This window comes from Rousettus aegyptiacus, unplaced genomic scaffold (genome assembly GCF_014176215.1).
Source record: "Rousettus aegyptiacus isolate mRouAeg1 unplaced genomic scaffold, mRouAeg1.p scaffold_m13_p_4, whole genome shotgun sequence".
Classification (NCBI taxonomy): Eukaryota; Metazoa; Chordata; class Mammalia; order Chiroptera; family Pteropodidae; genus Rousettus; species Rousettus aegyptiacus.
This window is the reverse complement of record NW_023416307.1, coordinates 11,572,501-11,687,205: the sequence shown is the minus strand read 5'-3', so window position 1 is coordinate 11,687,205 and position 114,705 is coordinate 11,572,501. Positions and strand designations below refer to the sequence as shown.

At 36.8% G+C, this 114,705-nt stretch overlaps 3 protein-coding genes and 2 pseudogenes across 7 annotated transcripts; 2 read left to right on the top strand and 3 right to left on the bottom strand.

Annotated features, from left to right (window-relative positions):
• Nucleotides 1-2,020: 2,020 nt before the first annotated feature.
• LOC118602271 lies at nt 2,021-2,139 on the bottom strand (annotated as a pseudogene).
• A 4,698-nt stretch (nt 2,140-6,837) lies between these two features.
• Nucleotides 6,838-59,891, top strand: JAM2 (junctional adhesion molecule 2). Its single transcript, XM_016140422.2, has 10 exons — nt 6,838-7,437; nt 36,273-36,338; nt 41,712-41,819; nt 43,155-43,307; nt 45,564-45,766; nt 48,295-48,394; nt 52,206-52,313; nt 54,076-54,091; nt 56,069-56,111; nt 57,748-59,891. Exons 1-10 carry the CDS (start codon nt 7,371-7,373, stop codon nt 57,778-57,780), a joined length of 897 nt encoding a protein of 298 aa, XP_015995908.1. The 5' UTR covers nt 6,838-7,370; the 3' UTR covers nt 57,781-59,891.
• Nucleotides 35,922-36,040, bottom strand: LOC118602704 (annotated as a pseudogene).
• Nucleotides 59,892-65,867: 5,976 nt separating the features above from the next.
• On the bottom strand, nt 65,868-73,791 carry ATP5PF (ATP synthase peripheral stalk subunit F6). Of its 4 annotated transcripts, XM_016140419.2 has the most exons (5): nt 73,323-73,409; nt 73,054-73,095; nt 69,360-69,527; nt 66,589-66,713; nt 65,868-66,047 (listed from the first exon to the last, which is right to left on the bottom strand). In XM_016140419.2, the coding sequence occupies exons 3-5, from the start codon at nt 69,518-69,520 to the stop codon at nt 66,010-66,012; spliced, it is 324 nt and encodes a 107-aa protein (XP_015995905.1). In that variant the 5' UTR covers nt 69,521-69,527; nt 73,054-73,095; nt 73,323-73,409; the 3' UTR covers nt 65,868-66,009. The 4 variants fall into 4 exon arrangements, with proteins under 4 accessions (XP_015995905.1, XP_036074364.1, XP_015995904.1 ...); XM_036218471.1 differs by lacking the exons at nt 73,054-73,095; nt 73,323-73,409 and adding an exon at nt 73,545-73,710; XM_016140418.2 differs by lacking the exons at nt 73,054-73,095; nt 73,323-73,409 and adding an exon at nt 72,921-73,034.
• On the top strand, nt 73,014-108,475 carry GABPA (GA binding protein transcription factor subunit alpha). Of its 2 annotated transcripts, none has more exons than XM_016140417.2 (10): nt 73,014-73,135; nt 77,897-77,999; nt 81,175-81,319; nt 84,339-84,423; nt 86,395-86,640; nt 94,537-94,731; nt 98,438-98,491; nt 99,449-99,589; nt 99,822-100,014; nt 104,945-108,475. In XM_016140417.2, exons 1-10 carry the CDS (start codon nt 73,015-73,017, stop codon nt 105,171-105,173), a joined length of 1,512 nt encoding a protein of 503 aa, XP_015995903.2. In that variant the 5' UTR covers nt 73,014; the 3' UTR covers nt 105,174-108,475. The 2 variants fall into 2 exon arrangements, with proteins under 2 accessions (XP_015995903.2, XP_015995902.1); XM_016140416.2 differs by lacking the exon at nt 73,014-73,135 and adding an exon at nt 73,291-73,636 and having other exon boundaries at nt 104,945-108,474.
• The last annotated feature ends 6,230 nt before the right edge of the window (nt 108,476-114,705 follow it).

Sequence of the window (114,705 nt, the reverse complement as noted above, 5' to 3'; positions counted from 1 at the left end):
ACGAGACAAGCCCTTTATGAAAGCTTCCCCAGTGTGCACGTTTGCTTAGCCCAATTGATGACTATCTTCTCCTGTATTTCCATGAGATGAGACATTGTCTGTTATTGCACAAAATTGTGTCCTCAACCATTAGCACAGTGGCTGGCCTAGAGTAGGCGCTTAATTCATATTGGAAAATAATGGACAGAAAGAATAACAGAGAAGGGTGGGGGGGGTGGAAAGTGGAGAAAAATGAGGTGGGGTGGAGAGGTGACGAGCCCTCCGCTCATTTGGGGACGACACAAGAAACATAACTGGTGTTCATTCCAGGCCTGACTCTTTTTTTAACTTGTTGTGCAGTCTTGAGGAAGTCTTTTCACCCTTTTGGGCCTCATCATCCTTAACTCTGAAATGAGAGAGGGGCATATGCAGGGAGAGGATTGACTTAGAAATTACCTCAAAGTTATCCCCATATTTCAATTATTATGCTTCCATGCTTATAGATCAATTGCTGCCTGTCTGTCCTCTGTTTGCCCTAGTGTTTGTTAAATGCTTGCTCCTCCCCCAAGTAAATGCCATGTTCAAAATCATTTTCATATTAACTAATTCCCTCTGAAATTTCAAATTATCATTCGATGAAAAGATCAACTATTAAGTTGATAGTAAATGTGCTTTAAAAAAGAAAACAAGCATTAATTTACTGACAGCTGGTGAACTTCACCTAACTGGCAGGTAGAATTCTCCTTAGTGCTGTTATGTAATTTAGGACCAGAGAACATGAAAGAAGTAATGTTCTTGTTTGCAGTAAATTAGAACCAGGTAAGGGTAAATTTTTTTTCTTCTCGGAAGAAAGTTTTGAGCACTATATCGTTATAAGGTACCTGAAGAAAGATGTCACTTTGGGAGAGTAACAAAGACTATGTGCTGGAAACACTGTGGGCTTCTCTGAATAGGTTTATTTGTCTGGAAAGGACTGTGGTTTGAGTATAAGCACAGTGTGGTGGGGGGCACGTCAGAACAGAATGTTGAAATCAAGAGTGTTCCAAAAAATGATCTGAGAAAATAATGAGGGATAAGTACCTAATGAAGACCCCATCAAATACCTTAAATTCTATTCATAGGAGTTTAGAATTTATATGAGACACTAGGGAATTATGTGGTTTTGAAAATAGAAGACCTTTCTCCCCCTCTTTTCTCTAAATTGCTGTGTGGGCACACTTTCCAGCACCTTCTCCACACCCATGAAGAAAAATAACCCATCCAACACAGAAATACCAAATCTGAGATGTCGTGAGAAGTCACTCAATTTAAACTCAGCTTTTCTCTGTGTTGCTTGTTTTACCCCCTCATTACTCTGAATCCAGAATTAGAGTAAGTGGAAAAAATAAAAAAAATGGTAAGATGTTCTAAAACCAAGCCTCCATTTATGTTCACCTGACAAAGCTGCGTATAGTGTCAGAATGAAAGTGATTATAACGCGTGGCAGGTGGGGAAGGGACAGTATGATCATGGAGACTAGAACAGAGTTTAGAGGCACTGCCATGGTATTTTCTCTCTAGACCTTACCCTGTGCTCCCGGATCAGGACTCTTACAAGCAAAACAATAGTGAAACCAACACCCAGCCCGCCGCTCATTCATGAAGCAGTACTAACTACTATTATTCCTTTCGCCATCTGCCGCTGATGTTTCTAATCATTTCGCGATTTATTTTTACGCTTTGCACTCATTTTATACTTTATTGAGTACAGAGCACAAGTCTGTAAATTTTTTTTACAAGTTGATGGGAGACTTGCTTTCTCTAGCATCCAAATGGCCAATGCCTTCATGATTACTAAGTGCAGAAGGCAATTCTCAGTCCTCTATTTAGCATTCAACACTGTAAACACCTCCACCTTTTGTTTCTGAATCTCTCCTGATACCTCTCATACTTTCTTGGCTGCTCTTCCTTTTTCTTTTCTTTTTTCTTTTTCTTTTTTCTTTTCTTTTTTTACAGATTGCAAATACCTTGTCAGTTTACAATACCTTATTTTTTATTTTTTACGTCTACAGCACCTGGTCTTCCTAGGTGGTCTCTCATCCAAGTACTAACCAGGCCCGACCCTGCTTAGCTTCCAAGATCAGACGAGATCAGGCTTGTTCAGGGCGGTGTGGCCACAGACTGGCTGCTCTTTCTTGTGTTCTTTCACTAGGTATTCTATTTGTTTCAGTTTTGTATCAGACTATTTTTTAGAGCAGTTTACATTCACAGATTAAACACGAGGCACAGGGATTTCCCGCACACCCCCTGCCTCCACATTTGCACAACCTCCCCATCACTGGCATCCCTCACAGAGTGGCACATTTGTTAGAACTGGTGAACCTACCTTGACACATCATCACTGAGTCCATAGCTTACCTTAGAGTTCACTCTCAGTGTTGTACATTCTATGCGTTTGGACAAATGTATAATCACATGTATCTGTCATTGTGGTACCATACGGAACAGTTTCACTACCCTGAAAATTCTTTCTTTCACCTGTTCATCCCTCTTTCTCCTGTAATCCCTGGCAACCACTAATCTTTTTACAGTCTCCACCATTTGAGTTCTAGAATGTCATATAGTTGGAATCATACCAGGTATAGCCTTTTCAGATTGACTTCTTCTTTTATTTAATAATATGCATTTGAGTTTCCTCCATGTCTTTTCATGTTTTCATGGCTTGATAGCCTTTTTTTTTTTTTTTTTTTTTTTAGTTCTGAATCTCATTTCATTGCCCAGATGTACTGCAGTTTATCCACTAATCTACTGAAGGGTATCTTAGTTGGGTCCAAGTTTTGACAATCACAAGTAAAGCTGCTATAGGCATTGGTGTGCCAGTTTTTGTGTGGACATAAGTTTTCAACTCCTCTGAGTAAAAACCAAGAAACATGATTGCTGGATCACATGGTACTACTGTTGCACAATCACCTCCCAAAATTCAGGTCCGTGTGATGCACAGACAGGTAAACCCCAAACACCGAGACATCAGTGCTTGGAGTTAGACGAAGGTTTATTCAATTTGGGCAAAGTAAGAGCAAGATCTCTCAAATCCATCTCTCCCCAAAAGCAAAAGTAGGGAGTTTTTATGCAGCTCAGGAGTAGGTAGGGGGAGGGGTGCATTCCAAAGAACTAAGAGAGAAGTCCATGTTTCTTTGGTCATAAATATCACTTTTTCACATCAGGCTCCTGGGCGCCAGCAGCTGGTTGCAGCTACCTTGGAGACATTCTTTCCTCCTGCAAAACAAACTCATAAATTCTTTTTGAGACCCTGAAGTTACATCCTCCTGCTTGACAAAGAAACAGAACATCGGCAACACGAAAATTATATTATGAGAACAAAAGGAGTTGAGCAAGAGGAACAGTTAATATGTGAACAAAGGCCTAATTAAGAATTAAGTTATTTAATTCTAGCTGCCCAAAATACTAGGGGCATTAAAATCACAAGGGGCTTGGCTACAATTTGTCCAATTAATTAAACAAGGAGGCCATTAGATTGAGGTGGCACTAATGCTGTGGTAGCTTAGGTAAGCACACCCAAACCTAATCCGGCAAATGCCTCAAGATTATGAAATCAAAACCCACTAAGGACAACCAACCACAAACAGCTAATGAGACTTTAAGCTATAGTCAAATGATCTTTCTTTGCTTCTGCAACTCCTTTCTAGAAGTCTTTTCTCTAGCATCTGCCAGCAAAGTGCCCCTAACTATGTCCAGTTGGGTGCTGCCCTATTTGAATCGATTTTTGCTCAAATAAACTTTAAAAAATTTTTAATATGCCTCTGTTTATCTTTTAACAGATGCAATATTGTGATACAATAAGAAACATATATTTGGTCTTGTCCCTGGTTCCTTTTGCAGAGCTCCTAAAATACTCCTAGTTTACAGAGTAAGGAGTGTCTCTTCTATGCTAATGAGATGACTGGTGGCTGGGGGCTAAATAACTTCAGGATGGGGGCTAGTCACCCAAAGACCGAGGCACAATTAGAGGATCAGACTGTCAGTCCCACCCCCAACCTCCTGGAGGAAAAAGGGGCTAGAGTTTGAGTTGATTACCAATGGCTAATGACCTCATCAATCATGCCCAGGTAAGGAAACCTTCACAAAGACCCCTGAACCACAAAGACCTTCCAGGTTGGTAAACACGTCCACATGCTGGGAGGGTGGCACATCCCAACACAATGGGGACAGAAGCTTCTGCACTCAGGACACTTATGGACCCTGCTCTGTGTACCTCTTCATCTGTCTGTTCATTTGTATTCTTTACAATGTTCTTTATAATAAACAAGTAATAATAAGTAAAATGTTTCCTTGAGTTTAGTGAGCCATTCTGGCAAATTATCAAACCTTTTAAGAAGGGAGTTGTGGGCACTCACAACTTTGTAGCAAGTTGGAATAAAAAGTACAACTGCCAGTTATATATATATAGCATAGGGAATACAGTAAATAATATTGTAATAATGATGTATGGGGCCAGGTGGATACTAGACTTACCATGGTGATCACTCCATAAGATATATAAGTATCTAATCACTATGTTGTACACATAAAACTGATATAATATTGTATGTCAACTATAATTAAAGTATAAATTAAAAAAATTTTTTTTAAGTCATTGCCAAACCCAAGGTCATCTAGATAATATCTTCCATGTTATAGTTTTGTATTTTTCATGTAGCTTTGTGATACATTTTGTGTCAATTTTTGTGTAAATATAAGAACTGTGTCTAAATCAGCAGTTCCCAGCATTTTGGCACCAGGCACCAGTGCTCCTATGACAATCTAATGCCTGATGATCTGGGGTGGAGCTGAGGCTGTGATGCTAGTGCTGGGGAGTGGCTACAAATACAGGTGAGGCTTCGCTCACTTGCTTGCAGCTCACCTCCTACTGTGCAGCCGGTTATGAAAGGGCCACTGACCAGTACTGGTCCATGGCCTGGGAGTTGGAGATCCTTGGTTTAGATGATGATGATGATGATGATGATGATGATGATTATTTTGGCATGAGTATTCTTCCTACTTCTTACAGCATTTATTTCTTTAGATTTATTTCTAAATAAATATTCATCTTTTTTTTTTTCTGATTGATCTCGTTCATTCTTTGTCATGGCTTCTCCTGTCTTCTTGAAAGGTACTCAAGTGCCAGTCCATGGACAATTTGCAACAGAATCAACAGAATCCAATAAGGGGGCTTATTAGAAATACAGCTTCCTCGATGTCCTTAGGATTAAAACTTCTGGGGTGTAGAATTTTAACATAATTTTTAGCAGAGAATCATATTTAAGGATGCTAGGGGAATCTGAGGAGCAATCTTGGTGATCCCTGTTCTAGGAGATGCCGAACATATTTACATTTCTTTAATCAGTCCTGAGGGTTTCCTGAGCTCTGCGTGCACCTCCAACAGAGGAACATGCCCTTAGCCTTGACCTTGAACAAGCCATTTAGCATCTCTCAGCCTATTTTCTCATCTGTAAAGTGAGAATGATAACATTTTCTCCCTTCCAGAGTTGTTGGGGGAATTAGATATTGCACTATTCTGACTCCACCACTGAGAAAGCACTCAATAAAAAACAGCTGTTATTTTCCGTCCTCCCGTAACACTTATCATGTGGTATAAGAGGGGACTCTCTCTGTCCTCGAGACTGTGAGTTTGTCAGCAGCAAAGACACGATCTTGTTCATCATTGTCTGCCAGCATCGACACATTATAGCCATTTGACAAATGCCTTGACTGGGTGACGAAAAAAATAACTGAGTGAATCAATTCTTCACATACGATGTCACAGAATTAAATATATATATATATTCCTTTTGTTTGTGTGTGTCTTCGGGAGGAACAAGAGACATAGTTGTGGCAAGAATGAAAAAAGAGAATTCCAATCACTTTTCTCGTACATCTTTCTTGTTACTGCCCAGAAAAAGTTGCATGAGTCTGTTGTTAAATCTGGGCCCCTTTTCCTTGCTTGACTGGCATATGAGCTCTAATATTTTTGCCATTTTGACTTTCCTTTCAGGACCTGCTGGGTCCTCTGCCCCTCCCTGCCATGGGTCCATGGGTACTAAGTTTCTGCCACTGTCACCAGGGAAACAGCAGAGATTCCTCATTCCACAGCTCTCTCATCTAAACTCTGGTTGCCTTTGTCCACTGAGCTAGCGAAATTCTTTGTGTGCCCACTAAATCAACTGCCTGCTATACAGAACTTTACCCATTATTCTACCTTGGGAGGGGCGGGGGAGGGGGGGTGGGGGCGATGTCTAACAATTTCTTTTCTTGGGAATGGCCTTTGTCCAGGCCTGTCAATACTCTTGAATGCATCAGACATTTTTGGTCCCTATGGGCAAATATAAAAATTGCCTATTTAGCCTTTGCGGTGTAGGCGATGTAAGTGTGGGTAAATTTTAAAGCATGCAACAGAGCATGCATAATGGGTTTCCCTTTTAAAAGCACAGTAAACCAAAAATAAACCTGACAAAGGGCAGCTGTAGAGTTTTAACATGTGGAAAACTCTACAGGCGGCAGTTATGTAACTAGAAAAAAAAAAACCATGATAAATATTTCACACTGTTAGATGAACTTCCAACTCTGACATGTGAAAAGCAAAGGACACAAAACACACCTTAGCTCTCCAAGAAGCAAAATGTTTATACTGAGAGGGGCCCAAGGCAATTGCTAAAATCTGAGTCCTGCCTTCCAGCAGGAGTCTTGATAGCTTTTTTTTTCAGTCCTCGAGTCCAAGGCGGAGCCGGCGAACCCCATCTCTCCGGAGCGCCCCCCGCCCCGCCCCGCCCCTCCGGCAGCTTCGCTCCACAGCCAGACTTTTTAATACAAATCTCCACCTCTAGACTTAAAACCCCCAAAGAAGTTTTGCGCCAAGAAGGGGAAAAGAGGAGTTGGAACAAGGCAGGCGAAGTTCCCCCGCCGCTGCGCCCCCCGCCCCCGGCTCCGCGCTCTGGGGACAGCTGGCAGCCCCGCGCCGGACCAGACAAAGCGGATCAATCCCGGCGGCGCGGGGGTGGGAGGACGCCCCGCCAGGGCATCCCTTCCGCTCTTCGCGGGCTCCTGCCCCCTCATTAGGACCCAGCCGACACCTCGTCCGGCGTCCGCGGTCCGCCCTCGCCCTCCCTCCCCCCAAAAAGAGAGGCCCGGACCCCATCCCTGGGCTAGCGAAGACCTGCCTCCGGCAGCCAGCTGAGAAAGCGCCCCAGGCCGGGGGAATCTGACGTCGCATCGGGGTCCGCCCCGCCCCTCCCTCGTCTCCACCGGTCTCTCCTCCTCTCTCGTCCCAGAAGTTCAGGGGCCCCCGCCCGGCCTCCCGCACTCCGGCCGCCGGGACCCTCAGCCTCGGAGGAGCGGCCAGCTCGGGCCCCCGGGAAGATGGCGAGGAGGAGCCGCCACCGCCTCCTCCTCCTGCTGCTGCGCTACCTGGTGGTCGCCCTGGGCTGTAAGTTGCTCGGGTACCTCCGCCCTCCCGCCCGCTCCCGCTGGGAGCCGCTTCCCCGGACCTCCCAGCCCCAGACGCGGCGCTCGCGCAGGGCCGGCTCCGGGCTCCGGGCTCCGGGCTCCGGGCTCCGGGCGGCGGGTCCGCCGCGGGGCATCGCACCCGGCCCCCGGCGCGCCCGGCACCCGCGGTGCGGGCAGTTGCGGGGGTCGGGGGGCCCGAGATCTTTGGTTTATTGTCAGTAGCATCTGATTTTGTCAGTCCTAGTAAGATAAAATTAAGGGTCCATACCAGCAGGTTCTCGTTTTCTTGCAAAGTTGGGTTAAGTTTTCAAAGACAGAGGGACGTGATTAGAATGCAAAACTCACGAACTACTTGCGAGATGCTAAGATCCCAAGATGGCATCACTCGGAGGCTGCCGCGGGCCACACAAAGTACCGGAGGAAGGGGCGGCGTTGGCGTTTTGGGGGCTTTTCCCAGGGTCCCCATTGTGCCTGGAATTTGCAGTGCGCTCGTACGGCAGCGGGTGGAGGGAATTCGTGGCTGCTGAGCCAGAATTACTTTTATCCTCTCCACCTGCACATCTACATTCAGTTAAAGTCTGTCGGGAGGACTCTAGCCAGCTGCTGTGTCCTCAGGGGACGCCCAACGGGACAATTGTTAGAAAGATGCTGAAGCTGAATGATTCAGTGGCGGGCGAAGGGAGGGACGTGTTCCAAAGCCAATTTCACGGGATGGTTCTAAAAAGGATTTTCAAGGATTCTGGGCTCATGAGATTTAAAATTCTAGGAACGTTTCCTATTATTTTGTTTTCTCCGCGTTAACTTTTTAGAGAAATGGAGGAAATTACACTAGATCTTAAGCACTTAAGCAGTGAAGGCGTTTCTCTTTCATTTTTGCTTTTTGTCGTTTTTCTTTCTCTTTTCTTCTTTTTTTTTTAATTAATAGAATGAGTTATTGTTGCTATTTCACGTTCTGGTAATATAATACTTAAAATAACCTGCCCGATGAGCGTCTAATACCATAGTGCAATGACTTTTCCTCACGCTCTCATTGCCTGAGTATTGTGATGTGGTGTGAACACTGTCCCTTACTGCAGGAGTAAGGTGCAAGCTGTCTCTGTGAAAGAAATGAGCTGACTGACCTATATTATAGAACATCAAACCAGAAAGGCAAGGCTTCACAATAAAGCCATGATACAATTTTGAAATATCAAAATTGGCATCATGTTGAACACACGGGGGAAAAATGTGCTAATAATGCTGAAAGGTAACAAAGAAGCAGGCTAGAGGAATCATAACAGACAGAACTGCTGGATAAGTCATGCATTCAGTTGACAATCCTAAATTTCAAATAAAAAAGACTGTGACTTTAGTGTAAAATTGCCACTAAAAACAGAGAAAATGGTTTTACTCTGCTATTACTGTTCCGATTAGAATAGAAATGATACACTCTAAGTTTGAAATTGTAGCAGAGAAACAGCCAAGAGGCAAACATGGGCTTAGATGGATGGGCAGAATAACCTCTTCCTCAAGCTTTGGTTAAGTCTCACTCATTAGTTCTTCTAACCCCATCGGAGACTAATTTGGAGGTGTGTAGTAATCTTTTAATATTGTTCCCGGGGTTCCAAAAATCTGGCATTGCGAGAATGTTTTCTTTTTCTTTTTTTAGATAAACTTTTAAAATTTTATAACAGTTTCGATTTAAAGAAAAATAGTGAAGATAGTATAGAGAATTTCCATATACACCACATCCACTTTCCCCTATTTTGAATATCTTAATTAATATGATACATTTGTCATGATTAATGAAGCAATAGTAATATGTTATTAACTAAAGCCCACACCTTCTTCAGATTTCCTAATGTCCTTTTTTCTTCCAGGATCTCATCTAGGACACCACATTACATTTTAGTAGTCTTTTCTTCAGTTCCTCTTAGCTGTGACAGTTTCTCAGACTTCCCTTATTTTGTATTACCTTGACAGGTTTGAGGCGTATGGCCTTCTGGTAAAATATTTTGTACAATGCCTTTCAGCTGGTATTTCTCTGATGTTTTTCTCATGACTAGACTGGATTCATGGGTTTTGGGGGAGGAAGATCACAGAGGTTAAGAGTTGTTTTCATCACATCATATTAAGGATCCATACTATGAACATGACTTGTAACTGTTGATGTTACCCTTCATCATCTGGCTGGTAATGTATGTCAGGTTTCTCCATAGGCTACCTGCCTTTTTCCCCTTCCCATAGTGTATTTTGGGGAAGAAAGTCACTATGTACAACCCACGCTGAAGAGAGAAGAGTTATGCTCCATCTCCCTGAGGGTGGAGTATTGCCATAAATTATTTGGAATTCTTCTGCTTGGGAAATATATCTTTCCTCCCCTATGCATTCATTCATTCATTTATTCATTTTTATATTAGTATGGATTCATGAACATTAATTTTATACTTTAGATTACAGTCTAATGCTATTTTATTTATTTTAGGGGTCAGATTATTATAGCTATGACTGACTATTGGTTAGTCCTATGTACCTATCATGTGTGTAGTGTGTGTGTGTGTGTGTGTGTATGTGTGTTTAGCACGTCCGTACTTTCTGGCACCATAGTATGCTCCAGGCTTATCTCGTATTTATGTTTTCTACTCCAGTCCTAGAATCAGCCATTTCTCCAATGGTTCCTTTTACCGGAGAATGGTATTAGAAACCCAGATCTGGGCATTAGGTCTGCTCATTGCTATTAGGGTGTTATTGAAAAAAAAAAAAGTTTTTTGGGCTAAGATTCACTGTACAGTCTTATTTGTGATCTATCTACTCAGGTTTCATGTCCAGATTCAAAAACAGTGTATTTAAGGCTTAACATATATATATCAGACACTGTTCTTTAAATATTCTTTCATTTTAGGATCTCAACAAACTCGAGAGACAGAACATATCTTCAACTTATAGATAGTGACCCTAGGACAGCTGTTACTTGTCTAAATTCACTTATCTAGGCTGAAAAGAAGTGGAATTTAAAAATCTGAGAATTTGTTCCATAGATAACTGGACTTCACTCCTCTATTTTTCTATCTGACTGCTTACCCTTTTTGCTTGTCTTCATTCAAGGAAAGAATTAAGTGGATTTAGTGGAATTTATAGGTTTCTTATTGTCTAATTACATAGTCATCTTAATATTCATTCCAAATATAGCCGTACCACCTGTTTGTCCTAGTCCTATCATGTACACATAACACTTATTCCATTCTTTCTTTTCATTTCTGTTTGTCTTTTTGTCTTCCTGTGTAGTCTAGAGGATTCTTTTTGTTGTTGCTGCCGTCACTTAAACTATACTTTCAGTGTGCCTGTTGACATATGGACATTTATTTGTGTTACTTGAATTCTCTTTTTATTTCCTATTAAAATGGACGCTCCATAAAGGAAAGAATTTTGTGATGTTTGCTCACCACTATATGGCCAGTGATGAGTAAGTACCTGGTTAATAGTAGGTATAAATATATACCTGTTGATTATATGGGAAGGGAATAAGGTAGAATGGATGGAGGAAATGGATGAATGGAATTAATGATCTCCATATAAACTCTGAATCCCTAAGTAGGTGTGGTGTCAGATTTCTCTGAGTTGACATTTAAGCCAATACCTCCCAAAACAATGGAAGCGAATGTTCATTATCTGAGGCAGGGGAGGAAACTGTCATGCCTTCTGGGATTTTCAGAGCCAAGGAGTTGAATAGGAATGAGAAGAGTGTGCTGTTCTTGACACTGTGGCTGGGGGCAGCTGGTTCTCAGATCTGGACTGGAACCCTGGCGCTGACCTAGTCTGGTGAGAGAATTTCAAGAGCTACGCTCTTAGCTCCCCATTGTCTTGGCTCAAAAAGTCCTGAGCAGGAATCCTTGTGAGCCTGACAGGAGTTTTAGTTCTTAACCAAAGAGTCTTGCCATTTTCTCTTTCTCCTTCTTATGCCATTGGCATGGAGTTTTTATTTGTTTTGTTGGATTTTCTCTTTTGTTTTGGTTTTCAAATTTTCTCACAGGGAGGGTTTGGGACAGATTTGTCTTTCTATTTGTAAGGAGTGGAAAAGCCTAGCTGGGTCTTTCCCCTTTGTATGAGGCATTTTCAGTCTGCTTGGTCTCATTTTGTCACAACAGTCACCTGCTGTTTTTAATTTTAGCTTTGCTCACACTGTAAAAACTTGGTAAATACTTTATTATGGTCATAGCCAAAGACAAAAATAGATTATTTTTAAATGCCTTTACTTATATGTTTAAAAATAATATATGTATATGGTAAATTCAAACTGCACAGAAAGGTTATAAAATGAAAAATCTCTCTCTTTTCCAGCCCTCCTGACTTCTGTGCCATTCCTCACAAGTGACCCACTTTTAACTTCCTTGTATATAGTTTCAGAAAAAATAAGAGGAAAATATAATGGCAGCATATATGATATAGTTTCTTTGGAAATAAAGATTTGCTATGCTTGTTGCCAAACTAAAGGAGTTTGTTTGCCTGTGCGCATCAAAGCCAGATGGGACATGAATGGGAGTTTGCAGCCAAGAAAGTAAAAGTTTATTTAGGGAATTAGCACCAGAGACACAGGTGAACTAGTGCTCAAAGACCTGGCTCCCCTGTAGCACGTAGGTTATAGATTATATAAGGAAAAATCACAAGACACCATAGGTTAGTGGTTCCGGGTCGCTTTTGGAGCTGATTGGTCAGAGGGAGGTAAGGGTAATGAATCATTTCTTTAGGTCTTGAGGACAGTTCTGAAGTCTTTCCGGAGTTCTCCTGTCCGGTCTTATGGGAAAGTAGTGAGGCAGTTTTCCTACCTTAGGGCTCAGGAGCTGGAACATAACTTAGGCCAAGATGTTATTGTTAGCCTCTCAGAGGTCTGGACTGTGTGACTATTAGTCAGGGCTGGGCTGCTGTCTGCTGCTGCCTCCAGGGTTGCTGATGACCCGGGAGATTTCTAGAGCTAGGATTTAAAACTAAATTGAATCCGAGTCATAAGGACCCTCAGTTTCATGCTTACTGTTCTGCACCTTCCAACGAATCAGATCATGTTATTTATAATATTCTGCTCCTCTTTACAAACATTTATTTTTACTAGTAATTAAGCCACAACCCAAAGCTCGGTCTCACAAACAGGCTCGTGATTACATCTTTCAGAGGCCTTGAAAACCCTAGACCAGCATGCAGAGGGGCCACCTTCTAGTTAAAACCACCAAAAGTAAGTAGTGAAACAAGGTGAGATAACAAAACAGAAATACACTCCCAGACCAGTGTCCAAATCTAGAAAAATTTCAACCCAGACACAATGAACAAAGCCAAAAAGGGTAAGTGCCAACACCCAGAGAGGACAGAGACGCCAGCAGCAGCTAAGACTCACACACAAGTGCAACCTGGTGCTATTTTTAAAGGAGACCAAAGAAGAAGTAATGACCACAGATAAAAAAGGGAACATGTTGAACTACTGGAATGTGCTAAATTTGAAAAGGGAAAATTGTGCTAAGGTTTTTAAAAAACTGCTCTAGAGACACTTTAAAATAGGGATGGATTCTAATCAGAGGTAGAGCTGACACGATGGAATAAACAATAACTCGAGTGTAAATAAGCACTAATCTAATTGCTCCAGTTATCAAATAATTTATTTATATTAATTAATCTGTTATTTAATCCAGTAATTTAAATACACGGCCAGTCATGTCTTAAAACATATGACAAAGATTGTATACAAGCTAACTGGAGCATACTTTGGTGCCATATAATGCTTTTGGTTCCAGAACAAGTCAGGTTCTTTTGTGCCTTGTGTGTGTGTGTGTGTGTGTGTGTGTGTGTGTAAAGGAGTGAACATCTATGCCATTTTACCTAGATACAATGTTTCTCCTTTCAGCCTCCATCTTCTCTGTGTTATTGTTGTCACTGTTAAAATGTTCTCCCTGTGGCCAGATGGAATTTTTCTCTCAAGGTCTAAATTCAAAATCCCTTCCATCTTCTCTCAAGCCTTCCCAAGGCATCCTTTCTTCAATGCCACAGCCTCCCATGTATTGTACTCCTGGTGCTCTTGGTATGTTCCTTGTTCTCTTATGGAACCTTCTGGGCTGTCCTGTTCTTTTTACATATGGATCTGTCTGCATTATGAGTTTGTTGAGGACAGAGACAATGCACCTTTGTGTCCCTAGAAACTAGTGTAGTACCTGACACATAGGGGTTCTGTAATACCAAATTAAATAGAAGTAAGTGACCAGGAGTTTAATGTTTATTTGTTTCTTAGCTTCATAAAATCCCATAACTTTAATAATAAAAGTCCCAGAACAGGTAAATTTAATAGTCCTTAGTGAATGCATAATTTTACCTCCCTCCTCCTTATAAACCATGGCCTCTCTAGAGTTACGAGGAAATGTAGAGATTGGTCTGCCTTTTAGAGTTTTGTGACGTTTTGCTGATTGCCTGATGCTTCCGTGTAGCCTAGAAACACAGAAGCTCCTCCTGAGTTAGTAAACACTGATTAAAAACCCAGACGAATTAAACAGTACCTCCTCACAAGTTACCTGAGATATAGCACAACATAGGATGTTAGGAAATTATAAAATTACTCTCTGGAGCAGGGAACTGCAGACATTCCCCTCATAGTCCAATCTCCTTTGCCACCCAGTTGATATCATAGCATCTATGTCTCATAATAGGCAAGTTTATTAAGAGAAATGAGAGGGCCTGATTCTCCGAGGCATTCTTGTCTAGTTGTCATGACAGCTTTGTGTGGGATCTTGACGCCTCTTCGTTAGCACTGAAAAAGTTTTCCTGGATCCTTGTGACTTATCAGCTCATTCCAAGGGTATCATCTCAGAGTTCAGCTTTAGGCAGATGCCAAGATTAGATACATCCCAAGAATCTCAGCTCTGTTGTGCTACTCCCCCAGAAAAGCTGTCTGGAGATGCTGGAATGTTCAAACACCACTCCTGGGGACAGTGGTCTTCTAACTTCTAACATGTCCTACTTCTTTTAGAAAGAGCACATGTCTTACTAAGTTTCCAGTTATAAATTATATATGTGTATTCCTGTATCAATATATTACATTAATTATAAAACATACATAGAATAAATATCAAATGAAATTAGTTGTTCTAATTGTGTCATGAATATGTCTTTAATTTGTAGTGATACCTACTAAACTAATAAAGAAAATCGTTTGATATATAGGATTTGCTTTAAAATTCCTCAACAACAAAAAGAATAGATAAGGCAAATTAGGCAAAATCTTAGTAACTATTGAATTCAAGTAATGAATACAGTATATGGGGGCTTATTGTTCTATCTTTGTGGATATTTAAAACTTTTCATAGTAACTATTTAAACCCATGAAAACAGAATAAAAAGAGATAAGCGTGATAAACATAGTATAACTGCTTCGCGCCTCAGAGTTTTCTTATCCACTCCACCTTAGAGTTTACTGGTTTAAGGAGAAAATAAATGGACCAAAGTGAGTCTACTTGAAATATCTGAAATGTCTATTCACTAACCTCTACGCTTTAAGCAGGGCGGTCAGTATGCGAAACCCAAATTCCACTTGGACAGCCCCCTCTTAAATCTATTCAGTCTGTTTCACACTAATAGAAAAATAAAATGCCTTACAACAAACAGGCACACATGCTATCATTAACAGGAACTCCAAGTTGCTGGGCTGTACAGTGAAGTCCATTAATAAATCTACTGCATAACAGCCAGATTATTATTCATGATGCAGCATAGGCCTTTCAGTTCATTTCTTTTGAAAGGGACTTTAATATTTTATTTCCTAAAACGTAAAAGTACCCATTAGAAGAGTGCCCGTCATAGTCATAGACCAGTGGCAAGAAAAGGTAAATGTAAACATGAGAGAGAGAGTTGATTAAATTTCTCAAAATTAATATTTTTCTCTTGTATTTATTTTTGGAGACTGATTCAGTCAAACCTTTTTGGTCAATCCTCTGGCTCTAGTAAACAACAAGAGAATACCTGTGGGTTTTTTGTGTAGGATGAGGACATATCCAGCGTTGGGCATATCAACCCACATTTCAGAATTGCTCGTACTTCCTAAAACATGCATTGAATGTTCAAATCCATGTCATTAATAACTCAATATCAAGTTTCAAATGAGTTCTTTGTGTGATTTAATTACCTAGACTTTCTTTAATCCTGAAGATCCTGAAGCCCTGAGGAGTCTCTAGAAAAGATTGGCTGCTGGGGAGAAAAATGGAAAACATAGAGGCATTTAGCAGCCTGGAGCCTCTGTCAGCAGCTCACGCACACTGTCAATGTAGTCATTTATGTCAGAAGTTATTTCCATGCTGGATAACACTTTCCCCAAATACACTATGAATTTATGAGCAAGAGAGCGTTGATGTTAATAGAGGAAAGAGTTTTACTTCACCTCCCATTCCATTACCTTTCAGTTTTAGAGTGAAAGGCTGCATCACAACCCTCTCATAGAATTTATATTTAGAGTCATAATTATTTGAACAATCAAGTTGGATCTCTCTTGCTTGTACCATTTTATACTTTCAACTCTTTATCTTTAGCACTGAGATACCATAGTAATGATGAGACCTGTCAAGACCAGCCTTTTACATTACGTGGCCTAGAATGTCTGAAGAAACTTATTTCTAATTATGAGAAGATAAAAGGACTAATAATTTTGGAAGTAGGATACAGAAATACTTCCTGTATAGAGCAAAGTTATGTCACCAGTGAGCACTAAATATAAATGTTTCTTTTCAGAGGACAATAGATTCTCATCTTTTACCAGAAAGAATATGAGGTGCATCTTCCCCAACAGAGTGTGATTCAGGGACATGTTCACACCGACTGCGATGGTGGGTGGAACCACCTTCATTTTTTAAATAGATTAATTTTAAAAGTTATATTTCTAAGTATGTTTGACAGTGGTACATAATCGAATTCATGAGTTAGATGTTCAGGTGAAATGCCTCTACTGGAGGCTCAAAAGACCTCCTATCCCTCAAACCATAAATGTCAAATTTCTTCACAGAGCAACAAAAAGTACGATATAAATAAAGTGGAGCTTGGGATCCAAAGAACAAAGATTGAGCTCGCTCTGCTCTTAGTAACATGGCTTTAGAAAATGATTTTATTTTGTTAGATTCTTGTTTTCCTTGTTTGTAAAATGAGGGGATTTGATTCGATGATGATTAGAGTTCTTTAATATTTAACATTTTATGTTTTTAAATGGGGGGAAAATATACCATACCTACCATACTTAGATAGTAAAATTAATTTATATGGAATTGAGAACATGTTTTAATGCTAAACTGCCACTTTCAGAGGTTTTATTGATTAGAACACAGAGTTTATTTTTAAAAGGAACAAGGTATGGCTCCCAAAATGGCTTGGTGTTTGTGGAGTTGATTGTATATTATATATAAAGTCTCTATTTGATGCAGTAGGCATCGGGAAGTTGCTGGAAGTTTTGAAGAGTGAAACAATATGCAAAAAAATGGCACTTGGGATAAACAATAATTCTAATCTTTACATATAGACAGATTTAGAAGAAAAGAGGTGACTAGAGCCCAGGTAGGTGTTACATAATAGGCTGCATGTTTAAGATAGCAACTGTCAAAATTGTTTAGGAAGAGTTAAATTCTGTAGACACAGAAAATAGAAAATGGTAAGATTTAGTGGTTATGTGCTTTATGTGGTTAATGAGATGGGAGGTGATTAAATATAGGGGACATCAAATAAATCAAAATAGTAATTCCAAGGTTATAAACTTGAAGAACCAGAGAAATCATAGTATTTGAATTGAGAAGAAATGATTATTTTCTACAATCCAGGAGGCAATAAAATATCCAGCTAAAAATTATCCATAGACAATTGGAAAGAAGATAAGTGTAAATAATCTGTATCTATCACCTGTATTTACGTGGTAAATAAAAATAGAAAGGTAGAGTCACTCTGGGAGAAAGTACAAAAGTGGATTAGTAGACAGCAAAGGACTGAACTCCGGAGACTGCTCAGTTAAAGACTCTGAAAGATCAGAGACAATGATGAAAAGGTGCCCAGGGAAAAAACAGGAAAACAACGAAACCAGTGTCCTGGAAGCAGGGAGGAATTCTGCCAAGTCAGTGGTTATCCGGAGGCTTCAAAGAAAAGAGAAAAGATCAGAGTGAAGAAATGAGCAACCTAAGGGATTAAAAAGTAAAGAAAAATGAAATTAACATTTCAATAGAACTTTAGGAGTGACTTTCACAGGAATTATACTACTTAACCTGATGTTAGTTAGCATCCCTGTGTGGTACCTAGTACCATTTCCATGAGTTTCATAAATGAAACACAGAGGCTTGGAATATTTTTAGGGCAAGAGTTAAAGAAGTTAGAACTGCTGATTCAGAATCCTATTTTTTCCTCAGTGGACCCGAGGATACTTAAAAGTGTAATGAAAGGTAAAAGGCTGAGGAGATTTTAGGGCAAATGAAGGTGCTTTTTTCCCTGGCGTTCACTTCAGCAATATGAAGGAATGAGAGAGAAGGAACCTCTGTTTTGTTATGTATAGATTTAGAATCTGCATATGGTAGGTATCCTGCAGAGATGCTGCAAGGATGACTAATATTTTCTGCCATAAGAAGAAAACAATTTGTTCTGTTTAAAATGTGGTTAATGATTAAAACATATCTTAACGTGTTATTAAAATTCTTCCTGACATTTAGTATATTTATAGTGCTGTTGACTCAACATATATAAATGCTTTCCACATTCACGTCTCGAATTGAATTCAGAGCAATATTAACCTGAAGGTAAGCTTTTACACCTCTAATAAATATTGTATGATCTGAAAATATCGTTTAGCTAAATGGGAAAAATATCTGAAAATTAGTATATCCAATACTGTGGGGATTTATTATCAAATTTAGTTACTTAACAGTATCACAAATCATTGACTAGGGAACTAGAAAAAGTTCCCCATAATTTTCTGACCTTTTTTCTAAAAAATATCAAAAGCAAAACATGAATTTGCCTTAAGCAAAAATAAAGACTGTTACATATTGTGCATTTCCTAGAGTTTGTATATGTATTGTTTTTTAAGTTGCTATGTGCTATCTGATAGCAGGACACAAGGATGTTTTTTCTTTGAGCTAATTTTTTTGGTACCATTTTATAATTTCTTTTGCCTTTTACTACTTACCAACTTTAGTTTCCATGGGAACAGGATCAGTCAAAAAGTATTTGGGATTCTTTCAGAATGTTGAGTTCAGGACTCCTAATTAGGCTTCGGGCACTTATAGTCTAGTTAATATGAGTCTCTGTGTCATATTTTTTGTTGACTTAAACAGCTAAACCTGTAGAGAATTTTTATGAGTTTATTTGAGCCAAACTGATGACAATTGCCAGAAAGCATAATCTCAACAGATTGAGGAAATGCTCCAGAGAATGGCAGTTTTGGAGCTTGTTTTATACACTAGAAGTAGAGGAGACCTGAGAGAGGTTACATGGAATTCATTGGCGGTAAATTAAGGAGGCAAGAGAAAAAAAAGCAAGGAAATCTCTGGGATTGGATAAAAAGCAAAATGGAGAGACATACTTCTTTTACATTCATGAGTACAGGGTAGTGAATAATTAACATTTATCACACAGAGAGATAGATGGTGAGTGAGGGGTTCTGTGCCCTCGTGAAGTGGGTGTGTCCAGAGGGGTCTGGAAAAGGAGAGTACTCTGACATTTCAAAGGTATGTTATCTTAGATACAAAGAGACAATAGACAGGCTCACTTTTAAGGTAAAGGTGAACCTTTATCAAGGAAGCTACAGGTCTAGGACGTGACTCCACGCCATGACCCTCTTTAAGGAATTTTTATGTCCTGACCATCCTATGTGGTTACTTTTGGTCTTTGAGTTTGTAGAGCCCGCCATGCAGGCCACCCCTGAGCTAGTCAGGTTTACTATGTGACCCTTTTTTTATCCACACTTTGAAGATGAAGAAAACTGGGGTATGATTTCACAATAGGTTTTCATTTTCAAATAAAGATTTTTATTAAAGATTTGGGTCAGAGGGCTTTAACATCATTTAAATGTGTGGTAAAGCATGTCTGAAAAACATGAAATATCTTTTGGCATATCATTCTTGACAGATAAGGAGACTTCAGAGATACCAATTATCCTAGTTAAATTCAACATTGGTTAAGTTTTTCTTAGCTGAAAACATTATGTTTTGAGATACGACAGATTGTGAGTAGGAAGAATTGGACTTCAATTTAGAGCAGTGAGTGAGTAAGTAAGTCAAGAGAGGTAGGAGAAAATAACAGAATTGAAAAGCCTCCAAACTGTACCAAAAAGGTCTTAAATGAATCCCGTGTCTTCTCCAATACTTCTTTTTTAGGTCTGTTGTAAGAACAAGTATACCCGTGGAAAATAATGTAGACCATAGATTTTACTCTTAAAAAATTAACTTTATGGTTATGTTACATCAGCTGTTTATGTGGAGAACACTCAGTTTATAAACAAAGCTTTTCTGTTAGGTGAAGAGTGAGTTCAAGAAATTCAATGGAGAATTCACGTGGGCACTCCCAACAGGCGTTACTGTTCCGAGGGGGTGTTGTGGAGTTTTGCTGGACCTGTTTGGTTGTCACAGTGCTGGGTGAGTGCTATACATTTGCTGCTCAGTGTCCAGGGTTGATAAATATCTGTGTGCCAGACAATGTTGTAAAATAAAGAATTTCCCTGTGTCCCTCACCCTTCAACCTTCCTGGCTTCCTCAAGGCCCACTACATGTTCATGTAAGTGAAAACTTTATAAATGTCTCAGCCTATAATTTATACTACTTCACCGATAAACACAGATTTTTTCTTCACACAGCCTTAATATATAACCAAATATACAAGTTCCTGTTCTAATGTCCACAGTCATCTTGTTCTTTATTTTTCTGTACTGTTCAGAATGGCTTCTAGTTGTCTTCTCTTGAATCCAATTTAACATTTTAAGTATGGACTAATATCTGATTTTTTTTATTGTGTCGTCTAGTGTACTCATGTATAAGCATTTATAAACTGAAATATATATTATTTTACTATAAATTGATTTCATTTTATTAATATTAGAGGAACAATAGTTTTTTAAGTTTTATATACATATATACATACAAACACATAAAATGTTATATTATCTATAAATTTTATTTTAGAATAGTGAAGGAGGAATCAAAATTTTATTGTAAAAAGAGGTTCTGAGAGTGTTGATGGCCAACCAAGTAAAAAATTAATGCAAATTGCATTTATTTCATCACTGCACTAAATTCTTCAGTTTGTGTCAGTTGAAGACAGGAAATTTACAATGTATTTTATTTTTAGGGAATCTGCTTTTCCCTTTCCAAGATTCATTTTTAGTTGATCTGAAATAAAAAACTAAATAAGAGAAAAATGCTAAAATACTGACTACAAAATCTGAAGAATAACTATGTGTGCATGTGCAGACACATTTCACCAAAATATGTCATGTTTCCTTTTATATGTAACGTCAGTTAAGGTGTCAGTTGAGTTATGCAGTATCAACATTAGTTTTAGATTTTTGTGCTGAGGCCATAAACCTTTAATATTATCAAAGAAATTTTAAAATATAACCAAAATTTAATACTTGACTTTAATCCAGCTAGTATTATTTGTGGGTCTAGATTGAAAAAGTACATAGTTTATACTACATTAAAAACATTTTGTACATAAACATAGTTTATACTATATATAAAATACGGTAAATGAAGTTTATATGTCTGATTAGAAGATGAAACAGATTCGGTTTCAGTTCCAGTAGACAAATAATTAATTATTCCTACTATGTGTTAAGCGTGGTATAGGTATAAACATGTCAAACAATTCCTAACACCATTATGTTCCTAACTATCCAGTGGAAGAATCAGCTATGCGAAAAATAGTTTGTCATAAAAAAAGACTTATTGAAAAGTGCTTTGTCAAATAGAAGACAGGCCGACTATGTGTAAAGGGATAGAGGGACCGGGGAAGGCTTTACCTTTCCTGACATTTGAGTCAGCCATTAAATTATACATTTCAGAAGTTCATATTTGTCAGGAGATTGTGGGAGGGAGGGGAATCTAGGCAGAGAGAGTGGAAAATGCAAAGGCCTATGGAGTGCATAGAGCAGTGGCAGCCCCACGGGGGGCGACTTGAGCATAGGGTTTTGTGGGTGCAGTGACTGAGGGGCGAGGCTGGAAAGACAGAGCCCAGTTCTGAAAGGCCATTTGAAGGCATTTGGAATTCATCCCAAAGGCATGGGGAAGCCTCTGAAGAAAGCTAAATATAATCAGATTGTATTTTAAGAAGCTAACTCATGGAAGAGTGAGGCAGATGAATTGTACACTTGTCCACATCTATATTCATCCTTAGTTATTTCCCTCCCGAATCAAAGCAAGAGTATTCTATCCTGACGAAAGCTCGTTTCTTACCTGTGCTCATGATGCTATTCTTCCAGTTTCCTTGGGTCCTTTGCTTTAGTAGTTTATTCCTTCTCTCATAGATCTTCAACTTATCAACATTACTAGCTTTCTTATCATAAACTATAGACATGCCCAACTCTCTACAGTTTTGAGAGGTGGGGAAAACCTACCCTGGTTATTTAGCCTAACATCTTGAATCAGTGGTCTGTACTTATTTTCTCCATTTTTTAACTGACCGTTCAGCCCACTTTAAACTGCCCCCTCCCATGCCATTGAGATTGCTATTATTGTATCAGCAATAATTTACTAGTTCTGAAATTCACAGCTTACTTTCAGTCAAAATGTTACTTGACTTCTCTGGAATATCAAACAGTGTTACTACTTCCTCCTTGAAAGTCAGCCCATTCTTGACATGGTCCTGTCCTAATTTCTCTTATTTCTCTGATTTTCTCTTCTCAGTCTTCTACCTGATGCCCTCTTGGACTTTTTCTTTCTTTTTCTACTGCAGTGTTTCATGCTCTAAATTATTTTTTTCCCCCTTGGCCTGTTAAAGGCTCTAAAAAGTCCTACAATAGAGAACTCTGTTTAACTTATAACCCAGTGTTTATCAAACATTTATGACTATGGAACCTTCATCCTTCTTAAAAATTGCTGAAAGTCATGCCAATTTGAGGGAGGGAAGACAGAAAAGAAGCTTCAGAAAAGAAAAATAGGAAGGAGTCATGTCACAAAAGCCACCAAATGTGATGAATCATAAATGCTATTTAATTTTATTAAAATGGATTGGAAAGGAAAGTTCCACAGCGAGTCAAGATTTTTCTTAGAGCTGTGACAGGAGAACTTACTAGAGGTAGTGAGACTTAGGAGGGGCCTTGAAGATTGGACAGAATTTTAATGGAAGAGAGACAGAGCTCCCACTCCTGCCCACACCTCCCATCTAAGTGAAGATTGTGCACAAAGGATAAGGAAGACTAAATAAACATGTCTTTGTTCTTGAAGATATGGGCATGCCTCCAAGAAGGGTATTTGTTAAGGTTTAAAGAGAAACGATTGACTGTTCTAGATCAGCTTTCTTAGAACATAATTGACAGTGGAACATTTTTCTATATTACAGCGTAATTTAGAAAAAGGAACTCCTAAGATATAAAGCACACTTGTATTAAACTAAATACCCCCAAATTAATTTATTACTATAATTCATTATGGTGCTGTATTAATCAGGGTTCTCCAGAGAAACAGAACCAATAGGAACAGAACCAATACTATACAGTATATATATATATACATATATATATACATATATATGTATATATATATATAAATTATTTTAAGGAATTGGCTAATGTGATTAAGGGGGCAGGCAAGTCCAAAATCTACAGTCTTCCAGCTGGATGGAGACCCAGAAAGATCCAGAGCTACAGTCCAAGTCCAAAAGCTGTCTGCTGGCAAAATCTCCTCTTGCTCTGAGGAGGTCACTCTTATTCTACTCAGACCTTCTACTGATTGGATGAAGTTCACCCACATTATGGAGCGTAATCCGCTTTATTCAAAGTCCACCGATTTAAATGTTAATCTCATTCAGAAACTGCTCTCACAGAAACATCTGGTACTGGCATAAAAACAGACACACAAATCAATGGAGCAGGATAGGAAGCCCAGAAATAAACCACGCCTACATGGTCGATTAATTTATGACTAAGTAGGCAAGAATAACAATGGAGTAAAGACAATCTATTCAATAAATGATGTTGGGAAAATTGGACAGATACATGCAAAAAAGAAAAAAGAAAAAGAAAACTTACACCATATACAAAAATAAATTCAAAATGAATTAAAGACCTATATGTAAGACCCAAACCATAAAAGAAGAAGTAAACCCTCTGGCATTGCTCTTAGTAATGTTGTTTCTAATACATCACCTTAGGCAAAGGACACAATAGAAAAAATAAACAAATGGGACTACATCAAAATAAAAAGTTTTACATAGCAAAGGAAACCATCAACAAAACAGAAAGCCTACAGAATGGGAGAAAATATTCATCAATGAGACATCCAATAAAGGGTTCATGTCCAAAATTCATAAAGGACTCACACAACGTAATACCAAAAAAATCAACAGTCCAATTAAAAGATGAGCAGAAAACCCAAATGGACATTTCTCCACAGAGGACTTACAGATAGCCAACAGACAAATGAAGAGACACTCAGCATCCCGAATCATCTGGAATAAAGTTTGACCACCTATCTGGGCACTGCATCCCATCCAGGTGGCCACAAAATCAATCATCACAATGCTATTTTAAATTTTATGTGAAAACTTTTTTAAAGCAAATTATTTTATTAAAAGAATTAAACTTCTCATCTTGTGTTATTAAAATTAGCATTTTTTTGTCAATATTTTTCTTTTAAATGACATTTTAAAAACATGAACACTGATTTATGGCATTTAAAATCACATTAGAGGTAACTACTCAGCACAGTATTTAAGGAGTTGACTCTTATTATTTTTAACATCAAGTATATTCATATGTTTAATTTTTGTGAAAGCATAATATGAAAATTGAATCTTCACAACAGTGATGTGATAAACTAAATATTTAGTGTCAAACTGGCTGCTTCAAAATCTTTCATTGTTTAATCTTGTGCAGCTTATCTCTCAATTTTAAAAATTAAGCATAGCTTTTTATATTCTATTTTTGTTTTCTCCATAATTGTTTCATTCATTTCACAAGTATTTATTGAGTATCTATTACACATCTAACATTATTCTCGGCTGTTGGGATATTGATAAAGAAAATCAAGGCCCGTGCACTCGATGTGTAAGTACATGTTATAATATATTAGAAGGTAATAGGTACCATGAAAAATAAGAAAAATCAAGGCGGGATTAAGAGAATCAGGAGTTTAGAAGGGAAAAGGTCAGGTGAAGGTGGGGTTGCAATATTAAATAGATCAATTGGAGTAGACTTCATTTAGGAGGTGTCTTTTGAGCAAAAAATGTGCAGAAATGAGGGAATTAAAAGACATCTGAAAGAATGGGCTTGCTGGCAGGGGGAGTGTGGCATGGCCTGTTTTGAAGATAAACAAGGAGGCCTTGTCCCTGGAGCAGAGGGAGGGAAGAGCTGAGGAAAGGACCTTTGAAAGTCAGTGAAACCAGATTACATAGGGACTTCTAGGTCAGTGTAAGGACTTTTCCCTTTCCTCTGGAGAACTGATCCAAGGTTTTGAGCAAAAGAGTGCCACGATCTGATTTAGAATTTTAAAGAATCACTCTAGGGGATGTGTGGGGATTAGATTTAAGAGGGGCTGGATAGAGTAGAAGGCCAGTCAGGAGTCTATTCCAGTGATCCGAGCAAGAGATGATGGTGTTCAGACCAGGAGGTTAACAGTGGAAGTGCTTCAGATTCTGGAGGCATTTGAAGATAGATCTGGTAGGATTTACTGATGATTGGATATGGCTATGCTAAGTGGAATTGTTAAGGATTACTGCAAGGTTTTTGGCCAGAGCCACTGGATAATCATCAGAGGTGGAGGAAGGTGGAGCAGGTTTAGAAAGAAAGGTAAGTTTTGGACATAATGTTTGAAATGTCCATTAAACTCTCAAGTGGCGAGATTGAGTAAGCATTTGGATGTGAATCCAGCATTCAGCAGAAACATCTAGGTTGGAGATACATGTTTGGGAGTTGTTAGCATCAGAGCGTGTTTAATGCCACATCACCAAGGAAGGAAGTATAGGTAGCGATGAATTAACAACCAAGGATAAGATCATCCGGAGAGAGTGTGTCATCCTGGCACTAAGTGTAGAAAGTGTATCAAGGAGAATGGTGTGATAAATTGTGTCAAATTGAGGTAGTTAGGGAAGGCTTCATCATAAGTCATGTTTTACAGATGGTGAAATACAGCCCAAAGAGGCTGTAACCATCCCAAACACGTCATAGCAAAGACGAAAGAAGTAGTGTAATTTAAACCCAGGGCTTTCCACTCTAAGCAGCCACTGTAATGAAGAAGTCAAACTATTATTAAAAAAAAAAAAAGATGTAACCCTAACTAATCATTCTCTACTTTTATAGCCCATCCTAATACATGATTATTGTAATCATTTATGAAGCTAAATTTGCATCACCATAGTGAATAAAGAGCAATGTGGAGTGAGAGAAGGGGGATGAGAAACAAATATAGAGAATCTGCTGTGTGCTAAGAACTAGGCTAAGCAGGTATGTGCTTTATTTGATCTTTACAACCAGTGGGGGAGGCATTATTAGCTTCGTGTTACTTAAATGAAAACTAAGCTTTAGAAGGTTAAGGCTATAGCTTGCCCATTGCTGTGTGACTAGTAATTCATAGCACTGGGTTTTAAACCTAGCTCATTTTTTCTCTTTATCAGTTATGACTTCCCGAAGACAAGGCATGATTCTGTTTTCATCTGTAATAGACTTAGGTCACATTTATAATGGACTACTCTTTCCTCACCCATCTGTACTTTAATGTTGCTTTGGGTTTGATTTCAGATAATATTTAGTCAAAAGGCCACGCTATTGAAAATGGTGTTGGTCATGGTGCAGTACTGTTTAGTTCTTTATCACAATGATGAGAAGTCAGATTTGATACCACATCATCAAAAACTGAATTGCTAAGACTGACTACATAATTTCAAATTATCTGGTTGATTCTGTCACAAATCCAGTCATGGTCATTCTGTATAAAATAGCAAACAGCCATTCTGTCTGAATTATGTTATGACTATTAGACTTTTGCATGCTATATTTGGACACAAATACCTTTGTCCCTCTTTTTAATACTTGATCTGAATAAGGTTCAAAAAATTGAATATCTAATATTCATACTCATTTTCTGACCATTCCAGGATGCAGGTTTATAGGTCCCACTAATTTGAATGCAAGCAGATTGTCTTAGGCAGTCCGAGCTGCTATTACAAAAAATACCATAGACTGGGTGGCTCAAACAACAAACATTTATTTCTTATAGTTCTGGAGCCTGGAAGTCTGAGATAAAGGCGCTGGTGGATTTGGTGTCTATAGACTCTTGTTTCCTAGTTTCGGAATGGCAACGTCTCATTGCGTTCTCACATGGCTTGCAGAGCTTAGCTAGCCCTCTGTAGTCTTTTATAAGGGCACTAATCCCATTCATGAGGGTTCCATCCTCATGACCTAATCACCTCCCAAAGGCCCTGCCTCCTAATACCATCACATTGGAGAGTTAGGATTTCAACATATGAATAGGCAGTGGTGGGGATGGGGAGCAGGGGGCACAAACATTCAACTCCATAACACAAATGTTTATTAAACCATTTCTTTTACTGGTCTAATGGACTGACTCTGAAAGCTGCATTTTGGTGTTAGGTCACAGTTGGATATACTAGGACCAGTTTTGAAGTAAAAAAGGGAGTCAGAGAATTGTTTTAACCAAAAGGGGAAATTGTAGTACTTGGATTTAGAGCATCTGAGAAATCAGGGTAACTAATTCTGAGCAACCTTGCCTGACAGTTGTAAAATACAACAGTTAAGCAATGCCAAACCATTGTTTCCATGTTCTGCACTTCAAAATAAATGGTTCTTGTTCCTTTGGCTTCCTGAAGACTAATCAGAGGAAACATGAAACAACAATAAACTGGGAGGGTTTCCCTTGGTTTTAAAATCTCCTCTGGAAGCATTTATGGTAATACGATTTAACTAATAACATATGTGTGAAATGTAAAGGCTAAAGTTTTTATGAATCACGTAAGAATCGTTATACATGATAATGTATGAAATGTAAGGGCTCACGTTTTATGAATCATCATCCACTGGGAGAGTTGAAAAATAAAATTCTTAATATTTTAAGAATTGAAGTTTGAGAGAGAGTGAGTACATGAGCAGGTGAACTCTAAGTTCTTGGTTATATAAAATCTTTAATATTTTAAAGGTCAAAATATCAGAAAATGGACTCTGGAGACTGTTCTCTTTATTGTGGGTGGTCGAATCTAGAAAGCTAAATAAACGCATTAATAAGGAGAAGTCCATAATTGTGTGCATGGATGGGTTATTGGATCCCTCATGAAAAATAAAATCAAGCAAAAATATTTTATTCTTTCACATTTTACAAAATGTGCTTACATTGCTAGGCCCTCACCACCTCACCCCAGGGCTTTGTGTGATGCCCATGCAGGTGACAGCCCTAAACTTTAAGCCTTGTTATTTCCAGGTCAGTCTGTCTCCCTTTATGTGTCTATTTATTGTATTTTATAAAACTATAATTCAGGAAAAGATTGAAAACATTAGCAGTGCACTGTCTTCATTTGAAAACTACAGAGATAACTTCATTTGCAGTAATAAGTTTAACAAATTGGTGATCTTAGAGAATCTTCTGACACTTTTTATACCAATCTCTCTAAAAAACTATTTGTATTTATAACTGCATGTCCGTGCTTTCAAAAAATAAAAACTTTTAATGAATTACATGGTTGTGATTCTCAGAATCACTTAGTAAGGCCAAGAAGTAAAACTCTGAAGGTATGAAGAAGATTTAAAACAAACATCTGTGTCATGTGGGAGGTGGAGAGAGCTTAGTAGATAGTAAAGTGCTATTTTCTCACATGTGTTGCTTACGTGAATTTATAAACATCAAACGACTGCAGAATAACCATTTCACTCTTCCCTGACCCAAACAGCCACTGAGCGATCTGTTAGAGGACATTTTGTGCAGGAATTTCCCAATTCCCACACCGTAGTGATTCAGAGCCAGAGCTGAGAACCCAGGTTCAGACCCTCCGTTTTAGCTATCTGCCCAGAGCTGATCAAAACTGGAGAAACGATTTGCAATACCTGCTCTTGAAAATGATTTAATTGACAATTATATTAGTACATTCATTTCTGCTGAGAAATACAACTATGAAAAACTGGTGGTGGTTGTAGACTTTTAGTCTCGTAAACCCATATTGAGGTTTGGGAGCAGCTAAAATTTCAGATTGAAGAGCAATAAGTCATCTTAAATTAAAATATCACCAAGCTTTCAAAGCCTGATGCACCAACTCTGCTGTAAGGCTGTGCCTAAGACACAACCCAAACCACATGTGAAAGAGAGTTCGTGAGGAGAGACTCTCAGGTTTGTTATTCTCCATCTCTCCCATTTTAGTGCTCTTCATTATTGCGTCATGTGTCTATTTCAATATCTGACATTTTTAGTAATGATTTCTTATTTCACCCTAATAAAAATTTAGGGCCATTGTTTTTTGGTCCCTTAATCTTAGAGGAAACCAATTAGAACATCGAATGGTCAGAAATGATGCCTTTCATTGAGTATGTGATTCTTATCGGCATAAAGTTTGGAAAATGACATTGCTTCATCTTGTCTTGAGAGTTTACTGGATTTGAGTTGACTGTTGTCACCTTTAAAATCTATAGTTAATGCCACTGGCAAATGAATTGCATTTGGCTGAGAGCGTCACTTGGGGAGTATCAAATAAAGAGCTCAGAATCCTAAAATGGGTTCTTTAATTTCCTGCTGGGGAGTATCTGGTGAGAAATTCAGCCATTGATGACTTTCCGATGTTATTGGCCACTATTAAACATTTGAAGATGTGCTGAAGGACATTTGTTTGAAAATTTTGAGAAGTTAATTTATTTCCTTCATCTCTAAAAATCACCTGAAAATTTTGATACTTCAATTATTTGGGTAACAGAATGCCCTGAAAAGTTTCCCTAAAATTTCTAATGTACATAACTTGTATGAAAACAACTTAATACTCAGTTCTGAAACACCAGTTGTCCTTCTTGTACGCTAATGATAAAAAAAAAAAAAAAAAAAAAAAGTCAGAAGAGTGGGGGGAGGGGCATAAAATTTTGTGTAGGATACAGTAAATATACAAGGTTTATTCAAATTAGTTTATTCACCATGAACAGTTGTCCAGTAACACGTTCTCTGTTAAAAAGTGACAGCTGGTTATATGCTCTCTGAATAATATCTTTCCAACCCTAAAGCTTGGAAATGGCTGTGAGGCCATCTGCAGGGTGTCTGACAGGACTGCGTTTGGTACCACCTTCTCACAGAGCTGTGTGCTGATTGGAGAATGGCTCTGAGGAGGAAGAAGGGGTCTGCGGAGCCACACTCGCTAGATGTAGATGCCCATCTTGGCACCCCCCCCCACCCCCCGCCTGCTTTCTGGTGTTGTGACCTTGAGCAAGCTACTTAACCTCTCTCAATCCTTACATCTGTCAAATGAGGATATTAATATAGTGGAGTCACATTTTACTTAGATGCTAGGTTGTTAAGGGGAAAATTTATTCATAGTCAAATCACCTTTAAACTCTTTAGGTCATTATTAACTCACCAGGACATCAGCCATGGTAGCTATGAAGTGAAACACATCTTTTATTTCTGACTTGCAGTTGTGTGTGGCTTCCTTTTCTCTGAAAATGTGGCATCAAAGTCACATTAAGAAGAAGGGCTGGAATGTCCAGTTTAAGAGATGAGAAGTGCACGTCTGTCCGTGTGTCTGTCTCCTCTTCCCTCCTTCCCCCTCCTCCTCCCCCTCCCCTCCCCACTTCCTACTCTCTACATTTATTATGGTTGAATGATATAATAAGAGTGATGAGTACATTATTTAACTCCTAATTCCTACCTCATTGAGTTGCTTTCTACCCATATAAATATTTGTCCATAATAAATACAGTGTGGTATTAGTTTATTTGATACTGCCAGCCCTGTGTATCCTTTTTTATAGTTGTTATATAATCATTGTATCAATGATGATCAAAACCACATGATTATTAATTTTCATTTTTGAGAATTCATGAAATGATTTATATCTACAGTTTTTATAACTTGCTTTTGTGCATGATAGTCTCTGTAATGTATTTTAAAATCAAACAAAAACTCTATAATGTGTCAATTTTTCCTAATCTTGTTTTTAACTGAAAGTATTCATTTAAACAACACTTTTATAGTAAAGTTTAAAATTGTGGTAGTTGAAGTAAGTATTTCTTTTTAGTTAAACCAGATTATTTTTTAGATGAGTGACCGACAATATAAGAACTTGTATTCTTATATTTGGGCGGGGCAGGGAAGAAACACAAAGGTTCAATTCACTTGACTGCGAGTTGTTAGCAGTTATGGAAATAATCATCTCTTAACCTCATTTTATGAACTTCTGCCAGCGATTTTGGCACACAGCCATGCTGTTTAAGATGTTTTGTAGCTCACTTTAAAACAATTGTTGACCTCAACCAGCAGACCTACATGACAATTTTGTTTGTTTTCCTATTCAACTTATTATGGAAAAGTGAAGAAAAAATAAAAATCAGATCAAGAAAGCAGCCAAAAGAGACTGTTCTTAACATCTGTTAGTGAAATGTTGATACAGAAGCCAACATTTTGCTTTCATAAGAAGAGTTATTGGGTGTAAGTTTTTAAAAAAATAAAACTGAATTCCAAGACTAGGAAGGCTGAAACAAGGTAGAAATCTTATAATAAATAAATGTTTTTTAAAAAAGATGTAAAATTTTCTGTTTAAATAAGTTTAACATACTTAACCACACATTTTAATTAAAAGAGAACTTTGGAGTAGGTAGAATTAGAAGAAGCAAGGTAGCTAAGAGAAGTCACTTAAAATCACAGAAATAAATATTCATCTACCAAGAAATACTACCTATTTTTTAATTCATTAAAACTAATTCTCATTATAAATTTTTTTTTGCCTATATAGTTTTGCCAATTCAAGCAATCCTCACTTTTTTAGTGTCTGGGACACTTTTTTTTTTTTCTATTCAAATATATACCTGTAAAACATATAAGGGACTTATAAAATCTGAAGTTAACAGCTGTCCTTTTCCATACAACTTTTAAAGTGATTTTTGAAAATTTAAGACATTTTTCTCAAAGGAAGTTTAAACAAGTAGAAAAATTGAAAAGGAGGGAAATGATTTAACCCAGTCCTAAATCTTCCAATCTCAAATTGACCTAACGTTTGCCTCCAATAAAAGAAGACTCAAGAAAATAAACGTACTGAAGAAAATGAACACTCTGAGGAGTCAGTGCAGTGTTTAAAGTGTTCAAATATATGATGATATGGAGGGAACAAAGGTTATTTTTTTCCCGTTTTGCTCCGATTTTTTTCCCCTACCTGGTTTCTAGGGAATATGTATGAGTCTTCACTGTTTTGTCTAAAAAGTACTAAAATAGTTCAAAAATCACAAGAAACACCAGTCCTAATTGGAAATTCTCTGAGGGCACTACTTTACACATTGCTGAAGGAGAAAAGAGACTTTTTCAAAGTGTGCTCTGAAAGTTTTTACAGAGTAACGGTTTGGAATCAGAATCACTGGCAAGAGCAGTCATATCTTTGAAAGGTAGGGGCACTGCAAACAAGAACACATCAGGCTCTTGCTTTTCATCAGCTCGCTTACGAGAAAAGTTAGTCTCTTCCAGCTTAGTCTCTTCCCTTCCTCTCCTCTCTGAAGATTGGGACCCTGCCTTTGAACTCTACAAAACTAACTTGGGGGTGGAGTGGAGAAGCGGAAATGGAAGGAAAAGGATATTTAAAAAGATTGTTTGTTGTTGTTGTTGTTGTTGTTGTTTTAAATACACAAGAAAAAGAGTTACTTTGAAATTAACCTTTGGTGTTCCTGACACCTAAGACTGAACCACATGGGTCACTGCTTTATGCAAATATATTTACAGCTGTCCATAAAAAAGATCAGTTTGGTCCTACATTCTTCATATAGACTCCAGGTTAGCCAATGTCCCTAATGCAGGTGTTTACAAATTAAACATAGAGAACCCGGATAGTTGAGTAATGTTCGACAGGGGAGCTAGATATTTGAGGCCTAGAGATTTTTGAGCTTTTTTCCTCACAATTATATTTACCATCCAGGCTTCTACAGGAGAGAAAATGAAAACAAAAATTATTCGGAATGCGTGTATTCCTTTGGAATGATAAAGCCTACTACAGTGGAAGACTAATTTACATGTTATATACATGTAGATAGGTAAAAAAAAAAAAAAAAAAGATGCCATGTTGTATGAAAGATTTTTCTTTCCTCAGAAGCATAATAGATAATTTCATAGTTAAAAAATTCTGATAGGAATTTCTCTTAGGAGTTTTCTAAATCCTTGAATCTTTGCTGTCCTTTAGTCTATTTGTTTATTTCTATTCCTGGTTCTTTGAACTAGCCTAGTCGTACGTCTGGAGCAGTGGTTTTCAGCCAAGTATGCATTCCCTACCTCTATCCTTAGGGGACATTTGGCAATATCTAGATAAATTTTTGGTTCTTATGACTTGGGATGGCGTGGCAGGGTGGATATTACTGGAATCTAGTGGGGAGAAGCCAGGGATGCTGCAAAACATCCCACAGTACACAGGGCAGCCCCCACGGCAAAGAGTGAGCCAGATGCCAATAGTCTCAGGACTGAGAAACCCTTGCCCAGAGACTCCGCTCTGCGATTAACTTGTTGTCATACTTCTGCTGCCCGTCACAGCCTCTTAGCTTCCGCCTTCCTGTTTTGCTCAGGACCAGTCCTTTGCAGTCATTATAACTACCAGTTTCTCAACCCGTTTCATCTTCATTAGACCAATAGACCTTTCTCTCCGGCATCTTTCTTAAAGTGCAGTCTTTGCTCATAATTTAGCTTGGGGGAAACATGATGTGCTGATGTGTGGTCCAGTATAGCACTGTAATAAACCATATGAGTTTCGGGTATAGACTGGCTAAATTCAAATCCCAACTCCGCCACTTTACTACTTGTATAACCTTGGCCAAGTTTCTTACCCTCTCTGCACCTCAGTTTCTCCACCTGAAAAAAATAATGTATAAAAAAATAGGGTGCACCAGGAATGTTTGTTGCCTAAGATCTAAGTGCTTAATAAATTTTAGCTACTGTTATTCTTTCTCAAGAACGTGTGTCTTTCCCACTAAGAAACTGTTCTCCAACTCACTTGCTCTTCTCTACGCTAAGGCTGGGGAGAAGGTATATTTTACTGAGGATGATTTTTCTTTAGTGTTTGCATATGCTATGAGTCTTTTGCATTTCTCTCATGGCCAGGGTTTCTAAATGAGGACAGGCAGGAAGTACCCTCCTTTTCTCTCTCTGGTTTTGGCTACCTGTGTTTCCTCTTCAAAGAGCACTTGTCTGCATGAAGGTGTGGGAGGGCAAATATTCCGAAACATTGTCCTAGTTGACACACAGTTCTCAGCCTATAGATGGAAACCGATGAGTAAGTGAATGGAAGATGGATACATTGTGGGCAACATCTGAGTTTCTGGCATGAGTGACCATGTGGGTTTTGGTGCCTTTCATTGTGATGGGATTTGTAGAAAGAGAACAGAGTTTGGAGGTAAACATGAGTTTATTTTTGCCCATGCATTTGTAATGCTTGTAGAAAATGGAGATAACCTGTAGAAAGAGGGGTTTACGGATTTAATCTCAGGAGAGAAATTAGAGCTAGAGGTACAAATGTAAGGCTTTTGAGCAAGTAAATAGCATTTGAGTCAATGGGATTATAAAAGATTATATAGAAAGGAGTTAGTTGAATCAGAAAAACAGTTGATGGATGGATGGATGGATGGATGGATGGATGGATGGAAGGAAAAAAGAGGAAGAATCCACAAGGGACACGGAATGAAGACTAGGAAAGAGTCATGTCACATGATCTAAGGAAGTCAACAGAATCAGATGTCATAGAGAGATCAAGTAAGATAAAGACTGAAAAGTATCCATCGAACATGTCAACAAAGAGGTTGTTTTTGCCTTGGTGAAAACAGGGTCTGTAGATTATGTAAAGATAGAAGCCAGTTGGTAGCATGAGCTGATAAACAGTATTTCTAGTAAATTGTAGAAATATATCTTTAAGAAATAACCTTTGAAGTTCTATAATCATATCAATTTGGTCCTAGGTTATTTCTTGTGTGATTTTTGGGGTGAATAATGAAGATGGCAATTAGATAATTATGCGTAAATTGTTCATTCAAGGTAACCAGCTTGATTGCTTTGCATTATTCTGATTCTGAAATAATTAATACCAGTTCAATAATGTATATGTACCAATACCTTCCCCAAAGAGTTGCTTTTCTTCAGGAACCCTTCATAGCATCATTTCAATCTGACCCCGTTTACTGGATTCTTCTCAGCAATATACAATAAGGAGTGATATAATTTATTCATTTGACAAATATTTATTGTGCCTTGCTTTATGCCAGGAACTGTATTTAGATGTTTGGGCTTTATCAGAATACAACAGGTAAAAACTCTTTCCCTGGTAGCATTTGTATTTTAGAGATATATACTTATAGAAAGTAATTTAGATTATTTTTAAACATGGTCATTGAGCTGGACTATAGAATGATATTCATAACACAAAGAGATACATATTAAAGATTGAATTAGAAATTTCAATTCCTAGTTCTGCTACTTTGTGTTTAAGTCTTAGTAATGTCTATTTGTAAGGTATATGAATGTCTAATCACTATGTTGTACACCTGAAACTAATATAATATCATAGTCAACTGTAATTAAAAAATAAATTTAAAAAATATTTTAAAAAGTCTAGCACACCAGATCACTATGAATATTGAATTTTATAGAATAAAAAAGTATGTATAAGTACTTTTTAAAATAAAAATTTTATATAAAATATGGGAATAATGAGATCAACACCATCATCGTCATCATCACCATATAATATCACATTAGCCACCGTAATCACCATAATGACTCATTTTTATATGACATTGGTATATATAGTCAGATATAGGTTTATAGAGCAATTAATATCCGTGAATGAGGTGCAAAAATTATTAGCTTTTATTTGGGAGACGATAACCTATGACACTAGATTGCATACTAGCCGAATTAAGGATATAAACTGTCATTTAACAGTTGGACTTGTGAGAATGTGTTGTCTGTGGCTGGGACCCTACTAGATTCATGGATTCTGTTTTGGAAATTTCTTTTCTTTTTTTTTTTTTTTAGGCAAGGCAACCGTTGGTTGACCTCACAGATTGCAAGGAATTTATCAGCTTACAATCCTTTATTTTTATTTATATTTATTTATTTATTTATATTTTTATGCCTATGGTACCAGGTCTTCCTAGGTGGTCTTCCATCCAAGGACTAACCAGGCCTGACCCTGCTTAGCTTCCAAGATCAGACAAGATCGGGCATGTTCAGGGTGGCATGGCCGTAGACTAATGCTTTGGGAAATTCTTAAAGGGCAAAGCCACAATACGGAATATGGAAGAGACATAGAATGCTTTGGCTTGACTTTTCTTATTTTGATACTTTAAAACTTATGTGTTATGAATTGTGTGAAACTGTCACCAAACTCGAGGCCAGTTTTCTTTAATATTGCATCCCATTCAAACAGTTAAAAATGGCCTTTTGTGCTGTTTTAATTATCCTATCTGTTTTAATCTTCCAGATCATAAGGCCTATGGAGTGTCTGCCCCAAAAGACCATAAAGTAGTCACAGCAATAGAATATCAAGGTAGAGTACCTTATTGATTCTCATAGACTGTGTTGTTTAAATGACTCATGAGTATGACACGTGTGATGTTATCTTTCTATTTGTCCGGGCGCTCTGCCTCGCCTCACACTAATTCTTCTGCCTAAAATGCTGCTGCTTGTCATTTCTGCTTTGAGAACTCTTTCTCTACACCCTCAGTGGAAAGTTTGGATGAAAGACTTGATGGACAAAAAAAGGTCTTTTATTACATAAATTATCTGTGACAAAGCAAATCTAATTTGCGAAACTGGGAGACGAAGACCTTGCAAACTTTCCAGCTGGCTAGACATGGTAAATGGAAATTAACATTGCAAACCCCACTCTATTTAATGTATCTTAAGATGATGTTAACGTAACTTATTTTGGGGTGCAATTTTGTTATTTATTTTGGCTTCTTAAAATATTTATAAAGGGGAGTTGGTATTTAATGGATGTAAAATTTCAGTTTTGCAAGATGAAAAAGTTCTGGAGATTGGTTGCCCAACAATGTGAGTGGATATACTTAACACTACTGAACTGTTCAGTTAAAAATCATTAAGGTGATACATTTTAGGTATATTACCACAGTTTAAAAAAAATTAAAGACACTAATAAACAAGGAAAAAATTTATAAGGGCTTCCATAAATTTACTTCAAATATTATATCAAATAGTTTTCCAAAGGATCTTTTATCTAGAACACAATAATACTAGGCAAATAGGAGAATGACTATTTCTTAAATGTGATGCTTGTTGAGGCCAGAGATTATAAACTTTTAAGAAACAATTCCTGAAAGTCTGATCTTTCTTCTTCAGGTAATGTCTTAGGTTCCTGAAGTTGGAGAGAGATAGGTTTGAAGGAAAAAGACAAAGATTAAAGAATAGGGATGGGGTGGGGAGGAATTGAATGAATTAGTATTTAACCAGTGCTTACAATAGTGCCAAGCACATATAATGTTACATTGTCTTATTCATTAAAAATATGCTATAATAAGAGTCAGCCCATCATTTAAAAATGATAAATCACTCAATAACAAATTATCAATTATTTAGGTTAATCAAGTTCTTTTAAGACCTGATATTTTACATGATTAAGCTAATAAAACACTCTATATCCTGATATAGTTTTAAATTAGAAGAGGGGAAGAGGAAATTAATGATAAGGAGTAATTCGGGACTATGAGCATGCTTATAGGGAAGATAAATAGGGCTTGACAAGATGCCAAAGAGACTGAAAAGGCCAAACAAATAAGCACAGTGGAGGAAAAGATGCATCAGATGTCCGTTAAGGACACAGGAAGTGAAGTTAATTTCTCTTACTGTTCACTTTCCTGGAAGTTCTTACCATTGGGTCCAACTAGATACCATGGACATACATCACTGCTCTGCCCCCACTTCTCCACCAAGGCCTTATGCTTTGATATCCGAATTAGGATACCAAAATTATATTCTTCAGTCTTACATTAATTTTAAAAAAATTTATTGAGGTGAAATTCTCATAACATAAAACCTACCATGTAGTGAACAATTCAGTAGTATTTATTTAGTACATTCATGATGTTGTACAACCACCATCTCTGTCTAGTTCCTAAACACGTCCATCTCTCCAGACTAAAACGCAGTACCATTTACATTACTTTGTGTGTTTTGTTTTTAATATAGAAAGTCCTTGTATAATTTATTGCAGTCAAATATTACTCACACTTATTCCCAAATAATCCTTTTGGTGTGTTTGTTTTATTGCTGTTTCTTTTATTAAGAATTATATTTTGGTTTTATTTTATATGTGCTCCAATCACCCCAACTTGGCTCACTAGCAAACAAAAATAAATTTCTATCTTCTTCCACATTTTAGTTTTAGGATATTTTATGCAGTAATTTAATTTTAGTTAAAGTCCAAAGTATTTTATGATTTGCGTATGTGTGTTCCACCAATTCATTTATTTATTTATGTTGTCTCTTGTCTCTCTAATGTTAATAAATCATGATTAGTTCTTTCTTTTTAGTACACTGTTCTATATCACTTCCTATAGTGGTGCCAACGGCAGACTGAAATGAAGGCAGCTCTGCCAGCCCTATAAATTATATGAGTAGCCTTATGCAGGGAGAGCCCGACCCCAGAGCTGTCAATCAAAGTTTCACAGCATACTTTTCTTCACAGAAGTAATTTTTGGTAATTCTTCAGAACTGCTTTGGTAGTATCAATTCTCTTCTGGCGTTGTGTAAGATTTTGATGATTTTTAACTTGAGCGCAGAGAATAAAATCAAAAGATAGCAGTACAGAACCCAAGAAGAATTGAAATTCACAGTGATCCTATGTGATTCCTAAATGTGACTATTTTGCTATAGGCAAAATAGCTGTTGCTAATGCTTTTTCTAAACAAAGAATTATCTTTTCTCAGTCTAAATAAAACATAATGTTGGCAATGAAATAATCATCTTAATAGAACGACTTGGTGTTTGTTTCTGTTTCAATATGCCTTATTTTGAGAAAATATGATTTATCTATTATTTTCTTTGCTGTCTCAAACAGAAGTAACATTTTAGTGCAAATTTGAATGATTTTTAGGTAAATTTGTGATGGTATAAAATGTGGATTTTTATTATATCAAGGCAAGCTTACAACTACTACTAAGAGAAGTTACCGATGGATGAAATTAATATGGACCATATAAAGAGCACATACTATTTGAGAAGTATCATGTGCACCCAAGTATATAAACACATAATCTCTTTTAATTTATACATCTTTTTTCATTTTACAGATGCAAATATAATGTTCAAAAAAAGTTATGTAATTTGTGCAATATCACACACTTAGTCTATGACACAGATCGAACTCCGAAGCCTGTACTTTAAACTACTATATTATCACAAAATAACCCCTAGTGCTAGATGCGAAATTATGCTGGTCCCACGTGTTGCACTTTGACTGAGAGAGTCCATGGCAGTTAGCTTCTAAGTACATTTGGTTCTTTATCCTCAGATGTTGACTGCATGATTCTAGCAGACTTACTGTTTCTCACAGTTCTGGTGGTCAAGGTATTGTCACCTTAGGATCTAAGAACTGGCTCGTTTCTTGCTTGGTACATTCTCAAAGAACTGTATGGTGAATTCTAAATTCTAATTCTAAGGTATTCTAATTTGAATTCTAAGGAGTTCTAATTCCTTCTTTTAAGTCTGTGTTCCAATGTCACCATCTAAGTGCAGTGAACTGATTACCCTCTTTTTTAAAATTGCACCCCTGTTTCCCAGTACTCTCAAAGCTCCTATACTCCGACATACCCTATTTCCATAGCACTCATCTCCTAACATATTATAGAGTCACTTTATGATGTTCATTGTGTGCCTGACTCCCCCTGTAAACTGCAAGATCCAAAAGGGCAGAGATCTTTGTTTTGCTCACTGATGTAGCTCAAGAACAATGCTGGACACACAGTAAGTACTAAATATATTTTGGGCAAATTGAATAGAACATTTTTCCACATTTTACATCGTCAGTGTGAGTGAAGCTGGAGTGGAATCACTGCATTTAGGAATATCATTGGTTACGTTTTCGAACATAATTTCTGAAGAAGTTTTCCATGAAGTAAGGAGGACACAAATGAGGAAGAATTCACCGAGGGGTGTGTGTGTGTGTGTGTGTGTGCGTGTCTAGTTAAGTATGTAAAACAATGTGATTATGTGAGTATAAATTTATTCCTAAAACCTAGGAGTATAGTCTAAAAATGAGTGTGGGTGTGTGTTTAATTGTTGGAAACTCAACAAAATACGGGAAGGAAACCTATCTAAAACTCAAGACTCCGGAAAGTCACCACCCATTCTCCTTAATCAACAGAACAGAACTGCGTTTCCTCAGACAAGTCCCTCAGCCCACATTGGTCTTTGTAGCATAAATGTAAACACATCTGTAAAATGATGTCTCTTTGTAATATAAAACCTGCTTTTAAAGCTTTAGGCATCCTTAAAAATGACTTTAGGGGCTTTTTCTCCTCATGCCTTCTTTGTCCTACTATCTATTTTCCATTATCTTTTATTCTATTTCTATATTTCTAGCAATATGTGTGGAACCAAAAAGAATTAGAAACTACATGTAACAAAAAGAAAAATCATAATTCTATCACAGAAAAATCACCACCGAACTAATATTTTCATACATATTTAGACAGGCCTTTTGTCCATACCTATGTGTATATTTTTAATAAAACCTGGTATATTTTAAGTATTACTCTCTACCATATGACATAAATTACTGAATTCTCTTTTAAAAATGTCATTAAATCTTCTTAACATTAAACTTAGAAATTATATTCGAAAGAAGTTTTACATAATTTCTCTTCTAGTCAAAGATACTGTGCTTTTTTGGTCAAACCGTATGCATTGTGGGGAAAATTTTCAGAAATATGAAGTTGACACTCTGAAGAGCCTGTCTGAACTATACTTTAAAAATATTTAGAACTGGAGGTTTTCATTTGGCAACTTGAGGCACTTGGCAGTTAGGCGCTGAGTTCCCCTGCCCCCGCTCAATCATCTTGTTTGGACAGTTCGAATAGGAGTTTCCTTCAGAGGTTCCAGAAATGACATAGCTACATAGCTAAATTTCTTGTAATAAAGTGACCTTAGTCAGCAACATTGAGGAAGTTAAGCTCGATGCCAAGATTAAATCTTTTAATAATTATCTGGATTGAGGTAAGAGGTAGGAGTCAACAGTTTATTAGAAGACCATATTGGGTTCGTGTTAATGTATTTGTAGAGAGGGTTGTCAAAGAAGGGATCCGAGTGAGACCGTAGCATGTTGAGGGAATGTTTGTGGGTTTCCATAGCATGGCCTGGGCTGGACTAAGTGCCTTTCTTAGGTACTAAGCATGAAACACCCTCTGCTTACCTCCATCCTGACACTCATCACATCGGACTGGAATTATATTATCTTTTTGCCTCTTTTTTTCTGACTATAAAATCTTCAAAGACTGGAAAGAATAAGATAATCATAATTAATAATTAATCATAATTAACCACAGCTGCCATTTTAAAGTACTTACTATGCATATGTTATTATATTTGAGAACTCACAAGAATTCTATGAGATACTATCTTATTTTACAGATGGTAACTGAAGCTCAAGAACTAGGGAAAGTAGCATAGAGTCACACAATTATTATGTGGAAGAGCTATCATGCTTTCAATTCATCTTTGGGTTAAGCCAACAAGGTACCTGTCGAGGTAATTTCTGAATGAGTGGATGAATGAATGAATGAATGAATGAATAGAAATATAAAGAAATAACTTAAGGATGTTAAAAATTCATTACTTAATTCAGTAAAATATAATTTCAGAAGGACAATTAGCATTAAGTGAGTATTTTTGTTATTGTTTCTAGAGGTTATTTTAGCCTGTAAATACCCAAAGAGGACCATTGCCTTCAGATTAGAGTGGAAGAAACTAGGGCAGAGTGTCTCCTTCGTCTACTATCAACAAGCTCTTCAAGGTAAGAAGCTGCAGACTTGGTGAGGCCAGAGCAAGAAACAAACACCAGGTACAGCTCGGATCCTTTTATTTACAAATGAGAACAGGACATGGCTGATTACTGAAAATATGTGTTTTTAAGTGTGAGGTGAAGCCAACAGTGAGTGACTGAGATGCAGAACTCAACCACAAAAACAGAACAGGAAACAAAAGTTGGTGAATGCCACTGAGACCTTGGAGTTTCTCTCAGTTCAGTCCTAGAGGATACAAAATGCAATTGTTCTTACTGGCTTGGTAGATTAATAATAATAACTTCAGCCTATTTCCGCGTATCCATCTAGAAAGTTAGGCCACCACTGAGAAGCTTAGGGAGGGTCAATACAACTATGTTTAACCATTGCTTTGTTTATTTATTTTTATTTGTTTTACATTTTTTCTCCTCCCTATTTTTACTATTGAATATGTGATGAACTTTTAATTTAAAGTGTTAATAATGATGGATGAAATGCTATGATGTCTGAGATTTTCTTCAAAATAATTCATTGGTTAGAGGTACAAATGAAATAAGACGGGCCATGCATCGATGACAATTAGCTGGTTACACTGAGGTTCATTTTACTGTACTAATTTTGTGTTTGCTTAAAATTTTCCTTTACAAATATTTGAAAAGTTGGAAATGTAATTTAACAAATATGATAAACATGTTATCATTTAAAAATACTATGCATTACTTTAAGTTCGAAGTAATAAACAAGCAAACAAATGTTTAAAGTTCTTATAAAATGTCAAATATCTTTCTGGTTTTTATCTGTCAAAATAAGGCTATAGACTTCAGTGTGCTCATAGCACAGCTCTCTTTACTTAAATTTTCTACTATAACCATTTCTGACACCTGAACGTTATACAGAACGCTATTTAAATTTTGTGCATATTACGATCAAAAACTAACCAAAAGAATGTTTTTAAGACCACCCTCACCTTTTCTTTCTGGCAATGTCATGTGGGCCACCACGCAGCACATAAACTTACTATTCCAGCTAGTTAAATTAGGCTCTCCAGTATCTTTGGAAGACAGGAGTATTTTTATAAGCATACTAGAAGGAGGTCAGGCAGGAATGAGGTTTGAATTCTTTAAAATAAAAGATGGGCATGTAGAACTGAGTTCCTTTGTAAACAGTACGTTATTATTTAAAAAAAAAAAATGAAACAGCAGCACCCATATACAACTTTTAAGTTTTTACATTGAGTTTATTAATAGGAAAATAAATGCTTTGGTTACTGAATGAAGTGACTTGAGAAAGGCAGTGTACAGAAAGGAACTTGCATTATTAACATCATTGTCTTCTTTTTCTAAAAGGTGATTTTAAAGATCGAGCCGAGCTGATCGATTTCAGCATACGAATCAAAAATGTTACAAGACGTGATGCTGGGAAATATCGTTGTGAAATTAGTGCCCCGTCTGAACAAGGCCAAAACCTGGAAGAGGATACGGTCACCCTAGAAGTATTAGGTGATGGGCTTGTGTCTGTGCGCCGTACTGTTCCCCACCCCACCCCTGTTCCCCAGCCCTGGGGCCACTCAGGGTCCCAGTCCATTATGGAGACCGTCAGCATCACCTTCCCCGCAAAGTCTGTCTCACTTCACCTCATTGGGCAGCTGAAATTTTACTATTACTAATTCAGTATCTTTTTTCATTTAAGATTGAGGTAAATCTCAATTGTTTTACATTGTACCTAGGGAGTCATTTTTCCACGAGTTTATTTTGCAATAACTTTCAGCATATGTAGCATTTTTCCTATCACACAAAATATTATCACATGAGATAATATGAAGGCAATAAAATGAAAATGTGGACCAGAGGAAATATTAGAAATTATTTGGGAAAGAAAGGAAATTAGCATTTATTGTACAGCTACTATGTGTAAGGCCCTTTCGCTATGTAATTTTACTTAATCTTCACAGACGACCCGATTTTCACAAGTCAGGAAATATAAGTTAAATAATTTTCCCAGAGCTCAACAGCTAGCGAGTGTTTGGACCAGGATTAGGATCCCGATGGCGTTAACTCCAAAGCCAGAATGTTTAGTTTCCGTAAGAACCACTGAGAGTCGCAGCTCATGATGACACTTGGTGCAGGAACATGATCTTTGCTCCTTCATAGATGTCAGTCTACACTACCAAGTAAAGGAAATAAAATAACTCCTCTTCCCTTTCTTATGTAGTCTAGGCTTTTTCTAAAGTACTAGTCATGAGCTACTATCGAAGAAATTTAGTTCAGAAAGCCTTGCAGGAGATTCAGCTAGTGTGTTCACCTCATATTGCTACATAACAGATGATCACAAACTTAGCAGCATGAAATGGCGCCCATTTATTTGTTCACAATTCCGCAAATCAGAAGGCCAGCATGAGGTGGCGGGGTTCCCTGCCCAGGGTGTCACAAGGCTGAAATCAAGGCATCGGCTGGGCAGGCGCTGGGGGAAAATCTACTGCCAAGCTCTTTCTTGTCATCAGCAGATTTCAGTCCTTTGTTGTAGTAGAACCCAAGTCCCCATTCCGTGCTAGCTAGGAGCTGGGGGACCACCCTCGGCTCCTTGAGCCACTGCATTCCTTGCCATGTGGCTCTCTCCATCTTAATTTCAACAAAAAAATGTCTAATCTTTCTTTGACTTTGACTCTCTCATTTTCCCTTTTGTGATCAGCCAGAAAAAAAACACTTTTACAGGTGTCATTGTTTAGGGCAGTCCATCTATTTAAGCTCCCTATCTAATGACAGTGGATTTGGGACCTTAATTACATCTCCGAAAAATCCCTTATAGTACCTATATTAGTGTTTGATGGAATGAGAGAAGTGTATATATAGCTGGGGGACTATCTCAGAATTCTGCCAACCACTTCAAATTCTGGGTTTTCCTGGATTTGAGTCACTACATAAAGTCTGGTTTACTTTACAATCCCTGGGACCAGAATAACTCTAACTCAGGTATTCTCTAGTTTGGCCAATGCTATGCAGATAGGATTTTAGTTTGAGTACTGGTCTTGAAAAATATACTAAGGTTTGACTTCTTTTGAATGTAGTTGGTAATAACACATTTAAACCTTTGGTGAGGTTTATTTCTGTTCGATTTGTTTTAATTTCACTGACAAAATTAAAACAGCATCCCTCATTGTGTAAATAAATGATTTTGCTGAGTAAGTCTTAAAGAAAAACAACTCAAGTTCGTTTATCCAAAAGGGAATAGTTGTTATGTTAGCTAACATATGCTTGCTATTATAACAAAAACACTCAGCGAGTGGCTTAATGTAATAGAATTTTCCTTCTTATGTAAGTAAAGTCTGAATAGTTAAGACAGAGATAGTGGTGGAGCTATATTATTCTGCTTTATGAAATCATTATGGACCCAACTAATATAGGTCTGACATCTTTAATACATGGCTTTCTGAGGTCACCACGGGTGTTGACATCTACTTGGTCATGGGTGGGTAGTGAATAAAGGGAGAATTACACAGGAGACTTTTGTGGCTCAGTCCTAGAAATGCCATCTGTCACTTTTCCCCACATTTCACTGGCCAGAACTATGCATAGACCCCTATCCGGCAGAAGGGGAGTTGGCAAACGTGGTCTAGCCGTGTGCCCATGAAGAAGGGAAAGGGGTCTCTTGAACAAATAGCCAGCCTCTATTGCAAGAGTCCGATAAGTCTGTCTTTACCTATTAAAATCCTTGTTTAGCTTATAAATAACTGGTACCGTTTGGCTTCTACCCCTCAGTGGCTCCAGCAGTTCCATCATGTGAAGTACCCAATTCTGCTCTGAGTGGAACTGTGGTGGAGCTGAGATGTCAAGACAGAGAGGGGAACCCAGCCCCTGAATACACGTGGTTTAAGGATGGCATCCGCTTGTCAGGGAATCCTAAACTTGGCTCCCAAAGCACCAACAGCTCGTACACAATAAATACAAAATCCGGAACTCTGGTAAGGTCATTTCAAGCATTGGCCTGATAACTGTCCTGCATTTGGAGAGAAAAAAAAAAGTTATTGGAACTAAAATGATAGAGAATAGAGGGCTGGAACTATTGCTTGGTAAGTGGCGAGTAGAGGGGGCAGCAGGAAAGATGGCGGTCTGTGCGCAGAGCAGCGACTGAGAGCGGCTCCAGGAGGTGGGAAGACAGTACAGAACCGAGCCGAACGCACAAGGATCTGCATATCTACCTGAAAGGGACCAAGTCCAATTCATGATGCAGGGTCAGGCAGTTCACAACAGCTGCCTTCCTGGTCTAGAAAGGCACAAAGTGCACTCTCCTAGTCACAATGTCAGGGAAATGCATAAAAACACTCTTGAGGATGTCCCGACCCCAGTGCCAGCCACCTGAGAACAGTGACTATCGCCAACCTGTGATAAGCCTTCTGTGTCATTAAACTCTTCCATGGCTAGATGACCAACAGTTGACACTGTGACTTGAGTATCTGTTACTTTAGATTTAGTCCAGATTTTTTGATTGTTTACCCCTTAAAAATATCTAATCGAAAAACTTTTCTAGGAATACTGACAGAAACCTATAAATAAGCCCCTTAAGTTTAGTGATGTTGAAAAATAAAAATAAGTTTACTTTTTTGTCTTGACTTCTCAGGCTAGAGGTGGAAGTAAACAAAAATCATTAAGCTTGAGTCATTTTATTTATTTGAAGTAATATAACATGTCAGTTTTTAACTGTCTGATTTTCATTAATGCTGAATCACTACCACAATCATTATCAAAAAAAAAATCTTAAAGGCATGTTGGTAATAATTTAATGAATTTTAAAAGGAGAGTATAATGTTTCATTCCTTCAATCTACAAGCACACAATAACATTTAAAAACTAGATCTTCTGGTAAATAACAAAGCATATTGATAAAATGGCTACGGCTTGAGGAATGCCACGCTCTGGCCCTCCCTGCGTCAGCAGGCTCTGTCAGCAGGTCCGGGCGATTTTACACTCAGAAATTGGGCAGAAAACCTGCCGTCACACTTTCCTACATTTACTTTTCAAATTTATTTTTCTCAGAGCAGGTGATAAAAGCCCCAAGGCAAGTCTGAAATGGTATAGATTCACTTTCCTCAGTCAGCCTCAATCCTTGAAATATCTCGTGATGTCAAAGGAATGCACCAAGGCATAGCTAGGATGGGTTCTTTCCTGAGAAACGAGCAACTGACAAAGGCTCCAGTACAAGGATGACAGTGACATCCTCTCAATTACCCGTTATGATGTGCCGGAAGATCATTGTTGGTTTTCATCTAACTTACTGTGTATAAATAGCTTTGCCCTTGAACTCGTGTGAATATTTTAAAAATATTCTGGCTTTCGGGAGAGTGAGAGATGACTCCATCAAGTTAAAATAAATGAGGAAAGCCTTTAATCCCAACATATTGAAGTACACAGAAAGGGGAAGTATGTGACTAGTGGGTAAAAACGAGTGAGAGAGGGAAAGGAGTTCATAAGTGGAAACCTTGGCTATTGTTAGGAACGTGTTGCGGGACGATCAAAGGTAGTGAAAAGGTTCTCCTTAGAGGTTCTCGGCGCTCAGGAATGGGGTCAGCAGTGACCACTGTGCTATTAGGGTCTGACAGGAGGGTCCTGAAATGATGGTTCTGAGCACCCCTCTTACCTGGCGGGGTCCTGGAAGGTTCTTTTAGGGTGCCAGGACCCACCGCATTCATTCTCTTTTTTCCTCGCTCTCCCTTCCTGTCTTCCTGCCTTCCCTCCCTCCTTTCAGTCTTCTCTTCTGTGTTTCTACCTGTGTCCCTGTCTTCTTCCCTCCTTCCTTCCATCCCACTCTTCTTTCCCTCACCCCCTGCCTCCTTTCCTTTCTTCCTCCCTCACTTCCTAACTTCCTTCCTTCCAGAACCTTCCCAAGGGGATAAAGCTACTAACAAGTATGAAGCCTATTATATCAGTCTCACCTTTCTGTTGCTTCAGCAGGGCGTGGAAGAAGCAAGAGTTGGACTTAATGTTTTCAGGATTTTCAAAAATTCTACAACCGATAGAATTTATAATTCCATAAGCTCCATCAATTACAATTTCCTATGCATTACATTACTTCCTGGTAATTATTTGCCTCTTTAGAGGAAGGGTTAATGTTTGCTGCTGCAGTGAACTCATTTCACTTCCAAATGGCGTTTCCTAGGAGAATTAGAAATACTTAGAATACTTAATAGTACAATGTGCTATAAACTTTCAAAAATACCCACTGCCTTCCTAATTATACTACTTTCACAGTATCACACACAAAAAAGACACTTCTCAATAAGTCTTTTTCTGTCGAATACTAAAGCAGACCTAGCTATCTACTCCTTGAAGGCACGGAAGATTTTTGAATTCATAGTAAAGATATAAAGTCTAAGTCATTGAAAAGGAAAGACCAGCTTAGCACTAAGATTCAAGGGACATGGTTATGTTAGGAGACTACTTGTAGATTTATTGCTTAAAAAATATGTTTTCTTTCCCCCTCCTCCGCAAATAGAAATTCAACACAGTTTCAAAACTGGACAGTGGAGAATATTCCTGTGAAGCCCGTAATTCTGTTGGATATCGCCGGTGTCCTGGGAAACGAATGCAAGTAGGTAAGCATGAAATACCGGGAGAAACAAATGGTTTACAGTTAGGACGCACAGTGTTTACAGGTGGAAGGGGCGAGGGGTAGGAAAGGGCTGAGTGATTGGAAGGATAAATGAGAAGGAATGTTTAAAACTAGCCTGACAGAAAGTGCTGCAAAGAGCAAAGATGCTTTTTAAATCTATCTCCCAAACAAGTGTAATGCTTCACAAATTTTTGAATTTTTCGAGTTATTGTTTTGAAACTATCTGTGCTCATCTGAGTGATCTTTTTTCAAACAAAAGTAAGTCTCGTAAATCACTCAGGGTCAAGGACTTGGTATGGGGGTTCAGATTCCAGCTCTGCCACTTACCAGTTACAAACTCTTGGGCAAATTGTTTGACCTCTGTGCCTCGGTCTCCCCAAAATGGAAGTAGTAATACACCATCCTCATAGAGTCGTTATGAAGATGAAAATAATCTTCATAGTGAACAGTGCTGGCATACTGTGACCAATACATAAGCATTGACTTGTTATCAGGTTATTGTTGTTAATTTTGTCGATCCCTTGAAATACTATGCTTCCACTTATTGCAGAATTTCTTTTCAAAAAAGTCATGTTGACTATAGATTTAGGTTGTTTAAAAGGTTGCTGCCATATTTGTTATACAAAATAAGCTACTTAGAAACAATGAAATTGGTGCTCAAGAATATTTTCAGATTATGTGAGTTCAGAGCAAACTTCTTTTTCATTTTATTGTTAATAATTTTAATTTTTCCTTGTGTGAAAGCCATGTGTTTTGAAAATGGTTCTTTAATAGAGAGGGATGAGCTAAGATGGTACCCAGGGGGCTAAAGGTCACTCAGGAGGGCTGTACCCTGAAGTCAAATTCTGAGAGCTCCCCTTGGTTGAGGAGCTTGTCTTCAGTTTGGTGGAGTCAGAAATTCATTTTTTCAATGTGCTTAGAGGTATGCAGATATGCATGCAGGAATATGTATTATTTATGTACGGTTAAACTATTAGTGTTACTTTTAAAGAAAATATAATCTTAGTAGACCTCAGGATATCCTAAAATATAAAGTATTCAATAACATATTCTAATTTCCAAAATAATTTCTAATTTCTGGTCTTTTTTAAATTCTGGGATACATGCTATCTTCCAAATTCATTCAAGTGTTGACAGTTATAACATAAGCATTTGATTAACTTATCAGAAATTATCTCAGTGATGCTATGGAGTTATCATTAGAAAAATTCATCTGAACCTGTTTAAAGATTAACACATTAATCTGGCGTTTTCCTGACTTCATTTACTCACATACTATCCTCGTGGTTTTTACCATAACCTTGTACCCCCTCATTATTATTATCAATTATTTTTCTCTAAATGGCCATGTTTAATTTTAAGGCCTAATTTAGCCTCATCTTAAATACTATCTGTGATGTCATGGTTTTGATGTTTTAGTAATGTGCATTTTTCCTAGCATGCAGTAAATAAATATATAACAAATAAAATTTATAGTTTCTTTTTTGCTAATACTTTAAATATGATTTCTACGAATCTACTCTTTCTGGGTATAGGTAGCTTAAAAGTTAAAATTAGTTTGTTTAATGCTCATCCATAGACCCTAGGTATTTAATACCATTGGGGTTTAGAATTTACACTTTTTGAAATACATAAGAATTGATGAAATCTCATGTTCAGTTTTTTTGTGTGAATTATCACTAATAACTTGTAACCAAAAGCAGAATCTGTTAAGTGTCCTAAAGATGTTCTTTTTGAAGTATAGAAAAAAGTAGACAATAATGAGTTTGCTAATGATCACAAGAAGGCCTCACTCACACATAGCATTTTAGCAGTTTGATTCCTTTCCTTTTGGTTAAAATAAGGGTGCCTTCTTTTTTACAGTGGCATTTCTTTTTTTTTTTTTTTCAAGAAAGAATGCAAAATATTTTTACATGTGTTGTTACATTTCCTCTTCTATGTGACTTGGTCACTATCTAACAGTAAATGACAAATGGGATGAACAACTTACCTCTAACTTACAAGTCTCTAGCCTCCATTCACTGAAGAAAATAAAATAAAATTTATATCATGACTTAGCACTTACATGGAAAGAGTTTTTGTTGTTGTTGTTGTTTTTGTTTTTTGTGGGTTTTTTGCCAGATATAGCCTTTAGGTCGAATCCTTCATAGATGTCAAATTCATTGACAAAGTACAGGACAGTTTTTTTGTCATAAAATGGCCTTTAGGTTGAACCCTTCATAAATGTCAAATTCATTGAGTACTGCAAAGAAAATAGGCGCAGTTTGGTTCTCAGGAGTTTTATTTAGTTATTAATTTAATTTGCCTCAGATTGTGATGATTGTGAATTTTTTCCCCTCTCTGCTATTTTTTATGCATGTAAATAAGTAGTTGATCTTGTTGACCTTCCAATGCTCAAGCAAATGTGAACTGAGATTATACCAAGCAATAGTCAGTGTTTTCTGCTCTGGTCAAATTAATTAGCCTTTCAAAAGATTTGTTGTGTTTTCTTGAAAAAAAAAAATCAGTTACTATTTGAAATTTTTTAGTAAAAAATTTGGAGATCAGAAGTTTTTATGAAAAGCAGACTCAAATGATGTTTCTAAAAGTATCTTTCCCCCAACACACAGTGCTTTAAAATATCTAAAACTACTTTTGAGAAAGATAATACCTAATATTTTCTCCAAATTATTTAGTAATATGCCAATAAATACTTGCTTTTAAAAATGAGGCCTCTTTGAGGAATTACTCCCTTAAAAAGCACAGGTAACTAACATGTTAATCAATACATAGGAAGTATCTAAATGATAGAAGAGTGTGGCTTATGAAATCCTTATGGACAAGATTGAGAAATGTGATCCAAATTAAATATTTACATTAAATATTTACATAATTATCCACACATAGCTGGATCTCATACCCAGAGAATGCTAATACATCACATGTATGAAGGGAGGTTTTATATGTATTCAATAGCCTGTTACATAGTTATTTCCCTAACAAAGTCATATTCATCATTTTATTAATGACTTGAAGTGCTTTTGATGCTATTCCCAATTGCAGAACTATTAACCTTGGAAGATTAATAATCTATTTCTTGGGTAACAATCAGTATCTGAAAAAGCTTCACAAGGTGGTAACATGGTAGTGATTTCAAACTTGGATCCAAAAAATCCATTTGTGTTAGGTTAGAGGAAAGATGACTTAATAGCAACAGGAAAAAGCTTCAGGTAATTTAGTTCATGTAAAACTTAATGAAATGACAGTTTAATGATACATTTGTAACGGCATATATGTACACAAACACAAGACCATATAATTCAAGAAGAAAGAGGTTTCTGACACTTAGTTTTATTGAACAGCAGTGGCGTAGGCTTTCCCTGGAGCTGAATGAGTTTTCCATCATTTGTGAAATTGACATAGATGATGATATAGAAGAATTTTAAGCAAAACTTGGGGTGGGGGTAGTAGTAGAATACCTGAGCTTACTCAACTTCAAAGATCACTTCCAGTCCTATATTTAATCCAGTGAATAATTATATCTCCAGATGAATGCAAGAGAATACTATACATTTTATTTCTGATCCATAGAACTTTTAAAGATTTACCTTTAGTTCTGTTAATATTTTCAATGAATTTTGATTCATATCCTGGAAGTGAGTGAGTTGAACAGGCTTCGAAAGCATGAAAGTATCCATGTTTATGGTATAGCTGCAAATGGGAGCTTTTTTGAGCTTCTTCAGTTTAATGACTACGTCTGTGCATCTATTTGACCTGATTCATGCGTGACCTGAATTCATGATTTTGCATTCTAGATGATCTCAACATAAGCGGCATCATAGCAGCTGTAGTAGCTGTGGTCTTAGTGATTTCCCTTTGTGGCTTTGGTGTGTGCTATGCTCAGAGGAAAGGCTACTTTTCAAGTAAGTGACTTTCACCTTTCTTTGCTAGGCAACTTCCTCTGGGAATAGAGTTTTCTTCATGAGGTATTGTTTCTCTTAAGAAGGTCTAACAAACTCTGGAAAATATTTGTCATTGCTTTTTTCTGCAGTAGAAAATATCCAAGATGACACGTAGGTGACTCAAGCACCTTAGCAAACAGGGAGGAAAGGCAGAGCTGCCTCAGCCCTGTATTCCAGAGGATACCACAGAATGTGGGAAAGGCACCCTGGAGAGGCTTAGTGCAGCAATACTGAGAGACAGTCAACGCCGATGGATCTTTATAGTACATGTACATGTATTTAAGATCCTTTTAAGTTTGGAATGATGTATCTCAAATGGTAAATTGATTTCTAGTTTTACGATAAGAAATTTCATTAAAATAAATCAGTAAAATGTTTTATCAGTGTAAAATGTTTTATCAGTGGAATGTGGAATTTAGCACAGCTGTATTTAGAAGATAATTGTTCAGTGGAAAGTAGATACCTATTATATTAATGTTGCTTAGGTTTAGACCTCTTGTTACTCTAAACTTACATTTGGTGATAAGTGTGACGTATATGAGTGAGATTTAAAAATAATCCGTTTTATTGTCTTAATGCATGTCTTTTCTCCCAGTCTTTAAAATTATCTGAAAGTTCAAAAGCTGCAGAGCTCCATCAAGTCCATTGGGAATAATGCATAAAGTAGAATTTGTTAATGGAATAAAAAATGTTAAATAAATTTACGACAAGTTTTAGACTTGTTGTTTTACAATGAACACTGATTTTGGAATTTAGCTTTAAAAAAATTTTTATACTAAAATAAAATGTGAATTTAAAAGAGGTTTCTAATAATACCTATAATTAAATATTAAGTGTCATAAAATTTTTTCATGAACATGGTTTCAAGGAGATTCCTTGTAATTAAAGATAATGGCTCTGTGAATTAATAATAGCAGTTATTTTGTATGGCTCTCCAATCTAGTTCAGGGTAATTTTATGAACGGAATCTGGTTGAGTCCCCCTGCTGGTCATAAGTGAAAGTACAGGCAGATGAGATTGTTCATTCAAAATTCTTATCATCTTTATTATCTCTACTTGCAAAGAATACATGAGTATTTTTACTGAAAACTTGGTAAACAAATTTTTCTTAAAGTACTGAAATAAAGGTTGAATGGTAGTTCACTAGCTAAAATGTTACTTCCATTTTCATCTGGTAGAAAAATCTAAGAGAACCATTTTCATAAACCTGCATTTTGAGCGGGGTTTGGCAAACTCAACCTGTGGATCAAATCCAGCCTCCCACCTGTTTTTTATGACACATGAGCTAAGAATGGTTTCTGTAGATGAACATTTGCAATCTATTAGGTAGTAGGGAATACTAACTTTGAACCCCAATTAATAGAAATGTTATCCTCTAGCCAAATAATTCCATTCTAATTAGTAGACCTGTACTACAAGACTTAGATTATTATTATATTTTTTATTTTATCAGTACAAATCATTTGGAAGTTTGTTTTCTCTCTTGTTATATAATAAACTACATAGTATCCTCAATGTTTCCTCTTGACCCACAAAACCTAAAATATTTCCCATGTGGCCCTTTATAGAAAAAGTTTGCCAACCTTTGATTTAGAAGGTAGAAATGTCAGCAAGAGAGAACCAAGATTGAGAACCAAGAAAATAAGCTTAACCCTATTTTTAATGACTCTATATCTTTCAATATTAACTCTTGCATTAATGATATATACTTATTCTTTTGTAGAAGAAACCTCCTTCCAGTAAGTATACTTTTTTTAAATGCATGCCTTTTTTCCATAGCAACTAATTTTCTGTTCATCATCTGTTTAAAAACAAAAGTGGGACATTGAGTTATTTGTGAAGGTTTTCAATCATGTGGGAAGTGACTAAATTTCCTCAAGAATTACATCCCACCTCATGCCTGCCTACTTCTCAATGATGTTTAATTACCTAAAAGAGAAATATAGTCACTAATTTGACTTTGTAGGCATTTCCATAGTCCTACTTTGAGAAATATATTTGCCGTAATTGACTAAATTTAAATCTTTCAAATAAAATGTTACTTAAGTCATTTTTACGTTGATTAATCACTGATTCTGTGCCCAGCACTGTCCTAGAGGCTAGCGATACAGCAGTGAGCAAAACAGGTCAAAAACCCTTCTACTTAATGAAGCTTACATTCTAGTAGAGAAAAGTGGAAGTTAAACAAATACGTAAACTCCACAGAATGTCAGATTGTGATAAGTATTACAGAGAGAAATGAAACAGGTAAGAGAAGAGAGAATGCATGGGGTAGGAGTGGAGGTTCTCCTTGTAAATGGGGTGGTTGGGAAGGGCCTCACTGATGAGGCGATTTAGAGAAAGACCTAAAGGAGCCAAGGGAGCAAGTCATGCAGAGATATCCATGAGATGAGTTTTCAAGCCGAGGGGAGAGAGCAGGTGGAGAGGTCTTGAGGCCAGGCATTGCCAAGAGTATCTGAGGAATATCAAAGGGACCAGTGTGGCTGAGACAGAGTGAGGACAACAGAGGAGAGGATGAGTGCACAAAAATGGCGGGGGCCAGAGTAAATGGAGCCCCCTCCAGGCAGTTGTGAGGAGTTGGGCTTTGGTTCTGAGTAAGATGGGAAGTCACTGGAGGACTTCAAGCAGAAAAGCAGCAGCATCTTACTTAATTCTAGAAGTGTACACTGGCTGCTCTGTTGAGAATAAACTATAAGGTGGATAAAGGGTGAGGTAGCAGAAAGACCAGTTAGGAGGCTACTCAGTAATCTAGACAAGAGAAAATGGCAACTGGTTCCAAAGCTGTGGTGTTGGAGATGTTGAGAAGTGATAGGATTCTCAATGTTTTTAACGATTTGCTGATTCACTGAATGTGGGCTTCGAGAACAAGAGAGAAATCCAGGGCAGCTCCAAAGCTATGAGAAGGATGGAGTTACCGTTTACTAAGTGTATAAGATTTCAGGAGAAGCAGGTTTGAGAGTGCTGGTGGGGGTAGGTGGAGAGGACTGCAGTGTTTGGGAATTTTAACATCTCAGATGCCTGTTAATTAGACTTCCAAGTATGGAGAGACAGTCAGTAGATAACGGAATGTATGAATCTGGAGTTTAGGGAAACATCTTAACTAGAGTTAGAAATTTAGGAGTCATTGATGCATGAGATCTGGATGAGATCACCAAAGTCCCTAGTTTATGTGTATTTGATTTGTGACTGTCCTTGTACGTACGAAAATGGCAGACCCAACTTTGAGTCAATGGGCATTACTTTATATTCTCAGCTGGCTTCAGATGTTTTGGCATCTCCCAGGACCTTTGAAGACTTAGCTGCCATTCATTCCAATCCCAGACTTGCTGCTCAATGCTGGTCTTTTCTTTCCATGGAAAAGTGAAATTTGAGATTGTAATCTCAAATTTTCAAACTATTAAATGTTATTAAATTGATAAATTTAAAGTTAGTAAGTCTCTGTTCTGCATGTTCCACAAAAATCTTTAGGATACTAGCCCTAGGCCACAAGTAGATACACAGGACTTCACACCCACTGATATTTTGTTGCACGGCTTTCTCTGTGAATATTGTCTATAAATGTAAGAAACTCAGTTAGGACTGCTGGGGTTTTTTTGAGATCAATGTTCATCTTCCTGCTGAGAAAGTGTACGGAGGTAACATTAACTGAAAGAGGACATGTTTCAGAATTGGAAGTGATAATGTAGTAAATATTGTTTTTTCTATTCCACAAACAGGAAGAGTGGTTCTACATCTAAAAGCACTACAATGAGTGAAAATGTGAGTATTTTTAAAGCATATTTATAGAATGGATGTTTTTAGGGAATAGGGCAAGGAAATGAAGTAATTGTGTGGAAGTGATGGGTTTTCACTTATAATACACTTTGTACGAGTGTCTACCACTGGTCTTTAGGGGGAGCTTAATGAACGTTCACTTCCATTCCCTTTCTGGGGTGGCATAATAAAGTCGGCCGGCATTTGTAGAGCAAGGTGGCTTTACCATTCCATTATTTTTTTCTCATGGTGTTTTCTCGTATTAGTCAGGCCTCTTAGTGTCATTAGGTCTGGCATTTTCAGCTCCGTTTTATAGATGAGGAAATTAATATACAAGTTCTCAAAGGTTTACAGTAACCCAGCTCCCACCCAGGTACCTTGATTTTTGTCAGCTGGACTAAACAGATCACCTCTGCAGATCTGGATGCCAGTACTGTCCTTCGGTTGCTCAAAGCACTTAAAAATTTTAGGAACAGGGTTATCTTCTGCTCTTGCTGAAAGGAGTGTCTCAGAAATCCTTGAAAAGATGCAGTTATTATCTAAGTCAGATGGTTGAGGGAACAAAGTTTTGATATTTGGACCCTGCTGTACTTTTGCATTCATAAACCCTACAATGAAGCGGTAAATACCATAATTGCTCAGATCATGTAGCTCTTTGGATGAATATTCAACCTTCTAGATTATTTTTCAGAAATATAGTTGGGAGTGGGGTTCCAATTTTTTTTTAAAGGCCTAAGCCTTTTCTTGAGCAGCGGGGTGCTGGTTCTCTGAATTCCTTAGCAGAGATTCTCTTAAATTTCCTTTTACTACAGTGGGATAGGGTGTGACATCAATAATTTAAACTTTTAACTGATTCACATTGACCCCTATGTTGAAGATCCATATACTGCTTTATAGAGCTTTTTCTGTCAAAAATTTAAAAAATTGTCTACTTCAGGTTCTGTCACAGGAGGCACTTTATTTTTCAGTTTACTACACTGAAAGCATTTTATTCTTTAATTAGCGGATAAGGAATATGTAATTCCACAATTGTGGAAAATACTCCTAGAATGTGGAATAAAATCATCTCGTCCCACCGGTGAGAGACACTTTGTGGATGAGTCTGAAGAACTTTTCCTTTTTCTTTACTTGCCTCTGTTGCTCTCATCAGCTGAGAGCTAGAGTCTCCAATTTTGTTTTGCCATAGAACAGGGCCTCTCACCCTTAGCTCTACTGACATTGTCTTACATCTCACATATAAGAATTCATGTAAGAAACAACAATTTCTTATATGATGAAGTCTTATAATTCCACGTAACTCTTTGTTGTGGGGAACTCTGTGTCCTGCGCATTGGAGAAGGCTTAGCAGCACCCCTCACCACTCGCTACCCACTAGGTGCCAGTGGATTACCCCTAGCAAAAAGATTTTCCCTGCTCTAGTTCCTACTCCTTATTTTTTACTCTATAGGCAAAGTTTCAAAGACTGTATCTCCTAGTATTTAATCATTTAATTCCCCATAAAATAGATTTAGTTAAATATATGCTGGTTTGTACCTGTAAGATTCCCATAGCAGATATAGCTTTATGCTCATAAGATTCATATATTTCTTTAATTATAAATTAATACATTATATTTCAACTTAGTTTTTCTTTCTTTTCCTAGGATTTCAAGCATACAAAATCCTTTATAATTTAAAAGAATTCCACCTTTGAGATACACCAAAACCACAGCTGTTACACAAGTTATTAAAAGATTATAAAACTCTGCTTTGTCTTACATTTGCAGAGAGGTTCATGGCAAGATGAAATTGGTATTTCATTATAACTTTTATGAGTGCTAAATCACTTGAAATTGTTATTTTAAACAAATAGTTGTGTCAGCACCTAAAATACAGTCTGGTTTCTTGTTCTGGACTAAGTTAAAAGAAACAAAATACTCTGTAACATTTTGAGGTTTGTGAAATGTCAATGTCCTAACTTCTAGAGAAAGTTATTAAAATATACCATATATTCATTGTGAAATCAACCACAGAACATACAAATGTAAACCATGAGCACCCTCTGTGCGAGAGTCTGATTTAGAGGGTTCAGAAAATACTCTGACAGATGCAAAAGGAAACTGGTCTCATTTCCACCTAAATCCTCTTTTCTTCCCTAATATAATCCTTATTCTGCTGCTCATTTATCACTAATATAACCCCAGAAGGGAGGTAGCGGGAGTGGGTCTTATGCCCAAGGATTTGCACTTCGTGTTTACTTCCATTTCTGCGAACCAAAAACAACATGAAGAAAAATACCTAACGACCAGAGCTCACTCACCTGGCGTGTGCCACTGATTTCTTCATTAAACATAATTTTGAGAGTCAAACCCAAGTGTCTTATTTTACCCCCAGAGCTGCTTGTTTCTTTTTCCTACCCCTACAGCCTCTTTGTAGAGGCTCAGTTGACCTTGACGTCCAAACTTGCTACTGGAGCCTACACACAGAACCCTGCAGATACCCTTCCCTTCAGGATGCTAACTTCACATCTCTAAAAATCATGCAGGGACATCCTGGACTGGGCCAAGTTCCTTGCTCTTATCATCAGTGTATTGCCAGTCCTGCTGATCACAAAGCTAGGGATTCGAAGGGGAGGAGTGGCTATCTGACAAGTAAGATGAGTCAGAAGAGTTCACTGTGACTTCCTGCACTTGGCGTCCCCCTCGTTTCAAAGAGAGCACAGGAGAAACAGTGGCTGAAATGAAAAAGGTCTAATCATCTGGGGTCTCCACTGATTAATCACGAGGGCCTCCAGCTAGTGTAACAGAATGAAAATTCCAATGGTCAGTTTAATAGCAACGTCAGTTAGACCATGTTAAAAGAATAATCTATAACTTGTTTTGATTATTAATTCACATTAAAAACAAAATATGTTTAGGGCATTTCTAGTTTTGGGAAAATCTGGATGGTAAGGTCACTTGCTACCTTTGACAACTTTGAACATGGTTAAGCTGCTTTTAAAAGAGTCTATTCTTTCTGGCCAATAGGCAAAGCAAATCCTCAAGATTCACTGGACAAATGGATTAAGCACTCACTCACTGAGTTTCTAACATGTGCCTGGACACCAGGTCACTGGGAAGACACCTATTGTCAGGCTGCCCCCACACACTTGTCTGTGGCATTGAATGCTTCTCACCAGTTCCCTTCAAACATTTTCTGTAAAGGGTTGGATAGTAGGAATTTTAAGTCACACAGGCCATATAGTCCATTATAACTATTCAACTCTGCCATTGTAGCACAGAAGCAGCCACAGACAAGTGGTCATGTTTGTGTTCTAATAAAACTTTATTTACAAAACAACAGTCATGACAGGATTTGGCCCACATTCAGTTTCCCAACTCCTGATGGTGAAGCATGAGGAAAAAAACCCAAAAAACTATAAGGTCTGTAGAAATTAGGCTTAATGTTACCCATCCTTTGATTTCCTTTGTTTGGATAATACTTTCCTCTTACATTACCAAGTGCCAAGAGGATATATGAGTCTCAAAGATGTCTTTTTAAGCATACCTGCCAACATACAAGATCAACTTCACTATGAATGACAAGTCCATTTTGGGGGAAAAAATAAGCAGTGCCTTAGCTCTACTAAGAGATGAAAACATTCACCTTATGCAGTGTTAGTATCTAACACTTTCTGTCAAATATTACACATTATCTTAAAATATTGTATACAGCTAAATAAAAACCATTGTGTGAAGAATGCTTTCTCTCACACAAAGGATAGAGTACTGAGCACTCACTTTCCAATTATTAAAAGTATATCCACCTGTGTCTGGTTTTGCGTGGGTTTTTTTTTTCTTCTTCAATTGCTTTTATTTGAGGGACTTCAGTAACAATTGGTAAAATCCCATTATAATTTTTAGAGCATTTGATTTTATTTTTCTACAGTGAAGTTGTACTGTAGGATTCAGGCTCTAGAATCCTTAATAGTAAGTATTATTTTGTTTTAATTATTATTGTTGCTGTTGTATGTAGGTTTATTTTTAGTTGACGGTTTAACCTATCTGGAACAAGTGGTTGTTTTTCAATACAGCTTTGCAAAAAAATCCCTTTATTTCACAGATGGTTTTATTGAAGTTTATGTTAATAAAAATAGCTGAACTTGTTAAACTTTTTAAACAGTGCAGGGGAAGAGTCATCCACCTATTGTTCAGTAAAATCCAGGAAACTACACCCTCTTACCATCTGTGGCTACAGCGCTAGCTCTTTAGCTGCTTGAGATTAGATTAGAATCTCATCTCTCAATGTGGATGCCTGCCAACCTCTCAAACACTGAAAAAGGAAATGCTCTGAAAACAAAAAAGCCACAGGTATTTATTGAACACTTTATGTCAGAGGTGGGGGTGGATGGAGGAGAGAGAGTATAAAATCTCAGCTCAACGATATTAGAAAGTGGGCAGTGTCATAATTTTACAGATGAAGAAATGGAGGCTGAGCATCAGTGACTGCTAGGTTCATGGAGCTAAGGAACAAAATGGTCGACATGGCCCAGGTCCATCTGACCCAAGATGTTTCATGCAAGATGTTTTTTCTCTGCCCCTAACATTTTTTCTATTAAATCCTCAAATTCTTCGCTGGTACCACATCTTCCCTTCATCCTCAGTAATCTGTGGGCCATCACCCCTCCCCAGCCTCACGGCCTATAACATCTTCCTGTCTTCCCTTTCTTCCCTTTCTACCCAGTCTAAATGCAATGGTGGGGCATTTCATTCTCATCCACTCTCCCCTCACCACAGACGCCCAACTCTCTAATCTTTTATAAAATGTTGAAGAATACATGATGAATCCATTGGAATTCTATCATTACCGCTACCGCCCTTCCTATCTCTAAATCTCCCCATCTTTTACCTCCCCTTCATTCATTGACTCCATCATTCTTTGGCGCATTTGTTGATTGTCACGACTTTTTATCTCAGGCTTTTGTTACTATTTCATCTTTTGTCTTCTGGGACGGTCCTCCCTCAAGTACTCTCAGAGTCAGTTTCGATCTCCTGTTCTAAAGGCTCCTTTGCCCTCTAGTCTCTCCGTTCCTCACCACATCAGTCACTTACTGCCAGATTATTCTCTTAAAAAATGTCAACTCCCTTGTCCCTTTTCTCCCTCAGAGCCTATGCTAAAAACCTTTCACTCTTTTTTATACATAGTCTATTACCGAAGTCTAAACTTTTTATTCTGAAATTCAGGGCCTCCCAGACAGGATCTAATAAATGCCGAATTATTTTTTTTTAACCCAAAGAGCACTTATGAAATGGCAATTTAAGAAATATTTATTGATAAAATTTCTCCATAGGGTTAGTTAGGATATTAATAAAATATTGTATTCTGAAGTTATTATAATCCAGTTCACTTATTATGCAAAGTTACATGAATTATTGCTCCATAAATTAAGGCTGGACAGAAATTTTTCTTATCCTACTCCTTTTAGTTATTAGGCATCCATTTTCACTTAGTTCTTACAAAGATCTTAAATATTTTTCCAATTTTAAAATTTTAAAATTTAATTTTCCATTCTTTGTTTCTTGTTCTATAAGAGTTTGGAACATTTTAATAATAATAACTAAAAAAAATAGTAATAACTGGTTAGGAAATTCAGGGTAGACTATGAACTCTTATTTGTTGACACTTTCTATTTAATCTTGTTTATTACTTTTTAATATATTCCATATTTTTATTAGACCAGGTTTGAAAAAATATACTAAGATGTACTAGGGTATAAAATGTCTTTATACTTTCTAAGAAAACATTTTCAAAACAAGTGAATAGTTGTGTTAACAAAGGACCTATTTAACTTCTCCAAGATTGAGAACAGACTGTTTTAAATCTCTAATTTATGATGTTTTCAACATTGAATGTGCTTTTAAGTGCTTCTTAAAGATGGTGTAAAAACTGAGATTCTCTATGATCCGAAGTTGGATTCCTAAAATTGCCCCTGCCATTTAGTTTTTCATTTTTAAACTCACATCCTAACCACCGTTAATTAGATTGAAGTTGCTGTAGGCAAGAAACTTTTTTTCGATGGCCAATAGACACTTGAAAGATGCTCAACATCACTAATCAGCAAAATGCAAATCAAAAGTAGGAAATACCACCTCACACCTGTCAGAATGCCTACCATCGGTAAATGAACAAACAAGTGTTGGTGAGAATGTGGAGAAAAGGGAACTCTCATGCACTGTAGGTGGGATTGTAACTTGGTACGGCCACTGTGGAAAACAGTACAGAGGTCCTGCATTAGTCACAATAGCCCAAGTGGAAACAACCCAAATGCCCATTCACAGATGTGTGGATTAACATAATGTATTACATGCACACAATGGAGTATCGCTTAGCCTAAAAAAGGACATTCTGATGTGAGCTACAACATGGATGAACCCTGAGGACATTGTGCTAAGTGAAAGAAGCCAGACACAAAAGGACAAATACTGAATGACTCTACTTGTATAAAGTATCAATAGCAGGCAAATTCATAGAGACAGAAAGCAGAATGGCAGTTACCAGACTCGGGGGACAGGGAAGAATGGCAAGTTATTGTTTAAGGGGTACAGAGTTTGTTTGGGATGATGAAAATGTTCTGGAGATGGATATTGGTGATGACTGCATGACAGTGCAAATGTAGTTAATGCCACTGAAATGCACACTTAAAATGGTTAAAACAGCAAATTTTGTTATATATATTTTACCACAATTAAAAAAAAAAGCCACTGGGAAAAAATGAAAAACTAGAACTATTATATGACCCACCAATTCCACTTCTGGGTATTTATCCCAAGAAATTCAAAATACTAATTTGAAAAGACATATGTACCTCTACGTTCATTGCAGCATTAAATTACAATAGTCAAGATATGGAAACAACCTAAGTGTCCATCAAAAGACGAATGGATAAAGATGTGGTACATATATACAATGGACTATTACTCAGCTGTGAAAAAGAATGAAATCCTAACTGTTTGCAACAACAGGGATGGACCTAGAGGGTATTGTGCTAAGTGAAATCAATCAGAGAAAGACAAATACGGTATGACTTTGCTTACATGTGGAATCTAAGAAACAAAATAAATGAACAAATGAAACAGAAACAAACTCATAGATACAAAGAACAAATTGATGGTCACCAGACAGGAAGAGGGTTGAGAGGGTTGGGTGAAAAAAGTGAAAGAGATTAAGAAGTACAAAATGCCAGTTATAAAAATGGTCACGAGGACATCAAGTACAGCATAGAAAATATAGGCAATATTGTAATAACTATGTATGGTGTCAGATGGATGCTAGACTTACTAGGGTGAACACTTTGTAAGGTATAAATAATCACTATGCTGTATACCTGCAATTAAATGTCAACTGTAGAAAAATAATTTTTGAAAACTGGCTAAATTTTAGGAATGCATAGCAAAGAGAATGAGGAAAGTTTTATACATAAAGGTATATTCATGTAACAATGTTGAGACTTGTTCTGTTGCCTAAGGGCTGAAGAAAAGTATTCTACTTTCTAAAGAAAAATCATAATCTGGGTACAAAGATCCCCTTCTACGTTCACAAGAGACAATGGTGCTACCCTGAAATCACGACCCATCATCTCTCCTTTACCCTACCAAACAAGTCCATGTCAACCTAAGTATGGATGGATTGGGAATGGGGAGGAATGGAGAGAATTGTCCAAATTGTGTGAGAGAGTAAGTTTGTCAAACTTGTGAGAACTTATACTCCCCACCTCACCCCCAAGGCAGAATTTTAGAGAATCACTTGTAAAAGTTGAAGCCACCTGCCAAGGAAAGAGTCATGTGAGCACAGTGAAAAAGAGTTGGAAAAAGATACCAAGGAAGACATCAGGAGAAATGGTGAAGCAATCATCTACCCATGACTTCTTAGGTCAGTCAAGGTTATGGTTCCTGTGGTTAAGTAGGCATCTTTCAAAGTAGCGGGGCTTGAGCCTACTTGTCCGTGTCTCCTTGAGAGCAAACATCTGAAACAAGAGACTGAACTGTACCATTAGAGTGGGAGCCAAGGGAAGTTTGGAAGAGATGGAGTTGGAGTAGACCTCTCATTTAAGATAATTTGTACAATGGAGAGACCTCTTAGCCCACAGAGCCCCCAAGAACTCAGGCATGCAGCACCTAACTAGAGAAAGCCAGCATTTGTAGGCCTGCTAAACCAAGGGCAGCAACCAGATAGTAATACCTAAAAACAAATAAAAAAACCTACACTTAAAGGGCTTTAAGTAAAAATTGCTCAGAACAGAAGCTTTCTTTGGTTATTATTAAAGGTAGCACTAGATAATTCAGACACATGGCCCTTTCCAGTTCTCTGTACCTTTCCTCAACTCAAATTTCCTCTTATAGGACACCAGTCAGATTGGATTCCAGCCCACCCTAAAGACTTCATTCTAACTTAATCCTATCTCCAAATATAATCACATTGTTAGGTCCTAAGGGGTTCTACTTCAACATATGAATTTTAAGGGAACACAATTTGGCCCATTACACCAAGCAAGGAAAAAAAAAAAATTTAGACAGCTAAAAGCCTAGAAAGTTGAGGTCATTTGTAATAAACAAGCAAACCCTAAATAGTTGTGAGATTGAAAAAAAAAGTGTATGAGAAAATTAGATATGAAATTATAAAAGGTAAAATTCAACTAAACTGAGTAGGGGAGAAAGGGAAAAAGGAGATAAACATGTGCTGAAGGGTCGGTCCTTCTGTTCAGACCGGCAGTCACACTGCTGACGCCAGGCTGCTCACCTGCCACATGTGGATTCAGGGGTTAGAGAAAGGACCTGAGCAACTAGACTTCCTCGATTACCTTTACACTGCGCCGTAATTAAACAGCAAATTCTACATCGGTGCCTGTGGTTAAATAAAAGTAGTTCAACTGAACTGTCATTGCTTAGCTTCCTTTGAAGAAAATTGGGCTGTTTCTTCCCACCTATACCATTAGGAAATAGTTGTAGATCTTTTGAAAAAGGCATCTTCCTCGGTAGGTTTGACTTCGGCTAGTGTGGCACATCAGAGTAAAAATCGATTCCTCTTTTGAAGTGAGCTAAACTCATAAAGGCTGTGTTTTGACTTTATATTTTTAAATAAAACCTTTAAAGTCATATTAAGGCCTGTATTACTGACACAAGTCAGAGACTGATAGACATAAAAAGGCACAGCTGTTTCTTTTTTAAAAAACTGTGACAGCTGTCTACGGTTACTGAAATTTTGATGTGCTGGCTATGCCACGTATCCAGGACATATTTGCTGGGTCCTCCTTCACTCGGGCAGAACACGTCCACACACCTTTAATCTTTCAGAGTTCCTCTGCAGACCTTCCCCCCGACTGGCTGCCGGCATTCCCTCCTCTACCTACAGAGCACTGTAAGAAACTGTGACCTCAAACCGTAAGGGAATAGGAGGGACCTAGGTTACTGGGATAAAAGCATTTAACATTTGAGGAGATGGAAGTTAAAACACAACGGATATTCCTGCATATAGTCAAAATTACACTCGACTTTCCTGCAGAAGCTGTAATAAAGGACTCACAAACCATTTCGTCCCACGCGGGTATAACACCCTCCGCAAGACACCCCAGTCAGGCAACCCCCTCAAACAGCATCTCCACAGTGGGAAGAACCCTGCACACCGAGCACACCAAGTTATAGGCAGGTTGTGCCCAGTTTACCCAAGTTCTCCACCTGCTTCGTTAACACCAAATAGGAAGATTTAAAAACGATGCTGAACCACGGAATTCAATACACTCAAGCCTACATCCCATGTCATCAAATAATTTATTTGGAATCAGAATTAAAAGAACATTTGACAGATGTGAAAGGTATGTTTATTGTGATAGCTTCTGATCAGCCGTACAACTTATCTAGGACAAATTACCAGATAAATTTTATATTATTTCTTCAGGACTGGGGCTTGTCAAAGACTTCAAATTTGGGATCTAAGAAGAGAAAATAAAAAGGTTCAAGCTTAGCCACACTGTAATAAAATGCATTACTGAGAAGGCGTCAATATTTACCTCATCAATCTTCTGACTTTGTTTTAGTGAATATCTACTGTTTTCAAACATCTACATGGAAATATTGCAATTGCTAAAGATTTATTTAGCACCTACCAAGAGCCAAGCTATTAACTGACTTTACATATATCATTTAACTAAAACAGCCACATAAGGAAGATATTCTCTCCAAATGTCAGATGGGAAACAGGCACAAGTTAACTATCTAAGATCACACAGTTCCTGAGTGACATTGTGAGGATTCAAGATCAGGGAGTTTGATTTCAGACCCGCATGTTATGTGATCTTCTATACCAATGCCAAACATTTATCCCAGAGCTTCCCACACATACATCACTGTCCTAAAATATTCACACATTGTCATTTAATCCTCTAAACAATCCAAGTAAGTTTTAAAAAGTGTATATATTTTCCACTCAAAATGATCTCCCACAAGAATGAATCCATGATTAACGAGACTCACCTTCAAATTTGAAGTCGGGAAATGCATTCATGTCTGCTTTACCAAACATCTGCTTAAGCTTAAAAAGCTCCCTCTCCAAATCTTGCTGATATTCGGGGCCAGCGTCAACAGGTCCTCCAGATGACCTGTGTGTAAAGGATCGAGTAAAAACTCATTTTCTACACTAGTTTACAAAACCAAAATTACTTTTCACCATCAAGTTTCAGTAGATCTTTTAAAGACACTCATGTAGGGGGAAATACAGACTTTGCCAAAAGAAAAGTATTTCCACTTGAATTTCAATTCAAACTATTTTACTGTGAGGTTTCACATAAATGTGAGACAAATTTAAACACACCTCTACCAGTCAAGGGTTTTCGGTATCAAGGAAGGACACTTTTTAAGTCAGCATCCCTCGGGGTCTCAGCTGCAACAAGGAGGAATGACTCTGGAGTCGATGACTACTTCTGCTGGAACGTCAGTTCTGCCATTTAGTAACTGCATCAACAGAGCAACGCAGGGTGCACTCTAAACTTCAGTGTCACATCTAAAACTCAAGGTTCCACCTAACATGTACCACTTAGCATAGTGCCGGGCACATAGTGAACATTCACGTTACCTATTATTATTACCTGACTTAAACCAGCCACCACTAAATGGCTTTTAAAAGATCTTAGTCACTTTAAGTCTCTATAATAGGGGCCTAACAAAGAAGCAAATGATTTCCTATCCTCAGAGGTTTTGCCATTTAGAAGAAAAAATTAACATGTTTATAAACATCCCTTATGCTGTAAGGGATGTGATGAGCTTCAAAGACAGTTTAACAAAAAGCTACTCTAGTTGAGGAGACCAATTTTCCCAATACACTGTAATTAAAATTATCTTCCTAATACAGAACAGTCTTGTTCCACCCCAACATCCTGCTCAAAATCCTTTAATTTCTCATAAATGGCTTTCATATATCTTAATTGTCCAGTCTATAATCAAGGCCTTCATTAACCCCTCATTCTAACCTCATTCTATGCTTCCCTCCCCCCCACCCCCCACTCCTCATCTACCCTACAGTCCTGGGAAACAGCATTACACAATTCCCCAAATATAGCTCACACCACCATACTTTCCTCCTAAAAGGTATCCTCTACCCCCTCACCCCCAATCTGTCCAATCTTATCTAAACACCAATTATTCTTAGCCTAGGGTAGACTCCTGGGTGTGTCTATTGATGACCTCTGTGGGTCTGAGAACTCTCTCAAACTATAAGCAAAATTGTGAGTAAACTTTTTTAAAAAAACTAGAACAACAATCCATAGCTGCCCATGAAATTCTCAAGAGGGATAAATGACCTCAAACACTGCCTTCAAATCCAAGATAAAACAGTCACTCTTTCAAGACACCCTAAAATGACTACAACCAGAAAGGAGCTTTCCTTGCTATGAACTACCCAAACGCTGAATGTGCTGATCTCAGCACCTAACTCATTTTATCTTATAGTGTATTTACTTGCTTACAAGCTTCCTACATCTATCAGATATTAAAAATGTTGTGGAAATATAGGGTGGTTTCTTTCTTCATAGCCTACCAAAATTGCTAGCCCAGTATTTTGCACATGGGAGACATCTAAATAATTAAAAACAAAACCAAAAAAATCGAACTATTAACTGAGGTATACTACTTTTCCAAAGGTTTGGGGGTTAAACTTGATGATGGCTAAGGTCATCATTCATCTCTAAAACTGTGTAGCTCTCTAATCAAGATTTTCTTGGACTCGTTTTCTACTGTTTCAGAGTTTTCTGTCCTTTGACATTCCCAGAAATATATAAGGATGGAAAAAGCATTAAAAAAAAGTTATGTTTACTATTTCCCCTAAATCATGATGTCACAGAAGTGGCACTAAATTGAGTTAGAATATTTTGATTCTATGTTTTTCCCCCCAATTAGTGTAATGACTTAGGGCTAATCAATGTCTAAGTGGTTTAGGTTTTCAAATACAGTTGTTTAGTTATATGCGGGGAATACATTCTAAGATCTCCAGTGGATGCTTGAAACTGAGGATAAAACTGTACCCTATATTTACTATGTTTTTTCTATACACATATACCTATGATAAAGTTTATAATCAAATAGAACAATTACAACAAAATACTGTAGTAAAAGTTATGTAAACATGACCTTTCTCCCTCCCTCCCTCCCTCTCTCTCTCTCTGATAACCAACCTAATAACCTAGATGGTTACTAAGTGACGGACTGGCAGGTAACATACACAGAATGGATACATTAAAGGAAGGGATGATTCACATCCCAGCCCAGACAGATCAGTGCAGTGAAAGATTTCATCACAGAACTCAGAATGACATGCCATTTAAATTTATGCACTGTTTATTTCTGGAATTTCTATTTAATACTTTTGGACGGAAGTTGAACGCAGGTAACTGGAACCACAGAAAGTGAAACCACATGGAAGGAGAAACTACTGTTTAGACCCAAAACGATTTACAAGTTCTTATATACTTCTGTGAATTGAGTCTAGCTTACAATAAATGGCATTATAGTATGTCTAATATGACAAGATATAATAGGATTCTCCCTTAAAACCCATATCAAAAAGACAAAATTTGTGACTTAAAAAAATTGAAGATCTTTGCTCCTTTTTTTAAAGCACCTTATGAACTTGTATGTCAAGGCTCAGCTCAGTGGTCTCAGACACTTTCAAACACCAAGTAATTTTTTAATTACCATCTCAAAATTAACATACTTTAAATATTTATACCATGGTTGATTATCTACCCACTTACTGTCGCTTCGTTCTATACTCTCTAATCTTGTCCACGAAGAGTTTCTGTACAGGATCAAGTTCTTTAAATGCCACTGCTGTAACACCAATATTCCTCCTCAAATGGACTGAGATTGCAGACTGCAGGATAGAGGACAATCTGAAGAGCCTCTGAAGAATCATGGTGATTCTGTCATGGAAAACAAGCACCAGAATGTTAATATACTTTAACATGTATATGTTAATTATAAAATTAATAATTAATACACTTTAACATGTATAATTATAAAACACCTCTAAATATATCATATAGTGGGAATCTAATTGTATTAATTGCTACAGAACTTAAAGTATACCAGAACTCAGTGAATTCTAAGAACAGTTTTCTGGCCATAGCTCTATTCCCTTCTCCATTCTTCATAGCATGTTTTTACTTCTTAAAGGCCCTGGGACCTAGGAGCTGTTAGGAACTCAGACCTTGTGTGTAGCTCCACTATGGTTAGATGAAGGAAGAAAGCACTACATATAGGGTGGGTGTTTCTTCTCCACGAACTTAAGTCTTGGACCAGAGGAAACAGTCAAGCTAGGATGTTAGTAATCTGCCCCCTCCCAGCAGGAAAAGAAAAACCCTGGCCCCAAAATAAATATGCTAGGTTCCCTTGACCCCCTCAAAAAGCCAAAAGGGAGCTAGCTGGGCAGGGACACTGGAGACAGCTGCTTCAGTCCAGGATTAATAGCCTGAAATTTTCTACTTGGCAGACCCCCAGGAAGAGAAACTGCAGTGCCCGTTAGAACTGCAGGATTCAAGGCATTCAGTAACAACCAAATCTTTAAGTCCAAAAGAACCAACAAGGAAAAAGAGCAACCAGCCCAAGAGAACCTACCAAAAAAGAGGGGAAATCAAGAAGTACAAACTCATCAGTAATAGAGAATTTGTAAAGGAGATGAAAGCTTGATTTTTAAAAATGAAGACTTTCAGATATCCAAGTCCTTCAACTTCTCGAAGCTAAAAGACACAATTTTCTAACCAAAAAATTTCAGTAGATAAATTAGAAGATGATCTCAATTGAGACCTCATTTCATGTCTCAAAAAATCAAATGCAAAAACATTCCAAATTACGGCAAATATATGCAAACATGAATTCCAAAAGAAAGGGAATGAGGAGGCTATAAGTAATTGGAAGAAATTTCCCTCAGATTGAGATGGTGTATTAAAGCGAAAAGGCTTACTAAACCCTATTTTGAAATAGTGATAAAAGATTCACACCTCAATATAGCTTGGTAAAATGTCCAAACTTTGCAGTGAAAACCTTACATGCTAACGATCCCCATACCCTCCAAATTACCTAATAACAGTAATCATCGTCATACTAATACTGGACTTTTATCAAGTTGTACTTCTACTGCTCAATCTGTGGACCAGTGGTAATATACAAATTGTGTTACTTGTCTATAGTGATACAAAAATTGGTAATAAGTATTCAGAAATTGTAAAGCAATTAATTATATCAATTGAATTTAGTAATAAAAATTAGAGTTTGTATTTTGTGTGTCTTCATTGTTTTGTATTTCATCTAATTTTTCTGATAATTCACTTTTGTTGTATTCTTCAAAAGCATCCACAAGAGTTGGGATAAAATGGCCCTTTACCACCTGAGAGATTGGGGATCACTAGGCTAGAGGACAGTAGAGTAGCACAGTGATTCACAAAATGGGTGGGGTATCCTCGAGGAGATATTTGGCAACGTCTGAAAACATTTTTGGTTGCCCTGAATGAAATAAGTGTTACTGACTTCTAAAGGCCAGGATGCTGCCAAGCATCCTATAATAACAATAACAAGAACAACGGCCTCTCACAACAAAGAATTATCTGGTCCAAAATGTCAATAGTGCCCAAGTTGAGAAGCCCCGGAACAGCATATAAAACTACCGAAAGAAATCCTACAATCAACAAAATTTCCTTCAACCGCCAGGGAGAATGCAAACTATTTGAAGAAATTAAAGAATTCATCATATAGCATTCTTATACCCCATCAGAGACAAATGCTTGAGAAAGAGACTTCAAGCAAACAACAGATGACTTTAAGGTGCTACTTATTATCATTCCCATTTTACACACACAGAAACCAAGGTTTAGATGTAAATACCAAGTCCAAACAGAATCTGACTGGACACAAATATATTTTAAAAATTGTGCAACTCAAGGTATATTTTCCCTTCTGGCAATATAAGGACATACTTAATGCTCAGCAATAGGGTCAACTAACATTTGTTCAGCCCTCAGTATTTCGCAAAGTACTTCCATACATAGTCTCTCCTTGCACACTTTTGACACTACTTTAATTAGAGGAAGGTGTCTATAAGAAAAGTTACTAAATTGCCCATATTTCCACAGTTAATTTTCTCTGATTGCAAAAATCATGTAACATGGGTACAGTCCATTTTCACTACTCTCATTTCTATCATCTAAGAATTGATTCCCAAATCACACTCTAATTTTGGTCTTTTTCTTGAACTCCAAACCTATATATTCAACAGCTCTCACCCCTTCCTAAATCCTACAGGGCCCTCAAATTCAACTTGTCTAAAAAATGAACACACAATCTCACTATCAAAACTTGTTCCTTTTCCTTTATTCCCTTTCATTTCCCCCCCCACACACTTATTAAACATCTAGTGTGTGCACTGTCAGCTGGCTCACAGAACAAGTGTAAAATACCAACTTAGTACACAAACAAGGGTAAAATACCAACTGTGGTGTAAGTTCTCTATTCGAGTACCATGTAGTGCCAAAAGAGCCTGTGACAGGGATTTGACACATTCTTTAAAAGACTGGGAAGGCAATAGCAAGAAAAAGATACAGCATTGTACAGCGGGAGAGTGGTTCTGTTTACAGTGATGGCTGACCAGCCTAAGGTCAGTTCTTTCGGACTCTTCAAAGCATATTTTTAAAGTCAATTCACAATCCACCTTGACTCGCTCTTTTTTATTCCGGAAAACCTTGCTGTGTTCGCATAAGCACACCCCTATCACCCTCCCTCAAGTTAGCGTCCAGTTCCTTGGGGTTGTTGAGGTGTGTAGGATTGTGCTCGAAAAGAAAGTGTAAAACAAAGCTGCCTAACCAAGTTTTAGCGCTATCAACATTTTTAGGTTGCAAACTTTTAAGACTATCACCCTTTTCCCTCTTTTGGTGCACGTTCTGCTTTAAACAGCTCAGAGCGATGCCCGCGTGTCATCGGGATTGGGCAGGCCTGGCTGCAGATCTGCTCCACCAGCATGACCTTGAGCTGCTACAGCTGGGCTCCGAGTCCATGAAACCCCCTACCCCGCCGCCTCCCTGCAATCCGCACCACCCCTGTTTGCCCTCAGAGCGGTATTATCAAGGCTATATATTGAGTCTACAGCGAACTTCGAGGCCTAAAAGCACCGAAGTCTGCAATGACCCAGACCAGGCCGTGAAGGTGCCCGGGACAGAAAGCTGCTCTCTCCTGAAGGGCAAAGGTGATAGACAGCCCAGGCCCCGTTAAGAAACTCAGAATTGTAGTCCCAAGAGGCTAAGCTAATCCAGCTACCCCTCAGTCACCTTGCACTCAGTCCAGAGCTGCCAGAGCCACCGCCGCCGCCACCGTTCTACTTCCGGCCCTGGCTCCGCCCCCACCCGCCTACCCGCTATCGCAATGCATTATGGGCCGCCGTTTCAGTCGGTCGACACTCACCGGACAGGAAGCGTCTCGGAGACAGTCTGCGACCGGACGGCTCTAGGTGAGACAGAAAGCAAACAGGAGGAGGAAGTGGAGGGTAAGTGCTTCCGGGTCCCCTAGTGGCGCCTCCGCCATCTTTCCTTCGCCTAACTTGACCTGCTCTTTCCCTCCTGGAAACCTTGCTGTGTACGCATGCGCACTTGGACGGCCTTGCCCCTTAGTTCAATCCTTCCCGCCCCTAATCAGCGTGCTGCCCCTTGGGTTGTTGAGGTGTATGAACGTACAAAGTGACAGAGTGTAAAACAAAGCCGACCGGGGCGTTGTGTTCCCTTGTGCCTCGTGAGCCTCCGTTGCCGACGGCGTTCGGTTCGCGCAACCTGCTGGGAGTTGTAGTCCTAAACCCGGGGGTGCCTGGGAGGCGGGAGGGGGGTTGGAGTTTCGGCGCCGATTCCGCGGGAAGGGCCCAGGGGCCTCACACTTCGAGTCGCGGGAGCCGCTCGTTTTACCGGGAGAGACGCTGCACGTGGATCCCGCGCCGCTGCTGTTCTCAGCCGGCTCTGGAGTGCGGGCGGGGGCCACAGGGTCGATTCTGGAGCGGGTGAGTGCGGCCGCGGGGGAGGCGGGGAGCGCGGGCCCGCGCGGGCCGGCTTCGTTCCGGGGCCTTCTCCCCCAAAGCGGCCCCCCCCGCGGCCGCCTCTGTGTTTTGTTTCCGCTGGTCCCCGGCGCTGTGACTCCCATTTCCGTTCGTGGAGACTTGAGGGAGCCGGGTGGGGAGGGGCGGGGGAGGCTGTGCGGGGAGGGGAGGGGCGGGGGGCGCGCGGCGCGGGGCTCTAGGAAGTCGCGCGCCCCCGGGGCCCGGGCAGTTCCTGTCTCCTTTCGCTTCTTTCCCTATCTGTCCGCTGATCGACTGTCCGTCGAGGTCCGCAGCCTCTTCGGTCGGGATGTGATCATGACGCCCCCGGGATTTCCGGGGAAGATGCGAAACTAGTTTTGCCGACCCAGCGATTCACTCTCACTTCCAATCCAGTTGTCTTTCTAGAGTTGCCCATACATAGTTGCATCAAAAACATTTGTAAATGTGTATGGTGGCTTTTTTTTTTTTTTAAGAAGCAGTGTATTAATGCAGCTCGCCAAATTCTTTAGTTAGTTAGTTTTGTTTTTTTTTGTAGGATAGGCTGTTTGTATTTAGCGATCCTAGTTTGATTAGGTTAACGGCTAGGAAGACAAAGCTTAACAGTTAATGTTTTGCAAGATAATTAGTAGTAATTTAAAGATACAAGCAATAGGTCTGACTGGTGGGAGGAGCAAAGATTTAGAAGGGTTCACTTGGTGAAAGTGACGTACTGGGCAGTGCTAACATTCTTAGGTACTGTAGTCTTAAGCTTTAGAAGAAACTGGCTAACTCTTTACAAACTAAGGGAATAATCCCTCTCTTTTAGAGTTTGGTCCAGGCTTTCCAAGCTTATTATTAGACATATTCTGACGCTAGGTGGACTTAAGTCAGTTTTACCTGGATTGCGCATACAGGACTGTATGTTATGGAGTGATACACAGTCTTGAAGTAAGAATATAAGTGCCCAGCTAGGTGTTGAATTAACCTAAGCCATGAGAGCATATGGAGGCTGAATAGTAAATTAAAGCTGCTTACTTTAATCTCCCTCCAACTTTTATTTATAAAACTCCAAATCTACAGGAAAACTGAAAAATTGTACAATGAAATTCTACAATGAATACCTGGTAGGGAGGTCACCAAGTGTTCATCCTTGTCCACACTTGCTTGCTTGCTTCTTGTCAACCCCTCTAACCCTCTCTTTTTCTTTCTCCTCACCACCTCTTTCTCCCTACCTCCCCATGCACACATATACACAGATATATGTGCTTTTCTTTTTCCTAACTGTTCACTTAATTTTTAAAAATGAAAATGTCTTTTAATTTCTCTAGGTTTTTGAAAGTATTTTTTAGCTTGAGAAAAGTGCAGTCGATCAGACGGTTACTCCCACATTACACATATTTACATTAAATATATATTATACATTTTATGTATGTTACATATTCAATATATAAATGTGTTTATGTTATATATTTATGTTATAAATACATATATTTATCTTTTATTGTCTTTATTGGGAAAAATTGTCCTAAACTCTAATAATGTGTTCCAGTGAAAAATAATCCTACTCAAGTTTATCCATAGCTCCAAAAGAGAATGCTCAACTGTATTTTATTGAATACACGCTTTTCTTGGAGGTTTCAGTTAAATTTAAGTTTAGTTTGTATCCATTTTGTAACCCCAGGGAGAAACCAGGGCATCAGGGAGCAGCCCTAGGGTGGAAAGGCTGTAGGTAAGGTTCTCTTTGCCATTTTAAGTTTGGACAGAGTCTTGGGGAATTGGTTCCAGAAAAAGAGCTAACTTAAGCATTGATATCAAAGATTTGGACAATTTCCAAATCTCTCCTTTGCTTCCCTAGACTAAATTTAGAGAACTGAGAGAGAGAAAAAAAGATCCACTTAGAGACTGTGAGTATTTTTTCCAAAAGTGTTTTGGGTTCATTTTTTTTATTTGGCACCTTCTTTTTAAAAGTTAAAGGATGTTTCTTTTTTGACAACTCCTTGTTTTAGTGCTTATGTCATGGAAAACCACAGGTATCCCTTCTGATAAGCTCGAATGCCCATTTCATAGCCTCTGATTACTTTCTTATATATTTTTTCTATGTTTTTCCAAGATTCCCAGAAAATTCACTTGCTTTTTAATCTTTTTTTTTTTTTAATTGGTTATGAAGATAGGAGTGGACCTCCTTGGTAGACTTCTATGAAAATAAAACATAAAGATCTTCTCCAGTGCAACTCTGCTATAAACCTTAGTGTTCCTCATTTTGTTTTGTTTTGTTTTGTTTTTCAGTACAGAGTAATTTATACAATATTGTGTGTGTACATTATTTTTGATTTTAACTGCTACCAACATTCCATGGTATATGCTGCTTTCACACTTTTCTTGTATCACACACAGTACTTGTATTGGCTCCAGCATCTAGCTATCACCAACAAAGCTGCCCTGAACATCCTTGTCAATCAATGAGACTGTCTCTGGAATGCTTATCTAAAGGCAAGATTGCCGAGTCATAGGTATAAGTGTATTTGATTTGGGCAAGTGCTGCTAGATTTTTCTCCATAGTAGCCAGACCTGTCTGTACTCCATCAAGAGAGGCAGAGGGTTCTTAATGTCCCATGTCTCTGCTAATGCTTTTCAGTATTCAACATTCCAATTTTTGCTACACACAACACAAATGCACCTGGTAAAAAGTGGTAATTCCTTGTTTTAAATTGCATTTTTGAATGATTTGAATATGTACATTTTTTTGTTTGTTTCCCTTTATGTGAATTTTTTTTTTCCTGTGTTTTATCTGCTTTTCTAACTTGTCCTGACTTTGGGGAGGTTGTTATTAATTTGAAGGCATTCTCTGTCTATTCTAGTTATTAGCCCTTCATCATTTTTTGGATATTGAAAATATCTTTTCCATACTGTCACTTGTTTACTGAACATAAATCTTAATTTTTATGTAGTCGAATCTGTTTTTTTATATGGTTTATGTTTTTGGAATTTAAGAATTTCTATCACTAGTCCACAAAAAAATGCTCACCATTTTCTTCTATTAGCTTTATAGTTTTACCTTTCACATGAAGTCTTTAAGCCATCTAGAGTCAATTTTATATGGTGTGTAATAATGCTTATAACATTTTTATTTTTTCAGTACGTATTAATAGAGTGCCTACTAAGGGTGAGGCATTGTTCAAAGTACTTTTACACATCTATAAATAGATATCCCTTCCTGGGTGGAACTTATGTCGTCTTGCATGGTTGGTCCCTACTGGGTCACCACCTGTTTTGTTGTAGTGCTCAGGATGAATTCCACAGTTTACACATAGTAATTTTAAGGAACAGACATTACTGGTGAAGAGGAAGACTTAGAGAAGGAAACAATAGTTCTTTTTTTCATTATCCCAACAAAAGTCTGCTGGCACCTAGACAGTCTGCTAGATGCGCACGATGTATATCTTATATCTGTTCTAGAGGAGAACCCCACTCTCTTATTGGTCTTTCTTATGGGTGTGTATGTGAGAGCAACCTTAAATGTAGGAAAAATCAGACCAAATTCTAAATTTGGATGCAGCTCCTTAGATTCTAAATTTTCAGAAAATCAGCTCTCTAGCAGTTCGAAATGTTGGAGTCTGAGGAGAGTTACAGCCCTTTGTAAAGTGAGAAAGAAGACTTTCCTAATGCTACTGTAATAAATTACTTCTGATAATGTGCATATTGATAATTTTGTTACTTTATTTTTCTGTTTTAGAATATTGCACTGGCACTTAAAAGATATGTAATTTGTAACACAAATAGCTAGGATTAACTTTAATTTTACATCATTCTCAGTACAGTGCTAATAAGGTACATTCTTTATTCTGCTAACAAAGTATAGCTCTTAACTGAACAATTTTAGTTCATTTCCATGTTGATTTTTAAGCTACAGGTTTGACTGTTACTGAGACAGTTATTGTAATGTAGTTGACATATCTTTCATTTGATTTTGCAGTAACGAGTTAATTTAGTGGCTGAGATTGGCCCAAAAAATATCCCAACAAATCCAATGGAATGATGAAGAAGTCATGTTAGGCTAATATACACTATCTAAACAAAGGCTAGTTTATAAATACCATCTGCGGATATTCTTTTACGTGTGAAGATTACCTCCTCCTCTTCTGCTTGCTTACTCTCCACTTTTATTTGAATTGGGTATATACTTCTTGTGTGGCATTTTTGCTTGTACTCATAGTTTCAAAACATCTTAAAATTTAACTCTTGCAGGGCTGAGTTTTCGAAATACTTCAACCATGACTAAAAGAGAAGCAGAAGAGCTGATAGAAATTGAGATTGATGGAACAGAGAAACCAGAGTGCACAGAAGAAAGGTTGGTGTTTTCTGAATTTACTACCTTTTATATTATTAACATACCTAATTAAAATTAAGAATCAAGCCAGAATTCTTTTGGAGACTTTATTTTTTTTTCCCAACTGACCTCAGCATGTACTACCTTTTTTCTTCCGACTTAATGAGTTTGTAGCTGGGAGGGAAAGATATTTTTAAACTAAAGATAACAATAAGTATAGGTGATAATGACCAAGCCCTTGATTGTGATGATTTTTATCTCTTATGACACTGTTTTGATTTTTTTCTTTTGTTAGTGCTGGTTTCTTTTCAGAAAGTTTAAGTCACAGCCTGAACTAGTTTAGCAAATATATATAACTGCTATGAACTAGTAACTGTCAGGTGTATTTGAATATATGAGACAATAACCTGCGCTTGGAGGCCACATTGTATTTGAGGAGACATACAGGAACATGAGTAGTTACATGCGCAGTGCTAAGCATATAAAGCAGTGAAAAGTGTTAGTTCTTGGAACAGTAATGGGCTATTACTGACTCTATTAAGGAAAGAGGGCCATGATAATAAATTCAGAATCCAAGGGGGAGAGTATCGGCAAAAATAGAGATTTGGGAGTCAAGAAGAAGGCTGAGGAAGGGTAGGGCTGATGATCCTACTTTACTGTGTAAAGCAGGAGATGAGATAATATGCTAAAAGTAAAATAGTAGAGACTAAATAGTAGAGAAGGTTTAGAATAACTGATGAAATGAACACGATAACTAAGGTTAAATAGGATGCTGAGAGTTAAGAATGCAGGTGAGATTTAAGACTGTTAAAAAAAAATTTATTGTGGCAACAATTCTTAACATGAGATCTACCCTCAACACATTTTTAAATGTACAATAAATACAGTGTCGTTAACTATAAGCACAATGTTATATGACAGATCCCTAGAACTTATTCATTTGGCATAATTGATGCCAGTTGATTAAGCATATCTCCATTTTTGTTTCACTTTGTTTGGCCAGCAGTCTGTGGTTACTTGTGCCACCTTCTCTTCTGTTCAGAGGGGAGGTCTATCTGGAGCTCAAAAGACAAACCTTATTTTAGTTGTCCTTAGTCTTCTCTACCACCATGCCTTGGCATAGGAATATTTTCCTGATGGAAAACATCTAAAATGTCTTGGCACGACCACCTGAGACACCTTAAATTTTTAATAGAGCATTTCAACTTATTTGATTATGTGATTTTTCTCCAGCAGAAGAAACTAGAGACTACATGCCTCTTTGTATGTATATATGTATGTGCGTGTGTATATTCATTCATTTATTCATGTAACAAATTACCCCCAAACTTAGTTCTGGTTCAGGGTTTTTCATGAGTTTGAATTTAAGCTGTTAATCTGGCCTACAGTCATCTGAAGAGTTGACTGGGACTAGCATATCTGTTTCCAAGATCACTCATGAGACTGGTGGCAGGACCACTCACTTCCTCACCACATGGGCTTCTCCGCAGGGCTGCTCATGACATGGCATCTGGCTTCCCCTAAAGTAAGTAGCCTGAGAGAGAGTGCTCACCAAGATGGAAGCTGCAGTGTCTTTTTAAATAACCTAATATAAGAAGTGATATGTCACTTCTGCGTTAGTCCTTGGGTCACACAATCTAACCTTAGTAGAATATGGGAAGGAACTATAAACGGGTGTGAATATTAGGAGGCGAGGATCATTTGAGCCACCTTGGAGCCTGACTTGTATATATTTATTTTTACGCACACGCGCGCGCGCGCGCGCACACACACACACACACACACACACACTTTCTCTGTCTCTCTCTGTCTCTCTCCCCTCACTCCCTCCATCTGTCCCTCTCAATCTCTCCCCGCCCCACCCCGCCCCTCTCCCCTTCCCTTTTCTCACTCTCCTTTCACAAAGCCTTAACTTTTTACTGTTTGGCCTCTTACAGAAAAACTTTGCTGATGTTTCTTGTTTCCTGTGGAGGTTGGTAGTTGCTCTGTTGGCCTGGGGAGTAGCTGTGTAAGGGAGAAGTTGTTACCCAGCTGTAGCAGAATGTCGCTGTGTAGGAATTTAGGTGGCAACAAAATATTTTTAAATGTTTTAAATGTTGAGTTCATGTAAAGTAGATCTTTAAAAATTTGTCTTAAAGCGGCATCTGCCTCAAGCAATCATTGTTACAAAAAAAGGAAAATATAAACACTGTCATAAAAATACTTAACCAAAAGGCCCAACTAGTCTACCTTAACTAATAATAATAGTTTAGTATTATTTAAAAACAATGCGTTTTTAAGCTTGAACAGTCTTTTATAAGTTTTAGAAGTTTTAGAAGGAATATAAGCTATATGCATTCATTGAATGTAATATATATTGCATTATACTTAGAATTTATATGAAAATGGAACTTGACAAATTTTTAAATACATACTGGTTTTGACAACTGCAAATGAGATTTAAATTTTATTTAAATTAAACACGTTGTGAAACCTAATTGAATTCCAGATTTACCAGTTTAGCAAATATTACCTGGTGTCTTTTTGTTTTGCCTCAAATAAGGATTTACAAAGGATATGTAGAATTACTTACCAAAGGTTTTTCCTTTAAGGAACTTATATTTCCATTGAATTAGAAATATGAAATAGCAATGCAAAAGAGCCCTAAGAGAGTTTTAATTCTTTTTAAATGTGGTCCTATGCTGATTATAACCAGTAGTTTTCGGATTAAATTAAATGGAAGGTTTTTATATGTTACATTTTCATACTTTATAATTTATATTTACTTAATTATATTTATGTTTGGAAGGGCAATTGACTGGTAGATGGCTTACAAATTTTGAGAAGACTTTTCATCTTCCTTTCTGGGCCTAAAATTCTTCAAAATAACTTGAAAATATAACAGATGCAAACATTTTCCCTTAAATATTATATATGGAATGTTCATATGTATATATACACATACATACAAAGATATATATATATAATGAGATATATTTGCAAGGGTGCTTCAAGTTAGCATTTCTTTGTGTGGCTTAATATTTAGTTTGGCAACACTAGTTGGTGATGAGTCTACCACTATGAATGGTGTTTATGCAGAAACGAGTTTCAAAGACCAGAAATGTATTTTGGTATTGAATTTTGTTTTCAGCATATTATTACTTTAATACCTAGGATGAAAATGTAATTGTTAACCATTGTATCCTTTAACATTTAGCATTGTAGAACAAACCTACACACCAGCTGAATGTGTAAGCCAGGCCATAGACATCAATGAGCCAATAGGCAATTTAAAGAAACTGCTAGAACCAAGACTACAGTGTTCTTTGGATGCTCATGAAATTTGCCTACAAGATATCCAGGTAATTTTATTTTTTTGAGATTTATTTCAACATTTAAGTCTATTTTAGGAATATTTTTTGTTGACCCTTAATCTCTATAGCTGTAGCCTTTATCTATCTCACTAGATTTGACCTGTTTTATGAACTTTAAGCATTTAAAAATAAAAGCAATTCTTTCAGCAAAATTGTCTCTATTTAAAGTTATATTTAAAAGATTGAGTACTGAGTCAAATATTTCATTTTTTTTTTTTATTTTCACAAATATAGAATGAGAAGTTTAAATTTGAATCAGAGCTTAAACATAAAGTAGTGGGAAGCACATTGACTTTGGAAGCTGAAGAGGCATGTCCTCCTCATTCTATTTGTAACTAGCTTTTAAATTCTTTGTGCATTAGTTTCCTTATCTTTAAAATGAGATAATTTTACCAAATGATTTTTACATCACCTTCCATCTTTATTTGCTCTATTAGTAAATTTCAGATGAGAATTTAAATACCAGTGTTTATATTTATTGGAGTTTATTACAATAGGATTTTACCTGTTATAGTGTTACAGCAATATACTATGTTTACAGCATATTTATATTCTTTCTTTCTTTTTTTTTGGTGTAAAGGTAGTAGGCTATACTACATATACTACAGTTTATGCTGATTTTTTAATACCAACTTATCATAATATATATTGCCAATTTTTTTGATCAGTTTGTTTTATTCTTTACTCCTTTTCCTCCTGTATATTATAGCACTTTTTGCTTTATTTTTTAAAAATTAAAATCATATGTCTACCATTTTTAAATAAGATTTTGATGTACAATAAGTTGAAATGTTTTAATGAAATTTGTGCATTTTAGTTGCCATTTAACCATACTTTTATGTTTTCCTTTTAATAAGTCTAGTAAATGTTGAGAGAAGAAGGAAATTGCTCTCCTAAAACTAGAGAATGTAGATGGGCCTAATAATATTACAATTTAGGATTTAAGGTTTTCCTTTATTAACAGTGAAAGAATAAATTAGCATATTTTTGGAAGGTAATTTAACATTTAGTGTTTATTAATTTTGGATGTGAAATATCTAGCAATTTCACCTCAATGAATTGTTCTTACTGAAATGCTCAACTGTCTGAGCAAAGGTGTATGTCTGAAATGTTTGTCGCATGGTTGTGCAGAAACTGAAAATCAATGTTCCAAAAACAGAGACTTGGATAAATAAATTCTATAGATTGGAATTCAAGGCGCCCATTGAAAATTGGTGGACTACAGCTGTCTGGGCCGTTATGTTGAATGAAAAAATGAACACAGAACACTCTTAAATTATCTTATTTAACCTGCACATCAGTCTTTGAAGTCAACATATTCTTAATCACATTCTGCAGATGTAGAAATTGAGATTTAAAAAGGCTAAATAGTTTTACCATTTGTAGCTACCTAGGGATTCAGCCTGTGTGTCTCCGAAACTTGCTTCCCTTGCTTGAGGCAGAATTTTAACTTTGTTTTGGGTAACTCAGTGTCACTGGACTTTACCCATTTTTCTCATATGTAAAATAAGGGGGAATCTGGACTTGAGCTCTTACTTGTCTTTCAGCCCTAACATTTGTTGCTGCTTTTGTGATGCCTGGCTTAACCAAAATGAAAGTATAACCTCCAAAGTACCCAACCTACCATAGATTTTCCATAAATATTAGTTGAATAAATAGAAATATGCATAATTCATAGCATCATAGAATGTAAAGCTAACTTTAGATCTAAGTCATTGTGCATTCCTCCCTGTCCCCATTCCTCTCTTCAAAAAGGATATGGGTATCAACTTCTGTTCTCCATATCGGTTTATGCAACATACATTCAGACTCAAAATGCTTGCTGCTTGTGGCAATGCTTTTGTATTTTCAGATTAATGCTGACTTGAAAGCTGATGGAACAGCGGAGTAGTACTTCTTTGAAGAGTATAACCCAGGATCAGATACAATGCTTGAGTTTTGTCCTTGTGCCAGATGGGTCTTACTTAACTAGCTAGTGTATTTGGTACCTGAGAGCTCACTTGCAGAGTTACACATGCTATAGCTTCTAGTGGATAATACCAGTGTCTGTCTGCTGGAGAGGGGAGAAATCTTAATAGCAGGAGAATTTTTAACAAAGTGTCAGGCAACAAAACTGCCACATTCGACCTGTCTGTCTGCTGAAGGGTTAAACAGCTTGTCTTGCCCCTGATTAAGTTAGATACATAGTCACTGAAGGTTTTAGGCTTTATATGTATGACATTTTTAATATTAGAAAATGTACTCGTACTGCAACTACAGTATTTATGGAATTCTTGGCAATGAGAGTAGGGGAGTTTTATACCTCCAGCTCTATATTATGCAGACACACAGAGATATACATTATTCAAGATAATTACAATGAAAAACTATTTGAAAACTGGCAACAGAACATGTCTAAAAGTCAATTTCTTTTTGTCATCAATTTGTCATTGTGTGAAATGCATTCACTGTAAGGAGACATGACGGAAATTGATATTGAAAGGATATAGAATTATGATTAAAGATGTTCATAGGTCACGTAGTAAAGTCATAAATAAGTCCTTTAACTTTATTAACATTGTGATTAGAAACGTAGAGTTAACTCTGATCTTGAGTGTATATCATTGGTTACAAGTGAATTATGGCAGACATTATATTAATAAACATAAATTATCCCCACTAGTTAAATAGTCTTGCTTTTTCTCAACAGATAAATTACATTATTTTCTACTTTAAATACTTTTACAGAATAAGCAGTTGCTTTTTGCTGTTATTTAAAAATCTCAAACTATACTCCAGAGCTAGAGAAAACTGCCATTTAAAATAAATGTTTATGTTGTCCTTAATTACTACCACAGTGGTTAAAATATTTCGATTTGGCAAAGAATTAAATGATATAACAAATAATTAAATGTGTTCTTATAATTCAATTAGTATGCCTCAGTAATTAAGTCCTGTTTGGTACATCCATTTTTATTAAACCAGATGATTGTGTTAAAATAATCTTAATCGTTTTACCCATGTTTAGCTGGATCCAGAACGAAGTTTGTTTGACCAAGGAGTAAAGACAGATGGAACTGTACAACTTAGTGTACAGGTAATTTCTTACCAAGGTACGTCAATTTTAGTGCAAGCTTAGTTTGTTTTTTAAAATATGAGAACTCAGTTTTATAAGTTTGGGGAGTTTTAGATGATGGTTGATTAAATTACTTAATGACATGTTATAGACAGATATTCATGCTTTGGTTTAACTTTTATCTGTCAAGGTGAAGCAGATGATATAAAACATTCTACCTAGTTTCATCAGGAGGAGATATAGTATAGAGTAGTAAGTAACATGATCACAGAGAGGGCTGGAAGAACAGATTCTGGTTGATTCTAAGAATGCCTGAGCCACACAGCAGAACTAGACTTCCAAGGAAGCTGCTGCCCTGTTGCGATCCTGGGACCATGCTGCTTTTTTAGTGATCCAGAGTAGCCAAAAAATGGATGCCATGTGCCTGCTTATCCCCTCTTAACTCGTTTCTAAATAGAAGGCTTATGCCAATGATTCTAGAGCCTACATTACAATGGGGACCCCTGCTGCAAGGAAATCTAGTCTCTGCAGTTTAGCATAAAAAAAGAGGAATTTGCAAAGGGTGTTGATTGACCACAGTCAGCCATATCCATGGTATTTTACAAATCTCGTGTAGGTATCCAAGTTAGAAAGAAAATGAGGAAACCATTTTTGGTGGCTTGAATTTTAGTTTTTTTTTTTTTTTTTTTTTTTTTAATGTGGCTTATTGGGATTGCTAACCAGAGTTTTACACTAATTTTGATCTCTGAATATATATTGCTTACAATTATGTTTCACAAACCAAAGACTATGAAAATGGTAGTTATCTGCTATTGATCTTTAATTTCCCCAGGATTGTCTGTTGGTAGGAATATGAAATAAATCTTTGTTTTTATCTTGAAAAGCCTAGTGACCTGTCAGTGCAACTGTATTTAAAAAACGTTTACTTGATGAAATTTGAATAGAGGATTAGAAGATAAAACACTTTTCAAAAATTCTGATTGTTTGTCTCATGTATATTTGAATAAAGTAACTTCTGTTTACACCACCTAGTGAATGACAGTATATTTTTCTGGAATAATTTGTTTTCACGAGAGATTGAAATTGTTTTGCTTTTTCTTTCAAATGCACTTTAAATTTTGATATAGATTGTAACAAAATCAGTGAGCAAATAGTATCTGTTGAGCAGAATGATAGTTTCTTAAAGCTGTCATTTTAACAGAAGTATCTGATATTATATCATAAAGCTCTAGTTTATTCTGTTTTGAATATCTTAAGGATTTGAGTTTTTCTTCAAATGAAAGTGAATATCAGAATTTAATGATATAAATGCAATTTAAGACACTTGGTGTCTATTCATTTAATAAAACATGTACTCTTGTTTTTTAAAGAGAAAAGTAGTCAGTAAATAATTTTAATTTTTCAAAATTCTGAGGGTGAGTAGATATTTATTTATTCTCTCCCTAGCCTAGTTTTTTTTTTTTTATTTTCTGTTCCAAATTGATACTTTTTTCCTAATGTTTGTAGTAGGGATGTATATGTGTGGTGGTGGTGGTAATGGTGGTGTTTTTAAATTATTTTAGACTTTTAGAAAAGTTGCAAGAATAATAAAAACACTTTCTGGATATCCTTCACCCAGATTCCCCACATGTTAACTTCATTATTAAATATGGTTTATTCTCTCCCTTGCCCCCACATTATATTTTTTGACCTCTTTACAAATAAATTACAGAAATGATCTCTTTTTGTGCCTAAATACATCAGTGTGTGTGTTTTCTAAAAACAAGAAATTCTTTTACATGGCCACAGTATAATTATCAAAATCAGAAAATATTAATCGACACAACACTGTTATCTACCAAAGTTCTATTGTTTTTATTGTGTAATAGCAATCTGTTAAATCCTCTAGACATAATGCTAGAAATATTTAAAATGAAGTTTTGCTTTACCATTTGAGAACATATAAACTAAATTTGATAGTAACTTCCATGTTTTCATTTAGATTTTTTTTTTTTAATTCTCTGTTAAGGAATTGAACCAAAGCTCAACATCCTTGAAATTGTTAAACCTGCGGAAACAGTTGAAGTCGTTATTGATCCCGATGCCCACCATGCTGAAGCAGAAGCACATCTCGTTGAGGAAGCTCAAGTGATTACCCTTGATGGCACAAAACACATTACAACCATTTCCGATGAAACCTCAGAACAAGTGACAAGGTGGGCCGCTGCACTGGAAGGTTATAGGAAAGAGCAAGAACGCCTTGGGATACCCTATGGTAAGAAAATACATAATTACGTGTTAGATAGGATAAGAAGAATTAGGCCTGACATAGAAATTGCTAGGGTGAGTGAGTTATAATCTGTTTCAAATGTAGAATTTTTAGGAAGAATATTGATTTTCTGTTCTTGTTTGTTTGTTTGTTTGTTTGGATTATTAACACATGATGGACAAAAACTGTCCTGGGTGCTAGGAATAAAAAGAAGTATAGTCATGCAGTGCTTAACGATGGGAATACGTTCTGAGAAATGCATTGTTTGGCAATGTTGTCATTGTGCAAGCATCATAGAGTATACTTACATAGACCTAAATGATATAGCCTACTATGCATCTAGGCTGTATGGTATTGCCTATTGCTCTTAGGCTATAAATCTGTATAGCATGTTATTCTGCTGAATACTGTAGGGAGTTGTAACAGTGGTATTTGTGTACCTAAACACATCTAACTGTGAAAAAGGTACAGTAAAAATATGGTGTATAAGATAAAACATGGTTCACTTGTATGGGGTATTTACCGTGAATAGAGCTTACAGGACTGGAAGTTGCTCTGGGTGAATTGGTGAGTGAGTGTGAGTGAATGTGCAGGGCCAGGACACTACACTTCTATAGACTACACACATTGTACTCTGAGGCTGCACTATATTTACATAAAAATATTTTTATTCACTAATAAATTAACTTTCGCTTACTATAACATTTTTACTTTATAAACATTTAATTTTTTTAACTTTTCAGCTCTTTTGTAATAACATTTATCTTAAAACACAGACACATTATACAGCTGTACAGAATTATTTTCTTTAGATCTTTGTAAGTTTCTAAAAAAATTAAATTTTTTCTTTTTACTGTTTAAACTTTTCCTTGTTAAAAAGGAAAGACAAACACTAAGACAAACACACTCATTAGCCTAGGCCTACCTAGGGTCAGGATCATCAGTATCACTATCTTCAGCTCCACATCTTGTCCCACTGAAAGGTCTTCAGGGGCAGTGACATGCATGGAGCTGTCACCTCTTATGATAACAATGCTTTCTCCTGGAATACCTCCTAAAAGGCCCCCTATCTGAGGCCCCTCTTGAGAGATGGTGTCACTCTTTTTTAGAAATATGTCCATGATGGTTTGCTTTGTTTCTTTTTTTAATCGAAGATTTGCTCGTAAGCAGATAACGTGCAATGAATATTCCTCTCCACTAATAAAAAGCTTTCTGTGTTGGGGTCTGTGTTTTCAAACTTTTGAAGGAGCTTACTGAGGTCTGCAAAAGCTCCTGCTAAACCCTTCGCTGTGAATTTTCCTGGGGGTTCTTTTTCTTCCCTTGCAGTTTTCTCTCGCCTCTCCTTCAGCTTTCTGTTCCTATTCCAACACCTCCTCGTTAGTCGGTTTCTCAGGAACCACCCCTAAGAGCTCTTCAGTGTCATCCTCATCCACACCCAAGTTAAATAGCTTCCGATCTCAACCACAGCCTCATTGATTTTTGCAACCTTTGCACTATGATGTTCTGATGGCTACATCACTAGGCAATAGGAATTTATCAGCTCTGTTATAACTATGAGAATGCTGTCATAAATGTGGTCCATTGTTGTCCGAAACATTGTTATGCAGCACGTAACTGTATAAAAAAAAATATTCTGCCCTTAGGGTGTTCACACTGTAGTTGAAGATAGAGAAAATAGGTGAAAAGAGATAATAGCCATAAAGGTAACATGTTTTCTAAGTTGCCAGTATGAAACATGCTTTTAGAATCTCAAAGGGCTCCTACTGGCCTGGAGGAACATTGGGAAAGAGTTTATCATAGACAAAGAAATTGTTGGGCAGGGAAGGACACTCCAGACAGGAAATATATGTGCAGAGCTGAGAAGTGAGAGTGGGAATATGCATGAGCAGTGAGAAGATTTAGTGGTTAAGGAGTTATTTTGTAGCATTATGGAATTATTTGTGATCGATGGAAATGATAGTTGAAAATGAATGTGGCAGTGGTATATGGCATAAGTTGGAGCGGGTAGAGACAGTGAAGGGAAAACAGGAGCATATTGTTGTAGTTTAGATGCAACTAGGTGATAATGTCTATGTTAGCCCCGATTAGGAGATTTCTGTAGGAGTAGAAAGGAGGAGATGGATCAAAGTCATGATAGGAGTGAGCAACTGATTGACGGATTGTGTGAAGGTAGAGGGGAGATTCAAGTATTGAGCTAACTTCTCAAGTTGGGGTGACTAGGGCAATAATGATAAAAATTGGTTACATCTTCATTACATATTTCATGAACTATGTCTGCCAGGCACCATGTTAAATGCTAGGCTTTTGATGGTGTACGAGAAAGATAGTCCATGCTCTCCAAAGCTTATGGGAGAGGTAGGGAAGACGGGTATTGGAAAGCATTTTCAAGGGAAAGTATTGATAGTACTTGATTTTGAAGTAACAGTACATACTCAACTGGAGGTAGCCAGATAGTAATTTTAGGTGCATAAGATTTGGACTGGGGATAGAGCTGTTGTCTGGGACTCAGTAACATTGAATTTGTACTGAAGCCAGAAAAGTCGTTGCAGTTTGATGGAGTGAGAGAAAATGGAAAACGCAATGTTAAATACTGGTTCCTGGACCTCGTCAATATTTAGGGTTGAGGAAAAGGGAGAGGCATGGAATAGTTGAAAAAGATAGAAGGAAAATAACAGCTTGTGTATAGTGTCACTGAAATTGAGAGAGTTTTTAGTTGGTCAGTAGTCTTAATGCTTCTAAGAAAGTCAAAGCATGCCAGCTGTGCAATAGCTCTTGAGTTTGGTAATCAGAGGCTCATTGGTAGATATAGGTAAAAGTAACTATATAAGTAGAGAGACAAAGCTGAATTATAAGAAATAAATAGACATAGAAATGGAGGAAATTGGTGTTAACTTTTTGGGGGGGCGGGGATAAGTGGGAAGAGCACTGGGGGAATAGATGCATAATACTGAAGGTCGAAAAGTTGGTGCTGACCCGAGTGTATTTGTAGGTAGATGGTATGGAACTCATGACTGGAGAGATTAAAGAAGCGAAGTGAGGGGTTGTTAACTGGAGCACAATAACGTGAAAAAGAGCCAAGTTTGAAGGATGAGATCTAGCCATTCCTCAGAGATAGGATGGTGAAAATATTAAGTTATTTTTGACATATGGAAGCCAGTGTGGATGGTGTACTTGACCTCAGCGTTAGTAAGTGGGGAGTCATCTCCTAAGAATGCTGAGAAGGAAAGAAAGTATCATTAAAACTTTTGAAATAATGTTTTATGGAGTTTGCTAGACCTTCAACAAGAAGTCTTCAATGGTAGAATTTTTTATGGGAAGTAATGTATAAAAATTAATCATAGATAGCCAGATTATAAACTCTGACTCTGAATTTCTACCAAGAATGTTATTTACTTAGAATGAAAGCTCATTTAAGATATTTGAGATTTATTTAGTTATAAAAAAGGCTTTAAAATATCACTGATGATTTTTCTCATAAAATCGTTATCTACTAGAAAGTTTTAGAAATGATTAATATTTTCTTAGGCAGCTCTCATTTCAGATTTCTGTTTCTGCACCTAAGGGTATTTCTTTTTTTTTCTTTCTTTTTTGTTACTTGCTTAATTCTGTGCAAAATCGAAATATAGTTAATTGGTCATAGCTATTTTATATCTCTTTGAAATATTGATCCACATTGGAAAGTTCCCTAAAGTTTACACACATCAATTTTATATCTTGACAGGAGCTTAGAGCCTCTTTAGATTTTCAGATGTTTATATAAACATGGCTTTCCTTTCTTCAGTCTTGTTCCCCATTCACAACCACTTTTTGCTTTACTACTTTTGATCATTATTAACTTCCTGTTATAATACACGAAGGTTAGTTCTTTTATACTTCTCTCCCCTGCAAAACAAAATAAAACTTTATTTTTTCTCCATTTTGTTAATGTTGTTATATAACTTATTTGTCATTGTGTGCTTTGGGAGAATTTGTTTCTTATATGACAATGATTACATTTATACAGCTTAGTTTAAGTTCAAAGATGACTTGCTTTTTAGCTGTGTATATTTCTATATATACCTAGACTTCTCCCATTTCTATTTTTTTAAGTCTCCGTAGAGCTGTCGTCCTATGACATTCTTGACTTCCCTGCAGTCCAGTACCCCAATTTCCACCTGATTTTCATATTTTTCTTTTCTTAGTCTTATTCTTTCATTCATTATTCTCAGTCTCTTCTTACAGGTTTCTTAAGAAAGGGCACCTAGGAAATATATATATATGTGTGTGTATATATATGTATATATGTATGTATGTATACATATGTATACTCTTCCTTTTCTTTGTGGAGGGAGACTACATATTTGAAAAGTATTCTGCTCTGATCAATAATTGGGGTATAGACATTAAGTTAAAAAGTCTATTTTGATGACGCTGTTCCATTGTGTTATTGTGTGAGCTGTTCAGCGGCCATTCTGATTCTAGTTCCTTTGCATACCCTATTTTTTTATTTTCGGAAGCTGTTAGGATCTTCTTTTTCTCTCTCTGGTCTTTACCTTGGTTTAGTGGCAGCGTGTAATTTTTTTTATTTACTGTAGATTTATAGTTGATAGTGCAGCGTTTCAGTCTGGCCCGGCACTGCCCAGTGCAGTAGCCACTAGTCTCATGTGAGCACTTGAAATGTGCCTCTTCTGAATCGAGATGTGCTGTAAGTATAAAATTCCCAGTACCAAAAGAATGTAAAATCTCTAATTTTTATTTTAAAATTGATTACATGTTGAAATAACATTTGGATGTATTAAGATAAATGAAATTATTATTAAAATGAATTTCATGTTTCTTTTTTAATGTAGCTATTAGAAAATTTAAAAATTATATAATGGCCTTCATCATATTTCTATTGGACAATGCTGATCTAGACAATTGTAGCCGTCAGTTCTGGGAAATTTTTCTGCATTATGCATTATTATTTTGATACTTATATTTTCTCTGTTCTTTTTCTAGAACTCCTGTTGAATCTCCAGGTTGATCATCTGTATCTATTTTCTCCTTGTTTTTCATCTCCATATCTATTTGTACTGCCCTCTGCCTTTTTTTTTTTTTTGTCCTTATATTACTTTCAATTTATAAGGGGCTCTTTGTACTTGGTTGTTGCTTTTCCATGGCATTCTGATCTTATAGATGTATTTTCTCTTCTCTGAATGTATCGATTATAGTGGGGGCGAGGAGGCTTCAGTTTTTGTTTTTCTTTTTTCGGTTCATTATTGCAGTATTTCTTTTTCTTCCTGGTTCTGTTTTTCTGTTTATTTTTGTTTGTGTAATGGTTTGATTTTAGTCTTTCATATCTGATTATTTTTGACCATCTTTATATTTAAGAGGGAATAACTTTAAAGCTAATTAGTTTGAAGTTCTAGAAGGGATTTGCCGACTGTAGGCTGGTAAAGGTAGGGTGTTGCTTCTCTCATTAAGATGTTCAAGTGTCATTATGTGTAGATCTGTTTCCTGGGTTTCTTCAACTTCTCTGGAAAATTGGCCAAACACCTGTCAGGAGTAGAAGGTTGAGGTGAGGATTTAGGGTTGATGTGTATGTGAATGCTACATTTTGGAAGTGGAAAGAAATGTGGAAGGGGAGAAGGTGGAGAGCATCTCACGCTTCAGTTCGTAGACTTTTCTTACTGAGATCGGTTCTCTCAGTATCTGTTTCACGTGTCTCTGATCTAAAGTGTTCCCGGTGTCCACATGTATGGGGATGCTTTCATTCGGTTGGCTCCTGAAAGAGAAGCCCTGGAGGTTCTAACTACACTTTAAATCAGTGTCCCCATTTTTCACTTAAACCTCCGTGATCTGAGCCAGTTAGAGGGGTTCTGTAGGCAGGAGCACTGCCACTTATTGGTGTCCTCCTTGATGAATAGTTTGCTACAGCTTTGCTTACCCTGGTGGAATTTCACTCTGCTTATTTTCTTCAAAAATTTTGTGGCAATCTCCCTTTTCTGTCATTTTTCACTCATGTTCTGATGAGTTTATATATTTTATATATTTAAATTTTTTTTTTAATTTCCTTTATGGTCATTTTCCTAGAGTCTTAGAGAAGAGGCAAGGAGAACATGCATGGCCAGTTAGTAATGGTAAAACAGAAAGTCCTGATATTGTTTAAGAAAAGAAATCAGACTAATTCTATTTTCCCCATTTTTGATCTTGCCACTTTTTTTTATGTTCATGTAAAATGAGCTTTCTCGAACTTTTAAAGGGAAATGTGGTTCAGGATAGCTTTTCTAGCTTTCCATGGCCCCCTTTTCTGTTACGCTGCTGTTTTTAAGTAGCATTAAAAAATAGAGCCACTTGCTTTCTTAGTTCCTGTCTCTTACTCCACACTTTTATCTGGACCTTCTCTTTCCTTTTCCTTGGTGTTCTAGTGCTACTTGATTTCTGTTCCACTCCCACCAGTTTCTCCTTAATGTGGTCCAATCTCCTGGAAGTGATCTTGGCTCAGTTTGAAAACTCACAGGTGCCACACTGCTGCAACCTCTTAAACCTTACTGCAGACCCTTGTACTCAGCTGCTACTGGATTGGGCAGAAATGCTGTGAGCTGCCCTTTTCACCTTGGCCCGTTGTGCTTTTAATGAAGACATCCCCTTTATGTTCAGGTTTTCCCATGCTTGCAATGGAGAGTGGGTCTGATGTTCATTTGCTTTTCCCTTTGCTTTCTCCTGCACAGACACTGATACCCTGGAGGTCTTGAGGCTGTCACTGCTTTGTGTTCACCTGCATGTATTTTGGGGTTCGTGGGGATATCTTGTCACCTGGTTTTATTATAAATGTTCATAAATTTTTGGTTTTGCTCTCTGGTTGTTTTTTAATTTAGAGAAATTTTAAAACTTTGCTGCCATCTTCTCAGAATCCTCCTCCTTAAACTTCTTTGTGAAAAAATCAAATTAAAAAATCAGTTCTGTGGCTATCAATCCTGTATTGATATGTTGATTCATTTTTACTATAAATTGGTTTTTAATAAATACCTAAATGTTATTTTTCCCACTTGTTATTGAATTGCATGCATTTTGGGGCATATAAGCAATACTGCTGGGAAAGACCATCTTCTCCATGCATCAATACCTTCACTAACATTAATTCAGCTAGTATTTATTAAGCTTTTTATGGGATTAGAATGCTCTTTTAGGTTCCAAGGATACAACAATGAAATATTTATATATATATTGGCCATCTTTTTCTTTTGTGAATTTAATTAGGTAATAAAAAATGATGAGGAAATGAAATTATTTGGATTCACCTTTTATAGATTCAGCAAATGTGTGCACAAAGCACTGGTGGTAAGTTTAGAAGATAGAATGGTTAATGGGACATAGTCCTATTTAAGACCTTAATATTTTAGAAGATAGCTGAGTACACAGGCAATTAGCGTGTTGTAAGTGCCTGTGCAACATGTAAATGCAGGAGCGACCAGCTTTCTAAAGAAGCAAAAGGGAAGAAAGAGTACATTGTTTACTTTTTGGAGAATAAGACTAGCTCTCTAAAACCCCCCTTTTTTCTCACTACACCAAATCACACACTGCTATGAAACAATTTTTTTTTAACTTGGATAACTTACTCCATTTTCTCCAGAGTAATCATATTTTTTATTCCATTTGGCACACTGGAGAGCACTTTCATATTTTGTTTTTCTTGATAAAATTCCAGACTAACTGATGTAGAACCAAGTGAATCCATTAGAAATTTAGATTAAGAAATTAAAAGGGAACTCATGAGAAAACGTGACTTAACAATCTTTTAACTTGATATACTAAGTTTATTTACTTTAGGAAAACAAGCTATCTGGATTATATGTGTTTCTGCATACTGATAAGTTAACTGTAAATTTATATAATGTCTAAGATGGAACTAGGCTAATGGTAATGTTTTTCTTTTTTTAGATCCTATTCAGTGGTCTACAGACCAAGTGTTGCACTGGGTAGTTTGGGTAATGAAGGAATTCAGCATGACTGATATAGAGCTCAACACACTCAACATTTCAGGACGAGAATTATGTAGTCTCAACCAAGAAGATTTTTTTCAGCGAGTCCCTCGGGGAGAAATTCTTTGGAGTCATCTGGAGCTTCTTCGAAAATGTATAAAATTTGAATTATTATCTGTTAACATTGTAACTTAAGTTCAGTTTTATTTTTTTATAACTGTTATCATTTTCATTGTTTATTGATAATAGCAATAATACTTAACATTTATTAACTGTATAAGGCTGTGCTAAGTGCTTTATATGTATTAACTTATTTAGTCTCTGTATAAAAGCTGCAAATCATTACTTTTCTTATTTTTTACATAGGAAACTGAGGCTTAGAGAGCCCCTCAAGGTCACAGAGCTAGAGAATGGTAGTGCCAGGATCCAGACTTGGGCTAACACTAAATCTACATCCTTAAATAAGATGCTATGCTTTATGCTTAGCTCTTTTCACATATTCTAGTTGTTGACTTGTTTCATCAGTCAGTTCTTCCATTTACTGCTCATCTTATAGAAATTTAAGACTGTTTGTTCACAAATGGCTTCCCTCTTGTTCTATTTATTGTTAGTAGGATTATATCTTTTAAAATTTAATTAAATAGGGTCTCAAGAAAGAAGTGATATAAGTATGTAACTCACTATCTTGATATGGAAGCCACTGGGTATGTTTCCCTTTGCTCCACTTGTTTAAGTAACTGTATACAGAAATTAGAAACTACTCGGCTGTCCAATAAAAAGACCTCAAATAAATGTAAATCATTTTGTTGGAATTGTAATCCATTTTATATTTCAGTGGCTATCTGTTAAAATGTCTCAGCAGTAACCCATTGCCCAGTGCAGTTTCATAGATCAGAAATGCTAGCCAGACCCACATATATTTCTGGATGTGTAAATAGGACAGACTGACTTAGTTTTTGTAATAGTAATAGGTAAAAATGTAACTGACGTATTTCGTTCTACTATTTGTCCAATAAGGGGACAGCTTTAGTGGAGGGATTTTTCCGTACTATCTAATGCTTAGGGTTTTCATTCCGGGTGCATTATCTGCTGTTGAATAAGAAATGAGCTTTGGAGAGAAGCGTTCCTTCATTGTTTATATCTATAGTTTCTCTCTTATACTAATACTTGTAAATTTTAGGTGGGGAGGAAGAAGAAGTATGACATTAAAAGACAACTATATTCATTACATTTACTGGTTTTATTGCCAGTTTCAGGTCTTATTACAAATAAGTTGAATGTTCTGGTTGAAGGTTTTTCCTTGGTTTCACAAATTTTCTTCACAGATGAATAAGGTGATTTCTGAATTGTTTCAGGATCTTTACACGTGAGCCATGTTTACTTAAACATTTTCTTGGAGGAACTCTCAAGAGTAGAGCAAGGACGGTGCTTAGACTGCGGTTTAGTTCTCAAATTCACAGTTTTCACTGTCACTTTCAGATCAGCACTTTGTTGTGGTTGTCTCTCCTAGTTCTCCTATTGCTTCTCGAACTTTAAAGCTCATTCAGAGACTTTCCATAGTATAGGCAACAGAGCAATCTTTCGTATCTTTTCTCTTTTTTCTTTTTCCTTTTTTTTTTTTTTGACAGTAGAATGGGTCTTCTTCAGAAAAGCTCTGCTCTGGATTGTTTTATTTTTTTCGAAAGTAACAAAACCCACAGCCTAGGTAAATGTTTCAGAGAATTCTTTGCTTGGTTAGCCATGGTTCTCTGCTATGCCCTGGCAAGGGAATCCCTTCTGGTTTGGAAATCTAATGCTCAGTTCAGAATTTGTTAATGGGCAGAACGATGTGTAAGGCTGTGCCAGACAGACTTTCCATAATGCACAATCCTGACTTCTCAGAACAGGCTCCTTTGAGCACCATCTAGTACTCTTGCCTCTCTCGTAGAATGAAGTCTGCAGCATATCTCTGAAAGGTAGTTATTAGTCCTACATGTCTTATCTCTTCCTCCTTAATGACCTATCAAGGAGAAGTTAGATATTTGTGTTAGATTATCTACCGAGCCACCACTTTCCCTTGTGTTGAAACTTCATCCACGTCCTTGTCTACACAGGGAGATAATTAGGAAATGTTCCAGTATTACCAGCTTTATAATGTGCTGCTTGGTGTAAACATCTGTCTTCTGTCACCAAAGGCATAGCTCTCAGTTTGCTAAGGGTTTGCTTTAGGAAAAGAATTGCCTTCAGATACCTTTAGTATCTGAAATTTCTTCATAAAATGGCTCCACATTTCCCAGAGTTTTGCCTCTTAGGACTCTGCTTCCTCCATGCATGGCCAGGATTTAAGGGCTACAGAAGAATGTGATCATTTATAGTGCCTGTACGGTCTTAGACCAAGCTTTCAAAAACCCCTCTCTTTCTGTGTCTTGAGAGTTTCTAGGAAACAGACCAACCCTTTCTGAGAGTCTGGGCTTAAAAGCTGATCTTGCAGGTTGGTCACACCTGTGTGACCAACTCTCTTTTGCCTCTTTTTAGAGTATAGCACCTTTGTTCATTTATAGTCACAAATGGAACAATTTCAGTAGCACTTTGCCTCCTCAAGGTACTTTTATAAAATTTTAAGGAGAAATCTACAACAAACATAAGGCATGAATTTTTCTTCAAGAGAAACAACGGTTCTTGGGGAGAATGCTCAGAACTCGGAATCTGAATGAAACAGTAGCATCTTCAGTTTACTGAAAAGTTAACTGTGTCTCAGGCACTGTGCTTCCTAAAAACATTTTCCTTTAGTCCCCTCAACAACCTCATGAGGCAATAGGTAGAGGATATCTGATTTTCAACATGAGGAAGCTAATGTTCAGGTTGGTTGAATAATTTACCAAAGCCACACAACCAGTAAGTGAGTACTCAGATCAGAATTCAGATTTTTCTGAGTCTAGTCCCATATAATCGTTTAAACCTCCATGCTCAGAAACCCCAAAGAAAGCTCTCATCTGACAAGTAGGAGTCAGACCTCTTTTTAGTTACCCAGCCCTGTGTGTCAAGGACTGGATCCCAGTGTGGTACCCTAAGTAGAACTGTTTTGGAAGTGCTGGTGCCAGGACTTACTCGGTACACAGATGATTGCTGATAGGTATCATTTCAGTTTCAAAAAAAAAAAAACCATCCACACAACGATGGCAGTAAGTAGCCTAGAATAATGGAAAATGGGAAATATACTCTGTTTTGAGAAGTGAAAAGTAGCATTTGAATAGGGAATAGTAATAGAGGAGTAATGAATGGTTTTCTAAAGGATTATATTAGGGACTTTGACAATGTAACTCTTATATCGAGAGCTATATTTGTACACATGTAAGACAGCTAGTTTTATTGAAAATGTAGCTGTCTTTAAGGGACATTATAAAGTTAAAGCAGTTTTTTTTCAAAAAGAACAGATTTGTAAATTATGAAGATTACTCAGATTATCATGAGGGAGCCTTTTTGGTGAAGGATATCTAAATGATTGCCATGTGGTTTATATTCACATATCTGATCTGGAAGATTTCCATGTTTTACATGGTTTTATGTAGATAAATTTAGATCTAGGTATTTACATTTAGAAAACCATGATTCTCTGAATAATGAACTCTAAAAGAAATTAGAGTTTTCCACTCTGTTATTTCTCTTGAAAAGATCTGTTTCTTGTAAAGTGACTATAGAAATTTTTTTAGGTTATCATGCCAATAAATTTCAGTTGTTTTATGTTTTGCTTTTTTGTTTGGTTTTGGTTTTTATTGTGGAGTTTCTTTTAAAAGGATCATGTTTTTTAAGTTCAATTTTACTGGACTGGGGTTTGCATTTCTGGTTTTAAATGAAAACAGAAATTTTTATGTGTTCTTCAGATGTATTGGCAAGCCAAGAACAACAGATGAATGAGATAGTTACAATTGATCAACGTGAGTATTCATGCTCGTAATATGGCATATTCATATGCCCATAAATGGCCTGTTTATCAATAAGAAATGTTTCCTTTATTCAGTGCTGCAAGGTAGCAAAAAGGAAAACTAATTTTAAAATTTTTTATGAAGTATTTTAGCTGTATAAAGAAATAATAAAGTATAACCAACACCTGTGTACACTGTAACACTGTGCAGTATTAAGAAATAAAACTTTATAAAATTTACCTGTTGTAGATTTTGAATTTGATATTTTTCATTTTATGCATATTTTATTTTTTTACCAACTATAGAGAACCATAAGCACCATAGCATTGTTTTACTTGTTTAAACCTTTTGAATAAAATGATATTATGCTATGCATATCCTTTTATAACTTTTTGTTGTTGTTTAAAATTTATGAAACTTACCCACATTGATACTTAAGTGCAATTTCATTCATTTTCAGTATTGTATATTATTTTTAAAACTTTGAAAACATCATCGAATTAGTATGTGTCAAAATGTGTATGAGATTCTCTGGAAGTAGTATTATAGGGTTTCTACCTTTTTAATTTTACTAGGTAGTACCAATGTCTTTTTCTCATAGGCATTGTATGAGTTTGTACTCTCAGTAGTGGAATATGAATTCTCATTTGTCCACATTTTCTCCAACCCTTAATAAATAATTTTTAATGAGCAAGTATTCTATAACTGTCTAATGTATATACACCACTAAGTTATTTCAAAAATTAGAAGACCAACTCTTATTCACTATTCACAGATCGTAATGCAAACATCAGACCTTATCCTCTGAACTTTTTTTGTAGTTTTGTTCAAAACTGTTGTGGATTAAGGCTTTTTGAAATGAGGTCTTTTGTTGGGCATTAGTTAAACTAATTGCATTTTGCCTTTTAGTAGTTTTTTCACTGCTTGTATTAAAGGGAAACAAATTTTTCCCCTTGTCTGTCTTTGCAGCTGTGCAAATTATTCCAGCATCAGTGCAGTCTGCTACACCAACTACTATTAAAGCTATAAACAGTAGTGCAAAGGCAGCTAAAGTACAGAGAGCTCCAAGGATTTCGGGAGAAGATAGAAGTTCACCTGGGAACAGAACAGGTATTTTTGCATTATCATCTGGTATTTATAAAATTCGTCAGATTATATATATTTTGTTTTATTTCACTGTGTGAAAATTTGTGGACTATTTCTCTGGCAGTGCTTAGACAGCATTTGAAAAAACATTTGTGATTTTAGCATGACCGAGATACGAACCAAAGAACCTATTTGTCACCTTTTGCTTTCTGTTAATTCATAACACTGCGGTCAATGTTTGTCCTTGTCAATTTAGGAAACAATGGCCAAATCCAGCTGTGGCAGTTTTTGCTAGAACTTCTTACGGACAAGGATGCTCGAGACTGCATTTCTTGGGTTGGTGATGAAGGCGAGTTTAAGCTAAATCAGCCTGAACTGGTTGCACAAAAATGGGGACAACGTAAAAATAAACCTACAATGAACTATGAAAAACTCAGTCGTGCATTAAGGTAATCATTTTTTTTTTTTTTAATATCAGGCCTTTCTTAAAAAATGGCTTCTTCTAGGTATAAACGTTGTTAATGTAATGATGTTTAAATATTTGACTTGTTCATAAGATATTTTTTTCTTATAAAAATAAATTTTCACACTTATGTTAAAAACATCTTTTTAAAAAGGTCTTTAATAATTTTGAGGTACATAGAGGTATTTTTAATATTCTGATTATTCATTTTTGTTTTTCAGGGAAAGACTTTATTTTTGCATCATATCTGAAAGTTGACTTTGCTAGATAGGTTATTCTTGATTGGCAGTGCTTATCTTCTCAGTATTTTGAATATATCATTCCACTCTTTCTTGGCCTGTCAGATTACTATGAGAAATTTGTTAATAGCTTAATGGGGAAAACTTGTTTTTATCTGATTTAAAATCATGTACTGCTCTGTTTAAAACCAACATGTTTAATATTTGAAGTTTCTATCATTTATGTAATAGGTAAAGATACTGTCATTTGTTTAGGTGAATTGAGTATAAACTTTATTAAATATGTAAATAGCATCTTTATGTTGTCTTTATAATTGGATGCAAAATGTTGATCTATTTTTTTTATTTTTTCTTCTTCTACAGTCTCCCTAAATCTGAATATCCAACCTTTATACTGATAGAATTGGAATGGAATAAAATTATTTATAATTTCCCCTAAGTAGTATGAAATTTTTTGATATAATTACTATCAGAAATTATGTTTACTACAGTGATGGAAATTCAGTATGTGTTTTTAAGTATCTGGGAAGTAGGACATAATAGGAAAATCATGGAATTATGTCTGTTTTTTTTCTTGAGTGAATATAGTAATGTAGTTCTACAATTTCGGTATTTCTAACATTTATTGCTACTTTATGTTTCACTTGAACATTGTGAATTTCATACTGAGAGATTATGATTTACCTTTCATCACTACACACACACACACACACTTTCTGTCTCCTCATCCCAATACAATTATATGGAAATTTTAGTTAGATAAGTAGTCATTGCTATAGGATCATGGCCACGTAAGTACTATTAAATAGTTTATCATGGTTATTTTGCTTTTGTAAAATGAACTTTGGTTTTCCTTTGCATTCGCATAACTAAAGCACTTTATTTTCAATGTGCTTATCACTTATCAGTCTCAAACACTTTGCCAACTATCTAAAGATCCTTTTGTCATTTTTAACAGTTGATATGATTGCATACATACAAATCCCCTCAAAATTACCAATGAGTTACCAGAATTAAAAATTAAGATGTCATTTCTTCCTGTGTTGACCTAAGTTTCACTGCAATGAGCATCTGAATAAGATTTTTCATAATACTTGACAAGATAATTTTAAAATGTATATGGGAATATAAAGTACCATGGTAACCTGAAGAAGATTAAAGTGGAAAAGAAAGACTTAGTATACAGGATATTGAGACTTACTATAACGCTACTACAGTAAGACTATGCTATTTGCTTAGGATAGACAAATAGTCCATAGGTTAGAGTAGATAGCCCAAATAGACCAAGATACAGGAGCATTTGATTTAAAGATGGTGGTGGAGAGAGAATGATAATGAGGAAAAGACCAATTTTTCTGTCAGTGGTGCTGGGACAATTCACTGTTCATTTGAGAAAACAAAACTTCCTCATATCATACTAAAAATCAGTTCCATGTAAATTATAGCTCTACATGTCAAAAGTAAAAACAAGAAATCATCTAGAAATACCTCTATAACTTTGGTAAGTGAGGAAAGATGTTAAACAAAACTAAAAGCACTGACCCTAAGAGAAAAGATAAGAAATTGGACCACATTTCAGTTAAGAACTTCTGGTCATCAGAAGCCATCATCAAGAGAGTGAAAGGCATGCCCATGTACCTGACTTCTAACTTGACTATCTAGAGAATTCTTACAAATTAATAGGAAAAAGAAAAAAATGGGCAACAGACTTAAATAGACACTTTAGACCAGAGATTTTCCAAATGGCTGATGTATGTATGCAGAGGTGTACAGCTTTGTTAATAATTAAGGAAATGCGATTTAAAACCACAATTAAGTGCTACAGCACACACCAGAATGGCTAAAATTAAAATGATTTCTAGGAGCGTTGGTGAGGAATGCTTCTCCACTTATGGTAGGAATGTAAATTGTAACCTGTAACCCAGCAGTTTCTCCCCTAAATATTTAATAAATAAATATGTACTCATATGTTCCCACATGCTCATAACAGCATTATTTATAACATCCTCAAATGAGAAACTACAAAAATACAGGTTTCCCTCGCTATCCAGAAGTAGAGCATTCCTTATAAAACTCTTTTGTAAGCCGAAATGGCTTAAAGTGAAGAAGCAATTACCATTAATCTATATGGGAAAATTTCTGAGCAGTCTCGCACCCAAAAAATGAGCCAGCAAATCAGATCAAATGACACATAAAATCTAAAATAACACATATAGCAAAAGCAGGAATGCACAAAATAAATTAAGATGAAGCTCAAATGCTCACAGACACAGTTCAAAGTTAGGGCGGCGTGATGCTGAGATGCCGAGAGGCCCAGTGTAGTCCGGGGTGGGGACGGGTAGGCGGTACTGCCACTCGGAGTGCATAGATACTGCCTCTGTAATGGCTCGCTGCCAAACAGACGCCGGACGTTATTTTTCCTTCTTGCCTTTTTTTGTAAAAGTGAAAATACTCTTCAGATGTTTTTTGGTTAGCGAAAGCAGGTACTAACATAGGTCTTTTGCGAAGGTGAAGTGGCATAATGTGAACTTTTGGAATGCACAAAATACCTGTATCTATCAACAGTAGACTGATTAATAAATCATAGTATACCAGAGAATATACCCCGTATCCATGAAAATGAGCTAGTGCTTGGTGAAAGAATCCAGACCCAAAGAGTAGTGTATAGTATATGAATGCATTTATATAGTAAAGTTCAAAAAACAGAAAAACTAAATTACAGCATTCAGGATGCATGTTTGGGTAATAATATAAAAAGGAGCAATGAAATTACTATCATGAAACAGATTTGTGTTTACCTTTTAGGACATTGGGGATGATGATTGGGAGGAGCCGTGGAGAGGGTCCTGGGGTCCTGTCAGGGTTTCGTTTCCTGACCTGAGCCATAATTGACAGGTCATTGTTCACTTTGTAAAAAGCAGAGCTGTTCACTTTTGTGTCTTTTGTTTTTGTAATATATTTCACAATTTAAAAAGTTAAAAAATATAGAAGTTTCAAAAAAAAGGGAAGAGGTCATATCCATGAAAATACAGCTATCGTGTTCCTTTCTACATCCTTCATTTTGCAGTGAATGCTTTTACATGTGGTTGTATGATTTAAGATTAAGGCAGTATTAAGTAAATTTAATGTCATATGTACATGTTTTTTATCACATCTTACCAAGAAACATAAGATTGTACCAACTTCATTTTCCTCCTCAAAATATAACCACTTTCCTTTTTCATTCTTTTTTCTCAGTTGTCTGTTTGTTACAGCCTTACACATTATGAAGAAATTTTCTTAAGAAATTGAAATGCCAGTAGCATTTTAAACTGGATGACAAGCAGTTGGTGGTTTGTGGGCTGAGATCTAAATCCTGTATTAATGTAATTGGCATAAAAGGAATAATTTTGGCCAATGCATTGCATCTCTTACTGGAAAAGTGAACATAACTATTATGCTTTTGCTGTTCTGCAGCTAGAGAGAGATGGCATAATTTCCTGCGTACAGGTCACTCATTTCAGTAACAGACTCGATTAAACTGAGTGGCTTTTATAATAAAATTCTGTTAAATGTGGTAGTTTACACCACTGGTGCCTTTACAAATAATTGTCCCTTCTTTTAACAGCTTTTTGTCAGCTAGGTGCAAATGGACACTGTAATTTTAAAATAAAGGCTTCGTATTCTGCCAGCCCAGAAAAGTCTACTTACCTCTTTTCCCCTCTTACTGGAGTTGTCAGTGCATAGTGGTAAATAAAGTGTTTTTCCTGAGTAAATATAAGCCCTGCTCTACTTCCATCTCCATAGAAAGCAGCAGTAAACTAGACTGCTAGAGTGATTTCCCCAGATGGAACCTATGTAGATCGAGGGACACTGTTTCTTTACAATGTCCTCTTTCCTCGTGCTTCTGTATGTCTCTTCTAGCTCTTCTACAAACTTTGAGGCTCCCTGTTGGGTTTGGAGAATTTTTCTGAAAGGAAAGCCTTTCATGTTAACTTATAAAAGTGAAGGCATGGCTACATTATACAGAATTTTGTACAAAACAGAAAAGTGGACATTCTAGCAGTCCATAGAATATGTATATTAAAAATTTGTTCATACTGTAAGAGTTCTTAATTATTAACACAGCTTATATTTTATAGAGGGCTGTGTGCCAGACATTGTGTGCTAAGCACTTTGCAAAGATAATTTTTTAATCCTCAATAGTTCTTTGAGGGTAAGTACTGTTTTTAACCTCATTTTATAGTTGAGGAATGAAAACTTGGAGAAAATGTGGCTTTCTTGTCACAAAAGTAATTAATAAAGGTGCTAGATTTCAAATCTCAGCATTCCGACTCCTAAGCCCTTGTTCTTAGGTTCTGTTACTGCTCCTGAGGTTTTTTGTTTTGCTTTAATAATGTTTACTTTTAAATCAGCGTTTTATCCTAATTGTGGAAATATGCTTAGAAAAATTAGTATATAAAATTTTAAAGTACTGAGCGTTAAAGTTTTAGTAAATAATGTTTTAAAGTTTCCATGGAGAATAACATCAAATATTTCTATATAACTTCATTGTTAATTGCTATTGTGATAGGTACAGTACTCTAGTAGGCTTCTGCTTATGGAAGAGTGTGTGAAATATTATAATATAGTACTCTACAGATTATTCATAGTATCAGGCCAATAATATAGTACTGATGTGTTTTTCTCTTTTTAAAGGTATTATTATGATGGGGACATGATTTGTAAAGTGCAAGGCAAGAGATTTGTGTACAAGTTTGTCTGTGACTTGAAGACTCTTATTGGATACAGTGCAGCAGAGTTGAACCGTTTGGTCACAGAATGTGAACAGAAGAAACTTGCAAAGATGCAGCTCCATGGCATTGCCCAGCCAGTCACAGCAGTAGCTCTGGCTACAGCTTCTCTGCAGACAGAAAAGGATAATTGAGCCCAGGACCCACTGGGAGTTCGAGGTCTTTCTTAAATATTAGAGCAAATATTGCTCTTATCTTTATTACTGAATTTGAATCTCCTTTTATTTCTAGACTGTACAATCTGATGCATGATTTTTTTTATAAATATTTCATACTCTTGTGAATTTGGATCTTTTTACTTTGAGCATATATTTTAGAATATGTGTATGTTAAAGGATCACCACAATGGCTTCAGTGCAAAGGCAGGCTCATTGTGGGATAGTTCGTTAACAGTCAGGAAAGCTAAACTGGTCAGTATTAATGTCTAGCCCTACCAAAAATAGACAGTAGCAACTGAGGATGAAAAGTGAATGAAGTATCTCCAGGGAACAGTCTGGCTTACCTATTTTTGAAAATGTAACTGTTTCCCCTCTCTGCTGCTTTAGATGTTGCTTTACATAGAACCAGAAAATGGAATTTTTACAGCTAAAGCATGTGTGCCTGTTTCATCTAATCAAGCAGAGCTAAAATAGTCATATCAAATAAAATTGTAATATTAATAAATTACTAAACAAGAGTATCAAGTTATTAAAGTAATTTATATATCTGCAAGCAAAGGACATAAGAAGTGGACTGGCAGAAGAGCAGTGCTGAAGAAGGAGATCCAGGTTTAAACCTGGCTTACCTCGAGCCAATTATAAGGATTTTCTGTATAGATTATTCATAGTGTCAGGCCAAGAATTTAAATTATTTTAAGAGAGGCATTTAATTCTAATAAACCAACTATTACAAAAATTCTGAAATGATCTCTGTTTTTCCTGTCAGAGATTTAAAAAACCGAAAAGGTATACCTCAGCCAGAAAATTGGTTTGGTTTGGTTTGGCTTCCCTTTTCCTTTTTTTTTAATTACCCTATAATGCTGGTTTATTATTCAAAGCAGCTTATATAGTCATTGTGTTTCTGATGAAATGAAGACTTTAAATCAGTCAGCAGTACTTTATACCTTTTAAGACATTAATAAATTACTTACCAATAGTTTAAAAAGGAAATTTTGACCTCCAGTACAGGCAGTCTTCTCTAAAAACAAAATTTTCCATCTCTTTGTTTCCTTTTGAATATTTATGTGTATGAATATACAGGTATCTATATACATGTCCATTTGACTGTTTCCTATATATACACATACATATATGAAGACATAATAATATTCAAAAGGAAAGATATTTCAAAAAGTGGTAACTCATTTTAAAAGTTCTGGAAAAATTAATTCTATATATATAAAACTCTTTACTTGCCACAAGCTAACACTAAACAAATGGTTAGAAATGTCTCTTTTCCCTCGCCTGCTCGCTTGCTCTTCTTGCTTTCCCTTTTGTTTTGTTGTTTGTGTACAAATCATGATATGAGATACCAGCAGATAGCTTCCTCTTATAGCAGAAGATTGATTCTCAAATATTACTTGATGCACCTTCTCCTTCATCATTTTCTTTAAATTCATCCCTCTAAACAGCTTTATAAGGGAGTTCATGCTTTTTACCAACTAGGAGGCAAGGGCCATCAGGGTGCAGGCAAGACGGCATTGTTAGCGGTTGCTGCTGTCAGCACTCCTGGTTTGGAATGAACCATGGCAGGCGGGGCTCTTAGCAACGAGGAGGAGAAGAGGGATCTGTGATCTCCTCTTCTGATAACCTCAAATCTTAATTTTAAGTGCTGTGCTCTAGATCTACAAAGTGTAATGTTGGTTCATTTATATCAGTGTATTAAGGCCTTTAAGACCCTGCGGTAGATATATAAAAAAGAATAAAATTCCTAACTTCCATTTTTACCTTTTTATAAACATATACAAAATAGACTGAAAAAATATTAGTATAACCTGGGCACAGTGATTACAAGAATATCTGAGTGGAACAGCAATATGAAATAATACACAGGAGCTCTAGTTTCAGAAAACAGCCAAAAAGAAGGTTTTGCACTATCTGCTTATGGCCTGGGGAATTGACAAGTAACTTACAGTTTTAAGAAATAATAAAGTATACTATTGTGGTATATTATCAAGAGCTTAAAATTCTTGACTTTTACATTTAAAATGCTTTTGGGGAGATATTATGTTAAAGTTTTGGCCAAGGTGGCAGACTGCCTGTATGTCTCAATTATAGGTACATGTTTTTTTAAGGTAAGGAACACCCACATGTCTTATAGATCCCTAAAATCAAACTTTTTTTTTTTCTGTTAAGCATTCCTCAGATGCTTTAAAATAGAACACTCCATTTTCTTCCTTTGGTAGTTTTTATTTCTCATCATAATTTGAACAGAGACAGTTCTCATACATGATTAGACGCTTGTCTTTTTTCTTCTTTGCTTCTCACCATTTTATGCACCACAGCATGTGTAAAGTAATGAGACTAATTTCCCCAATTGATTTCAAAACTTCATTACTTTTCTCAACTTACTTATAAACTGTTCCATTGTCCTTATTGAGGTTACAGTTATCAAAAAGTCAGATAGTCTTCTCTTTTATTAAATAGCAACTTGTGGAAGAAAGTATTCACACTATTCATTCTTTGCTATGTTTTTATGAATGAATTTTCCATAGGAGAATTTACAGTATATTCAGAGGAAGAAAGACAAAATTATTGGTCATTTTTTTTGTACCTTTTAAGTACAAGAATAATGAAATGTTAACTTTTATTTTAAAACTTGTTTTCCGCACAAATATCTCATTGAGCCAACCTTCATGGGTATTTTGCTGTCCTAAAGTTTTGAATTTTGTGTCAGCATCAGAAAATCAATCAAATTAGGCAGGATTGCTGTGGTTGATCTTATGAATTAACTCATCACTTTTATTTTTGAATCAATCTGTTGTCAGTTAATGAGGAAAAATTGTTTACTTGTTTTTTTCCCCTGATTAACGGTAAAACTCAACTATGATATTTCTTTAAAAGATTATACCTCCAAATATTTCTGGTGAGGTCGCTATTTTATTTTATTCTACTGCCTTTTAAAAAGAACTAGTATATCTTTGATATAGCACAAAAATGTTTTTAAAATAATTGCAAAACAACCTGTGACTAACTTAATGTCTTCATATCTTAGAGGGTGTAAAAATATTGATATTTCAGTGATATTTCACTTGCTGCCAGAAAAAAAAATATTCTCAATCTTTTGTAAAAGGGAGGAGGATTTTTGCATACATTTTTACTCTTTAAATACAGACACTTCTACTGTCATAATAACAATTATGTATTTCTTTGTGGTTTTTATTTTTTTGTAATTTTACATAAAACAGTTATTTTCTATTTTTACTCAGATAAAAATATTTGTGCATAAAATGTAAAAATAGTAAAATGAGAAAAATAAAACTATTATACAGTATATTTCTCTGTTGTTAGAAGTTTTATTACTATAAACAGTCTCAAATTCTAGGGATATTCGGTTGGATGAAAATATGACAGGTCACATCTGATGTATATGTCATTCCCATATACTTTAAAACTATCAATTTGTGACAGATTCCATGAACTAAAATTGAGTGGTAGAGTTCAGTCTTTTTTTTTTTAAGAAAATAAATGAAATTCCTTCCATAAAGTTGAACCATTTTAGAATAATAACAAGAAATGCTAAGACTGAGTACTTGTCAATAGGTGAACCTATGATTGTTAAACTAGCAATTCTTAGTAAAGCCTTTTTTTTTAATTAAAAAAGTTACTGTGTCGTAAATCAAAAAATATATTGATTTTTAACAACAGGAAGCTTCAGCCAGGACCAGAGTAGGAATCAAAGGGGACAGGAGAAAATGTGACTTGCGCTTTTGTTTATGGTCAAGTACTAGTACTTAAGGAAGTTATGGTTCAAGTGAAATAAATTTCTTTAAAAAACACACAATCTAATTTTGCCTTGTCTAAAGTGATGAAAACCATCAGTCAGGAAACTAGTGAGATATATTTGTTCTCCCAAGACACTGATTTTTTCTTGTGTGACTTAAAGTTTAATTTGCAATCCAAGCATGTGTTAAAATGCTTTTTCCCACTAGTAAACCAACTGATTTAGAACACTGCTTTTACAACTTTCTGAGGTTAAGGAACATTTACTTTCAATTGGTCACACACTGAAATTTTTGTAAAATAAAAAATGAAAAGGGGGAGGAGAAAATGGAGAATTATTTAATGGGTATAGTCTCAATTTTGGAAGATGAAAAAGTGGAGATGATTACACAGCGATGACTATACTGAACTATACACTAAAGCATGATTAAAATGGTAAATTTTATGTACGTTACCACAATTTAAAAAATTTTTTAAACAATTACCAGAATTCTAAAAATCACTGTAACTCACCAAATTAACAAAACGCAGCAAGTGGGGGTCGGGGGGAACGTGGTCATCTCAATAGATGCAGAAAATGTATACAATAAAATTATTTATTCACGATAAAAAACGAACAAACAAACTAGAATTAGAAGGGAACTTTCTTGACCTGATAAAGAAAATCTGGAAAACCTACATCTAACATCGTACATAATGCTTTGTCTCCTAAGATTTGGAGAAAGACAAAGGAATTTTGCTGTCACCATTTCTACTCAACTGAAGATCGAACCTGTGAAATAAGGCAAGAAAAAGCATCTATATTGTAAGAAATAAAAATCTGTGAAAGATATAATCATGTAAAATCCTGAAGAACAGATAAACTAGAATTAGTGAGTTTAGTAAGGTAAGGTACAAGGTCAATATACAAAATTCAATTTTATTTCTGCATGCCAATAACAGTTAAGTGGAAGTCAAAATTTAAAAGCTACCATTTACAATAGTATGTAAAAACATGAAGTAATTAGGGACTCATATAACAAAATTTGTGCATGACTTCACACAGATTGCTAGGAAATGAAAAATTCTACACGTCTCCCACACTACATGTTATCAAACACTTAAATCCTTGCAATGTGACAGATGACAAATTATATTTCATTTTGATTTCTATTTCTTTAAAATGGAGAAACTGTCAAAAAGGTGAAGTGATTTACTGAGGGTCACAGTATGCCAGGGGCTCAGCTGAGCTAGAATCCATTTTCTTGACTCCCACCTAATTTAGGACCATTTCCATTCTAAGTAAAAGGATTTGGGTTTTGTCGTTCCAGTATCTGAGTGATGGGGAGGAGGAAGGGTGTTGGTGGAGAGCAAGGAGGTTGAAGGTTATAGGCACTAATGCAAGGAGGGTTATTTTTCCATGAATGGAAAGTTGGGATATAGGTAGGCATAAATGGAAGAACAAGTATTAAATAAACCTCAGTGTATAAGAAGTGCTTTATTTGGGGCATTGGTCCTCAAAACACATGGTGAATGGCATCGTATCACTTATAGATAAATCATTGTACTATAGAAATGCTTTTTACTTATGGTGGTTTAGGATATAATTTCATCGAAACTCAGTTCTGCCATTATTGGCAGGGAAATAGATAAAAAAAGAAGTTGAAAATATCGGAATGATTTTATTTATCATGTATGTTTAGCCACAAGATAGGGATTCATGTACATTATTTGATTTTAAAAATGCATTTAATTAAGGTATTTTTCTGACAAAACAATAAAATATGCATTTTTTTTTTTTTTTTTAGAAGCATGCATGGCAATATAAAACACACTCAGTAGAGGGATTCATATCTGGGTAACAGGAATCACAAAGGAAAACAGCCTTTCACCACTTTAGTGCTTAATTCTTTTCCATAATACGTTTGATTTCTAAAATCAGTCTGAGAAATAACTTTGTAGAAATGCTTTTGCATTCAAGTGTTTTCTCCTAAGTCGAAATTTTAGATTGTTTGATTAATCCCAAATCTCATTGTGAAAATATGTCAGTGGTTTAGGTTTGAAAAAGTGAAGGGGTTCCAATGACCTGCAGTCTTTAAGTCAAGATTTTTGGTGCAGAGTTCCAGAAATGGCAGGAATATCCTCCAGTTAAGGTATTGTTCAGGGACTCAGAGGTCATACTAACCTTTCTTGTTCCACAAGCTGAAAAAATCAGCTGCCAAGCAGAATTCTTATGACAAGTTCTTGTCATATTCTCAGTGTGGAAGCAAAGCAATGAACTATTTGAGAGCGGTTAAGCTTCAGAAGAACTTAGCAAATAGAAGTCAGTTGTTAGAGGAAAAACATTCACTTGGGTGTGTTGAGGGCTGAAATATTCTATGATATTTGATAAACAGATTTGATAAACTTTCATTTCTTCTGTGAAAGTTAGCTCATCACATTGCGTTGAGAAAATAATAATGCCACATCTCTTTGCAAAGATAAATAAAAGGTGGTTTTCTACATTTTCACTTTGCTGTGAAGATAGAATTTGCTGTAGCTATTGGATTTTCAAGTCATTGCCAATTATCTGAAACAGAATGATCCCAAGTGTTCTCAGATGAGAAATAGTTGAACTTGTACCACCTGGTGGGATCTATTGAGAGTAAATTAGATACATTGTGGAAGCTGGATACACTCCTGAAAGTCAATGATTATCTCAGCTTGCTAAAGAGCTGTCTTAGGAATCTGAAGGAGTTATTTTCGTGCTTTGAAAACCTTTACTCCAGAAACAGGGTATTTCAGGAGAAATAAATCTTTTTATATTTTTTCCATTCCCTCAAAATTGATAGCTAGCAGATCAATTTAGTGTCTCCGTTTAGGTAAAGCGTGAATAGGAACTTATTACTTCATTCTGGTCTCTCTGATTGCAAAGCTTTTTCTCTGTATCTTTCCTTTTCCTCCTACTTTTCTGCCTGACAAAAATCTTATATCTTATTGTCCTAAATTAACCATCCCCTCCTTCTTGTGCACACTTTCTTTGAAATTACACTCACCTGATCTTCCCAACTCACTGGTTTCTACTTTCTGGGCTTAGTACTTACTGGATGGACCCCCTTTCTCCAACCTCACATTAGGTGACTATAACTTTATAAACCATCTATGAGATTGTAAATCTTAACATCTAGACTTGACCTTTACTAGAATCTAAGAATAATATCTCCAACAGTATACAAGGATGCATAATAGGATACTTCACTCTAAATATATCAAAAACGGTACTTTTAACTTTCTAACCTAATTCTGCTCTTCCCATTTTTCCCTTCTCAGTAAATAGCACTCCATCCACCCAACTGCTCAAAAGAAAGAACTTCATTTTTTTTCTTGATTCCCTGTTTTCCTCATCCTTACATCCAATCTATCACTAATGTCTATCAAATCCATTCCCTGTCTTCCATCTCCACGGCTACTAGCCCATTGTCCAAGCCCGAAACACTTGTGGATTTCGGAAGAGCCTTTTTTAATATGGTGAGTTATACTGATTAAGCTTCAAATGTTAAACGATCTGCTTTCCTGGAATCGGCCCTGCTTGGTCCTGATGTTTCATTGTTCTGGTATATCGCCGTATGTGGTTTACTAGTATTTTGTTGAGGATTTTTTTTTGGGGGGAGGGGGTTGGGGGTCTATGTTTATAAGGATATTGGCCCATAAAATTCTTTTCTTGTCAGACTTTGGTACTGGGTTTATGTTGACCCCATAAAATAAGTTGGAGGTGTTTCCTTCTCTAATTTCTGGAAAACTTTGAATAATATTGGTATTATTTCTTCCTTGAATATTTTATGGAATTCACCACTTGAAATCATCTAACCCTAGAATTTTCTTTGGGAGTTTTTTTTTTTTTATAGCTAATTAAATTTTCTTGAATAGATTGACAAGATGTTCTATTTCATCTTGAGTCAGTTAGGCTATGTTATGTTTTTTCTAGAAGTCTATTTCATCTAAGTCGTCAAATTTGTTGGTATTAGTTGCTATCATCCTTTGAATGTCTATAGTGATACCTGCTTTCATTGTTGATATTGGTAATTTGGGTTTGTCTCTTTTTTCTTTTTTGGTCTTGCTTGGGATTTATCGATTTTATTAATCTTTCCAAAAAATCAATTTTTGGCTAGGTTAATTTTCTCTCCCCTTTGTTTTCTACTCTATTGATTTATGCTTTTATCTTTATTGCTTTTCTTCTTGTCTGGGTTTAGTATAGTCATTTTTTCTGGCTTCTTGAGGTAGAAATTTATGTCATTGATGTTACACATTTATTATCTTGTTATTTTATACTGTAGGAAGGCCGAGCAACGTGTCTGTGAACCCTTGCTGCGAGACCTGTCGCAGGATTAATGTCGAATGAGGAATTAAGATGCTGGCATCCGTATAGTGTGTGCCCGTCTCTCACCCCTATCTGCACTGCATGACCTCGGCCTCACATGCAAACATTCTGAGTAATTAGTTTTCAAGGCAATTAGCCAAGAAACCTAACTAAATCTTAAGGTGTGAAAAGCCTCCCAGCGAACCTTGCGTCTGTGTGTGTGTCCATTTGAGTATATCTGTATGTGATTTCAAGGAATTGGAAGGTAATTCACAAAAATTTAAACATACGTTAGCTCTAGGTGATACAAATGTGAATTTTTTTGGTGCTTCACAAATTTGTAGAGTCCAGATTTTCTACGATGAAAACGTATTACTGTAGTCACACTTCTACTTACGGTCAAGGTGGAGCAACGGGGTACTGTGGACTGAATGTTTGTGGCCCCCAAATTCATATGTTGAAACCCTAATGCCCAATGGGATGGCCCTAGTAGGTGGGGCGTTAGGGAATGATTAGGTCATGAGGGCTCCTCCCTAATGAATGAGACATATGTCCTCATTATGGAAGCGGGAGGGGGCGCCCCTGCCCCTTCCACCCTCGGTAAAATGAGAAGTCTGCAACCTGGAAGAGCGCCCTCACCTGACCACACTGGCACCCTGACTCGGGCATCCTGCCTCTAGAACCGTGAGAAATAAATATCTGTTGTTTACAAGCCTCGTAGTCGGTGGTATTTTGTTAAGGCGGCCTGAACACAGTAAGAACAGACAGGAACTGGATTTATCTTCCCTCCTTAAACAAATGTAAAATCAGAAAGAAAAACATGCAACAACATTTTTCAGGCAGCGCAGGCTCTGGATCATAAGAGAGGGAAACAAATAAGAGAAGCCCTACGATGGCCCCAGCTTACTGCGAGCACTGAGATTTCAGCAGGTGGCACGGGGTGGGGAACTCGGGGAGAGACGCCTGCGGAGCAAAGACGGCTGGAGTCCCAGAGAGAGAAGAGGGCTGCACAGAGACAGAGCTCGGGAGACCTGCAGGTGGTTCCCCGGAGCCTTCTGCTGAGTACTGATCTGTACAGGTGTGTGAGGACGCTACCCAAGACTGAGGAAAAAAACACCTGCCCAGAGCTCAAGGAACGAGGCTTGGAGCTCACACAGGACCAGACACACAAGGGAATCTTGTCCTTCAGGAGGCATCTGGTTCTCAGAAGACTAGCGACTCAAGGCTGCCTCAGTCCCCTGGAACGGAGTTTAAAAAGCAAGCCTAGTTCCCAAATGAAGCTTAAGATTACTTATACGAATAAAAAATAATAAAGTGATGCTTATTTGCATTGTTTAAAAAAAAAATCTTACTCATTCTTCAAATTGCAACTAAAACGCTAACTGATTTTCTTGAAATTCTTGTAGCATTCATTTATGGCAATAAACACGG

Coding starts and splice junctions, on each gene's coding strand:
- JAM2 (XM_016140422.2), top strand. CDS start 7,371: ATGGCGAGGAGGAGCCGCCACCGCCTCCTCCTCCTGCTGCTGCGCTAC. Junction 36,339..41,711: donor CACAGCAATAGAATATCAAG/GTAGAGTACCTT, acceptor TATTGTTTCTAG/AGGTTATTTTAGCCTGTAAA. Junction 56,112..57,747: donor GCACTACAATGAGTGAAAAT/GTGAGTATTTTT, acceptor TTCTTTTCCTAG/GATTTCAAGCATACAAAATC.
- ATP5PF (XM_036218469.1), bottom strand. CDS start 73,776: ATGGGAGTCACAGCGCCGGGGACCAGCGGAAACAAAACACAGAGGCGG. Junction 73,416..73,544: donor CACGTGCAGCGTCTCTCCCG/GTAAAACGAGCG, acceptor AACTCCCAGCAG/GTTGCGCGAACCGAACGCCG.
- GABPA (XM_016140417.2), top strand. CDS start 73,015: ATGCATTATGGGCCGCCGTTTCAGTCGGTCGACACTCACCGGACAGGA. Junction 84,424..86,394: donor ACAGGTAATTTCTTACCAAG/GTACGTCAATTT, acceptor TTCTCTGTTAAG/GAATTGAACCAAAGCTCAAC. Junction 98,492..99,448: donor GATAGTTACAATTGATCAAC/GTGAGTATTCAT, acceptor CTGTCTTTGCAG/CTGTGCAAATTATTCCAGCA.